Source organism: Girardinichthys multiradiatus, chromosome 1, assembly GCF_021462225.1.
Source record: "Girardinichthys multiradiatus isolate DD_20200921_A chromosome 1, DD_fGirMul_XY1, whole genome shotgun sequence".
NCBI lineage: Eukaryota > Metazoa > Chordata > Actinopteri > Cyprinodontiformes > Goodeidae > Girardinichthys > Girardinichthys multiradiatus.
In genome coordinates this window covers 29,016,204-29,160,382 of record NC_061794.1, presented here as the reverse complement: position 1 = coordinate 29,160,382, position 144,179 = coordinate 29,016,204, and the positions used below count along the sequence as shown (strand labels likewise).

Below are 144,179 nucleotides of genomic sequence, written 5' to 3'. Positions count from 1 at the left end.
GGTTGGCCCGGCTGTCCTCGGTGGAGCAGCCTGTTGACTGGACGGTCTCTGTCCAGCGGGATCCGTTGCCGCTTGGACAGGGTGCGGCCTCCACGAAACGGTCTGCTGAGGATGTGCCCTTGGCGTCTGGAGGAGAGCCAAGCGGTGAGGCCCCCCGGGACTGTCCTCTAGAGTGGACCAACTTTCTATGGAGCTGGCCCAGATGAAGGCCCTCCTTCAGTCTCTCCGGGGGGATGGTTACCGCAGTGAGCCTTCCCCTCCTGAACAGGCCAGGTCCTCGCATTGCGAGGATGATGTTATATCAGTTGCGGCCTCGGGCACCCTCTTTCGACAGGCCTTTCCAGAATTGGGCTCCCGGACCTCAGGTTCGGGCTCCGGTGCCTCCCTGGGAGGTGTGGGGGAACCGGTGTCTGCAGGTATTAAAACTGCTCTGGGCCGTTTGCAGCTGGACGTTCCCCTGGTCCAGCCTGCTCCATCTAGCGCCTTCTTTAGGTGCCGTGATGCAGAGGCTGCCTTTGTTGTTCCTCCCTCAGCGGAATACGTCCAGGAGCTGCATGCTTGCTGGACGGACACAAGGGCCTTTTCCCACCCGACAGCGGATGGCAGGGCCCTGGCTGCCATGCACAAGGCACCCAAGTTCGGGTTGGGCTGCATGCCCCCTGTCGAGTCTGCCATTGCCTCCCTCATCGTTCCTCCCGATGAGGTGTTGAGGACTAATGCCCGTTGTCCACGACCGCAATGCCGTGTCACGGACGATTTACTGCGTAGGGCCTACAACTCAGGTGCCCGGATGGGCCGCATAGGGAACTCACTCTCCCATCTGATGTTGGGCCTCTCCTCCTTGTTGGAGTCGGTTCCCTTGGACCAGTCAACTCAGGGCTTGTTGGACGCCTCTCTGCAGGCCTTCGCCCTGATGACACGTGAGCTTGGTCGCCCGCTCTCTATATTGGTCCATGCTCGGCGCCAGGTGTGGCTGGCGCAATCGCCTCTGACCGAGCCTTGCAGGAGAACGCTGAGGCCTCTTCCTGTGGTTCCGGGGGAACTCTTCGGTTCCGCTGCACTGGAGGCCTTGGAGCGTACAGCCCAGGCCTCAAGAACACGGCAGCAGCTGGCGGGTCTCCATAGACCTCCCCGAGGGCCAGGGGGCCCGCCGGTGATGTTCTGGAGCCGGCGGTGGGGTTTTTCTCCCAGCTCAGTTATTGGGCTGTTCACGCCCCGGACACTTTTCTCAAGGTTCTACCTTTCCGTATGTTGACCACCCGGGAGGTTCTGCAGGCGATCTCCCCGGGAGACTGGTTCACGGCTATCGACCTGGAGGACGTCTATTTTCATGTCCCCATTGCTCCGGACCATTGGCGTTTTCTCCGCTTTGCCTTTCACGGGAGGCACTTCCAGTTCCGGGTTCTTCCCTTTGGTCTTTCCCTCTCTCCTCGGGTGTTCACCCGGTGTGTGGCAGCGGCCATTTCCCCCCTGCAGGCACGGGGACTGCGGATCCTGCCCTATTTGTGCTGCAACCCGCGATCAGGTGATCCGAGACACCCGGACGGTGCTCGACCACATACGTCAGCTGGGTTTGAGGGTGAACCTGGAGAAGAGCAGCCTGACCCCCTCCCAGGTGACTATTTTCTTTGGCATGGTTCTAGATTCTGGTTCCATGACCGCCTGTCCTTCTCCTCGGCGCGTCGGCGATATCCTGGCTGTGCTTCCGAGCTTCCGTCTTGGCAGGGCTCCACGGTTTGTGGAGTGGCTGCATCTTCTGGGCATGCTCACTGCTGCATCCAGCGTGGTGCCTCTGGGGCTTCTTTCATTGCGGCCCCTGCAGATGTGGCTGAACGGGGTCGGCCTGGACCCCCCCCGGCGTACTCACCGGCTCCGACGGCTTCGGGTTGTGCCTCGGTGCCTACAGTCTCTGTCCCAGTGGCAGAACGAGTCCTACATCATGGCGGGTGTTCTGCTTGGCCACTCCGGCTTTCCCGATTTAATCCTGGTGCCCCCTCTGAGCCTCTTTGCCCTGTCCGAGCGCTTGAGGCGTATGTCCGCTCCACGGCACCCATTCGTCGGACTGACTGTCTCTTCGTTTGTTATGCTGGCTCTCGGAAAGGTCAGGCCCTTTCTAGGCAGTGGTTGGCACGTTGGATTGTGGAGATGATCTCTGTGACTTACTCCTTGCAGGATCAGCCCCTGCCGAGCAGCGTGCGCTGTCACTCCACTAGGAGCCTCTCCACCTCGTGGGCTGCCATGACTGGGGTGCCTCTGGAGGCCATTTGTGAAGCTGCTTCCTGGATGGCGCCAAGCACCTTTGCCAGGTTTTACAGGGTCAACGTCGCCACGTCGCATCCCCTGCAGGGAATACTGGAGCAACCGCCTTCTGCATCCGGCTGAGGTTAGTGGTGTTGCTATGTTCCTTGGGGCCTCCGTAGGATCCCTCGGGACCCTGTTGGTATGCGTCATCCAGTGCTTTAAGCACCGCCTCTGGCGGTCAGTAGGGATGAAATAGAACAAAAGTTACGTATGTAACTACGGTTCTATGAATCCCGGATGACCGCCAGAGCGCTCGGTCCTTCGGTCTCCGCGTGCTCGCGAGAAGATTGTCGGTACTGGACTCCCGGTGTCATGTGACTATATAGACTCACGTGAGCCACCGGTAGGTCACATGTGACCATGTTATTAATTTCTCGACCTGCGCATGCGCAAGAATGATCATTCAGTGCTTGAAGCACCGCCTCTGGCGGTCATCCGGGATTCATAGAACCGTAGTTACATACGTAACTTTCGTTATTTGGTCAAACTCATATTTACGTATGGATGGTTAGTTAACTTTTATAATGCAAAGTTTAATTCCATGGATAGGGTATAGGTGGTACACATAATCTGAAACCATCACATAAAACACATTGTGGCAAAAGACATAAAACACACACATGGTCAAAGTATTAACAATAATATATAAAATAAAATATTAAAATGTGCCAGCATCTTGTTTGTGATAAATCTTTCTGTTTATTTTCATATTGAAATGTCCAGAATGTTGAAATGTTTGTATTTATGTTAATAAGTACTTCAAGAATCATATGCAAATTGATTGTTAAATCAATTCTAAAGGCTATCACAAGATGACAGGGAAAGACAGGCTGAAAGTGAGAATGGAGAGGAATCTTTCCCTTCCACCAGAAAGAGGGAAAACCAAAAGAAGTATGTTAATCACTGGATGGATATTTCTGAAAGTTAGAAAGATAGGAGTTTTTGAAACTGGACAGAAACTGACTGCAAAGAATGTTATTGTACCTCCAAGCCACGGTGGCTGAGTTTTTAGCTCCAGTAAAAAGGTGGTCATTCTCACCCCTGAGCTTAATAAACTGGCCCGTCTGCTCCTTTGTCCCTAAACAATAAAAACAAAACAAAAAACATCTTGCTTAATATCAGTGTAAAATAAGTCTTTTTATTTTTTTATTTTACATTTGTCTTAATTTGCAGAACATATTAAAATATTTCTATGCAAATGCCTAAAACAAGCTCTTTCAAACTTTTCACTTCTTTACTGAGATTTGCTTGCATTTGAAGGTGTATTTCTCTTCAGCTGTACCTGGAATCACGAATTATAATGTTAGCTGAGTTATAAATATACTTTTAAAAACACATATAGCACATTTCTTAATCAAAAATGAATATTTAAAAGCATATTTATTCTCAATCACACTCTCCAGCGATACGGTAGGATTACATAAAATCGTCCCTTTATTCAGGTTAACTTTAATATCACCTGTAATGTCAAATCGACTTACATGAACAAATGACACAATATATTAAAATAATACTAACATAAACTGTTAGAAATCACTTGTGTTAAACGTTCACTGTGATGACTGGCAGCAGGAGCTCAGTGCCGATAGTCCAGTCAGATCTCTACCGGGTTAGCTTGCCCCACCGCCCGTAGGGCTGGCGAAGCAAACCGGGAGTTACTACGGTGGGAGCGGAAATCTCCGAACATGTCGGAGCACATTTGAAATTAAGCGATGTCTTGATAAATCAAGCAGATTTTTCACGTCTACACAGTTATATTCCCGCATTAAAAACATTGTAAAAGTTCATTTGTGTCACAGAAAGTGTAATTTTTCACAGTTTACTCACAGCTTTTGCCAGTGTGGTCTGCCATGGCTGCCCCTGTTTGACCAAAATGCTTCGACCCACAATGAATCATGGGAAAAGATGGACCGTGAAGGATACTCACAAGTCATCCTTCAAATCGGGCAAAAGAAGGACACATTTGTCGGCAGCATCTGACGGACCTTACGCACCGCGCTGTGACGTAATCAGCCCACAAGTACGCACGTGGAAGGATCCAGCCCCTGAAGTGGGACACACCCTCGGCCTGCACATGGACCCTCCTCCTTCTTGTATATTGACCAATAGGAGAGGAGCTGGAGAGAAGAAGGCAACCCTCCTCATTTGCATAATGAAGCAGAAATGCATACGGTAAAGGAAAAAGAGACGAGGAAATGTCAAAAGAAAAAAGGCATGTGTAAGGAAAAGGAAAAACAAAATATATATATTTTTGCTTTTATTTTTAATTTTGTCAGGATCGGTCCTCCATAAATTATGTGCAGATGGTCTTAAGAGGGTTAAGTTAAGACTTTGTAGGGACTGGAGACACATTTATTTTAGATCTCAGTTGTTGTGTAGCCTTGTAGCCAATAGCTAATCATTGTGCTTTACTTGCACAATGATCACCTGCACTGTTGTATTGCTCTTGCATCTTATACTGCTCTATATTTACTCTCACTCACTTAAAACTGTGCACATATATTTATATTATATTGTAGATATGTTTATACTGTTTAATTTGTACTGTATTGCACCGACTACGCCAAAACAAATTCCTTGTATGTCCAAAAACGTACTTGGCAATAAAGCTTTTCTGATTCTGATTCTGATTCTGATCTTCCGGTGAAAAGAAATCTCCAAAGCTCACTGGCAGAAAACTGCAGCAAAGAGTGGCATCTTTGAGTCACAAAGTTTGCATAGCATTAATTTAACCATGTGTGAGTACCAGGTGGTGGTTTGAGGGGCATGCCAAGATAAAGACTTTTCTCTCCTGTTGAAACACTCCTCTATGCAAACTGTAATGTATGGGGGAGGATGTGTGATGTTGTGGGCCTCTTTCTCTTTCAAAGTGCCAAGGAACCTTAATGTTAGAATGCCTGACACCACAAAGCCTTTATGTTCTGGGTGAGGTTCTGTTGGATCTTTCTGCAAGATAATGATCCAAACATATGCCCAAATAGACACTGAAATTGTTCACCAGATACAAAATCATCCATCTTCCATGGCCTCCTGAGTTCCCATATCTAATTTACAAAAAACCTGTGGGGTGAGGTGAAGAGAAGAGAGCATAAGGGGGGACCCAGGACATTCTAGAGAGATTAAAATAAAAAATAATAATTAATCCTTCATTCTAGACAAAAAACAAGTGATGTTCTGTTGGCAAAAGGGGGTTGTACAAAACATTAATTGCAGGTTGTTTTTACATATCTGTAAAATTTGGTATTTTTAAAAAGTTTAAATTCTCTATATTTTTTGGTGTGAGGTTATTGAAATGAAGGGGATTTTTTTAAGGCTTTTTACAAATCTTTACCAGGCATGCTCATACTTCTGGAGGGGCCTGCAATATTAAACGGTGTCTCTAGATAAATATTTGTCTCTTGTTACATAAACTCTTGTCAGGTTCCACAGTTAATATACTAAGCTGATTGTCTTTTTGAACTTGTGTAATTAAACTCAAACATTTTCCAATTAAACATACTCCGAAGTCAGCATAACTATCTTTTTAACAGCAGACCCAGTGATGATAACAGCATGTTATTGACAGCTGTTCATTACAGACCAGACACTATGAAGATTGTAATAGAGATTTTTCAGAATGCCTTAAGATCACATTATGGAACAAAACCCTTCATCTTTAGGTAAAATGTTACCTCACTAAAGCTATGGCTTTTTCCAGGAACAGGTCAGACTGAGATAATTAATAATGTTAATTATGTTTACTGGAGGTTTGACTTTAACTGTGGGAAATGTTTTAAAAATAATAAGGTGTTGAGTGGAACAATTCCCTGAACAGATACTAATAGAAGATAGCAGTATAAGTCCCCAGGTATCCTAATCCTCCATCAGATGCATGAACATGAATATAAAATTACTGGTAATGTGCAATAAGATATTTTTAAGCTCACCCTGAGCGCAGTGTGGCCACACACATACACAGGAACACACAGTGCATATTTGGGGGCCAGCTGCCAGCAAATGAAGAATCTCCTTCCCAATTCACTTGTTATTGTGCTGTCTGGGTGACAAGTATACCTATGGAGTGAGTATTTATTCCCGGAATGTTTTGTTCCGTTTTCCTGCAATGATGTATGTTTCTTTTATAAATCCATCGCTGGGCCTTTTAAACCATAAACAATATTTCTCAAGCCCAGATTCCTTGTGCAGCAGTCTTGGGGAACCTTGAGATTTCCAGGCTCTGATTTAATAGCTCGTAATTCTTGAAAGGCAATCCTTCTTCACCCTCCCATGCTCAGATGCACCCTTGTTCAGGGCAGGCCGCCCCACGCTCGGCCTCTACCCCCCCTCCAGATCCCCTGGCCGGTCCAGAGCCAGTTAAAACCACTCAGCTAGAAACAGCATCTTAGCCCCCTGTGTCAGTAGATTACCTACTGTAAGTTGACAGTGCTGGGCTTCCTGGAAAAGTTTTCAATTTTTAGATGTTACTTTAAACTAAAAACTGTCCTTAATGACTCATGATATGTTGTGATGTGTTAAAGATCGAGATTAATTTAAATTTATAATTTAGAACGCCTTGTCCAAACTAAGCTGAGCCCTTTCATAGACTGAAAAGACCAACTGGGCATCACCCAATCAAGATGTTTTTGTGCACCTCAAACTTGGAATGCCTTTATTATCCATTGCTTTTTTTGTAGTCAAGTAAGTTAAATTCAAAAATACTTCATTAATCCCAAAGAGAAAGTAAATGTTGTTGCAACTCCTATTATCCTATTATAGTTTCTTTAAAGTGTTGTTGTAGATGTTGAGGTCTGTTGTTAGGGCCATCCATTTTGGTCGCACATTTTGACACACGCAGCTCAACAGACGTCGCAGCTCTGATGTCACTGGGAGCATAAACTTGCTGAGATGCAGAGTTTCGTTGCCATTTCCTGCCTGTCTCACAGGACAATGCAACGGAGGTGCATATCTGGAGAGACAAAAGCTCGCAGGCGAACTTTTGCTAACCCGGCACAGGTGGAAACCCACAGAGGTTCTATGTCCAAGGAGATGAGGCTTCCCTCCTTGTGTAATGCAGTCGACTAACGGTTCATCTTTTCCCCTTCTGGACGGATGAGAAATTACCATTTTATTCCTTTAATTTGATCACGGATGTGTGGTCCCCCTCCGCTCCTTTTTCTTTAGACCTGATCCCTCCTCAAACCGTGGAGAGCAGAAATCAACGTCAAAGTAATTTCGTTCTTTTCATATTAAACCGGATAGGTGCATTTAGAGGTCTGGGCAGGATGAGGCAGAGTTAAAGTGATGTAGGATTACCAGTAGTTAATCTCAGGTATTAACTTGTTGCATGCAATACCGATTGAATTATGTTATGCTGAGCTGTGTTTTGATTTGCTGCGCAAGCGCTGCTGAATTGTGCGTGGTTAATGTTTTGTCCGGCTGATCTCAAATCAGCCAGGAGTTAGAAGTAAAATATTATTTTAATAAAATAATGTTTTAAATAATGATCTGCTGAATAAAACCAACCTTCTGGATGACCATTTCTCAACGGTGTCTAATTAGCTGCCTTTAGTTATTAAAATAATATTCGAAGAAATATTATTAAGGGAGTATTTTGGAAAAGAGCCAAATCCTTCCGGAGAAATGGGGCTTAATGGTGTTTACTTAGTTATCAAATTTAGTAAATTATGTTTAGGAACTATTATTCACTAGCTTGAAAACCAACAACCTTTCTGTTGAATACTCTTTAGTAGCAAGCATGAGTTCTTACCGGTTAGCAGTTAAGCTAACAAAGAAGCGGATAGCTTAGCACCAGAATCAACACATACCTTTTTAAAATACCAGGGTTAATAAAAGGGTTAAATGCATAAGCGCGGACGGCACGTTATGAGCAATGTTCTGTTTAAAATTACCCTTTTAAATAAAGTTTCTTAACCTTAAAACATACAAAGAACAGAAACCGGCACGTGTGCTGCAGATAGCCTGCTAGCACTAAGATAGCCGAGTTTCACACAAACTTCATAAAATGAAAAACGTTTAGATCATTTCATCCTAAATCTGTCTCTGCCCAAAACACCTAACCTCATGAACCATGGTGAGGAAACGTTGTCCAAGGGGCGAAGCTTGAAGAAACGTCCACAGTCAACAAGCGGTTAGCTTTCAGCTAACCACTCGGGGGTTGAAGGTGCGTTCGCTCTGTGAACGAAAGGGTTAGCTCCGGAGCTGTAGCTGGGCGGCTTGTTCTGTCCGTCAACCAGCTGTGGGGGGCTTTTGCGGGGGCTTCGGAGAGAAAAGGTAAGCAACTCTTACACCTTAATTTCCCCGTTCATGAATGAAATCACCGGGTACACAACAGTACACAAACATACCTATTTTGTGCATATGATCGATGATCGTATGACACTCTTGGATCCAGTTTGAAGAGTTTATGTCTGTTTGCCAGCAAAAGAGACATCAGCGCGCTTGGCCTCCCCTGACCGGTACCTCTCGAAGGCCGTGTGGAAAGAGAGCGGATGTAACAACAGCTGTGCTTTTATTTGGGTAGTGGCGTCACAGGAAGTCCGCAGTTATCCCGTTTCCTGGCTGTGCCGGAAGAAGGTTAATGAACTTTATTTTGAAAGTTCCAGAAAGATCCGTACCGGAGTTTAATGTTGAAATCCATGCCTGTGGGTCCCAACAATAATCCTTACACTGTGGACAGGAAGGTCACCTATAGTGGTCTGTCTAACAGTAGATCTGAAGCCTCTGACTGAAGGCAGTTGTTGTATGACATTCTCATGAAGAGGATGCTCAGGGTTCTCCATAATAATCATAATAATCTCCAGAGGTTCCAGAGCAGTCTTTAGAGCAGAACCAGCCTTCTTTATCAGCTTGTTCAGATTTTTTAGGTCTCTGGTTCTGAAAAACAAAAATATGATGGCAGAAGAAATCACGCCCTCCCCAACAGACTTGTGGAGGATATGCAGCATCTTGTTGCCAAAACACTGAAGGACCAAAACTTCCCCAAGAAGTAATGATTGTTCTGTCTCTTCTTGACAGCTTCATTGTTGCATCTTCAATCTAGCCTTCTGTCCAGGTGAACAACAAGGATGTTATACTCCTCCACCACCTCTACTTCTTTTCCCATGATGGAAATGGTGTTTGACCAAATCCTGAGATCTTCAATCATCTCCTTTTGTTTTGTTGATATCCAAGATATTATGCTCATTTCCATACTATGTCACAAAGCGGTCCATCAGCTCTGTGTACTAAGCTTCTTGCCAATCTCTGATACACTGTGGTCCATTTGTCTTTAAACCAGGATATTGTTGAAGCCTCAATCTGACAAAGCAAATCAGGCTGAATTGTGTTAAATGCACTGGAGTAATCAAAGAACGTGATCCCCACAGTGCTGCCTGCTTTGTTCAGATGAGTGGATTTGTTGAACAGGTATATGATGGCATCTTCAACTACAACTGCATAGTAATAAACAGCAGGGGGTTCTGATATATGCTTGTTTGCTTATTCAGGTGGGTCAATTGGAGTTTGTATAGAACCTTCATAATGTGGGATGTCAAGGCAACAGGGTTTAGTGACTGAGGACAGAGGGCTAAGTTTTCTTTTGCACCTAGTCACTAGTTGACCCAATCTTATTAGCATTTACACTTATATTTCAAAAATCAATGACAAACAAGAACATACAAACATAAAATCTTATTGAAAGGGGATATTCTGAGGAGAACTGAGAATGGACATTGACAGTACCATCAGCTGATTCTACCAATTGTGTTTGCTAGTTAGCTAAATTATGCATAACTCCAACCACTAGATGGTAGCTAAGTGCTTCCAATATGATCCTTGGTATATGTAAAACACCCATCAACAGCCATTAGCGGTACACATGCAACGCCTTGGCTACGGGCTGGTTTGCGGTGAATTTGCAATAGTAGGTTACAAGTGGTAAACAACTGCAGAATCATCTACAGAATAAAATATTATTTTAGCTAAATGTTATGCCATAACAAAGGCCTATTGCAGAAAATCCGATTTTCAGGCATTTCATGCTACAACAGCAAGGGCTACAACACAGATCAGGGGGAAAGTGCAGTCAGCTACTATGATACCTGTCATTTTAAAATGCCTTGAACTGCAGCCCTAACTCAATATTGGGGATTGGATCAAGACATCCCTAGACCCTAGAATAGCAAGCCCTGTGCAAATCGTAAAATCTAAGCCAACTGCCAGGTTGTTGTAATACCATTTATGAAGTTTAGCTACAGCTGAACTTTGACTCTGTTCTCTTTTCAGACGTCTTTTATCGTGGTGGCACACAGTAGAGGTGAAGGTGGTTTTGAAAACCTCCAATAAATGCACATCGGCAAGTAAACAAAGCACAAGGGGGAAAACAACAGCAAGTTTAAAAAGCAATCATTAAGCCGGTATCTCTAATTGTGTTCTTTCCTCCCCTCATGTATAATCCCTGGTTCCCCGCTTTGCCTTCATTAACAATGGATGAATTAATTAGAAACCTTCATAGGATTTCTGCACAGTGAACCCCGGAGATAAAACACATCCTATTCCTCAGACTTCCCCTTCTTCTGTTTTCTCTTTTTATTTTTTTTCCACCGCTCTCTCCTGCTTCTGCTCCTAATGGTATTGCTTGCTTGTAGTGTCGATAGCAGGATTAATTTCACTATAGATCAGGATTATTGACCTTCTCATCAATGTTATTTCATTTCTGTAAAGTGCTAATTATAGGGAACAAGGGAAAGCAAATTGCACTGTAACTTGTCTCATTGGATTTCCAATTTAAACAGAAACAAAAGGACATGAATTTCTTCTTAGTTGTCTCAGTGTAAAGTATTTCATACACCATCTAAAAAATCTTCGACATCTTAGCGGTACATCGTTAGTGAATGCTATACTGGATTGGTATAAGTTTAAAGCTATGCTCTGACCCACCAAATACCCTTCCTGTCACACTTGCTGCACTCACTGCTCCTTTCTTGGTTCTCTTGCTTCATTTCAAAGAAGGAGCTGGGCACAGTTCATAAACAATTAACCGGCTGGATAAGTGATACACTCAAGCTCTAACAGACCTGAAAAACATGTTATAAATTCTGGTAATTGACTGCAGGGAGGTGAGCATCAGGCCACTGAGACTAAGCAATCACCTTCTCTCTGGAATACAAGGCGGCTGGCACTTTTGCATCATTATCATCTCATATGAGGGGACAGGAGTTGTGTAGATAATTGCACGAATGCATTTAAGGAAGCATTTACAACATGTGAACCAAAAAAAGTGATTGGAGATCCTTCCAAAGGTCTACCAGCAAAAAGTAAGCCAGGAGATCCTTTTCAGCACCCTTTCTCCACCCCTCCCCTCTCCAGCAGTCCTCTAATGAAATGAAAGGTCAGAGCACTAATAAAACTATTAGCAAAAACGAATCTCTCAGATGTGTTAATGCACTTTTAATTCCTGTTAGCAAATTTCATCCCCCAGCAGTTTGCGGCCTGCTAATGAGAAATAAAACGCCCCGCTCCAGGGATGGGGGGATGGAGAGGGAACGGGTCGATGCTCTGGCTACTCCATAGCGTTCTCCGTACGCACACAAGTTATGTACACTAATGTTACGAGTTACACACACACACACACACACACACACACACACAGGGTGGATGCGCTGGATGTTATTCACGGGCCGAGGCCTGTTTTCAGCCCTGTGATTCTGCAGGGTTAATTAAAGAGCACATCTCCATCTGTTCTCATTCAGCCTGAGCTCAGTCTCTCTTACCATCAAGCACATGAAACGTTGTCTCACACACACACACACACACACACACACACACACACACACGCGCACACTACATCACGCTCACTTTTCCCACTTAGTTCGCCCTTTTTTATCAGGTGCCATTCTTGACACGACGGCCTTCACAGGGACACGGATAAACATGCTTGGACTTAAAGACATGACCCGGCCCCACACTCGTCTTGTCTGCTGACCTGACTAATGAGGTACACCCAGAGCTTGACCTCGATGGCAACATACCACCAGAGGATGTCAAGCCACTGCAGCCAAGACGGTTGCTGTGTTTTTGTAAGAATGCCGGTCGTGTGCTGTCACATGTGTACTTTCAGGGAAATCAGGGCTCAAGGTGTTTTTGTGTATAAATATTCTCCACTTACAAGAAGCAATGTCTAGAGCACAAGGAAAATTTCACCAAAAGGCTATCTTATTGAATCATTTTTCATTACAATGTTCTAGTAATTGCAAGAAGGAAAAAGACTAAGTGTCCAAAATAACAACAGGGGTTTGTCACAATGAAAAATCACATTACAGTACCCATGAGCTAGAAAATGTACTTAAAATATATAGTTTCAGTTTTTGCTATAAAAAGGATCCAAAGTCACTATAACATGTTTCTACACCTTTCTCTAATCCACTCAATACTCAACAACTCTGGCCTTTATGCAAGAGTAGCAAGAAGAAAGCCAAAAGAAGTCCTATTTATAGTGTGCCACAAGACATGTAGCACATATAACTTGTGGAGGAAGATGCTCTGGTTAGATCAGAACAAAACTGAACCTTTAAGCGTACTTGCATAACCCTGTGTGTGATGGAAAACAAACACTGCATTGCCCCCGGAATACAACATATTCACTATGAAACTATGGTGGTGGCAGCATCATGCTATGGAAATGCTTTTCTTCAGGAGAGATAGATAAGCTGGTCAGAGTTGATGAGAAGGTGGATAGAGCTAAATTCAATTCCTTTAGAAGGAACACAACCAATCAGAGGCCACAAAAAAGTCCCACCTTCCAGCAGGACAGCTACCCTAAACATAAAGCCAGAGCTACAGTGGAAAGATTTAGATCAAAGCATTTTTGTGTAAAAATCAAAGCCCAGACCTAAAACATATTGCGAATCTGCGAAGATTTGAAAACAGCTGTTCACAGATGCTCTCAATCAAATCTGACTAAGCTTAAGCTATTCTGCAAAGAAGAATTGGCAGAAATTTCAGTCTCTGAATGTGCAAAGCTTGTAGAGCTATACCCCAAACACATGCAACTTTAATTGCAGCAAAAGGTGGTTCAGCAAAGCATTGACTCAGTGAGTCTGAATATAAATGCACGCCATATTTGGAGGGGCAGAGACACTCTATTACCAAACTAAGCCTTTTAATCAATAAAGAGATAAAAGATATTTTAATCAAAGACATATTTCCTCGTTTGTCTAATGCTTCTGCCGCCACCGCGCACATAATCTTTAAACGGTAAAAACAATGCATAATGCTCTCCCAGAGAGCCACTCATCCATATAAACAGAAAACAGTAGCAGTCAGCAGAAACACACACCAGCCCAGCCCAGCTCACAGACACTCCATAGACGCCAAATTACATTAGGATGGGCATATTAAGGGGAAATGCATCCTGTAAAATAGGATATTATTCCCACATACAAACACCGCTGGTGCGCACACACACACACATACACACATTTTATAACATCATATTTTCTGTCCCTGTGCACTGTATTCCATAACAGCTCTACATCATTTTGTGCATGTGCACAATCACACACACACATGCGCATGTTGCTATTAGTGTAAGAGCCGTTTGTCGGACAAGCAGGCATCCGCTGGCAGTGGGTAAAGCGTTTCAATGAGATTAGAGAGGTAACTGGAACCTTTGTAGATCTGCTGGACTGAGCTAACAAGTCCAGCTATGGTGTTCAAGCTGGATCAGGTTCCAAGAGCTAATAAGTCAAAGACTAACTGACACTTAATTGAGCAATAATAGATGCACTTTTAGACCTGGGGAACAGGTAAGAGAGTAAGTAAAAAGCTTTACTGACGTTTTATTTATTTATTTTTTTTGTTAACCCTGTAAAAACAGAGGACCTTCTGCACATGATCTAGTTGCACCACATTCTATGAGTTAAAAATTACCTTGGTGTGTGTGTGTGTGTGTGTGTGTGTGTGTGTGCATCAGCTAGTGTGAGGTCTGGACTGTCAACAGAGAATCGTAGTTTGCACTTCTGCTGAGCAACGGGGAGCAAACAGCAGCTCCGGTAATAATGATTCATGCTTTCCGTCAGGCCTCCTGACAGGCAGAGTTCGATCCCCTGTTCAGCGCGCTGTAGCAGCAGTGGTAGCAGCCGAGGTCGGTGCAGCACCACGGACATCATCATAACAGCTGAGGGAGAGCAGGGCTGTTGACATATTGATTGCCCCCTCTGTTAAGAGATTTGATGGATTGAACCCAGACTCTTGACTTTAAACAGTGAAACGCGAAGGGCAAATCAAAAAGTCAGGGAGAAAAAAACTGAGATCAGCAGGGAAAGGGTAAACGCAAAACAAGTGACTGAAACAAAAACTCAATAAAGTCATTTGTGACAGCTGCTAAAGATTATAATTAGTTTTGGTTTTTTATACAGTTTCTGGAGCACAAAGTTAAACAATCATTACATTTTATTGACTATTGATTTCAGGTATAATAATACACACAAAATGTCCACTTTTTTTTTAAACCACTAAAGAAATGTAAAAGCAAAACCAGATATTTCAGTCTTTTTTTCTACCACATGCATATTTTATACATCACAGTTAAAACAAATTTTGTGTAGGTAATTACAACTAATCTTATTAACAGTTGTATCACTTTTAAAGTGTTTTTAATCAAACATTTTTAGAGTGTAGCCTTAAAATGGAGGTATTGAGGGTAATGCAGTTCCATTAGGAGAATAAAAGGACCTTAAGTCCATCACAGAGCAACGCTGAGACACACAGGACAAAAAAGCATGCATTATGGACAATTTAGAGAGACCAATTAGAAAGCCGGAGTACCTGAGAACCCATGCATGCAAAGGGAGAACATGCAAACTCCATTCTCAAAGACCCCAAGCCAGGATTTGAACCCAGGACCTTCTTGCTGTGTTACCAACTGCACCCCTGTGCAGCCCCCTTAAGAAAACATCTAAACTAGTTTATACATATATTTAAACAAAATATAATAATACATATAAATGATCCAAAATTTGCCAAAAAACATAATTCAGACAAAGTTTCAAAATAACAACTGTTCAATTTACCACGTATTTCACAAGTGGAAAAAAGAGACACTTAATAAAAGGTTACAACAGCTATTCGTTGCTGCTATCATGTCATTAGCTATTAGCCACAAGACCTCAATACAGTTTCCAGACAAGGTTCAGGGAAGGATTACAGTACAGGTGAATAAAGAATGATTCTTCACATGTTTAGAAACTGGAACACTAAGGCTGATTTTCTCAAGGTTGCAGTAATTTAAACGCAAGTGTCTGCCTCACACCAAGGTGACCACGGCCTTATAGTTACTTTAGTGCGATGCTTTTCTCTGTAAATGGTTAGCTAAAACAAACTCATTGTCCTAGGAATGCACTAAAAGTCAAATCAAAACTCTAATTACATATTTAGTTTCCCCTTTTTACGTCATGCATTTAAAATGTCTATCCATCTGGGGCATTTCCACCAACGCAGTTCTAGTCTTAAATATTCAAGTATGACAAGTAGAAAGTCAGCTGGGTACCATCTCATTAGATGACTTAAAGGATGTCTCTCAAATGTTTGATCTTCATTCTTCAGTATTTAAACATTTTTGTAGAGTATGTCAGAACAGGCAGATAGTTTATTTACACAATTAACTATTTGTCTCATTATCGCTACAAACAAATCACTTTAACTTCATTTTGTCTCGTAACGACCACAAACCTCAGTTTTCAGGGATTTAATGTCATAGATTGCGCATAATTGTAAAATGGGAGGAAAATAATACGTTGTTTTTTTTTTTTTTACAAAGGTTTTGCATATTTGTACTTTTCACACTAACACCCCTAAATAAAACTCAGTGTAATTAATTCATTAAAGTAAACAAATGTGAAGGCTTCAGAGGTTTTGTTAGAGAACATTAGTGAACAAAGAGCATCATGAAAACCAAGGCATACAGCAAATATGTCAGGAATAAAGTTGAAGTTTAAAACAACATCTTGAGCTTTTAACATCTAAACTGACAACACCAGGCAAGGAGGGCATAATTTAGAGAAGCAGCTAGGAGGCACATGGTAACTGGGTAGGAGCTGAAAAGATTCATCACTCAGGTGGAAGAATCTGTTGACATGACAGCTATGGCTCCACAACTTTGGCATTTATGGAAGCGTGGCATAAATAAAGCCATGTTTGAAAGAAACCCTTACGAAGACCAGTTTGTCAAGCCATGTAGCACTCATGTGAAATATGGAAAAGGGTTGCCTGTTTAGAAAGAACCCTATTATTGACCTTTCTGGCATATTTAGCCAAAAATCCAATCTCTGGGTGGGCGAAGCTGGTAGAGACATACAGCAAAAGACCTTCGACTGTAAATGCTGCAAAAGGAGCCTCAGCAAAGTATTGACTCTGGGGGACTAAATCAAAATGAGTGCCACAATTTTCATATATTTATAGTTAAAACGGTATTAATACTTTTGCAAAAAATCTAATAACACAAACCTCAACCTATTTATCAATGCTTTTTATAAATGCAACTTGTCTTTCTCACGCATCGATTTAAACAGGATTTATTAATACACCATGCCATAACACAAGATGTGACTGTTTATGAGCAGCATTGAAAACTTTATAAATGGAGCTAGAGCTGGGCTTTATTGGTTTTATTCTAAAGGCAGTAGAACCAACTTGGGAGTTTTAAACATGGCAAGATTTCCATTTATGAAAATGTCTTTTTCCTGTAGGCCAGGAAAGTATTGGTTACAAGAACCAGTTTCACTGTGCCACAGTCAGTGCTCTGTGAATACAGAAAGAACTGTCAAGCACATACTGCCACCTTATGAGCACTGAAATCTTTTGACAACTCTAGAAAGTCTTATTAATCAGATCAATTGCTATTTCAGGCATCAACTATTCCATGTCCATCATCGCTTGTATGCATAGCTTTGATATTTAGTAAAAAATGTAAGAATTAAAAAAAGGAAGCATGGAGAGAGTGGGATAATCTGTGAGAAAATACATCCCTTCCACCCAGCTCTCATACCAACTGTCCACGGCAACCCATCAGACGGACGCCCTAAGCCTAGTCCCTCGCCTCGTCAGGCCCTGTGGGCTTCAGAGGCCAGGCAGGACCAGAGAGGGTACAAGCTTACACTAACGATAGAGGAAGCCATGTCCAGTGGGCTGGAGCCTGAGATGGAACAGAAGACCCTGCACCATTGTTCTGCCAACCCACTGACAGCATGTGATTTAGGACCAGAGCTACCCAGGAGCGTTAGGGGAGGAACAGGAGCAAGGAAGGTCACAGAGTGGCTCCACAGGCGCCCTTCAACAATCCTACCCGAATTCCTCCATCCATGAGATGGCAAAATGAATCATGGCTGACCCAGCGCTAGGTCTGGGCCTGCCCTTTCTCTACAGCTCCATACCGCTTCTATCGACCCCCTCCTCTCCCTTGAAAAACATGACAAATTTGGTGTTTATTTACTTAAAAAGACCTGGAGAAAGAGCAAAGGAGGGCAGGTAAAAAACTGCATAAAATCGATAAAGAGTTAGCAGTTCCTGCCCTGCTGCTGCTCTTCTTTGTTTGAGCAGCAAAAGAAATATAAGCTGGAGCCTAATAAGGACCCCAGGTGGAGAAGGGATGCAGGTGTCTTCTGCAAGCTGCACATAACCGAAGGAGAAAGAAAAGGGAAAGCCAGCAGAGATGAGGACGTGGTACAAAGTTAACCAGAACTGTTCCTTATTTTGCAATCAGTGACAAGTAAGGACCTCCAGCTGAGTGTCAGTTATAACGGTCATCTTAAGGTCAGACAATATGTTGAGCTCTAAACAGTCAAAAGAAACTGTGGATGATGTATGTGCTTAGTCAGAGACATGGGAGATTGTCTTAAAGTTTGACCAGCCAACAGAGCATTGAGTCCACAGAGCCTCCACTCTTGCCACATGACAGGGAGAAAACCGATAAGGCTTGCTCTCAGGGGAAAGGGAGGGTGGCCATCAAGCTGCTCCCCTAAAATGAAATAGCAGCAGTGAGCTGTCAAGGTTTCTGTCATATCCTACATCACCTCAGCCGCCCATTCCATCCCATCTCTGGCAAACCATGCAGACGGCTACGGCCAAGGATGAAAGTGCTGGAAAATGGAAGTCATTGTAAACCATTTTCTGCCCTGGAGCCCCCACCTCAGCCATCCTCTCCAACTCCACCCCTCTTCTTCCCAACTGCTCTTGAAGACAAATGGGTGCAGGGCAATGACAGAGTGCCTGGTCCACAAATCACCAGCGGCTGAGCTGCTCGTCCACTGCTTCCTCTTCCCCCGCTGCCCCCTCCCTGCACATAACCTCACAACCCTCCACCCCCCAATTCCCGGCCACTCCATTAGTCATGTGCACACGGGCAGCAGCCAGCAGCCGTAATTAGACAAGGACAAATCGCCGGCCGCGGACATAGACGAGTCCGGCCGCTAAATAAGGCCCTTCCATCCTGTAGGTTGAGCGGCAAAAAAGGGCCAAGAAGGAGCCTGGGGTGTCAGACAGATATGAGGGAAGGGAATGGTACTGTCCAACAAACAATATCCTTTTGGTTTGGCCTGGAATGGTAACACATATTAATACTGCAGGCCAGTGACTCACATCCAGATCTAATCCATTATCCCCCAAACTAAACAGTAAATCCAGCACGGCTTAGCCTCCACTTTTCTCCAGAATGATCAAAGTCCAAGGTTCTCAGATGCTATTAGTGGCACTTGGCCTGCCTATGGTAATGTACTCGGAAGAGGTTTTGGTATTTATTTTAAAAAAAGTAAACATTAATTAGTTATTAAGCACAACTGATGAGCCTTGTTTCAAACATAAACTACTTACAAAGGTGCACTGGAGAATATTTTGACAACTTCCAGAATGAACTCAAGTGGACAACAGGTAACTAAGAACAAATGCGGGTGGAATGTAGATCTGGGAATTAAACCCAACTTAACTATGTTGCAGTTGCAACTCAGAAAGCCAGAAGGATATGACAATTACTGTGCTTGGTAACAAACTATAAAATATTAACTCTATAAATTATTAACTCTATAAGCAAGTGATGAATTACAAATGGATAATCCAACATTTTTTTCAGAGATGGTACTTGGATCAGATATTGGGTTTAGGCCAATGATCCATCCCAAAATCCAAACTGCAGTGTTTTGTTGCTGCAGGGAAGCTTAAGGTTGTTGTGACTATGAATCTGAATATATTATTTAATATTTAATATTAATACTTTAATATTTTATCAAATAATATTCCGGTCTGTTAAGGGTTGTCCTGTGAATACCAGCCCAGTAACGCGGTGGCATTAGGATAAAATAGAAAAGGGTGAGCCAAGCTCTGACATTATTGAACAGCAAAACTCTGCACACATGGAATGAATTCACACAATTTCTTAAAATACAAGAATTTATTAACAAAAATAAGTCAACTCAAAGTCAAACATATTTCAATCAACAAACTCTTTACTATGCTAAAACAATCCAACTAAACTACCTAGCAGAATTAAAGAATAAGGAAGACTAATGGGCTATGTACAATATAAACAGGTGCATTAAAGATGGTTAAAAGAATGACCAAAAAAGCGATGCAACATTACCATAAAATGTCTATGTTTGAGAACCAAGGATTATCTTGAGGAATCTGGAAATGAAATTAAGTTGGTTTTGGAACCAATTTAGGCAATAATCAACATACCTTTAGACAACCATTCACAATGCAAGATCAGATAAAATATTATTTAAAAAAATTTTGTTTTAAAGAATGATCTGCTGAATAAAACCAACCTTCTGGATGACTAATTCTCAACGGTGTCTCATTGTCTGCCTTTATTTATGAAAATAATATTTAAAGAAATATTATTAAGGAAATGGTAAAATATTTAAGGAAATATATGAAAAAGAACCAAATCTTTCTGGAGAAATGGGCTTAAGTATGCAAGCACGTGTTCTTAAGTGTTGAGCTAACAAAAGAAGCTTATAGCTTAGCACCAGAATCAAACACATACCTTTTTAAAATACCAGGGTTAATAAAAGGGTTAAAATGCATAAGCGTGGATGGCGCGTTATGATCAATCTTCTGTTTAAAATCACCCTTTAAATAAAGTTTGTCTTAACTTTCAAAACACACACAGAACACAAAACTGAGCACGTGCGGAGCAGATAGCCTGCTAGCACCAAGATAGCTGAGTTCAACACAAACAAAACCAAACTTCATAAAATGAAAAACGTTTAGATTATTTCATTCTAAATCACTTTTATCACTCTGCCCAAACCCTAACCTCGTATGTGAACCATGCCGAGGAAAAGTTGTCCGGGCGACAACGAAGTTTGAAGAAAGCTCTGTGAGCAAAAGGGTTAGCTACAGCTAACCTCCGTAGCTGTTGGGTGGAGCGGCCTGCTCTGTCCACCAACCAACTGCACAGTTACTGTAACCACGGTGATGCGGTCCCTGTTGTCCTCCTTTCAGACCGGGAAACTGCTTCACTCGGCGTCGTAGAGACAGCATCTCTGCTGGGAAACTTTCTGGAAACAAAGTTTGCCTCTGTAGACCTCAGAGAGAAAGTCAAGCAACGCTTGTACCTTAATTATCCCCATTCTTGAATGAATACCGGATACACATACAGCAATTCATTCGTACTTAACTTAGTGCATATGATCGGCTGACCGTATGACACTCTTGGATCCAGTTTGAAGAGTTATATCTGTTTGCCTGCAAAGAGACATTAGCGCGCTGTGCCTCTCTGTCCAGGCCCCTGGGTGATCCGCGTAGAAGAGATCGATTCCTTGGAAAGGTGGTGGTTTTATACGGACAGTGGCATCATGGGAAGTTCGCTGTTACCCCCAATTCCTAAGTTGTGCTGGAAGTAGGTTAATGCAATTTATTTTGAAAGTTCCAGAAAAGTCCGTACCGCATTTCTTGTTGTAACCATGGCTGTGGATATCAACAAGGTTGTCAGTCATAAAACATTTTGCATACCTAAATAATATATACACAGTGAATGAATTGTATATAAAATGCCTTAAATGTATCAATAAGCATGTTTTTTTTTTTCTTACTGGCAGATTACTTTAAACATATCAGAGTCAGAGGCTTGCTGTCAGCAGAGCGTTACTGGCTCAAAGTGTTCACCTCGCTATGCAGCGTCACTTTCTACAGTAAATATTTTGTGCTCAAAGTTAGAAAATACAAATTACTTCATTAATAAAAATCCAGAGTGCGACAGAAAAGAAACAAGAAGCTTTAGCAGAAGACATACATTTGCTTCTCTGTTTTTCTACTCTTAACCTTGTCTGTCATTAAGCATAAAAGGATTTAGAAAGGCCAGCAGCTAATCGGAAGATTTCGACACAAATTAGGAATATTTACTAACCAGAAATTTCACAGAGCTGTTAACGTTATTCAATTCAGTTTCAGTTCTGTTTATTTATATAGCGCCAATTCACAACACATGTCGTCTCAAGGCACTTCACAAAATTCAGGTACATACATTCCAATTAATCCTAATCATTGAACAGTGCAGTCAGATTCAGTTATTCATTCAAATTTGATAAAAAGTTTTTCTGTCTAAGGAAACCCAGCAGATTGCATCCAGTCAGTGACTTGCAGCATTCTCTCCTCCTGGATGAGCACGTAGAGACAGTGGACAGTCACTGGCGTTGACTTTGCAGCAATCCCTCATACTGAGCATGCATGTAGCGACAGTGGAGAGGAAAAACTCCCTTTTAACAAGAAGAAACCTCCAGCAGAACCAGGCTCAGTGTGAGCGGCCATCTGCCACGACCGACTGGGGGTTTGAGAGAACAGAGCAGAGACACAAAGAGAACAAAGAAGCACTGATCTAGGAGTCCTTTCTATGGGAAGGAAAAGTAAATGTTAATGGATGTAGCTCCTTTAGTCGTTTCACCTAGAAAGAAAGAACAGATAAACTCCGAGCCAGTTTTCAAGGTTAGAAAGAGAAGCACATAGAGTTAGTCACAGTAAAAGCTCAGTCAATTGCAATGTCTAGGAGAGAGAAAGGGTTAAACACTGAAAGACAGGGCCATGTGGATCATCTGTAGAAGGTGAGCATTACGTTGTTGCCAGGAGAAGCTTGGATGATGCCCCTCTCCAGAAAGGTGTCACAGGTAGCCACAGAGTCAGGCCAGGTGTAGCTTCTAGGAAGAGAAAAGAGAGAGAACAAAGTTAAAAGCTAAAATAACAGCAAATAATGCAAAATTGAAGAGTAGTGTGAGAATGTAGCGAAGAGGGTCAAAGTGGTCATTATGTCCTCCAGCAGCCTAAGCCTATAGCAGCATAACTAAAGATATAGCTCAGGATAACCTAAGCCACTCTAACTATAGGCTTTATCAAAAGGAAAGTTTTAAGCCTAGCCTTAAAAGTAGACAGTTTGTCCATCTAGAGCCCACTGATGGTCATTGTTATACTAAAAACCACAACGATTGGGATACCTCTCTCTGTCAGATTGACCATAACCATTGGAAAAGAGAAGGGGTCATACAGGTAGCAGAAATGGAGGATGTGTTTGCACCTCAACCATAACTGAGCCGGTTTAGGCTAAACCTACCTCCCCGTTACTCCATCCAACAGGGAGGCAAGAAGACGGAGGTAAAAAAATAAGGAAGATAGCTCAGGATAACATAAGCCACTCTAACTATAAGCTTTATCAAAAAGGAAAGTTTTAAGCCAAGCCTTAAAAGTAGACAGGGTGTCTGCCTCACGGACTAAAACTGTGAGCTGGTTCCACAGGAGAGGAGCCTGATAACTAAAGGATCTGCCTCTCATTCTACTTCTAGAGACTCTAGGAACCACCAGTAAACCTGCAGTCTGAGAACGAAGTGCTCTGTTAGGAACATATGGAACAATCAGATAGCTGATGTGTGATGGAGCTAGGTCATTAAGGGCTTTATATGTGAGGAGAATTTTAAATTCTATTCTGGATTTAACAGGGAGCCAATGAAGGGAAGCTAAAGTAGGGGAAATATGATCTCTCTTTAATTTTCATCAGAACTCTTGCTGCAGCATTTTGAATCAGCTGAAGGCTTTTAACTGCATTTTGTGGACATCCTGATAGTAAAGAATTACAATAGTCCAGCCTTGAAGTAACAAATGCATGGACTAGTTTTTCAGCGTCACTCCTGGATAGGATATTTCTAATTTTGGCAATGTTCCAGAGATGAAAGAAGGAAATCCTAGAAACCTGTTTAATATGGGATTTAAATTACATGTCCTGGTCAAAAATAACACCAAGGTTTTTTACTTTATTATCAGAGGTCAATTTAATACCATCCAGCTTAAGTGATTGACTAAGCAGTTGTTTTTTTTAAAGACTCCGGTCCAAAGACGACAACTTCTGTCTTGTCTGAATTTACAAGCAGAAAATTTAAAGTCATCCAAGTTTTTATGTCTTCAAGACATGCTTGTAGTCTATCCAACTGGTTGGGCTCATCAGGATTTATGGATAAGTAAAGCTGAGTATCATCAGCGTAACAGTGAAAATTTATTCTCTGCTGCCTGATAATCTGATAATTTTACCTATTGGAAGAATATATATGGTAAAGAGAATTGGCCCAAGTACTGAACCCTGTGGTACTCCACAATTAACCCTGGAGATTAAAGATGATTTATCATTTACATGAACAAACTGGATCTGTCAGACAAATAAGATTTAAACCAGCCTAGCGCTGTTCCCCTGATCCCTACAGCATATTCCAGACTTTCTAAGAGAATATTATGATCGACTGTATCAAAGGCAGCAGTGAGATCTAAGAGGACAAGTACAGACACAAGTCCATTATCTGAGGCCATAAGAATATCATTAGTGACTTTCAGCAGAGCTGTTTCAGTGCTATGATGAGCTCGGGAACTGAAACTCTTCAAACAGGTCATTGCTATGTGAATTCTCACACATTTGATTAGCAACTATTTTCTCAAGAATTTTAGATAAGAATGGAAGATTGGATATAGGTCTGTAATTTTTCAAGTCATCTCGATCAAGCAAAGGTTTCTTAAGCAAAGGTTTAGTTACAGCTACCTTAAAAGCTTGTGGTACATATCCATTTACTAAGGATAAATTAATCATATCTAAAACGGGGCTGGTAATCAGAGGGAACACTTCCTTAAATAATTTGGTTGGGATTGGGTCTAACATACAAGTTGAAGGTTTAGATTAAGCTAATATTCCTGATAACTCAAGAAGCTCCACGGGATCAAAGTAGTCCAAACACAGATCAGGTTCTACAGTTACTTCCAATGTTGTCTCACTTGCTGAGGATGAAGTAATCATCTTCGGGAGTATGTCAAAGATTTTCTTTTTAATAGAATCAATTTTATTTTGGAAGAATCCCATAAAGTCATGACTGCTGAGAGCTAAGGGAATGGATGGCTCAACAGAGCTATGACTGTGTAAGTTTAGCAACTGTACTAAAGAGAAACCTAGGATTATTCTTGTTCTCTTCTATTAATGATGAGAAATAAGCTGTTCTAGCTTGGTGAAGTGTCTTTTTATACAACAGTAGGCTATTTTTCCAGATTAAGCAGGAATCCTCTAGGTGTGTAGAGCGCCATTTTATCTCAATTTTCTGACATTGTGCTTTAAAGTACGTAGCTCTGAATTAAACGAGGGAGCTAGCCTCCTATGAAAAATTACCTTCTTTTTCAAGGTGGCAGCATTGTCTAATGCATCATGCAATGATGAAGTAACACTATGAACAAGAGAATCAATTTGTGAAAGGGAAGAAACAAAATTATTGCCCTCCACTGTGTTTTTCTGTGATAACGAGGAAATCAAAAGTGGAACAGATTCTTTAAAGGTTGTTACAGCATTGTCTGATAATGATCTACTATAATGAAATTTTCTTTCAGGTATGGAGTACTCGGTTAAATTAAACTCAAAGGTTATTAAAAAATGGTCAGATAGGACAGGGTTATGAGAACATATTATGTATTTACACTCAATGCCATATGTCAGCACAAGGTCCAGAGAATGAATACAAAGGTGGGTAGGTTTGTTAATGTTTTTAACACTATATCAGATAAAAGGTCTGAAAACTGATCTAAAAATTGAGAGTAAGGGCCTGGTGGACGGTACAAAACAACAAACAGAAGTGGTTTTAGTGCTTTGCAATTTGGATGAGGAAGACTAAAGATTAAATATTCAAAAGAGTTGTAGCTATTGATTGGTCTGGGGCTAATCAATAAATCAGACTGAAAGATGGTTGCTACTCCTCCTCCTCGCCCAGTAATTCGAGGAATGTGAAAATTTAAATAATTAGTAGGAGTTGACTCATTTATAGTAACATAATCCTCTTGCTGCAGCCAGGTTTCTGTGAGTCAAAATAAATCAATCTGATTGTCACAAATCAGGTCACTGACTAGCAAAGTCTTTGAAGAGAGACATCTTATTTTCAGTAAGCCACATTTAATTGTTTTATTTTTCTTTTAATCTGAGTTGTGTTTATTTTCATTAGATTTTCCTGATTTCCTCCTTTTAGATTATTTTTTAATCTATTCAATTTTGGCTGTGGGCGAGACACTGTCTTAATAGGGTAATTGCTGGGTAGCAGTGCAGAAGCTGCAGAGAGGAGTATTAAACTACGACCCTGCTTCCTGGTCTGAATCCTGGGTTGTCAGAGTTTTGGAGAACTGATAAATTCAGCCAGATTCCTAGAAAGAAGAGCTGCTCCATCCAAAGTGGGATGGATGCCGTCTCTCCGGATCAGACCAGGTTTTCCCCAAAATGTTCACCAATTATCAATGTAGCCCACATTGTTTTCTGGACACCACCTAGACATCCAGCGGTTGAATGACAGCATGCGGCTAAACATGTCGTCACTGGTCAGATCGGGGAGGGGACCAGAGAAAATTACGAAGTCCGACATTGTTTTGGCAAACTTACACACCGAAGCAACACTAACTTTGGTGACCTCCGACTGACGTAACCGGGTGTCATTACCGCCAGCGTGAATAACAATCTTACTGTATTTACGCTTATCCTTAGCCAGCAGTTTCAGGTAGGATTTGATGTTGCCCGTTCTGGCCCCTGGCAGACATTTGACTATGGTCGCTGGTGTCTCTGGTGCCACATTTCTCACTATGGAGCTGCCAATTACCAGAGTTGGCTTCTCAGTGGATGTGTCGCTGAGCGGGGAAAATCTGTTAGAAACGCAGACAGATTGGTGGTGACCTGTGGGCTGGGATCTAGGACTATGCTTTATACGTACCGTCACTCAGCCGGCCTGAGGCCCCTGCTGCGCGGGCTCTGCTGGAGGACTGCTACGGGGAGCTACCCTCGGTGGCTCCGCGCTGGCTAAGGGGCCTCGGCTATCTGCTGGTTTTTCAACAGCGCGGTGCCGGGCCTCCAATTCCGACACCCTCGCCTCCAAAGCTACAAAAATGCTATATTTATTACACATACCATTATCACTAAAGGAGCCAGAGGAGTAACTGAACATCTGACACAGAGAGCAGGAGAGAGGAGAAGACTCAGAGAGCGAAACAGCAGAACGGGTAGTCATGGTGGAGCTAAAGCTAACGCTAAGCTAGCGACCCCTTACGACTACTAGAAAAACCGTGTAAAACACGGAGAGTCCCCAAACGTTAAAAGCAGCAACAGAAAGTATGTGTTTTAACGTGCTTATCTATTAGAACAAGTAAGAGGTATCACAGTAGAGAGAAATCAGATCAAACGAGAGAGCCTTCACACACCAAGCAGTTCACCGAGTGCAACAGCGAAAACAGGAAGTGACGAATATGCATTACCACGCCTGTCCAGCAGAGGCAGTCTGAACACCGCAAAGGGAGAACAAAATGCATCGCAAATAAAAGTTCCTAAAAACTGTTAAAAATGTCACCATCATATGTTCTTGGCTTTATTTCACCAAAATAGAAACTACTGTTTTAATAAGCTGTTTTACACAACTTCTCTCAATCTTCCATTTATATACAACTATTCAGCTCTGCTCATGAATTATTAATTGCCATTCATTTCAGAAAAGCTTCTTATGGAGGGATTTTGTCTCTAGATTTTGCCTCTTGTCTGAGCTAAGAACATCTATTTAAATTTCATGTATTTCAACACTTAAAGGAGATCTACAGGTAGTACAGCACGAATTTTTCAAAAAGATTTATTAATCTACAAACCATCTGAAGTGCAATACACGTTTTGGCAGCCATCTCTACATTCTTGGCACCCATATAACATTTTAAGGTAGCGCTTTTTTTTGGCTTTTTTTTCAAACTTTTTCATTTGGGGGCTGCACAGTGGTGCAGTTGGTAGCACTGTTGCCTTGCAGCAAGAAGGTCCTGGGTTGGATTCCCGGCCGGGGGTCTTTCTGCATGGAGTTTGCATGTTCTCCCCGTGCATGCGTGGGTTCTCACCGGGTACTCCGGCTTCCTCCCACAGTCCAAAGACATGCCTGTTAGGTTAATTGGTCTTTCTAAATTGCCCTTAGGTGTATGAATGAGTGTGTGCATGGTTGTTTGTGTGTTGCCCTGCGATGGACTGGCGACCTGTCCAGGATGTACCCTGCCTCTCGCCCATAGACTGCTGGACATAGGCACCAGCTTCCCCACGACCCACTATGGAATAAGCGGTAGAAAATGACTGACTGACTTTCTCATTTGTCCTTTTGACTTTAGAGGACTTTCTGAAACTTAATTTCTGAGGTAAAGACTGAATGAACAGTTCACATCCTTCAGCCACACAGTGAAAAAGAACAGTAGTTTTTTCTACTGCTTGTCTTTTTGAAAAAACACAAATAACTGAAAAGTCTGATTCATGTTGTATTACTGTTTTGAAACATCAGTAAGTTGGTACTTGTTATAAAAAGCTTCAGAAGCCCCAGTTAAAATTATTCTTTGACAGAGCAAACTGGTTTTAAAAAGGCTATCTTAAAGCATTTTAAAATTGCTCAATTTTGAAAGTGCTTGAATTGTGAAGTTTAAACAGATTTTTAAAAGTAGTTCCACTTTTATTACAAGGAGGAACCGTACTACCATAAAATCACTTTCCTGCCAGTGCAACACCACTACGTCACTTGTTTTTGTGGTGGTTCAGTCAGTCCTAAATAAATAAGTGAAGTAAATAATGCAAAGCTGGAACAATAAAGTGCAATAAAGAGGTTTCAGGGCACATTAAGTGCAACATTAGAAGGATGAAATTACCCAAACTGAGAACTCACTGAATCAGATTACTCATAGACGAAGAAACCAGCAGTCAACAAAATATAAATTAGAGCCATATGTGAGTAGAGCAGGCTGAATCCACAGAGGAGTATCAGTAACAATTGCTTTGGCCAGGTCAGAGCTGCAACACACTCCCTGGGCAACACAAAACTGACCACCGCACAAACACACACAGCAGGCTCCACTGGAGCAAACTTTATTGATCTGCCACCTAATTTCCTAATTAGTTTTTATTGGATTTCATAATCGTCATCAGGGCACATCAAAAGAAATTCAAAACCCCAGCAACATTTTCTGCCCTCCTCAACATAATTTTTTTAACTGTTAAAATGAAGCCATGTATTCAATTGCAGGTCCCCAGCTGTGAGAGCAACTCTTTTTTTTTTTCATTTCCCCTCCAGAACTCCTTGGACAGCAAACACTGCACAAACATACCATTTCTCCCATGTGCAGTAACTGATGTTTAGCATTGCACATTTTCTGCATGATCTGCTGCTATTTGTCACAGTGTTATTGCCGTAGTCGCCTCTTACTTGTAGCACTTGTTAAACACACTGCAGTACAGGCCCTGGAAAAATGTGGATATAGCGGAAAAAACTGTATCCTTTAGACAACAATTTGGTTGTTTAGCCTTTCTACTTCCTTATTTTTTTCGCATAACCAAGCAAAACTCTCCTGAGCAAAACCTTTGGCCATTCCCTTTTCTCTCCTACTAACTGCTTATGAGCCACATCAACCTGTCAATGTTTATTCTCAACACAGAAAGTCTTTCAAAACAGCTGCTAATAGCACAGCTCCCTACATATTAGCTTAATGAGTAACTGAATGCCCAGCTGCAACCAGAACTTTCCTTCCAGATTTTTCCTTCACTTCTCTACTGTATGGACCATTTTGGGAGAGCATTGCTGGCATGATCACACCAAAACAGCAGCTTTTATAAAGCATAAGTTTACATAAAGCAGAAAAAAGGGAAAGACGCTGAGAAATGTTGACATATTTCTGTTAGTCCAAGGTGATGAGTCAAACCAGCTAGATCGTCCCTTTAAGAAGCAAGCACGCAGGGAGATAAGTATTTTGTAAAGACTGGTTCGTTGTTTGTTTATTTTCAGTCACATTTAATTCACTCATTTAATTCAGTCATTGTCCTCTGCTCATCAGAGATTGGGTCGCAGAGGCAACAGGACCCAGACATCCATTTACCCATTCACACTGTCCAGCTCTTCCTAGGGGATCCCAATGCATTCCCAGAAGAGGTAATTTATATACAGTATTAAAAATGTATTTTTTTATTGGTCTGATGCAATATATTAATCTTAAATGTCGTGTTTTCATTAGCTGTAAGCAGAAAATGTTCATAAATATATGTATATATATTCAATATATTTATTGAATATGACTGTATAGTCCCTCCAGCAGGTTTTGGGTCAGCCCCAAGGTCTTTGCCCCAGTGGGACATGCTGCGAAACCTCCAAAGGGAGACACCCAGGAGGCATCCTGATCAGAAACCTGAAGTGCCTCAGCTGACATCTTTTTTAATGTGATGGAGCAGTGACTGTAGTACAGGCTCCTCCCGGGATGTCAGAGCTCCTTACCTTATCTTTACAGCTAAGCATAGGCACCCTGCAGAGGAACATAATTTCATCTACTTACACAAGATCCTGTTCTTTTGGGCATTATCTGTATCTCATGACCACAGGTGAGTGTCAGAACCCTGACAGGTAAATGGAGAGTCACATTTTGGCTCAGCAAATGTTTTCCCACCACAACACCCCAGAGCAGACTTCAGTCTCAGGCTTCAGTCTGCCAATCCATCTCTGCTCCATCTCACCATGAATCCTAAACAAGACACCAAGAAAGTTGAACTTTGCTTGCTTAGTGTAAATTCCCTAACAATGACAAAATCATATCTTTTCAGATTGCACAATTTAATTATAGATTTTCTCATTTTATCTGACAGGCATTTGAAAACTAACTGAAAAAATACATCGCAAAAGTTGCATTGACAGCAAAATAAATCTTTTTAATCTGCTGAGACTACATTTCAAACCGGAATTCCAAGTAGAACTGCCAAAAAGGAATCTCCACAATGAACGAGATGAGGTTTTTACCATCTTATATACATCTTTTGTATGTTTAGACTATATGTAGCTGTGAAACAGCAATAGTATTGGTATGCAAAAATGTAAAAAAAAAAAAAATCCTTAAATGTTTAGCAACTGATTCATCTGCATAAGAGAACAATCCCACGAATATTATTGCTCCGTTCTCTTTTTGTCCTATAAATAGAGCCATGTTTTCCATACATATGATTTAAATCACTGTGCTTCCACTGTGATAGAGTCTGTAGAGCCAAGCACCTAAATACTTTTTTTTCTTTTCTATTAATTTACATAGTGCCAATTCACAGTAAAGAACTATCTCCTATAAAGGCACTTTATGAGAAAACAAGATAATAACTAATGATATACAATTATATATTTATCAAATTAATCTGGATTAAAAAGAGTCCAGTTTCTTACAATCCGAGACAGTCAGATTCAAATCCAAACAAAAATGGTCCAGTTCTATCGAACTGTGATTAATTGAATGATTCATTATTTTGAGTTGTGCATAACATTTGGTAAGGACATAAATTCATTTAATTCCCACCTACTTTTATGTCTACAAACAGCCCATCCAACCAGATCATGTGAAAAAATGCTGCAGAATAATTCTGTAATTGAATGATTGTACAACCACACACAATGAAGACCTTCACATACACCAGTGACAACCAATCAGAAAAATATTTACATTAAATATAAAAAAGGAATTTGCAAAGAGCGGAAAATAAAGCAATAATCTATAAATAACATAAAAAAATGTTATTTAAAAATACTTTTCCAAATCTTTTTAAAATTTAACTTAACTGTTTCACACAAATCCAAGTCCAGTCCTGAAAGCTCTCTAAATGTACCCTTACCTCCATCACATCAACCTGTGCTCACACTGGGGTGCCTAACGGGGTCCCAGGACAGCAGGACAAGCCTAAATCCCAGTGAAGATGTTTTTGGCCTTGATCACCATGCTCATCGATCCCTGGCTGATTCCCACTCAGATACGTCTTATTTTATTAGTGGCTTCGGCCTTCTGCCGCCCCATTCGGCTGTGATCAATACTAGCATGAGGATGGTCCTTATTTTTCACTTTTAGTGCCTTAACGCTGTTTAACCGTGTCACCTGATAAACGACAGGCCCTCCCCAAACACTGATTTCCTATTGATTTCTCCCTCATTCAGCCATCCCTTCCTTCGTCACTCTTACATTGTTTTTTATCTCCAGTTATCTCTTTTCTCCTATCTCTATACCTTGACCCCACACCCTCATGAGGCCTGGGTCATCTCTCTCACTGGGGGTTGTGAAAAACTGGTTAAAGCACATACCTGTTCACCTCTTTACATGTAAGAAAGCGATACCTCGGTGTCAATGGAAGGTTTGTCTGGAGTGAGGCTCTTTGTGCATAAAAGCATCCACTTAGCTGGATGCAGTGAGCATGATGCAACAGATGTTATGACAACCTGGAGGGAGACAGCTCCATCCATCATCCCTTGAAGTCCTGATGATCAAAGCAGGGTTCGGAAGGAGCAGGGTTTGAGGAAAAAAAGACTCTGGGGTAACTTACAATCTACTTACATGACTTCTATTGGGGCTATAATTATATATACATCTAATGTGTGCACAATATGGTAGAAACAGATGAACTGCAGAAAAAGCAAAAATAAGATTATGACAATCTCAAATAAAGCTCAATTTAAACAGTAGAAAAGAAATTACAAACATGCTTTTTGACTGCACCAGTTTGAGTTCCCTCTCCTTTCTCATTATTTATGCAAAATTAAACCTGCTCCTATTCCTGCTTAGCCTGGCTCATCCACTCAGTTACCACTTTATTGATCTCTCATCTAAAGCACTTCTGTAAATCCAGTCCGCTACCTTCCAGCCTTACGGCCATTAATGCCAGGAAACACAGGTTCCTTATCACCAAATAGGTTATGATACGGACTTCAATTTGTAATTCACAGAATAATAGTATTGTCTTATCATTATGAACCTCTTGTGTTTATTTGAATCCTAGCAAATGCATAGGTTATGTTGTTTACTTAAACTTCACACATTCAACTAATATTGTAGCTTTTTTCTAAAAATGACGACCTGCAAATTTTAGTTGCCAATTCTGGCAAGAAACTTTTAGCATTGTGATTAGAAATACATATATATGTAATATATACATGGATGTATACGAACATATGCTAGTAAAAGGTGTGTGTATGCACAAAGTTTTATACTTTAATTAGAGCACACTGCAATTAGCTACAGAAACATTTAATGTTATGTAATTTAAGTGAAAACATTGTTTAAAGAACAGATTGTGATTTGTTTAAATTTTACTTTTTTTGAAAACAAAAAAGGAAGCATCCCTAGTTTTCTCACTGATGTTGTTAGTCTCTGTCTCTGCTCTAATTTATCCAGAATGCGCTCTGTCAGGTTGAGGTCAGGACTCTGTGCAGGCCAGTAAAATTCTTCTTCACCAAACTTGTTCATTCATGTTTTTTTGGACCTTGTTTTGTGCACCTGTACATCCTCACGCTGTCCCCTCAAAGCTGCAGGCATAAAATTGTCGAACATATTTTTGGTGTGTTGCAGCATTTTAACAGTTCCTTTTACTGACATTAAATGGCCAAGACCAACTCCTGTAAAACATCCTCAAACCATAATCCCTTTGGCACCAAACTTTACACCTGTACACCTGACAGTGCAATGAGCCAAGTGCTGTTGTCACTGCATCCGCCAAACCCAGATTCATCCACTGGACTGCCAGAAAGAGATTTATGATTCATCATTCCAGACAACATGTGTGCACTGCTTCAGAGTCAAGTGGCAGCATGCTTTCCAACACTGTATCGGATGCATTGCATTGTAGTTGGTGATATAAGACTTAGGTGCGATTTCTCGGCCCTGGAAACCCATTACATAAAGCTCCCTATGCAATATTGTTGAGCTAATTTGAAGCTCACATGGAGTTTGGAGGACTGCAGAAAGTCGATGATCTCTGGGCACTATGTGCCTCAGTATCCGCTGTCCCCACTGTGATTTTATGTGGGCTACCACTTACTTATTGCACAGATAGTCTTATCATAGTACCACACTGGAATTCACTGAGCTCCTGAGAGAGACCTATTCTTTTATAAATGTTTGTAGAAACAGTCTGCATGCCCTCGCGTTGGATGTTATACACCTGTGGCCATGGAAATAATAGGCACACCTGAACCTAGTGATTTGGATGGGCGACCCAATACTTTTGGCAATATTGTGTAAATCCCTAGTCTTGTAGATTCCAAATAAACCTACTGTCAGTATCTATAGGAACATGTAGAAAAAATAGTTTTATTTCATTCTTGAAATGCATTAAAACATTTATGTAAAGGTTTTGAGATTATTTGAATGCTTATTGCACAATTAGCACAATAATAAAAACCCTCTCTTTTTGAAAGTTTACTTTATGATTTCAAATGTGTGGTCTTTAGTATTAAAATATTTCAAGCAACACAGCTTAATTCACGTTTCAACATACAATTCTCCTATTTATCTGTCTGAGAGTCTGGCGTGATGTTACCTCTTTGCATGTCGTCTAAATAATTAAAATCCCTGTTATGGAAACATGACCTGGCATCTTTTATTAGCCACCACCATCCACTCTTTAACGGTGGGTTAAGTGATAAATTGACATTTACAGTGTGCCCTGCCAAGTTATACTGGGTACAGAGCACACTGAGAAACTGGTGGTGAAGCAATAACTGGGGAACAGGCAAGAGATTTTCTATTAACACACGGGGAGAGGAGTAAAAGAGGTTGGGGGGTGAGGTGGGGTTACGAGAAGTCTTTTTCTTGAGCAAAACTGCCCCGCTCTTACAGCCGCTCCAGCCTGTCTGAAAAGTTCAAGGTACAGGCTTGGAGGAGCTATAGCACCAGCTAGTGGTATTAGAGTCTAACTGCCAAGATAGACCACAGCAAACACATTAATCATGACCAGGGGAGTGTAAAATTCAATCGGCTCCTTCCATCCATTTCATGTGAAGCAGACTGAAGGCCGGCCTTGTAGTGCCGGAGAAAGGGAAGATGAAAAAAAGGGAGAAAAAAGAAAAAAGGAGCTCCCTACACTTCATCAGAACCCCCTACTTCATAACAAATGGAGTGTCTCTCCGGCGGACGAGTGCCATCAGAAACGTGCGTTCTCTCTATCCATTTAATCCCGGCAGCGGAGGAAGGGTCAGGGAGGGAGCAGTGGGCGCGTGTTCTGCTCTCCGCTCGCTGCTTCTCCAGTCACACAGTAAACTACCTTTTAGGAATTGTTTCTCAATAAGAAATGATCAGTCCATTTATCTGCGCCAGGCGGGCCTGTCTCCTCACCCAGACCTCCAATATTTTTCGTTTGACCTGATCAGGGCTATAAACTAGACCGAGACACTTTCAATTTGTCACCCAAGGAGGCCTCTGCAAGTCCCAGGCTACTGATTGCATCCAGCCCTTCCAAATATAAAAATTCCTCTGGAGCTGAAAACCTTTTAAGTGTTTTTTCTCCTCATGTATACAGCTGCTTAGAGAAAGTTTAAGCACTGGATATTGTTATAGACTATAAAAGTGTCTAATAATGTTTGTGTCTTTTGTTTTATTGTGCATTATACATGTATGTATTAAATACAGACAGAGCCTTCGAGTTTTCATAGTGCTTTTATATTTTAGGATGTTGCAACCATGTATTTCATCTGGATTTTAGAGCAAAACACAGTTGCACCCAAACGTGACATGGGAGGAGAAGAATATATTATTTTAAAAATGTTTTCACAAATGGGGATCTGAAAAGTGTGGCTTGCATTTGTTTTGAGTCCCAAGTGTTTCAATACTTAGCTGTTACATTGTTTTTGGGTATGCCTCAACGAGCTTAATACATCCAGAGACTAAAATCTTTTGCCTATTCTTCTTCACAAAATACAGTAGTTTAAACTCTTTGGATAGTTACCATTTGTGAACAATTTCAAGTCTTGCCACAGGTTTTAAATTGGCTTTAGAGCTGTACTTTAACCGGGCTATTCTTAAACACAAATTTATTTTGATCAAAGCCCATGGGCTATTTGCAGTCCTTGGATTCATGGTATAAATTTGTCAGCAAACAAGGTTGATGAAAATCGACATCTTTTACAAATTGTTATTGTTACTTAGGTCAAAATTTTCAATGACAAATTGAAATCTTCTTAAAATAGTAAATGTTGGGCGCAGCAGTGGCGCAGGGGTAAAGCGGGTGACCCATGTATTGAGACAACGGTCCTAGACACAGCCGTCACAGATTTGAGTCCGACCTTTGCTGCATGTCTTCCCTCTTTCTCTCCCCCCCATTTCCTGTCAGTCAACTTACAAAATAAGGCCACTAGGGCCGCAAACGATTTTAAAAAAATGGAAGAAGTCAGTATTTAGTTTATTGTCGAAATGGGGAGACAGAAATCACAGTAAAATTAGCTTTGTGCTTTGAATTGAAAAAAAAAATCAAATTTTTGTGGCCTGCACTTTTGCAATACTGGTCACTTTCAGCTTAATAATTTTGGCCCAAGTAGCAAAAGGGCTTGGACACCACTGATCTAAGCCTATCTTTTGTAGCTCTTGCTGGATGTTTACTGTCATTGTTCTGCCGCTGTCTCAAGTCTTTTTCAGCCTCCAACAGCTTTTCAATCAAGATTGCCCTGTATTTAGCTCCATCAGTCTTCTCATCAACACTGACCATCATCCCCGTCCTTGCTGAGGGAAAGCATGCCCACATCATGATTCTGCTACCACTCTGTTTTGATGTGAAATTGGTGTATACAGGGTGATGCACAGAGATTTTCTTACTGCCGTACATAGCAGTTTGCATGTAGGAAGTTACATTCTGCTCTCATCTGGCACCTGTTCTACATGTTTGCTGTGCCCCCCATATGGTTTGTGACAAACCTTAAAGGAGACTTCTAATTGTTGTCCTCTTGCCAACCTTTCATAAAGGCCAAAACTGTGAAGTGCACAACAGAATCTCCCACTTTTACTGGTTTTATTCAGAAGTATCAGAGTAAAAAAACCTGAATAAAGATGCACATCAGACTTCAGTGATTAGCAACAAATAAATAAATATACAAACTTCTATCCTTTTCTTTCCTCTTTACAATTATGAACTATATTGTGGTGGTCTTTCGAATGAAATCCCAATAAAATACACTGAAGTTTGGGATTCTAACAAGACAAAATTTGAAAAAGTAAAAAAAAAAAAAGGTTTAAAAAAAGGTACTAATACATTAGTTAGGCCTAGTAAGTAAAGCATATTGTACACCGCATTCATTACTAATTATTCACTGAGTGGAAAAATATTAACCACCTTGTTTTCTTTCAAAACATGAACAAACTTTGAACAGGGGATAATTACAATTCACACATGACTTACTTTTCCATCAAGCTCTTTAAAACAGTTAAACATTCCTTGAATTGGATGGAACATGTCAATGATTTTTTTGACAGTGCTGAAATATGACGAGAAAACGCTCAAGCACAAACTCATAACCTGTTCAACTGCCACCTCGTTACAGTCACATGCGTGCTATTAATCACTGATGCCTCCGGCTGTCACCTCACATATATGTGCTTATAAAACACTAATGGGCAACTGAGCGAAACAGGACAACACATGTACTAATGTGGCCTTTCAACTCTTACGTGTTTTGTCCTCCATCCAGAGATCAGGTGGATGAAGTCAGCCTCCCTATTGAATAATAATGAGACACCTGAACACCCAGTTCACCCACAGTAGATCCCTAGAATAAAGGAGTAAAAGGTTTTCAAAAAGCTATTCAGGATAAGAATATTTTTTTGCACTATAAGTCAGTAGAAAATTTTATAATAATAACCTTAGTTTCACATTTTAAAGCCTGATTAATAAGCCTTAAAGCTAATCTGAGTCAACAAACTAAACGCAGTCAAAAGACAAGGTAGTTTGGAATCATCTGATATTTTTCCTTCGTCATTAAGTTTTAGAATTCCACCTTGCCTTGAAAAAGCATTTGTTCTTCTTTTACATTTTGTCATATTACGTCCACAAACTTTCATGTGTTTTATTGGGATTTATTGTGATAGACCAACACAACGTAGTGCATTATTGTAAAGAGTAAGAAAAATCTTTCATGGTTTCCACCAGCTTTGCACATCTAGAGTAGCCTCAATGCACAGATTGTGCAGAGACCTGGATTGTCTCTTTTACTCTCTTCTTTTCAGGTCCCCCCACAGGTTTTCTACAGGTGAGCCATTTTAGTATTTTTACTATCTTGCTGAAAGACTCAACCATTTTTAATTTTCTGGCACACCCATCAGGGTTTTTTTTTAAACATTTTTTCTGTATATTTTTTTAAGGCTACTGGTATTTCAATAAGTCCATGATGGTATGCACTCTAATAGGGTCCCCAGGGTCTTTAGAAGAGCAATAGGCTCAAAGCATCACAGATTATCACAGTGGCTATAAGGTAATTTGCTACATATAGATCCTCCTTTAGTGTTTGTTGCTTAAAGAAATAATCAATCTTAGTCTCATTTGACCAAAGCAACCAACCCCAGTTACATTCCCACTAGCATTTAGCAAACATATTTACTTTGTGATGGCAGGACTAAAAATTCCTTTTCCTGACATGCCTTCTGAGCAACGGCTTATGTGGATAGCCTAACCCTGTGATCTCAGGAAGCAACTCTTTACTGCAGTTCTCCAGCAAAGATTTTAGGAGATATTTGAAGTACTTCCAGTCGTGTTCAAGAGTTCAAAGGTTTCTCCTTCCAGCTGTGTTATACACAGTTCCACTTGTTTTAAATGTTTTAATTATTGGTGTGAGTATAGGCATAGGAGAAGCTATTTTCTTGTGGCCATTTCTGAAGTTCTGAAGACCAAAACATACATTTTAAAAAAAACGCTTCAATAACATTCGTTTTTATATGAGTTTTTAGTGGTACCAATGAGCGTAGCACTGATATGATAATAGTTCCATTTAGTGTATTGTCCTCAAATTAAAGGTTAGTTAAAGTAATGGCTCAATTGCTAATAATGGTTCTATTTTTTAAATCCCAAACCATACACAACATGCCAGATCATTAGGGAGGAATTAGACTTAAATTAACTTATTACTAGTTATTTAGATCAATTAACTCTAATATTATGCACACGGTCTTGGACAAAGTGTTAGAAAATAATCAACCCAACTGACAACAAAAAACAGCATCACTAATTGCATCTAATTAACAAAATCGCGAGCTTTTCAGAGAACACTTAATCAGTACAAGATAAGACTTCCGTTAAAAAACAATGTAAAGCACCTAAAGTGCTGCACATTAACACCACACTGTGATGTGTTACTGTTTTCTCAGAGGAAGCAAACTGTAAGAGTTCAAAAGCTACGGCTATGGCTAAGATTAACTGATTAAAAATGTGTGCGCACCTTTCCTCGCCTGAGAAGGATGTGTTTCAGCTGCCCTTTTAACCTACCACCTGATGCCCATTAGAACAAAACACATTTCTTTACAATATGCAACATATGCATGATATAAATACATTAATACTATAAACAAATTAATAATCTCTGCTATTTTACATGAACCCTCTGTGATTCTACAGTTGTCATTTTTTTCTTACTAATAGGTTTAGTGTTGTTTTTGATTTATTCGAGTTGAACTAATATGCGATTTTATCGTCAAAAATCCCAATTTAAGTACTTCTTTGAAAATAAAGATCATTAAACCACAGATCTATAGACCACACTTAACTACATTAATTAAATAATGATTAATTAATCACACTCTGCTATTCATCTAAAAGCAATCTCCTAAAAAATGCTTACTATGACTATAGCCTACAAGAAAGGTGTGAACATCAGGTCCTTCAAACAACATAACTTAATTTTTAACAAGGATCTAATAGAAATAAATCATATCAAGTCAAACCATGTTCTAAAAGACTTTTTAGATGGTGAATCAGACAATGTTCCCTACGAAAAAATAAAATATTAAAGTCACCTTATAGCTTAAATAAATATCTGTGAATTTAAACATAAGTAATCTCGGTGGAAAAGCTAAATATTAATTTACGTGAAATTGTGAAGTTTTACATTCATGGGAAAAACTAAGTATACGCCATGTTTCAATACCTTCTTGAATCCTTTTAGCAGGAACTATTTGAGGTAATTATTTGATGTCATCTCTCCGGTTCTCCTTCACAGATCATTCCTTCATTTTGTATATGTTTGCTTGGATTTGCTCGTGCGCATCTTCCTTAAGGCCCATTTTACTTGCTGAGGTACGGATCATTACAGACCCTTGATTGTTTTCTTTTGTAGCCATTCTGTTGTGGATATTCTATGTTTTGATCGTGGTCCTGGTCCATTCTTCAGCTGTCTAATAGATGGCCTCACATTTGTTTCCAGAATACTTTGGTGTACAGAAGAGTACACGGTCCACTCAATGATTGCAAGATCCTATGACTGAATGTGTTTTGTTTTGGGTTTTTTTTTTGCTTGAAGAAGGAGAACAAAACTCCCAGTACTTAAACATAATGCTGTTCATAAGTAAGAAATGAATGACTCTATTACAGATGACTCTGATTCTATAGCTAAATATTGCAGTTCCTTTTATGAAAATCTTTTTTGTTGATGTTTTGATGAGATTAAACAATATATGAACACAACTCGATTTTCAACTCATCAAAAGGCAAAAACAACTCTCTTGGCATGCTCCCAGCTTAAGATTGTGGACGTTATTTCATCTTAAACTATAATTTTTACATGTGATAATTTGACACAAATGTTGCTTTATGTGCAGTTTGGTTTTCTATCTTGTAGATTCCTGAGATTTTTATTTATTGTTTCCTTCCTTTCATTTATGCTGTACCCCTGACCAACCTTATCTTGTCATGTTTACACTTTATTCAACTTGTTTTTGTATTGTTCATTTTACAAATAAAGTCTGAAAATACTAAAGACATTCCTGTTTTTGCATTGATCCCAGTTCTTCTGAGCAGCCAAAGAGAAGGAAAGAAATGAGGATAAAATCAGCAGAAAGGCTTCATATTAAATTGCCTTATGTCACGTATGCATCTGTCTCAATGTTTCTAAAGTAATGGGAGGAGCAACACTGAGTCATGAGTTTGAAACCTCACTTTCCTGAAATGAAAGTAAAAGTTTGTCAAAAATGACGCCACAGCTGCAGTGGGGAAAACCCTTTTAAAGACCTAAAGTTCATCTTCATCTTCATCTCAACAGCAGCCCTAATACTGGTGAGTGCAGCAGAAAACAGATATCTTGTTTTTTGGCATTTGCTGTTTCTACCAACAACGTTGACAACAAAAAGGAAGTTGGAGACTGTGAAGTGAAATAAAATGAGGATTTTGAAGAACTGCAACATTTAACAGCTTTAAACTTTTGTGTTCCATGATCTGTCCTCAGAGTTCAGACATGTCTTCTGGTAGCAACCTGCGGTCTGAGGATCAGTTTCTGTGCTCTATGTGTCTGGATGTGTTCACTGATCCAGTCACCATACCATGCGGACACAACTTCTGCCTAACCTGCATTATTCAGCACTGGGATGGAAATGTTCCCTATGAGTGTCCCCTGTGCAAAGAGCATTTTACCTCTAGACCTCAGCTAAGAGTCAACACCTTCATCAAAGAGATGGTTGCTCAGTTCAGACATGAAGCTCAGCAGGAGGCCATCAGAAGCAGCAGCTCAGGGCAACAAGCTGCCAGACCAGGAGAGGTTCCCTGTGATGTCTGCACTGGACCCAAACTGAAGGCTCTGAAGTCCTGCCTGGTGTGTCTGCTTTCCTACTGTCAGACTCACCTAGAGCCTCATCTGACAGCTCCACGTCTGAAGAAACATCAGCTAGTGGAGCCTGTGGAAAACCTGGAGGACAGAATGTGTCTGCAGCATGATAAATCCCTGGACCTGTTCTGTAGGATTGACCAGACATGTGTCTGCTCGCTCTGCTCTGTTTTAGACCACAAGAACCATGAGTTGGTTCCTCTGAGAGAAGAATCTGAAGGAAAAAAAGTAGAGTTGAGGAAGACAGAGGCTGAAGTTCAGCAGATGATCCAGAACAGACGACTGAAGATTCAGGAGATCAAAGAGTCGGTGAAGATCAGTAGAGATACTGCAGACAGAGAGAAAGCAGAAGGTGTTCATATCTTCACTGCTCTGAAGGAGTCTGCTGACAGAGGCCTGAAGGAGCTTATAAAGGAGATCGAAGACAAACAGAAAAATGTAGAGAAACAGGCTGAAGACTTCATCAAAGATCTGGAACAGGAGATCTCTGAGCTGATGAAGAGGAGCTCTGAGGTGAAGCAGCTCTCACAGTCTGAAGACCACCTCCACCTCCTCCAAAGCTTCTCCTCTCTGAAAGCTGCTCCACCAGTCAAGAACTGGACAGAGGTCAGAGTATGTCCACCATCATATGAAGGGACTATGGTGAGAGCTGTGGCTCAGCTAGAGGAGAAGCTCAGGGAGAAGAAGATGAAGAAGCTGTTGGAGGCTGAGCTGAAGAGGGTCCAGCAGTTTGCAGTGGATGTGACTCTGGATCCTGATACAGCTCATCCTGACCTCATCCTATCTGATGATGGAAAACAGGTGATACATGGAGATGTGAGGAAGGATGTTCCAGAATACCCAGAGAGGTTTTATCTGGGTCCGTGTGTTTTAGGACAGCAGAGTTTCTCTTCAGGCAGATTTTACTTTGAGGTTCAGGTTAAAGAAAAGACTGACTGGGATTTAGGAGTGGCCAGAGAATCCATCAACAGGAAGGGAACAATCATACTGAGTCCTCAGAATGGTTTTTGGACGGTTTGGTTGAGAAATAGAACAGTACAAAGCTCTTGCTAGACCTGCAGTCCGTCTCCATCTCCAGCCTGGTCCTCAGAAGGTGGGGGTGTTTGTGGATTATGAGGAGGGTCTGGTCTCCTTTTATGATGTAGATGCTGCAGCTCAGATCTACTCCTTTACTAGCTGCTGCTTCACTCAGAAACTCTTCCCATATTTCTGTCCTTATCTTAATAATGGAGGTAATAACTCTGCTCCTCTGGTCATCTGTCCTGTTAACCAGGCTGATCATTGCTCTGAAGAAGCTCCATGAAGAATGAATCTGTTGGTGAATCACCTCCACTCTGAGTGACTCTGTAGGTGAAGTCCTGCTGTAGAGATGAGCTTGGAAACGTCCTCAGCAGGAAGGCAACAGCTCAGACCAAGCTGGATTATTTCTGCTTCTCTGTTTCAATACATTTTCACCTTCTGGTTGATTCATGATGTCAAAAAAAAAATTTCTTTCATTGATGTTTTGCTTGTTTGAGATCGTTACTTTGTCCTTGTTTCATTGTTTAACAATTAAACTATTTCTGGTCTCCATGCAAACAGTTTAACCTTTACACCAAATTAAACTGATTATATTTCTGAGAATTGCAACAGAAGTATAGTTCTTATTTATGGTAGTTTTGTCTAAACTTTTAATCAGAAGTATAAATATAACGTGATGATTAATGATGACTAATAATAATAAGCTTGTGGGAATTTACTCTGTTGCATTTATTTTTTATGTTATAAAATCTATCTTTAAGTGTGGTTTTATAAAGAAAAGAAGAGATCAATGCCAAAACCTGTTGAGCTTTTGGGATTTTTGTAATTTCTCAAGCATTTTATGGTTTGAACTTACTGGGACATCCACCCCTGGGAACATTAGGAACTATCAAATATGTTTTCCACTTGTGAATGTTCTTGCTGTAGAGTTATGGACTTCAAGTTGTTTGTGAATTGCCTTATTACTCTTCTTAGATTGCTGGGGAGCAACAGTTGCTTCTCTAAGGTTATTGCTGATCGCTTTCTTCCTTAAAATTGTGTCACACACACCTTCATGTTCCAAAGAAGCAGACAACAAAACGTTGTGCTTTTATAGTGGTGGTAACTTTTTCTGATGATCAGGTGATGAAGTGCATTTGATTATCAGCAATTTGCTGCTACTTTCCTTTAATCATATTTCTTACCATTTCACTGTCTTGTGACATGTATTTTCCCCTGTACTTATTTTATATAGTACCAAAGTGGGTTATTTGAAGCTATCACCAAGCTAACAATCAGTTCAATAAAAATAGGTAGTTGTGGTATTGTTGCCTTTATATTTACACATCCTTTTTAATTTCAGTGTTGGAATAAAATGTGATCTTTCGATTTCTTTGCAGATCTTATCCAAGTGACCATTAACTTCCAAAAAAATACAAAATAATGATTGTATTAATGAAGTATCACTAGTTTGTTTTTGCTGATGCGAGTTTAGTTTACAGTATGAATGTCATGTAACCTTTAAACTGTGTAAATGTGCAGTAACTGTCAGCTCCTTTAAGTCACACTTTTGTTTAAAACAGCTTTTGAGCAAAGGATCTGACTCATGAGGCGCGGCGTAGCGGTAGAGATCATGACCCCTATACGGAGGCATCAGGCCTAAACACAGCTGTCCCTGGTTTGATTCCCGACCCCGGTGACCTGTGTTGCCTGTCTTCACCCTAATTCCTGTCTGCCTACTTTAAAAAAAAGACCACTAGTGCTGCAAAAAATATTTTAAAAGGTCTGACTTACAACCTATTTGTTCTCTTTGAAGCGTAAGACTAAAGACTAGATTTGACCAGGTACAAATTTAAAATTAAGCTTGAATCTGTTGGCAGATTTAAATTTGCCTTAAATATATGTATTTTAATATATTTTCCTTTTATGCAATGTTTTCATGTCATGTCAGGCTCTTTGGGTGGCCTTGTGTATGAATGGTGCTGTACAAATAAACCTACCATGCCTAAATGGGAGAAAAGTACAAACATGTGAAAATATTAACCCAAGATGCATTTGATAGGACCACATTTTCCTGTGACTCTTCTGAGTTAAATGGACTAAAACTGTTTTTAACACAATTCCTTTTTTTATTTCCTAAAGTCCTCGTCAATACAGTTTTTAAACATACACATAACTGCAGCTACAGTCGCACATACTCTCCACACTGCATCATAAAACTGACATGTGTTAACAGTTAAAGGCTGATACAAAAAACACTTTCATCAAAGAAGTTAAATGCATACAGACACTGATTAATGCCCTGGCTGATTTTACTCCTAGCTGAAGCTTTACTAGTATTTGTTGAACAACAGTGACACCTTCTGGCACACAGGCCACATGGAAAGTACAAAAGGACCAACTAAGTTTAAAAAAGCGACCATAAGCAACAGTTAGTGTATGACAATAAGGCTTTATTCGAGAAGCTCACAAGCAAATGACAGGTGATAATTTTAATCTCAGAGGTAAGCTGCTACACATGTCTACAGGTTGCTGCCTTACATGCTCTGTGTCTCCACAGAGGAGGGTGCTCAATCAAATTGGAACGGCTTTCTCCTGAAATACATCTACAAAGTGAATAGGTCTTAGTTAAATACCATTTAACATGCAAATGTACTTCATTTTATAATCTAATAGTTTTGAGTGCACTGTCTGTTGTCAGGTATTGTTTTTTTGGTGTTTTTACAGTTTCACTGAACTATTCTAAAAGACAGGTTCTACTATAGAGATAAACAACAGTAGACATGTAAATTTTGCCATTCCAGCAGTGGACCAAGTGAAGTAAAGCTCTTAGGGTAAAAATATGGACAAAAATATGAGTACAAGTTCATGCAGATGAGATGGAATAGGTTAATAAAATATAATATTAAAACCAAATATAAATTAACAAATGGTAAATTTAAAAAAATGTGTGTATAGTTGTTTATGATGACTGAAATCAAAAAAAATTATTTAAGGTCCTGGATTTGTGTCCTGTTTTTAGTTATCACAGCAACAAATGGCACTTGTCTCATTTTAGTTTCACAGCGATACTTGTACAATATGTGGGAGTATTTACATATTTCATCTTAAAGTGAACTGTGTAACAGGCTGTTTTAAAACAAAAAAATTGGCACAGTATGGTGACAAGGCCACAATATCTGAGCTATACCAGAGCTAAGAGGGAACTCAGTGTAAAAGAAATGCAGCTTCTTCACAGTATCAATCATAGAGCCAGGTGCTAAATGAAAAATATGAAGGAAAATCCGGAAATAAAGTCTGTAGGTGAATATGACAACATTTTACTTGGAAAAAATAAAATACGGTGAAGTCAGGTGATCAAAATATAAAAGGCACCTAGGACTTGACAGAACTGAATAAGCATACAAAAATGAATACCTAATTAGGAAACAACCTCACAGTCCATCGTCATTCAGTATTTTTCTGCAACAGAAAAAAAACTGACATTCATTTCTATGTAAACATACAGCTAAGAAAATGAAAAAGTGCTGACATTACCTCTAAAAATCTACAATTGAGATCTATTGTAGCACGGCCACAGTGTCGAGAGAGATGTGTAGGTGGACATGGACAACAAATATATATCATATCTTCATATATACAATGGAAACAGATGGGAGCACAGTGAGAACTATGTCTTGCTTTCCCTTTGGGTTTCTGAGGATGGTTTATTCAGAGGACTCTAGATCTCTTGCTGGCCAGCGAGCCATGCTGAAAGACAAAAGAAGCCACCATGAGCAGAAAATAATCAGGACATGTAATAATTATTCAGAGCATATGGTGTCATACAGGTCCTTCTCAAAATATTAGCATATTGTGATAAAGTTCATTATTTTCCATAATGTAATGATGAAAATTAAACATTCATATATTTTAGATTCATTGCACACTAACTGAAATATTTCAGGTCTTTTATTGTCTTAATACGGATGATTTTGGCATACAGCTCATGAAAACCCAAAATTCCTATCTCACAAAATTAGCATATCATTAAAAGGGTCTCTAAACGAGCTATGAACCTAATCATCTGAATCAACGAGTTAACTCTAAACACCTGCAAAAGATTCCTGAGGCCTTTAAAACTCCCAGCCTGGTTCATCACTCAAAACCCCAATCATGGGTAAGACTGCCGACCTGACTGCTGTCCAGAAGGCCACTATTGACACCCTCAAGCAAGAGGGTAAGACACAGAAAGAAATTTCTGAACGAATAGGCTGTTCCCAGAGTGCTGTATCAAGGCACCTCAGTGGGAAGTCTGTGGGAAGGAAAAAGTGTGGCAGAAAACGCTGCACAACGAGAAGAGGTGACCGGACCCTGAGGAAGATTGTGGAGAAGGGCCGATTCCAGACCTTGGGGGACCTGCGGAAGCAGTGGACTGAGTCTGGAGTAGAAACATCCAGAGCCACCGTGCACAGGCGTGTGCAGGAAATGGGCTACAGGTGCCGCATTCCCCAGGTCAAGCCACTTTTGAACCAGAAACAGCGGCAGCAGCGCCTGACCTGGGCTACAGAGAAGCAGCACTGGACTGCTGCTCAGTGGTCCAAAGTACTTTTTTCGGATGAAAGCAAATTCTGCATGTCATTCAGAAATCAAGGTGCCAGAGTCTGGAGGAAGACTGGGGAGAAGGAAATGCCAAAATGCCAGAAGTCCAGTGTCAAGTACCCACAGTCAGTGATGGTCTGGGGTGCCGTGTCAGCTGCTGGTGTTGGTCCACTGTGTTTTATCAAGGGCAGGGTCAATACAGCTAGCTATCAGGAGATTTTGGAGCACTTCATGCTTCCATCTGCTGAAAAGCTTTATGGAGATGAAGATTTCATTTTTCAGCACGACCTGGCACCTGCTCACAGTGCCAAAACCACTGGTAAATGGTTTACTGACCATGGTATCACTGTGCTCAATTGGCCTGCCAACTCTCCTGACCTGAACCCCATAGAGAATCTGTGGGATATTGTGAAGAGAACGTTGAGAGACTCAAGACCCAACACTCTGGATGAGCTAAAGGCCGCTATCGAAGCATCCTGGGCCTCCATAAGACCTCAGCAGTGCCACAGGCTGATTGCCTCCATGCCACGCCGCATAGAAGCAGTCATTTCTGCAAAAGGATTCCCGACCAAGTATTGAGTGCATAACTGTACATGATTATTTGAAGGTTGACGTTTTTTGTATTAAAAACACTTTTCTTTTATTGGTCGGATGAAATATGCTAATTTTGTGAGATAGGAATTTTGGGTTTTCATGAGCTGTATGCCACAATCATCCATATTAAGACAATAAAAGACCTGAAATATTTCAGTTAGTGTGCAATGAATCTAAAATATATGAATGTTAAATTTTCATCATTATATTATGGAAAATAATTAACTTTATCACAATATGCTAATATTTTGAGAAGGACCTGTATTTTTAGCATACCTTAGCTTGCTTGTAAAAATGAGGGGCCAGCTCAACCAGCCAGGAAGACTCCACAGCAGTCACATCACGCATGTAGTATTTTGATGTCTGCACCACTTCGTTGAAGACGACCCTGGGAAGATTAAAACAAAGACTTTCCAAAAGGGTTGAAAACCTTCATAACATCCACGTTTACAGTGAGTTGCAAAAGTGTTCCTCCCTCTATAACCTTTTTTGTTGCAGATGAACACAAAGTAGTTTCAAATTGTTAAGTTGAAGGAAAGGATGCATATTTTTCAAATTCTTCTCAAATAAAAAGTGAAGAACGTGGAATGTGTTTGATTCACCACCTGAGTCGATATTTTGCAGAACTGCCTTTACATCTGCACAGCTTTTGGGTTATGACTCTTCCAGCTTTGCACAACTAAAGATTGAAATTTTACCCATTCTTTGAAAAATAGTCCAACTCAGCAAGACTGGATGAAGAGCCCCTATGAAAATTATTTTCAGGTTTTATCACAAATTCTCAACTGGATTTAGGTCTAAGCTTTGGCCATTTTAATATGAAAATGCCTTCCTATCTAAACTATTCCATCACAGTTCTGTGTGTATGTTTAGACTCGTTTTCATGCCAGAAGGTGAACCTCCACCCTGATCTCAAGTCTTTTTCCGCCTCTTACAGATTCTCTTCCAGGATTACCCTGTATATTTAGATCCATCAGTCCTCCCATCAATTCTGGCCATCTTCCCAATCCCTGTTGAAGAAAAGCATCCCCACAGCATGATGCTGCCACCACCATCTTGGGTTCTCGGTGGGTTCTCGATTATTCTCCATATAATGTTTTGCATGCTGATCAAAAAAGATCGAATTCAGTTTCCTCTGATCTTATCACTTACACTAAATGTTTGCTGTGTCCCCTACATGTGTGGCTTATGGAAAGCTCAAAATAGGACTGGCATTTATCTTGCCACTCTTCAATCAAAGCCAGATTAGAGCGACAAATTTCTCGTCTAGATATTTGCCCACCTGAGCTTTGGGTCCCTGCGGCTCCACCAGTGTTACCATGGGTCTTTTGGCTGCTTCTCTGACTAAGTCTATCCTCGCTCAGTCTGTTTCGGTGGACAGCCATGTCTTTATAGTTTTAATCAGCCTTTTCCACAGAACAGCTGTATTTATACTGAGATTAAATCAAACTGGGGTGGTCTCTTATTTACCATTAAAGGTGACTTCTGAAGGCTGTTGGATGCTCTAGATCATGGCTGCATAATATTATGAAAACATGTAACTGTAAATTATGACTGAATACTGCAATGATAATGTCAATTATGATTAACACACATTTTTCTGGCCGTCTTCCTTCATCACGTTGTCCCCTCCACTCTTAATGAGTTTTAGCATTGACATGAAAGTCTAACCAACAGGCCGAAAATATTAGTGGCATGCAGAATTTGCATGCATAACACTTATAATATCCTATTAAATATTGCATCCAGGCAGTTCTTTGTTATTATTATATTGCAAACATCGATACTGAGATGAAAAATGCGATTTGACATACATTTTGCAGTTATACGCTAGATTTTATTTCATGGTATAAGAGTAAAGGGGACTACAAGCAAATGCACATCAGACTTTTCAGAATTGTATAAAGAAATGCATTATTTTTCTTCCACTTGTGCTACCGTTTTAAATGCTTTTACAAGGCACTTTACATTCAAGTATTTTACCAAAGATTGAGAAATGTTTGCAAACCACTAATGCATATTATGTAGCAACCAGTGAGAACAGGTGTGACAAAGACAGCATACTGACCACTTTGGAGGTTTCTCTCCATACAGCACAGAGTTGGGGTGGATGTGAAGTTCGAGATCATCTCGTAAAGTCCTGGCAAGACAAAACAACAACAGTCTTCTGATAGTGAAATAGCTTAGGATCATACAAACAACCCCTGACTGAACTGCATGCTCACCGATAGGAACCAGAATGGTGAATGCGGGCAGCATTAGCAAAGAATCCAGACACAATACACTTCAGGATCACATCTGGGTCACCTGTGTACAAAAACAGCACTATGAGTCAGTCAAACATCTACAGACAATTGGGGTCACAATCTTTTGTTCTTGCAGAAACATTGGTTAAATTAAATTAACATAATCATGACAATGACATACCCTCACTGGACGTTCGTGGCACTTTGAACTTGTTCATGAGACGCCGAAGCTGCTCTCTTACTGTGATGGCGCGCAGCAGACCTTTGTAGTTGAGAAAATGTTCCTGACACCATTGGGAGCTTTTCTGATGCTGCAGAAAATACAGCAAACAAAAAAGTCCCACTGACATGATTTAGAGTCACATTCATCAAGTTGTGAGAGTTCACCGCAGCCTGAGGACTTCTCTAGTACTGACTGAGCTGCCTGTGTCCACATGCCGTACCTTAATAAATGCCTCGTATACATTCAGCATAGTGAGGTGGTCTCCCTCAGCGACTGCAAACTTCCTGTGTTCGCGAGCCTGCAGGGGGGCAAACAGGATAGTTGTTGAGCTGATGAAGCAGAAAGTACAAAAAGCTAAAAAAAAAAACACTTACGGCGTCTTTCTTCTGATTGGGTGGCACAAGAAATACATTCTGAATTTGCATCATTGCTGCTATGGTAACTATCTCTTTGGAGCAGCCAAAGTTTCCAGACTCTAGGAGCATCTTAGCAAACATGGGGCTGAGAGGAAACTCGGCCATCCGCACACCCATGGGGTCAGTCAGACGGCCGTAATGGTCCAGACCTGCCATGAAACACACAGACTTTAAAAAGGGTGCATCCATGCTTGACTAGTGTATGCTGGCACATAACGCGTGCCATCAGTCTTGCAACTGAAGGACAGCTTCTGTTTTCACGCTGCTGATGACCAAATGTCTCTTACCTCCAAGAGCGTAAAGTAGTTCCAGAGCCTGAACCATAGTCTGAGCTGGGGGAGGCTGAAACAGAAAAAGGTCGAATTAATTTACAATCTCGTGTCTATAGATCTTTACAAACACAGAGAGTTAATTTCAAGATGCCACAATGCATTTATTTTTAAGGGATCTTCTACTTTTGTCAATGAATTAAAAATGAAATACACAATTGCCTTTAAAGTGAGTCAGCACACTACATTGAGTGGGTGAGACTTACAGAAAGGAAGCTAAATCGCAGCACGTTGTCTATGCCTAATGCTTTAAGCTGAAGGATCACAGGGGCCAAATTAGAGCGCTGCATCTCTGGAACAGTAGAGGCAGGTAGCTTCTCATAGTCTTCCTCTGATACAGGAGACAAGAAACAACGGGAAGCAAAAAAAAAAGAAGCAAAGAAGTGATTATTAAAGGAGACTATGTTTCTTTGATTATTTTATTGTAATTCTGACATGTACCTGTGTACAGCCTAAAGCATTTCCCAGGTCTGTTTCGTCCGGCCCTCCCAGCCCTCTGGCTGGCTGAAGCCTTGGAGATGGGAGTGACCACCAGAGATTCTATGGCAGTGCGAGGATTGTAGGCCCGTAGCTTCACAAATGCGCAGTCTATGACAAACATGATGCCATTTATAGTAATGGAGGTTTCAGCTATATTTGTGGCCACCACAATCTGGAAAGAAAAGGAAACAAAGGAAAAGATGAGCATTATTGATACCTTTAATCCTTGAATAGAAGTCTGTTCATAATATCTAAAGGGACTGCGTATGTAAGATTTTCTAAAGGATGGCCACTCAGAATAGTGTGGTGGTACAACCCATCACCACAGTGACTGAAATGCTTCCTGTAGAAGCTTAACATCTGGATTAAGAGTGAGCGTCACCGTATAAATGACTCATCACCGTCTCCACTCCACTCAGCCTGTTTTGCCACCGTTTTTGTTACTGGCTTTCTTGATACCTGCTCGTATTCAGGCCGAGTAGAGCGAAGTAGAGCAGAGTGGAGCTGTGCGGTGCTGGAACCATGAATGAAAAAGAGGCATAAATGTGTTTTGTTTGCAGTCTTTGTCCCACCTCATGTATAAAAATAGAAAATGGGGACTAAATCAGATCCTTGTGGAACAACTTAGATATTATAAGCGGTGCATTGTTTTATATTTTTTAAAAACCACAGACTTCTGTCAGAATATCTAAACCAGAATATTTCACTGTTCAACAGAATCAAGTCTTTTTAAAACACGTTTATGATCTAGCCCAAACATAATGCTTCCATCTCCATGATTGTGAGGATCTCCAGGTCATACGCCAAAAATGATCTCAAGTAGCACATTGCAGATTATTCTCAAAAAGTTGATCCGAAGCAGACTTTATTGCCAAGTCAATAAAATAAAGCTATAAAAACCTGGTTGAAAACATGTGCAAGGCCACTGATTCAATTCCAGCATTCAGTCTTCAAGACGTCATTTTTGAAGATCAGGAAACCTGAAAAGGCTTTAACTCTTCTCTGAACCTTAGCAAAGCGGAACCATTTTGTAAAGAAATATAAACATGTAAAGATATACATAGTAATAAAAAAGTAAACACAGCCACTCAATGAAATGTGTTTATGAGGCCAGTAGGGGGGCCAGCATACTTTTAGTGGGGGGTCACTGCCAAACATGGACCCCTATTTGAGGACGCAACCGAATATTTATAACAATATTTGTGAGAGATGGTTTAAAAAGCTGACTTAATAGTTATTTATAAGTTCAGCCTAAGTATGAAAAAGAGCCAGCTGGCACCTAAACAGGAGGCCTTCTGGACGCCTCCCAAGAGCTGATTATTTCAGAAGCATGGATAAACGGATGGGAGGACAGGTAGAAGGGAGAAAACCACAATGTATATTTTCAGTTTGACTAAGTTAAAACTTAAAGAAACTTTATATTGCACAGGCTTTGTAATATAAATTGAATTACAGCAATGGGATAACCCAAATATCTCTACATCACTACACAGAAAGACAAACAGTCACCTTGCGAACAGTAGATGGAGCCCGCTCAAAGACTTTCATCTGGTTTGCATAGGGGAGACCCGAGTACATGGGCAAAATTCTCAGGTGCTTCTTCATACCATATCGAGAAAGAGATCTGGCGTGATCCTGCAGGAGGGACACCACCTTCTCCACCTCATCCTAAGATGAATTTTAATACAAGACAAAAGAAAAAAAAAAATCAACATTTATGTGTTAGTCATAAGAAAACAAATGCCTTCGGTGACAATCAAATTATTAACCAAAAGAAAAAGGAAAAAACCATGAATATGATAACTTACCTGCCCAGTGAGGAAAGCCAGAACGTCCCCATCATCCTCCATCTCATGGATTTTCATCACAGTCTCCACTGTGGCCTTTACATAATCTGGGACTGGGCTAAACAAAAACCAGAGATTAAAGTTTTAAGTTAAAAATGATCACATCCTCCAGCTGGAATCTCCATTTGGACTACCTGACGGTGTAGAAGATGTCCACTGGAAAAGTGCGTCCCTCTACAGTCAGGATTCCACATGTGTCCTTGTTCGGATCCCCGGACTCATTCAGGTTAAAAAACTCATGGAATTTCTTCAGATGATGAGAATATCACAGTTAGTAGATAGAAATATGTTTTTATTGCAATTTTATTACATTTATTTTCCATAATCACATAAGGTATGAAAGAGTTAAAACATGTAAAATATAAAATATGCAATTTTCTTTTGCCAAAATAACCAATTAAGCACAACTCCCTTAAATTTGACAACTGCCAAAGTCTGTAAGTCATTAAATCATTTGCAGGATCAGACAAAAGCCCTTTTAAAACAGAAAGCACAGCAGATGTCAGATTTGGCGTTTGAGCTGACTTGCTTGATGTTCACAGCAGCCGCGACCCGATCCTAGTTATCTAGCCATCATCAGGTTATCGCAGACGTAAGCGCGTTGTTACTCCACCAGTGTCTGCCTTTGTTGATCTTTTCATGTTAACCTCGCATATCTGTTCATCTTAATGATGCAGTCACCTTGGCATCAAGAGTCGCAGAGGCCACAATAACCCTCAGGTCTCGCCTCTTCTTCTGAATCTGTTGAAGAGTCGGAGAAAAATGTGAGAGGGGAAAGTGATGGCTAAAAAAAAATGCGGACCCCACAATCAATTAATTGAGATGGAAGCATTATGTTTGGGCTGTTTTCTGCTAAGGGTGCAGGACAACCTTGGTGCACAGAGGGCCCAATGGAGAAGGCCAGTTATAATAGAAGTTTGGATGAGAATCTTTTACCCTCAGTCAGAACAATGATGGGTCTTCCAGTATGACATTAACTCAGGATTCACCGCTAAGCCGGTCTCCAGACCTTAATCCTACATGAAATCAGTGGAGGGAGCAAACGTTTCGAGTTGTCAAGAAGCAGCTAAAAAAAAAAAAAAGGATTTTGGAAAGATTTTGCCAAGAGCAATAGGTCAAAATCTGTCTAGAGAAGTGTTTACCAGTGCCAAGGTATCCAAATGCTTTAAATAGTTACAGTTTCAAACAAGACAGTCAGAGACTGCCTACCTCCACCACCCAACATAGGGTCACTGACACATTAAAACAAAAGATCCTGGATCCACATCACCACCAAAATGTAATGGATTCTTCCTTAAGAATTCATTTGTAACATTTTCTGTAAAGCTGCTAACAAACACACACACACATCCGTTTTTTACTATCTATGAGGACTTTCATTGACGTCCATTCATTTTCATTCATTTCTCTGGCCTAACCCTGACCCTACCCCTAACCTAAACTCAGCTCAGACCATAGTCCTAAACCTAACTCCTAACCCAAGAACAGCATTTAAAAGTGAGGACCAGGAAAATGTCACTTTCCAAAAATGTCCTCACTTTGCTGATAAAATTTGAAAAATTGTTAGTCACTACAACACACACATACACACACACACATACACACACAAACTCAACTAAAATGAAAACATAGCAACCTCAGCGGAGGTAAAAGATCTAAAATTTCCCATCATACCATTCCTAACGGTTAAACTATTTTTGATTGAAAAATAACATAAAAAGCAGGAGTGACCGGCTGCAGTAATTAACGCAACATGTCCCTCCCCCACCTGTTGCAACGTTTGATATGTCTCCCCAACTCACAAGAAAAACAAATAAAATAAAAAAAGTCACAGGTGCAAACTGAAGTAGCACCACTCATCACTCTCATTAAGGTAATATAGTTGCAAAACTACAGTTAGTAAGTTTAGAGCAACAATCCTGTTGAGTAATTGATAGCAGACTGGTTGTCTGAGCATAATATTCAAACTAATTAACTAGCTAATATCAATTACTTATACTTATCTTATTGAATAAGGAGCAGGAAAGCAAAAGGTTATTAAGTTCTGCTTAATTAGTAACTACAGGGGTTGGACAATGAAACTGAAACACCTGGTTTCAGACCACAATAATTTATTAGTATGGTGTAGGGCCTCCTTTTGCAGCCAATACAGTCAATTCGTGTCGAAAATGACATGTACAAGTCCTGCACAGTGGTCAGAGGGATTTTAAGCCATTCTTCTTGCAGGATAGTGGCCAGGTCACTACGTGATACTGGTGGAGGAAAACGTTTCCTGACTCGCTCCTCCAAAACACCCCAAAGTGGCTCAATAATATTTAGATCTGGTGACTGTGCAGGCCATGGGAGATGTTCAACTTCACTTTCATGTTCATCAAACCAATCTTTCACCAGTCTTGCTGTGTGTATTGGTGCACTGCCTTTAGGATACAATGTTTGAACCATTGGATGCACATGGTCCTCAAGAATGGTTCGGTAGTCCTTGGCAGTGACGCGCCCATCTAGCACAAGTATTGGGCCAAGGGAATGCCATGATATGGCAGCCCAAACCATCACTGATCCACCCCCATGCTTCACACTGGTCATGCAACAGTCTGGGTGGTACGCTTCTTTGGGGCTTCTCCACACCGTAACTCTCCCAGATGTGGGGAAAACAGTAAAGGTGGACTCATCAGAGAACAATACATGTTTCACATTGTCCACAGCCCAAGATTTGCGCTCCTTGCACCATTGAAACCGACATGTGGCATTGGCATGAGTGGCCAAAGTTTTGGCTATAGCAGCCCGGCCGTGTATATTGACCCTGTGGAGCTCCCGACGGACAGTTCTGGTGGAAACAGGAAAGTTGAGGTACACATTTAATTCTGCCGTGATTTGGGCAGCCGTGGTTTTATGTTTTTTGGATACAATCCGGGTTAGCACCCAAACATCCCTTTCAGACAGCTTCCTCTTGCATCCACAGTTAATCCTGTTGGATGTGGTTCGTCCTTCTTGGTGGTATGCTGACATTACCCTGGATACCGTGGCTCTTGATACATCACAAAGACTTGCTGTCTTGGTCACAGATGCGCCAGCAAGACGTGCACCAACAATTTGTCCTCTTTTGAACTCTGGTATGTCACCCATAATGTTGTGTGCATTTCAATATTTTGAGCAAAACTGTGCTCTTACCCTGCTAATTGAACCTTCACACTCTGCTCTTACTGGTGCAATGTGCAATCAATGAAGACTGGCTACCAGGCTGGTCCAATTTAGCCATGAAACCTCCCACACTAAAATGACAGGTGTTTCAGTTTCATTGTCCAACCCCTGTACTTCTAAATCTAGCAGGTGTGTATTCTATGTTTTGCATAGTCTATGTATCTGAATAACACCAAACTATATATATACACTATAGATATTATTAGAGCATCAATAATTAATATGCTATGATTCATTCACTCATCTTCTACACTGCTTGTTCCATAGTGGGTCATGGGGGGGCCGGTACCTATCTCCAGCAGTCTACTTGCGAGAGGCAGGGTACATACACCCTGGACAGGTCGCCAATCCATCGCAGGGCCAAACAACCATGCACACACTCATTCACACTTAACAGCAATTTAGAGAGACCAATTTACCTAACAGTCATGTTTTTGGACTACGGGAGGAAGCCAGAGTACATCGTAAGAAGGACCCACGCATGCACGGGAAAAACGTGCAAACTCCATGCAGAAAGATTCTCGGCCAGGAGTCGAACCCAGGACCTTCTTGCTGCAAGGCAACAGTGCTACCAACTGCACCACTGTGCAGCCCTATGCTATGATTATTTCAAAAAAATATTTTTTTGTGTTAACACTGTGAAACTGTGTTTTTTCTTTTTTTTACTTAACATTATCACACAATGAGAATCTAAAACGAACGTGTCTAATTCAAACCTGGTGACCAAAGTCAAACACGTTTTTACTTGATTACATGCAAATCAAATTTAAATGTTTTTTTCTGGACCCCAAAAAACTATTAAAGTTAAAGACCATTCATTCATTTTTTTGTAAGTGAGCAAAGTTACAAAATTATGGGGGACTGAATAAGTGTTTATCTCCACTGCACATCAAATGATCGGTTACCTTCTTCAGCAGACCAATGGCTATGTCTGTGTACAGAGTTCTCTCATGTGCTTCATCCAACATCAGCACACTGAATATAACAGAGCAAAGAAGAGAATTAGTTACCAATAATAGCCTGAACCAAATCTTGATAATAAAACTGAAACACTTGTTATATCTGACATAAAACAAAAATTAAATATAAACTCGAAGGCCACTTTGTTAGGTACACCTGTTCAAATGCTTCTATACACAAACAGCAAATCAGCAAGCCACAAGCCAGGAACTCAACGCATTTATGCACCTAGATGTAGTCAAGACAACTTGCTAAAGTTCAAACCGAGCATCAAAATGAGGAAGAAAGGAGAACCGACTTCAAATATGGCACAGCTGTTGTAAACTGCTGAGGATTTTCACGGACAACCATCTCTCTGGCTTCCAGAGAAAACAAAAAGAGAAAATATCCGGAAGATTCTTAGTGGATGGAAATTTCTTGCTGGTGTCAGTAGACTGGTTTGAGATGATATAAAGGCAAGAGTAGTTTAATTAACCACTCGTTACAATCAAGGTATTGGAAAAAACATTTTTTAACGCACATCAGGTCGAATCTTAAACCTGATGGGCTAAAGCAGCAAAGGACCACACCGGGTGGGACCCCAGTCAGCTAAGAACAAAAAACTGATGATACAATTCATGCACAATAACTAAAATTGGAGACTAACGGATTGGAAAATATTGCCGTGTCTGGTAAGTGTTGATTTCACCAGCAACATTCAGATGGGTGGGTCAGAATTTGGCCTAAACAACATGAAAGCATGAATGGATCATGTCCTGCATTAAAGGTTCAGGCTGGTGACAGTCTCCTTGTGTGGGGGATAATTTCTAGACACATTTTAGGTCCCTTAGAACCCACTTAGCATTGTGTGCGACAGCCAACCCGAGTATCGTTGCGCGCCCTTTATGAGCGCAGTGTACACAAATACAGCAGTTTTGAATGCAAAACGAAGTCCACTCTGATACTAGCAAGGTGCGCCTAATAAAATGGCCAGTGAGCATATCTTTATTTCCAAACATGTACCTGTATTTTTTTAAAAGAGGATCGGCCATCATTTCTCGCACGAGCATGCCATCTGTCAGAAACTACAGCCACAAATGAATTAGTAAAGACTGAATGACACCACACACAGGAGAGACTGAAACATCTTCCTCTAGCTACCTTAATCCTTGTGGCGTGGGGATCAGAGCAGTCATCAAACCGGATGGTGTAGCCCACCTCGTGTCCCAGGAGGGCCCCTCGCTCCTCTGCAACACGGTTGGCCACCTACAAGCGGGGGATTGGGACAAAGTATCAAATCTACTAGGCACGTGGCCTACAGTGTGAACCAAATTTCCCTGCAGCCAGATGACATTGGCAAAAAGTGAAAGGACATCAGCTGAGCTCTTACAGAGATAGCAGCCACACGGCGAGGCTGCGTCACTCCAATCACTTTCCCCTCCGCTGCCCAGCCAGCCTCCAGCAGGTACTGATTGAAGGCAGATGAAAGAGAGAGAACAAAGCAACAAATTACAGATTCTGCATAAATTAAGCTTTAGCTGATGTGGCCCAAACTCTGCTCTTAAAGTGGGAAATAGGCTGCTAAGCATCCACACAAGGTCATATTGAACCACTGTGGAGAAAACTGCTGCATTTATGCACCATAGGGCAAACCACTTTTACAGACACTAACCTGAGGTATCTGTGTCGTCTTCCCACATCCCGTCTCCCCAACTATTATAACAGTCTGGTAGCTTTCAACCAGGTATAAGATGTTGTTTCTGTGCTGCATTGGAAATAAATAAGAAAACCCATAAACTGAGCAATGACAGGTAGGTAAATAACATTAATCCTGCTACTGCATTGATACATCTGTGTAGAAGCAGTGTAAAACCTTAAAAACTGGGAGCTTTTGCCGCTGTTTCTCTATGGAGAGGGCCGTGTTTGGGTTGAAGATGATGGGGGAGCCGGTGGTCTCTGAGCTGAGATCCCTTTCCTCTGAGATCCCCGGAGCCTCAGTGCCTGGAGCGGAGCAGATGGCGAAGAGGAAGGAGAGATGTTTTATTAAAATGTTAGCCGCAAACTGAGAATTTTTAAAGAACGACAGCCAGGATTTGGTGCAACGCCCTGCAATAAAGCCTTTTCACTTGCGCCCAATCTGTAAATTGTTATTATTATCCCAAACTGGTACCTTGGCAGGTAAACACTAGAATTCAGCGCAGCTGAGCCTGAGTTGAAGCGCTCAGGCTGCAGGAAGCACGCAGCAGCATTAAGCTCCGCTGCGGACTCACACATTAATCACTGATTTACGACAGTACCAACACATTTGCAACTATGAACCCGAAAAACAACATTTCGTGCCCCATACTTATTTTCTTTGCACTTACCCGGCTTCCAAAATTTCATCGTGGAGTGGGGAGCCGCCATGTTGGCTTTTACGTCACATCTTTTTTTTTTTTTTTTTGCCCGCGAGACTGACGCTACGCTCTAAACTCAGAGATTTCTGAATGATGTCAGAATATGGCAAGCCGATTTAGCAGTTAATCTGTGAACGCGTTCCACTAAAGAGGTACACACACCCAGGGCACCTGGTGTTTGAGCTGCTGCCCTGGGGGCGCAGATAATTTTTATTGTGCAATAACTTATCAATACATCACTTCTTTAAGTAGCCCATGTGTAACTCACACCTGTAATTAACATTTTTTTCTGATTTATGGCTGCACTATTTATGCACTGTATTTTTTTCTGTATATGGTTTTTGTTATCTATGCACCTTATATGGGTCAGTAGACCAATTTTGTTGTACTATTACACATTATATGTTGGGTTCAATGACAATAGATTTTAGCTTATTCAATAAAACCTGTACAAAAATGTTTAGCTATATGAAATACCATTTACTTTGTCCTGAATCAATACTTCAGATACCTCCAACCTCCCCCTAAAGCAAAGCCCATAGCGTTTCCCATCAACGATTATCATGCTTTCAGTTCCAGTTGTCCAAAAGTGGATTCTTTATTAGACATCTTGAGATGTTGCTTGTAAAAGAGGAAAGACAGCCACACAACATGATGCGGCCACCTCCGTGCTTGACAGTCTTACAATGTTAAAACATGAACATGTCTCTAAAAATCATGGCCTTTGTTCTTAATTACATTTGCAAACTCTAAATAGCTTTTTACTTTTACTTTTGGAGTAATAGCTACTCCCTTGCTGGGTGGCCTTTTAGCCTAGGTCAGTAAAGGACTCATTTCACAGTGGATAATACCACTTGCCAGTTTCAGACAGCATCTTCACAAGATCTTTTGCTTTTATTCTGGGGTTAAAACATACAAGTCGCACAAACACATTTTTTGTCAGTTAATTTATTTGTTTATTTATTTAAAATACAAAGAGACAGTGCACAATAGCAAACATTTCTGTAAATATTCCAGCTGAGCCAAATGGGCAAATTTTCAGCAAGGTAACTGATATAAAAGGTGATGTAAACAACAAAAATATTGCAATTTAAATTAACAATATTTTAGGCAAGGCAAGTTCATTTACATAGAACATTTGAGCAACAAGACAATTCAAAGTGCTTTACATGATGACAAAAAGTACTTTGCAGTGACAGAAAAAAAAACATGAAAAAGTACAAAGAAAAGTAAAGAAAAGCTGGACTACAGACTAAAATTAATTGTAATATTTTAGGGCTGAATGAGCCCCCTGTCTGAAATTGTAAGGTTGTTGCACATATTTCTTCTTAACATAAAATCAAACAGTTCTCCTTGGAGAGAAGGCAAATTTACTCGTTCTTTACACTGTCAACACACCAAGAGATCTATCTGATGCAGATAAGGTATCAACTGCTTTTAATCTTTTACCAGAACCTCACTTCAAAAATCCAAAACCATCCTTTCAAATTTCGTTTCCCCAAAACTTTTTAGACCATAGTTTTACTGGTAGACATGTTATTTTATTGTATTAGAATTTAGAGTAGTCATTTGTAACCTTCCTAATCAGGACTACTGTTACTATTATTGATATATAAAAACGATAAATTGACACAAGAGTAATTCAAATACATGTTATGACGTTATGCCACATGTACTGCATTTGAAAATAACTTCAAATGATGGCCTTTCAGACAAACTGCAATAAATTCAGTTAAATTTACTAACTATACACCAAAGAAATTTTAAGAACATTTGTATATATATATATATATATATATATATAATTTGTGTGTAGTAACATAGAAAGACATAGAGAACATGTCTTGAACACACTTAGTGAAATTTCTTTAATACACATCTTCAAGACACCTCCTATATGGACACACTATGCATGCATTGATCAGGTGATATTTTGGTCCGTTCTTCTTCATAAACCCCAAAGGATCTGTGGGCCCAATCTATGAACTCTTAGCTTTAGTTCTTTTAGTATTTCTATAAGATTCGGGTCCGTTGATTGGCTGGGCCATTTTGGCAGCTTTATTTTCTTTTACTGAAACCGGAGATATGCAAATTTCAAATACAGACCAATAGCTAAACATCTTACATTTTACTGGTCCCATTCTAAATGTGCCCATCTATTAAACCCCTATATTTGCAGATAACAGTGGTTAACTGCAATCTTTGTGTTGGTTAGACAAACATCATAAAAGCAATACTGAAATATTTATATCCGAGGAAGAAACTTGAAAGTCACATTTTGTGGTTTAAATAAAAACCTGTTAGACCACAATGCAAGCCAGGGCTGTTGTAAAATGTACATTTTTACCCATAGGATTTTTTTCCGATGTACTAAAACAACGCTTTTTATTTTATTCTTGCTGTTATTGTAATGAAGATCCTCATTACAAAACATTTAATAGTTGTGATAGTGCTGTGGCAGTTTCTTCTCAGCTGGCACCGACAAATGCCTGTCCTGTAAACAAACAAATGTATAACAAGTACTGCTTCGACTTATCTTTGCAATGAGTTGCAAAAAGTTGACATTTTTTAAGTTTATTGTATTTGTTGTGCAGGTGACTTACTTCCGTCTTTTCCTCTGCAGGGTGTTCAGGCTAAAAGATTCTCGCTTGAGCACTGTTTAAAGGTTCCAGAAGAGACCATTAATGGATTAAGAGGGGAGGGGGGATTTAGTATTATAGATTTATGTCTGGAAATTGAAATGTGTTTTTAGATATTTTCCAGTGTTAGATAATATTTGTTAAAGTATTTAGAGGTTTGAGCCATTTTATAGAGGTTTGTTGGTGTATAGATGTTCTGTTTACGCTGTTTAATAGTACATCTGTTAACTGGAGGGTGTAGTAGGCTATAAAAGGCTGCCTGATAGGAGCATAGTAAGCTGCTGCTAAGGACTCATGTGACAGGAAAAGGCCTGTCTGTTAGTGTACCTGTTCAATGTTGGTGTATAAACACCTTGTTGGTCTGCACCTCATCTCTCAAGTTTCAAGTTAAAGGCCACTCTAACAGTTATGATGCAAAATAAGTGAAAAATGTGCACTTATTTATGTTTTGGGGGCAATTTAATTGTCAACAATGATTCTAACACCTTAGTTCACTTAGTTTAAAAATAAAAAAAATCCCTTGATTTTTATTTTAAAACAACTCTTCCAAAGACACTGATTTATCTTTATCAGTTTTATATACTTTTATATTCTTTAAAACACTAAAACTGAAAAAAACAATGTATTTTAAAGTATTGACGATGAAAACGACTACAATCAAATTGGAATATTGGGTCCTGGAACCAGAATATCTACCAGTTTCCAATCCTTTAAAAAAATAAAATTGGTGGTTTTAAATCAAAAATAAACTTCCTTTCCTATAATTACAGAATTTCAGTTTTAAAAGTATTGTGCAAAGACCAGAATGAACACATGAAAAGTAAAGCAAGACAAAAGGTTTGCAATGAAAATACTCGTGTTTGAAAATGAAGGCCAAATGAAGCCCGTGTTTAATGATTCCCAAAAGATTTGATCAGAAAATACAATCCTCTCAAACACCAGCTGCATATTGAATAACAGTATCATAACATCTTTGCAAGAACTGCTCTCAAAAGTTCTTCACTATAAAATACTGAGAAATATGTTACATCAAGAGATATAACAAATACACAAATCTGTGTAATACAAGGTGGGATTTGAAAACAATTATACACACTTTAAATTAATTTCCAAACAAACATGATTGATCTAAAAGCTATCAGTGAAGACAAAAATATATGTATTTTTTATTTCAAGTGTATTATTAATGGCAGACAAATGCTAAAACCAAGTCATGGGAGAACACAGATCAGCTTCAGCTTAAAAACCAAATGAACAAATGTGTGTCTCTTACAGACAGCATCTGTTTTAAAGTTAGAAGTTATTTATCAGCTGCTTTTAGACACAATGTTTGTGTCTGTTAAACATTTGATAAGCAAATGGAAAAAACAAAATCTAAATAAATTACAATTTTAGTTCTTAAGACACAACATTAACCTTAAAGCTGCAGAGACTAACTGGTAACCATGACTCCCATTTCTCAAACATAATTTAGTTGTTAAATTACAGAGCTGGGATTAAATGTAGGGTGGCATTTTCATCTAAAAAAAATAAAAAATTGACAGACTGAACCCTTATGCCAAAATGACACTTTGTATTTATTCCCCTTTGCTTGAAACTTTACTGAGCCGGATATAACCAATAAACAGATTGGTAGTCATTGCTTGTCGTCTTTGCAGTATAAAGTCTGGATTCACATCAGTCATATGAACTTGAAGAAAGTACTCTGCTCACAAAAACATAGGAATATTCAGCTTTTGGGTGATATTTCAGGATGAACCTAAAATGCACTATAACCTTTACAGGTGAACTTAATGTGACCTCCTCTAAACTTCTGAATGCATATGTCCAACTCTTCAAAGTTTTAATATTTTGCACAACATGCTGTCCTCTAACAAGAAGCTTAAAAGCAAAATTTACAACAGGTTTTGGATCCATGAATGGACCAATAAATTTTCTAGTTCAATCAGAATTGGTATTTAAACAGTCACGCTGTTCACATTTTGACATCACGAGACGCCCCCTAACACCTGATCGATAGTACATCAGCATTGTGATGCTTCAAGCAGGATGTTCTCAGACGGAAGTAGCCACTGAGCTTAGAGCGTCACAGCAGGTTCAAATAGATACTCTGAGACTGGAAGAGTTACAGAAAGGCAGGTGTGTCTAGTCAATACAGAGGTGCCCTACCTACACTTTGTGAATGGTACAGTGACATGCCCATACTACCTGGAGAACATTATTCCAGTAATTGTGGCCCTGCATGAACAACACAGGCCTAATTTCATCTTCATGGTCAACAAAGCTCCAGCTCATTGAGGTTGGATCATTAGGGAACGGCTGCTGGAGACTGGGGTACTTTGGATGAAGTGCCCTTCACTTTCTCCAGACCTAAATCTCATAGAAGAAAACGTATAAACGCTTGTAACTCTTGTGAACAGCATGAGATGTTGTTGTCAAGCTGTAACTGATGCTCAAGGGCACAACACATCATTGAGACATTTATATATTTTTTTTGTGGTACACACTACTGTTGTTGGCTTTTGTTTCAATACATTGTTTGAGATGAGTAAATAAGCAGTGCGTGTTTCTACTTAAATGTCCTATTTTCATGATGTAATATCACTGTAGGGTGAACTTTACGTTTTCCATAAATTTCACCCAAAAGCCAAATAGCCCTAACTCTTTGTAAGTAGTGCAGGTTGATCTAGCTGTTTCACGTTAACGTATTTTACTAAAAAACAGAGGGCAACCTGCTTAAAACGTTTTACTTTCTGCAACTTTAGTGTTTTAATGATCACATGAAGAAATAAACAAAAATTTGGGAAGTATAATGAAAGATGTCCTTAAAAAACAGAAGCCTCAAATGAAAGATGTACAGCATCTGAACATGTTCATCACTGTGTTCTTGCTTGATCTTGTTTAGCGAGCTAGCATTCCCATAATGCCATGCACACAGAGACGTCTTAATGTAGAGCGCCGACACCCCCAAATCATGAAGTTCTTCTGTCTTGTCAACTTACTGCAACAAAAATGTTCATATTTATTTCCTCGTGTATTTCTCTCAGTCAAAATGTAGAGCTGTGTAAAAGATTATCCACACCACCTGGGAAAGAAAAACAAAATTAATCCTTGTAGTGATCATGTTTGCCATTTGGATGAAAATGGAAAAAAAAAAAAAATGCAATGCAATAGATAAACCTCTGACTTAAAGTTCTACTATCCTAGAACAAGAAACAAGGGCGTTTGAAGGAATCGAGGTTTAGGAAAAAGGAAAGATACTTGTTAAACAGTGTGATTGCAGTTTTTTCCCCCTAAACAGTTCCTGTGCAGAACCAGGGCCAGCATTGGGACCTAGCATTAAACAGCTGGTGCTAAAGTAGAACCAACTAAAATCCAGAGAGTAGCATCCAGCTTCAATTATTTAAAACACTTTTTCCAAGACTGGAAATATTTATTTACTGCACTTAAACAAAATAAAATACCTCAGAGCAGAATCAGTTCAGTATTGTTTAGGAATTACATTGCTTTTGTGATCGATTTAATCCAAACTGAAATTAAAATACATCTTGAATTTACTGCAAACCCCAACTCAGGGTGTGCATTTCAAAGTGGAACAATAAAAATATGACACAAAACGTTACCCAACACAGAAACAAGACAGATTTATCAACTTTCACCTTCCCGCTGTTTGTTTATAAATCATCCAAATTGAATGCAAGTTTAAGTAATACACAGACCTGCGTTTACCTCAGTTTAAAAAGGAATTTTCAAATGTCATCTGCCTATAACTGTAACTATTTAGGATATGTTGAACTGCACAGTGTGCAATTGATCCTGTTTGATTTAAAAACAAAAAACTTATCTTTCCTCAACCAAACATTTTTCTTTGATACAACGTAAACCAATGAGTTTCACATCAATGCAGATTTTCAAGTTGCAACTATCAAAAACACCTACAATTTGTACCTTTATTTCCACTGTAAGCCTGACTTAATCTGCAATACAAAAATAGAAAAATCTTCATTTCTTTTTTTTTTAATACTAGTAAACCTTACCAGGAAAAGGGCAAAAGATGTCATGAAGCCTTCTTTAGTGAGTTCCCACGTGCCTCCGTACTCTTCTTCATCAATCTGCTGAAAGCTGCTGAAGTATACATACAGGAGACCCGCATTGATGACGCAGAAACTAAAAAAGGGAAACAAGAGAAGATGAGAACTTTTCATGTGTTTTAGTCAGTACAATCTAATATTAAGACAGGAAAATATTAGATTCTAACAGACAAAACAGAATACCTACATGGCTATTCCTAGAAATCCTTTCAACGGTGCAACACCCCATACCAAACCAAGGATAACTGCAATAATTTGTCGGAGCCAGTAAATCACATCCAAAAACTCATCCTGTGAAAAAGAACATGGCAATTATTATTATTACAGGTCTGATATAAACACTTAAAATTACAATAAAGCCACAGCTATTAACACTAATTTTGTCATTATGTTTGTCAGTAGGAAGTATAACTGTGCGGTGAAGAAGCATAATAACCACACCAAAGCTCATTCAAGTCTGCTGGCCTCCCAGTCTCTGTAATTGGCCTACAATGTATGGTTTTAAATTAGCATTGCTGTAATGCAGCTGCCATTTAATCTGTGATGAATGAGTTAACATTTCCACAGGGTGGAAGTACTTTTAACAGAAAATTGGAACAGTTCAGACACTTCACATGCAGGCAATTTGTGTATTTCTCAAGGTGGCAGAGCTAGATTTATATTCAGTACCAACAACTGAAATAGAAAATTAAAATTCAACCGCTTGGTAACATATCTTCATTTCCCCAGGCTTTTCTTTGTTTGTCTTTTGTTGACTGTAATAATGACAAAAAAAATTCAAGAACAATTCAAAGACATTTTCTTTCTCCAGTCCTCTAGAGCTACTGAGGCATCAAGGGTATACGTAGCACTTACTGCTCTTGTGGTGTGTAATGTCCAAGTTTCTGCAGTAAAATCAAATAAAATAAAATCTTACTGCCACCCTGCAGATACAAATACTTAAACTTGAATGACTGATAGATATGAGGGACAATAAAAATATAAAATTGGATCAGTAGATCACAAAATATCTCGGGAGTACAGGATGCCGCTGTAGCCATCTCACAGGAGTCAAGTAAAACTTCTTTGATAGACAACCGTTTACCAGTGGGCATTATGTGATCAACTGGTTTTGATTCTACCGTATAATAATCGGGATTGAATTGCAATGCATTCAAAAGGATCTGAATGTGACTACTTAAATACACTAATGTACAGAAAAAATTATAGATTTGAAATGGATTCTATGTAATTGCATATCAATTGGAACAGTTTGGAAAGTGCCTTTAGATGACCTCTGTTGTAATTTGGTGCTACATAAATAAAACTAAATTTAATTCCTAATTAAGTTTTTTTTTTGTTTTGGGATGTAAGCACCTACTTACTATATTATAGTAAATACAATAAGAGGAAGTTGATCAGCTACTGTCAGCAGAAATAATTTATAGCAGTTGCTGTCTTCACTCCAATCGATGATTATACTACTGGCTGCATCATCCCCTTTAAAAAACATTGTTGGTTTCTTTTGAGTGTTGCAGTAAGAAAACAAATCCAGTTATAACCATAAGGGTATGGTTATTTTTCCTACTTTTGTTAATGACATAAACAGGACAAAACAGATTTACTAAGAAGAGCACATTTTTTTAAATCAGCAAAAAAAGACTAGGTAATCTTTTCAATACATACATAAAACCAACTGATATGAACACAGACACTCAAAGCCCAGATGACCAAAAAATGTGAACTAATTGGATTATTGGAGATAATCTTAAATGTAGAATGGATATTTTCTGTTGCTGGTTTATTAGGTAAAAATATAATATTCTGTTGTAACAAACGCGACCTTTGAGCTGAATAGGAAGAGCAATAAATGACAATAACTTGCATTTATTTGGACCACTAAAATGTCAGAACATTTATCAAAAATTGTTAACCTGCCCTGTGATGGACTGGCGACCTGTCCAGGGTGTATCCTGCCTCTCGCCCATAGATTGCTGGAGATAGGCACCAGCTCCCCCGCGACCCACTATGGAATAAGGGGTAGAAAATGACTGATAACTGACTGTTAACCTAAGGGTTTCTGGCAATATCTAATACCCCAGAATTTTCAGCTTTTAACATGCTGCAGCCGTCTAAATATAAACCTACAAAAAGGACGTTCAAATGACTTTGGTATTATTTAAACATCCTTTTACTCCTCTTTCAGATAAAAGCAACAACTGTTTTAATCAATTTTGTTAAACATTTAGTTTCTAGTTTCCCCAGCATATTAACACCTCCCCTCCCCTCCACGCATTAAAACCGCTTTTCTAGTTCCCAGTCTTTAAATAAACTCAGCACATGGCAACAAAGTGTAACTCGTTGAAAAAGCAAAACATGTGGGTTTTGGAAACTTTAAATAAAAAAGTAATTCCTTTTCTAGAAATAATGTTTAAATAGTCGGTGCTGTTTAAACAAGCTAATCACCAAGACAAGGGCAGGTATATCTTTCATTATGACAGTCAGCTAAACTAAGCAGACTAATCCTTAGCTTGGGGGTTAGCTTCGGCTAGCTGTCTATATAAGCACCGGAAAGGAAAGTATGGGGGGTCCGAATTCATTGTAGCAAATAGAAAGCGAATTGGTACAAAAATTGACCTAAAATGTGGTTAAATGACTCACTTTCTCTTCCCAGACAGCATTACTGCAGAAGGCTTTGCTCCATGTGGATTGTTTCACAGAACCATTCAGCAGGTGACTTTCCTCTTTCCGTTTCGAACTGCTCGCCATTCTGCTCCTTCTTTCTATCAACACGCGTTCAAAAGTTGTGAGCTGAATCTAAACACACCTTACGTAAGAGTTAACTCCTCTACGCTGACCAAAAAAAGCCGGTGCTCGGGAATTTTTGAGGGTATTAGAGAATCCTTCGTCCCGCTGAGCTGACAGATTTCTGTCGCTAACAGTTAAAAGGAGTTGGAGCATGCGCAATGTTGTTTAACCCCAGTCTGCGCCAGCCAATTAGAGAGTGCGACGTTTCGGCACCGCTATGGCAAAGAGACTGAATGAAAATCACAGCGACCCCTGTTGGACCAGACCTTATATTGCATTCTCTGGCCGAAGGTACTGCAGTGATTCTCAAGCTTTTTTAAAGAAGTGCCACTGAAGTGAGTTCTACAGATAACTTAAGAAATTCAGTTCAAAATGTGAATGTGTGTGTTATTATGTTATATTTCTCAAGAGTTTGTTTGTATTAACTTCAATGATAATGTTTTATTACTGCCAATCCAAATTTGTATTTATTGGGAAACTTAATTATTACCAATATTAAGACAAAAAAAAAAGAATTTTAAAATTAATAATAAAATAAGTATGGCAGTTAGCACAATAGAAGTTAAGAAATTCAGCTGAACTGAAACTAAAAACCAGATAGTATAAATTAAAAGACTCAAAACGATCAACAGTTTGTGTAGGTCTAATGTGCATAGTCAGGTTGTGCCACTAAGAAAGCGCAGCCACCTTCACTAATACGCTGCGATCTGGGAGTGTGTGGATCTTAAAGATCAGGATAGAATAAAAGTGTACAACAGTTTAGAGAAATATGATGATGCCATACCATTAAGACTCTTTAAAATCAGCAAAATCATCTTGAATACCCTCAAGGCTGCGGTTGTCCCTGTTGCTTGTAGAGCCCTTTTCTACCACACCGTTTTTTCTTCCCCTCAACTTTCCATTAATATGATGAACACAACACTTTGTAAACAGCCAGCTTTTTTGGCAATGATGTTTTGTGACCATTTACTGTTCACTACTACTTTGACTTACAGTCCTTGAAGAGGGTGTCAAAGCCTATCTGCTGGACATCTGTGAAGTCTTCACAATGACTGTGTAGGCCAAAACATAGATATAAGATAGCACGTATGTATGAAGACTGTTTGGCCCCAAATGCCAAACAGTCTTCCATGCCTCTTGTTTTATGACTGTGGATATAATTCAATTCAATTCAATTCAAAAATACTTTATTAATCCCAAAGGGAAATTAAATGTTGTTATAGCTCATATTATGAAGGTTTCCTCAAAGAGCCGTTGTAGATGCTGATGGATGTGGGCAGGAAGGATCTCCTGTAGCGCTCCGTCTTACAGCAGATCTGAAGAAGCCTCTGACTGAAGACACTCTGTTGTTGTAGGACAGTCTCAGGAAGAGGATGCTCAGGGTTCTCCATAATGTTCTTCATTTTATGAAGAATCCTTCTTTCCACAATGATCTCCAGAGGTTCCAGAGGAGTCCCCAGAACAGAGCCAGCCTTCTTTATCAGCTTGTTGAGTTTTTTTAAGTCCCTGGCTCTGATGCTGCTTCCCCAGCAGATGATGGTAGAAGAGATCACACTTTCCACAACAGACTTATAGAAGATATGCAGCATCTTGCTGCAAACACCAAAGGACCTAAGCTTCCTCAATAAATACAGTCTGCTCTGTCCCTTCTTGTAGATGGCTTCACAGTTGCATCTCCACTCTAGTCTGTTGTCCAGGTGAACACCGAGGTATTTGTACTCCTCCACCACCTCCACTTCTTCTCCCATGATAGAAATAGTTTTTGACTTATTCCTGTTTCTCTTAAAATCTACAATTATCTCCTTTGTTTTAGTCACGTTCAAAATGAGATGATTGTTTCCACACCATGCCACAAAGCGGTCCACCACCTTCCTGTACTCAGCTTCTTGTCCATCTCTGATCCACCCACGACTGCAGAATCATCCGAGTATTTCTGCAGATGACAAGAGTCTGTCTTGTACTGGAAGTCTGAGGTGTACAGAGTGAAAAGGAATGGTGAGAGTACAGTCCCCTGTGGTGCTCCTGTGCTGCTGACTACCTGGTTAGACATACAACCCTTCAGTCTCACAAACTGTGGTCTGTTTGTCAGGTAGTCTTTGATCCAGGAGATTGTTGAGGCCTCCACCTGAGTCTTCTGGAGTTTCTGACAAAGAAAATCAAGTTGGATGGTATTAAATGCACTGGAGAAATCAAATAACATGATCCTCACAGTGCCACTGGCTTTGTCCAGATGACAGTGGGTTTGTTGAAGCAGGTGTATGATGGCATCTTCAACTACAACTCCACAGCGATAAGCAAACTGAAGGGGGTCCTGATGGTTTACTGTTTGCTTACTCAGGTGGGCCAACAGGAGTCTCTCTAGGACCTTCATGATGTGAGATGTCAGGGCAACAGGTCTATAGTCATTGAGGACTGATGGGTGAGTTTTCTTTGGTACCGGAACAAGACAGGAGGTCTTCCACAACACCGGAACCTTGTTCTGGGCCAGGCTAAGGTTGAAGAGGTGCTGCAGAATCCCACAGAGCTGCTCTGCACAGGCCTTCAGGACTCTAGGGCTGACATGATCTGGACCTGCAGCCTTATTCCTATTCAGTTTCTCCAGTTGTCTCTTCACTTGACTTCTTGAGACACACAGGTGGAAGGGGGAATCAAAGGAAGCATCAGCATCTTCTGATATGGTTGAAGGCAAACATGTAGAAGCAGAAGGGTCTAGGGCTGAGGTGGAAGATAAAAAATGTGAGGTGTTACTGGACAGCTGTGGGTCAAAGGAAGATGGAATATCTGTTTGGCTGTGAGCAGGAGAGGAGGATGCGAAGCTTGTTTCTGAACTGAACCTGTTGAAGAATGTGTTCAGTTCATTGGCTGTGTCCAGACCTCCATCGGTCTGATCTTCTTTCTGCTTGAAGCCTGTGATCGTCTTCATCCCTGTCCACACATCTCTGATATTGTTTTGCAAAAGAGCAGCAAAGTCTGATATGTGGCAACATTTATTTATTTATTTCAATATGATTGTGACAACATCTGACAAATGGGTAGTAAATATGGGTAAGCTAGCAAAAAACTGGAAATAGCTTAATTGTCAAAACATTATTTGAAGGAGCCTAAATTAAACGTTCAAATAACACAAGAATCTCTTGATCAAGGTCAACAATTAAGCGAGGGCAGTATTTCAAAATAATAGAAACTAAATGTTGCTGTTCCAAAAACAAAGCATGATATAACATTCAATCACCTGGGTCCGTATTCACAAAGAATCCTAAGGCTAAAGGTACCTTCTAGTTATGTCATTCTAAGAAAAAAATCTTAGAATTCTGAGATTTTTCTTAGAATTTTACTTCAGTAAGATGTAAGTTACTCACAAAGCAACTTAGGCCTTATGAGAGCTCCTAAAGTGAACAAATGTTCTGTACTGAGGAGGACTTTTAGTGAGCCTAAGAGTGTCTTAAGCAGGCAAGATGGCAGAAAGACAGAGAGAAAGGAGAGATATTCTCCGTACAATGAACAACATTGAATTATTAAAACGCTACTGACTCGATCATGCAGGGATCCACCCCTAAACACTTGAGTAAATGAGCACATAAATTTCAATAACAATCATACCATTATTAATATAGAGATAAGATCAACGTCATCATCGCCGTAGCGCAAAATGAATTTTTTTTCAGCAGCAGGACAGGGTAAAGGTGTACCATGAATAAAAAGCAAAAAAAATTACAAACAATATAATACAGAATTATTTAAATATTTACAGACTGTAAAATGCTTTTAAAAGTAAGAATTAGGCAAAAATAGGAAAAACTCACAAACAAAAAAAAAAAAAAAAATATATATATATATATATATATATATATATATATATATATATATGTATATATATATACATAAATACAAATCTAAACGAAGTTCTCTGATGTGGTGCAATCTCCCTCTAGCTTCTGATTGCAGTAGGTACCAGGGCTGCTCACATTCCAGGCTGGTGCCTGAAAGCAGAGGTAACAACAAACTGATTTGCTCAGGAATGCCTGTTTATTCTCAACGTGATCCCAGCAGACTCTGCTTCTCTGTCCAGTTTGGTTTTCTCCATCTATTTTTCTCAGTTTTGTTTTGGTCATTTTACCAAATCAAATCTCTTTATACAAGAAGGTAATCACAGTAAAATGCTGACAACTGAATGTCCACATTAATATCAAATAAATGAAGTAGTGAAATGAACAGCATGACTAGCAATCATAATAATACGCTAATCAAAAAGTTATGTGCATGTAAATAAAGTAAGTTCAAATATTTGATGCTGTGTGACAATTATTTAAGTTAGCCAAGTTTATCATCATGATTTAGACATTTGTTGTTCCAGTCTAAATTCTATTTTTTCTCTCCATTGATTACTAGGAGCACATTTGGGTTTTTTTGGGTTTTTTTTGGAACAACCAATCCCAGCTCTTAGAAGACAGCGTCACACCTAGCAAAGGGGCAACCACACCTCCTCACTAAGATAGGAATTTGTGTTAGCTCATCTCTCATAGTTGCTTGCAGCAGATAGCTGCATCACCCTCAAGCTGAGACTCCAGAAAGTTTTAGGCAGGAACTTTAAGAATTTTAAGACAGGAACTCTCTGCGAGGCACCATGAGAATCATTGTGAATACTGGCCCAGATTATTGAATATGGTTTATAGGTTGCTGGAGCTGGAGCAAGCATTTTGTTTTTACATAAGATTCCAATTTTGAAGTTTCACTGAAGCAACATACTCAATAAAACCTGTGAATTTCTGGTCTGGATTAGGGTTTTGGTCTGGCACCTCCAGGTTATAGGGGCCCCTTATTCGGCTACCCATTAAACTTCCTTGAGGAATAAGGCATAAAGCTGACATGTTTGCAATTACAATCTTTTAGGTTAAGGAAGACACTCATATGTCATGCTGACATTTGTAAATCCAAGTACATTTTACCATAGAAAATGTTAGACATATTTTGCATTACGAATGCAAAAAAAGAGAGACAGGTGGAGACATAAAGCAAACACTTATTATATCTGCATGGCTTGCGGTTTTAAGAGTCACTCTCTGTTTGTGTGTTTTCTCCCTTGAGAAAATAGGACATATGTTGCATCAGAATCTGTTTCCAAAAGCCCATTGATTGATAATCTACACACTTTGGTGAGGTGAGAATATTTTCACAAGAAAAAAATGCCGATTCTAATAGAAGAGTGAAGTCCTTGTTGTTCAGGAGACAAAGTAACAAATGCATTGATAGGAAACTGTATTACAGAACTAAAAACAGCAGAACAATTATGGAATGCTGTACAGTGCCTTGCAAATGCAATCTGTCTTTAAACTTTTCAAAATTTTGTAACATTACAACCACAAACTCCAGAGCACTTCATTGGGATTTTATGTGAAAGACTGCCACAAAGAAGTGCAAGGTGTTGAAAGTAAAAGGAAAATGACATATGGTTTTAAATGTTCTTTTTTCACAGACTAAAAAAAAGTAGTGTGCATTTGTATTCAGCCCCCCTTGAATCAATACTGACCTTTTGCAGCAATTACAACTGCAAGTCTTTTAGGACATTCCTCTATCAGCTTTGCATCTCTAAAGAATGCTTTTTTTCCCCCTTTCATTTTTGCAGAATAGGTCATGCTCCAATTGGAGGAAGAATATCTGTGAAAAGTAATTTCCACGCCTTGACAAAATTCTCAATTTGATTTAAGGTTTCGCCTTAATCCAAACCAATCTGTTCTAGCTCTGGCTGTATGATAAGGGGTTACTGTCCTACTGGAAGCTGAATGTCTAAGTCACAAGTCTTCTGCAGCATGTAACAGGACTTCCTCCTAAACTTCACTATATTTAGCTGCATCCATCTTTCCATCAGCTATGGAAAGCTTCTCTGTCCCTGCTGAAGAAAAGCATCCCAGCAACCTGATGCTACCAGTAACCAGTTTTGATGTGGGGATATTGCCCTCAGGGGGTCGCATGTAGAACAAAAGGGTAATCTGATTAGAGCATCTTCTTGCATTTTGCTGTGTCCCTTACATGGCTTGTGGCAAATTGCTCTTCTTAAGACTGTCATCAAACAATATCTTTCTTCTTGGCACTCCATAAACGGCAGCTTTAAGGACTGCACCACTAACAATTGTACTGGATGCATCTTTTCCCTCCACCTCACAAAGGAACCTCATTCCATGTTGGTCTATCACATCAAATCCTAATAAAATGCATCTTGTTGTAATGTGGAACATAAGCTTTGGAAAGTCTAAGTAATATTTATACTTTTGTAAGTCACTGTTAACAAAGCTGACTCTTAATGTTCCAGGATTTTTTTTAAAATCCCAGTGAAGTTGTCCAGGTTTTGTCTGTTTTATATTTCCATATCCAGCCGAAACTTGATGTCGACATACACAGTTTGAAAAGACACATAACCTTTTTTTTCTCGCTGTACACACATGTGCCTATGGCGTCTTCGTGGGATAAGTATGGATATGACTTTGAAGATCACCACTGCAATGCTGGTTTCAAGCATTTCACCACATGTTTTGTGTCAGTTGTTGCTCAGCTGTTCAGTGGATGTAAAAGCATCTGGTGTTTGGAAGAGCTCTGCGGTTTTAAAACAAATTATATATTTTTCTGTATTCAAGAATCTTATCAGTTTTTTGAAAAAGTGCAACAATATGACATCTGGTTATAGTGATATGTGTACATTACAGCTTGCATTGATTTTATTTGACCAAACAAAACATCAGGCGGTATAACAAGAAAGTACATCCGAACAGTGTTTTTTGGTGACCTAAAGTACCATTAACATGAGAAATCCTTGATACTAATCCCTGATATAGCTAATTTTGGATTAGATCAAATATTTTGTGAACAAAGGTTTGTTTTAAGCCTTTGTTGTTAAGCACAGTACGGGTATTTCAGTTTCTCTTTTGAATCTCTAAAAACCTGACTAATTCGTGGAGTGGTGGGCGATGTGTTAGCATTGTCAGTTTGGGCACAGCTGAACAAAATCATGCCCAAAACTGCTTATTGACAATTAAAAAAAAAATCTCATAAAGCATGATTAACATGCAACAGCAGGGTTCAGTGACCCTGGAACCATGTAGAAAGCTTTATCTGTAAAATGTTTCTTTAACAATCATATGAGAGGAGGTGAGTAGTAATCACATGGGCTCCTGCTGCTTGTTGCTGGGAACTTCAGATCAGTCGATGTGGAGCACCACTGGCTTGGGTGTTTTGGGTTTTTTTGGGCGGGGGAGTATTTCCATGCCGGGCAGATGACAGAGAGGTGACTCTGCACTGACATCCAAGAATCTAGTTGGAAACTGCAAAGTCATGAGAAGTTGTTTTTTCTCTTTTGTCACTTTGTCACACCAATAATGTGTTGGCCAGAAAATCAGTTAATTATGGTGGATTTCTGGCTGCTGAGGAATCATTATTGCTTATTTCAGAGTAAATATATACTGGATGGATGTCATTCATAACATTAGATCCTCTCTAGCATGTGAGCATTTAAACAAAATACTGACATGTCCTGATGCATTAGCAATATTATATCTTGACCCACTGGTGGTGTCTGTGGACCTAATGGAATCTGTTGCTGTTTCCCCCCACAGATCCCATTAAACCTCCAATATTTTTTATATCTGTGGAGTTTGGGGCTGAGGTGATATGAAACACTTAGAAATATGACTTTATGCACATGTCTGTCTCTGATCAAGACCTATGCAAAAGGCCTTCACCATGACATTAGACTAAGTTGAAATTCTTTTATGCTACCCTTGATGTTCCTGAGATCTTCAAACTGCTCAATGTTTACGACCCTGAAGCTGTTATAAAACAGATACCTCTCTAGATATGACAAAGAATTCAATAAAGTAACTTATCTTATCTCAGTAAATGTTTAAATAGTTCCATAATTAATGTAAGAGTAGTTATATCTTTATATGGGGTTATACTTTGAAGGCTTTTGTTTTTTTTCTCCTAAAACTTTCACAGTATATGTTTGCAATCTTGAGCACAAAATGCTTCCAGAGAAAAAAAGAATGTTATCTAGTGTTTTTGAAGTGTCTCTCTCTAAAAGCTTAAAGCTACTCTGTGTTAACAGCTATCTAATGCATCATGACAAATTATTTTCAGTTCTGTCGGGATAATTGCTGCCTGGTGATGTCAGAAGGGGCAACTGCTGCAAGCTGTCCAATTCTGAGCAATTTGATCTCTGGTAAGTCTGTTGCTGACATCAAAGGTGGATCAACTTAAGTTAATTCCTCCTTCCTCCATTTGTTTTCTCAGATTTAAGTTATCTGTCTAAAACTTTAGGTAAGTGTGGAAAAAAAAACCTGTGTTTAAATTTCAGAAGCACAGAGAGAGATTTAAAGAACTTGATGCAGTTAGACCTTAAATTAGCTGATAGTAGTTCAATCTTAGTTCCTCTCTGGATTTCTCTTTAAGTAGTTACTATTTGTATGCTTGAGTTACTGAAGTGAATATTGTGATTCTCAAAATAAATAATGATTTTATAGTAAATAAATGTCATTCCTTTCTGTAAGGTACGCAAATATAGCTCAATAACTAACAAAAATAAATTACCCTTCAGAACTGATTATTGATATATGTGAAACGGAGACTATTTTACTTCATGAGGCTAATAATATCTTTGTTACACACGTATAATTCCAGTAGCTTATCATTGGTAGAGCGAACAGCTCAGACTTGTCTTTGTTCTTTGACCCCCTCCGCAGCAGTTTCTGAAGGTCTCACTGAGGGAGATGGGGCATTAGGGAAGAGTTACCTGGACTTATTGCTGTGTAACAAAACATAATAAGAAAAATAGGCACGTTATGGTTCTAAAAATGATCTCTGTTGATATCCAAACATATTTGCAGGTAGTGAAAAAGTAAGGTTATATTTCAAAGACTAATAACTTTTTAATAACCACCCTATAATCAAAGTACGGTTGCAACTAATGATTATTTTACTAATCAATTAATCTGTTGACTATTTTATATCTTAACCGATTAATAATCGGATGGCAATTGATGCTTAATAGGAGATCTTTTACAGAATTTGAACCAAGTTGCCTTGCAGCAAGGAGGTCCTGCGTTTGACTCCTGGCCGGGGTTCTTTCTGCATTGAGTTTGCATGTTCTCCCCATGCATCCGTGGGTTCTCTTGGGGTACTCCGGCTTCCTCCCACAGTCTAAAAACATGACTGTTAGGTTATCTGGTGTCTCTCAATTGCCCTTAGGTGTGAATCGGTGTGTGCATGGTTGTTTGTCCTGTGGTCCTGTTGCCCTGACCTGTCCAGGGTGTACCCTGCCTTTTGCCCATAGACTGCTGGAGACAGGCACCAGCTTCTTCCCTGTACAGAATAAGCGAGTATAGAAAATGAATGGATGGATGGATGGATGGAAGGAACCAGGTAAAACTATGCCAGAGCATATTTAGAGACAAAAATGGCTTTTTATCCTAAATACAAAATGTATTTTGTTTTTTGTACTGTTGTGGAGTGGGTTGTTCTTTCAGCATATGGCATGTTTTAGAGTCTGCATACTCTAGTTAACAATTACTTAATTACTAAATTAGTTGCCAATTATTACAATAATCAATTAATTGTAATACGATTTATACAATAAATTGTTTCAGCCCTAAATAAAATTAATTAAAGGAAAAACACAGAATGTTTAAGCTGCCACCATGATTCACTACACATTTACCATCTATTCATGGGCTCTGACAAATCAATGCAAGATTGTTCTGAGAGATCCCTAATGAACCTTTTTGATTGATGGGTCGGTGCTCTTCCATGACGACAATGCAGTCGTCCATAGGGCATGGGGAGCTCACTGAATGAATATGAAAATCATGTGGAGGGGATGTTGTGGCAGTCTATCTTAACATACCAGATAGATTTTAAATAAACAACTTTGGTGATGCTCTGCATCTCCATCTCCATCACCGCTAATAATCAAGAAAAGTTAATTTTTTGGAACTCCGGACCAGGAGACATTTGAAAAGAATCTAAACAGAAACCCTTCTCAGAAGCACTTTCAGTTTTTTTTAATTTCCAGCTGTTTTTATGATTAAAAGATTAGATTGATTTTCCACTAGAATTATTACTATTAAAACTATTTTGTAAAAGTACTCAGGTACAATAACTGAACAGAATGTTAGTCGAGTATAACTGTGTAACATGGTGAAATGTATTTAAGGTATTGGATATAAGAATACTCCACAGTGAATATTATACATTGATACTAAAACACAATTAGATAAACAATGCCTGGTTTAGTTATCACTGGGTTAGGTTATAAAATAATATCCCATAATTTAAAGATCTTATACTGCGCTGTTCAGTCCATTATCTCAAAATGGAAAAAGTATGGCACTACTGCAAACCTACAAAGACATGACTGCCCACATACAGTGACAGACCAGACATTAATTAATTAATCAAAAAACCAGCCAAGAAACCCATAGTAACTCCAGAGGAGCTGCAGAAATTTATAGCTCAGACTGAAAAATCTGTTGACAGTACAACTATTCTCCACTAAAAGAAAGCCATAACAAGCCTCATTTGAAGGGTTCAAGAAGCCATATAGGGGGCACAACAACCATGTCAAAAAATGTGCTTTGGTCAGATGAGACCAAGATGCTATATCATATACTGTATATAAATCCTGTATGCATACTGCTATGTATGTCAAAAAACGAAAACTGTAAACACCTCCCCAATAGTGAAAAATGGCGGTGGCAGCATCATGCTGTGGGAATGCTTTTCTTCAGCAGAAACAAATAAGTTAGTTGTGATTGATAGGCGAATACAGCTAAATACAGGGGAATCCTGTCTGAAGAAAAGAATGTCTGAACAACATAGAAAAACAAGCCTAAACATACAACCAGAGCCACATTAGAATGATTAGGATAAAAGAATATCCATGTGTTAGAATGGCCTAGTCAAAATCTAGACCTAAATCCAACTGAGAAACTTTTGAGAAGTTTTGAGGCATCTTGAGACAATGCTATCAAATATTTTGTAAATGTCACAAATGTATAAAACCGTATACTTTATATGCTTAAGATTTAGTTTACTGCAGTCAGACATGGGTTTTATGGTTTAGGGTGTCTTTAGGGGACTATCTCTTTAAGAGAAGTTACCTGAGAGGAGGGGGACAGGTATGAGCTGCTTGAACATCATGCGAAACAGCGAGTCTGACCGTTTTCGCTCCACTCAGCCACGTAATGAGAAGCTCGGAGCGGAGGTATCACAGACTCAGGGTCGGCACGGTAAATCTGACTCACTTTCTCTCCCTCCGCATCTCGGAGCTCGAGCCCTCACGCCAACTCAACCGTCAGTGACGTCCGCGTCACGTGTGCGTCTCTTCCCTCGGTACGTCCGTCGTATTTTCCTCCCCTCTGCTGTCTGCTTCAACACTGAGACAGAGCAGAGCAGAGACCTAGGCGAAATAAACAAGAAACCCAGAAAGATCGTCGCTGTCCGGACCGGTCTGACGCCGGGTGTCACGTTTGTCTGCAGCCGATGGACGGAGAGGTCTTACACCTATAAGTTGCTATCAGTGAAGTCCGTTAGTGGCTGCTGTGTGAGCCCGTTTCAATGTAAACTTTTTTTTTAACCCTTCATTGCGCACACTGAGTTCCAACAAAAGGAGGTGAGTGGGGTTTACTCATCTATTTCAGTTTCACACTAACTTAAAGTTATCCGAGCTGAGGGGAAGCCTCACCTTTGTGGGCTTTGGCTCAGCAGCGCCGGCCAGCTGCATGTCGCCTGCTTAAAATGGCGACAGCCAACGGGGGTCGGAGAGAGCGAGAGAGACGGTGTAGTTTTTGGGGGTAACTGAGGGGGCTTGCCTCTTTCCTCCGGTCTGAATTGGTCACACCGCTTGAACCCAATAATAATGCACATGAGCAAATTAAGTTGGGGCTTACTCCGCCTTAAGTTGAGCGGAAGATGCTTCATTTTTCGGATACGTTTAAAGCTGCGGCTCAGAGACTCGTCCAGACACTTTTTCCCACACATCGCATTTCTAGAAAATACAGTTTCAAATAAGTAGTAATTATATGTTTTCTGTTTACGTTAAAGCTCAACCTGCTAAAAACGTTCCCAGGTGTTTCCCTAAATTTTGTATTTCATGAATAAAGAAATTAGAAATCACAGTAATCCCAAACACTCCTGTCCTTGTTTTCCTTGAGAAACTGTACAGGTTTGTAATATTTTGACCAAGACTTACTTTTTATTACATCAGTATCCACGCTGTTGAGGTGACTGTTTATTATTAGAAATGCACCAGTCAATCTGCCGACTTTCCCCTTATTGGCTCTAATCTTTAATTGTTATCGAAATAAACAATCCAGTGCAGCTTTATTTATAAACCAATTTAGGTGTGGGACTAAAGTATAAATCTGCATTCATTAAATGCATCACAACTTAGATCTCCATTCATTTTCAGTGCATAAATCAACCAGCATGCATTTTGATGTACGTTTTTCTCATACGTTTTAATAAAGGACGTCTGCTTTGATGGGTAAACAGGAATACACTTGTGTACCTTGTAGCTATTGACCAAGAAAAGCCTGATTGGTGGATCTGTTTGTCTTGATATTGTTGTCATTAGTGTGTGTCACTCCCAGGATTAGACCAAAGCTTTCCCAGGAAGCTAATTTGTGTCTGATGTCCACGTGACCATCAGGTACCAACACCCAGCTTAATCCAGCTTTCTGTTGATCACTCGCAGTCCACTCTCACTATTAGCCACTTGCCACATCACTGCTGATATTCACATGGTAAACAATAATGTAAGAGTTCATGAAAGGCTTGAGGATTTATCAAGATTTATTGAAGTTGTAATTACTAGTAAAGATCCTATCCAGAGATGTATGTATGTTTTATTATAAATATAAACTACTTGGTAATGATGTATGGATTTCCACTGCAGGATTTCACAAAATATGTTTTCTGGATAAATTAGATGAACTTTGCTTTATTCTCTTAAACCTTCCTGTTATCTGCTGAAAGTCTTGCTCTCTCTTGCATCTTGAATGAACTGCAGACATGTCTCAACATGTTACCGAAAATAGTCTTCTTTTTAACAGCTTCTTACATCAGTGTGCTTCGTCTGACTGACACCGCGCTCATGATAAAAAGAACAAACTTTGAGGCCTTTTCACTCAGTATCAGCATCCATGCTGAAAGAGGTTGATGTTGTCAGTGCAAACCTAGTAATCTTTACACTGATTAGAAAACATCAAATTTTTGAGCTTTCGTGTGGCCGGTCAGGGTCGATAAAGCTGAAAGTCGGGTGACGCCAGTCACCAACTGATTTCTGGGTATCTGACAAGAAACTTTGTGATCATCGGGTTTTAGTGAACACCATGACAGACAAACGACTTTTGACAGAATTTGGCATATATTCTGAAGCATTCTATTCCAGTCTGCCCCAGTCTTCTCCACAAACTAATTACATTTGTTTTATTGTTGCCAAATCTTACAATGTAGTGTTCTCAAACAGAGCTCTAGCGCTTTGCTGCAAGTGCACAGAGTACAAGTAAACACATTTGAATAAGGAATTGGGTTGAAAATGAAGTGGAAAATCAATTATGAAAACATACAAAAAAACATGATCAGTTGCCTTATGTGATGTCACCAGCAGCACATGCGTTTGGAAGCTTGTTTGCGGAAGGCTAGGTTATATTTCAAATATTTAGCGATATTTGAGATAATACAGCCGACTCTGTTGTGTGACTATAGGTGACAAATGATCTAAACTGAGTTTAATTGAGTCTAACAAAAAAGTCTGGCTTGTAGCTTTAATGCTGTCTCATCTTGGTGTATAATTTGAATTATATTTCACTTTGTTTATACAGGACTAATTCACAACAACTGGGATCTCAAGGATCTGTATATGACAAACAGGTCCACTTCAACTTAACCAGCTGAGACCTGAGGCTTTGAACATATAAGGTCATGTTATGACCATTTAACCCTTCAGATTGCTTTTTTTTCCTGTTTCAGTTGCTCTGGTTTTATCGATCTAATAACTCTTCTGATGAATCGGTTAACATGAGAAATTTTCTGAGTGCATCAAGCGAGGTCAGTTGCTTTCTCCTACCCTGTATCAACTGGTATAATGATGATTAACTTTTTACTAGGTATAACCAAAAAATACCGACCAAGTCTGTAGAAGGTCGGTTTGGATCAGCGCAGCCTCTTCAGTCTGCTTGACTGGTGAGCAGCCTGTGATGTCAGCCATTTTAGGTTGGACTACAAAGAGCAAGCGCCATGTTTCTCGTCCTCCCCTCTCAGCAGTCCAGTTAAAATCCATGCAACCGGCAGCAGCAGTGCAGCCCACACAGCCCATCCTCTGCCTGACCTGAGGAGCAGCCCACATTGACACTCGGGGATCAGAGGGAAGCACTCTGTAGGAGCACTGTAATTGCGGTATCCTGATTGCTGCCAGTATTGTCTAAGAACCAAGATGGTTATGCACAGAAGTTTAGATGCATACAAGATGTGAGCGTGATTGACAGGTGGAGGTTAGCTGGAAGGTGCTGGTTTATGGTGGGAGGAAGCAGCTGAAACAAGCATTTTTATTTTGTTCCAAGACAAAGAAAAACATGACGGAGGATGTACAGACAGACTCTGGAAGGTGGAACAGGGTGTATGCCGACGCGTAGGTGCAGACTTGATAATTGGTTGGAACACACTTGGGATTTTAGGCTGTTTTTAGGGCCCTCCTCCCCTGAATGAGTAAGATAGCATCTGGCGTAGCTCTTGCAACAGTGAGCATAGCAACCCTGTGTGACCGAGGCCCCTGCAGGACCACAGATAGAGCTGGGGGACAGGGCAGGATGGCAGATGTCTGGCCAGAACCCTGACAGGAAGAGGCGCCGTCAGCTTCGGCAAATGGAGACAGCAACCACACCTATCAGAGAGACGTGAACACTGCGTGCGGGAAGCAGCACTGAAATACGAGCAGGGCAGGGACTCTCCAAATACCACTCTGAGGGGTGTGTGGCGCAAACAAGCCCCACTCAGGCCAGGGACTGGATGGCATAGGAGATCTGTGTGTGTGTGTGTGTGTGTTTACCCACATGCGTGTGCTTTAGAGAAGTGAGCTGGTGAAAGAAGGCAGGGGGGCTAGGAGGTGGTTGCCATGGGGACAGTAACACACCAGTGCCGCTGCCGACCTGTCTCTGAGTGCCAAACTTGTTCGAAGAGGGAGGCAGGGATAGGGAACAGCAGGAGGGGGAAGGAGAGTTTGCAGAGATGTTTAAAAGGGAGGGGGAAGAGGCAGGAATAAAATCAGAGCAAATGAGGAAAGGCCTGTGGTGTACGCTTCTTATCGTAACAATTGTTTCCCTGCACAGATTTAAGAGTAACAACTGTAGTCTCAAGTGATTGGCTGCTGCCTTTCTCAGTGTATTCAGAGTATGTATATCCGGTTCAAGAGTTGGGGTCATGTGATGAAAGGAGGTCTTGCTGTGCTGAAGCGAAGATAGCTTGGGTGTTAAATAGAGGTGCATTGATCAGGCTTTTTCTGGACAGTACCAGTTTCTGGCTTTACTTTGAGGTGTAACCTCCTGATTTTTAAGGCAGCGACTAGGGACCTAACAGAAAATAAAGGAAAAGATGGGTTATTCCTGTTTATACTCCTAATTTAATCCAGTCTTTTAATAAGCTTACAAAATGAACATCAAAGTACATTCTCTGTGTTCATGCATTCATAGATCAAAAAATGGTGTAAGATATTAGTTGTGATACAGGGAACCGTTTTTTTTAAGTACGTGATCTATCAATGACAGATTAGAGTCGATGCTGGGAAAGTTGTGGGATTCTGATCCATGGTTAACTTACTAGTACAGCTGTAGTTTGAAACTTAGACAATTGTGGTAATCCTCAGTTTTAATGCATTTAAATTGACTTTTTTCTGTGTTATACTTGCTCATCTCCAATTCGAGCTGATTAAGAAAAAATAGGCCCATTCCAGGCCGATTGATCGGTGCAGCTGTAGTTTTAAACTTCGACATCTAAGACCATGTTATTGTGTGTGTGCGTAACTGGGAGATGTGTGAGACTCTCGTACAGCAAAAGTGGCAGCCCTACCACGTTCGTAAACAGGCTTCACACTGAGGCATGCAGACACCCACCCCCGCACGTTACATGCACACACACCCACCTCCCTGCACTTTACTCTTAATCTCACAGGAAATCCCCACATGCAAATGTTGACTGTAGCGCGTGTAACACATACAGAGTCCTCAGGGCCAGCATGGTCAGTCGCAGAACTTTTAACGCACGGTATTGGCGTTAAAGTCATCAGAGTCGACAGAAGTCGCCTAAGACGTGAGCTTCCGACCAACTGCTATTAGGTCAGGGCACATTGTTTCAGTTGTCACCTGAGTTAAGGGGAGGCTGCTCAATCAGTTTCAGTGTTGGGGTTTTCTGCTCACCAAGACACTGTATGCTGGTTTTGGCTGGTACTTTTTCATGAACTCCAGGTTATGTCCATTGGCAGAACATTCCAGGCTTTGCAGCACAGTGAGGAGGGAGGGAAATACTGTGTTATTGCACCTTGGAGCACAAGGGGGCTCGGAAATGCGGGGGCAGTGGTGATGGGGTACCATGGAGGAAAATTCCTCACAGAAACACCTCAGTGCTTCCTTCACGATAGTTAACACCCCCATCTGCAAACGGCCTGCCCATCCCCCTACCATCATCACCAGCTACCATTCGCTCTCCCTCACTCCTCTCGTCTGCCACCCACACCCAGCACAACCACGTGATGGATGACTGCGACTGTCCACCCATAAGCCTTTGTGTTGGTCATGTGACTGCCTGACTTGGCAGAGCGGTGCCCCCTGATGCAGAACTGAATGGTGGGGGGGTGCTCAGTAGGAGGGGGCACATGGTGGCCCAAACCAAGGGCAGCTACTCTCAGTGGGGTGGAAGAGGGAGGCACGAGGGGGCAGGCAATCACGTTCCCTCAGTCTAGCAAACTCAATTGCCTGTTAACCCCTCACACATGATACCATACATTGTCCCTTCTTTACCTTTTATGAAGAGTCGAAATGTTCTCTTTGATACAGATTTATAGTGTATCTACTTGATATCAGGCCGAGGTTTGTGATTATTTGTTTGTATGTCAAATCTGGGGCTGACTTCATTCAGCCTCTTGGTGCCTTAAAGTGAATTCTTTGTATGTTCTGTCACACCCAGTCCTGTGGGGGTTCACTGAGCTCAGAGCTAATGTACCATGACCTATGTGTGGGAAAACCAAGGATGCAGCATTTGTAGGATGCATCTGTAGGTGCAAGGAAAAACACCTAGTTTGCTATTAAAAAAAAAGAGATAAACAACCAGAAAAGCGACATGCAGTCTGGCTGTCTTGCACACCTTTCTCAGAAACATGGTGCAGGTCTACTTTGAGAGTAGTCTCGGACGAGCTTTGTGCACACCAAGGAGGAGTTTAGGTTTGGAGCGTCTTCTATTAAAATGGATTTTGTGTTGAATGTATTGGAAAACTCTTTGCATGAAGATACGCTGCTCTGGATTTCAGCTTTAGAGACTCAGTGAACTTTTTCCTGCTCTGTGCGTGAGATGTCATGTCAGGGCAGAATGACTGGGAGAGTAATTGCCCTAGAGCTGTCCTTCAATCCTGCATCACTGCCTCCATTTTAGGTGGAAGGGAAGGGAGGAGCAGACCCCTTCACTCCACAGGAAGCTTCACCTTTTTCCTTTTAAGACATTGGAGTCTGGAGGTTTAGGGAACATTTTTGAGATGCAGGTGTGCTTCTAGTATAGGACCGTATAGGAATGCCTCTTTCCAAGAAACTTCTGATAAATTCCACAGTTACTTCATTGTCAAGTACCCATCTGTATTGAGAAGTAGATTCAAAAATGTATATTTATTTTGCACTGTTCCGAAATGTGTTTAGGGACACTTCAGAGGCAGTGGATTAAAAAAAGAAAATCCAGCTTGCTGTCTCTGTGGGGGTGTGTCTGAAAGAGAGGAAGTGAGACTCAGTTGCATGGGGGAGGGGAAAAGGGGGTAGGACGGGAGCTTTCCCAAAAAGCATGTAGTGAGGAGGCAGACTGAAACCGAATGGCATCATAAATGAGATTGAGTTTCAGGAGGCAGCAAAGTTTAGCCTTATTTTTGGTTTTAACAAAATTAGGTATTTTTGACTTTTTTTTGTTTTGTTCTGTTTTGTTTTTAAGGACTTTTGTCCCTGAAGGTCCTGATATTAAGTTGTTAATTTTTATTTTATCCAGCAGGACTAAAGCTTGAGTAAGAAATCCTTCTATTTGTGTTCGCCTGTGTTCTTGTCTAAATTACTGGAGTATCTTACAGTATTATGACTGATTGATGTCAGATCATTTTCATTTTGTCCTTCTTTTTTCAGGATTTTATTGAAACCTGTACTACGAATCACTCGGGGACCTATGGACAAGTCCCTCCATTCTCCTTCCCCCATGTCTGGTCGACAGTGAAGGAGGAATCCATCTTCTCTTTCCCGCCCCTCAGCCATTTGACCAGCCCTTCCCAACCCTGTGATCACACCATGGCCAGCAAAAGGAAGTCCACTACACCCTGTATGATCCCAAGTAAGCTCATCCGCCCAGAAGAGGAGGTTGAGCGGGACTCTCCGGTTCTTCTGCGTCACTCCAGGGTTTCTGGAGGTGACAGGCGCAGCCCCCTAGATGGCAGCGAGTCCTCCAAACCAGAAGCAGGAGATGCAGACAAGGACAGTGGAGGCATTTACACCTGTAAGCCGTGCAATTTCGAAACTCATGACCTCAACTTGTTCCTAGATCATGTCTACACAGGGCACCCGGACTTCCGGGCAGACCCAGGCTTCGTCTGCAAGAGCTGTGGAGTTTCGGCACCAAAGTTTGAGGGGCTAGCTCTGCACAACGCCAGGGTCCATCCTAGCACTTTGAATACAACTCTGCAGCTGAGGAAAAGGGACAGGAGGGCGGTGGTAGAGCAGAATCTGGTGATTGGGGTGGAGGTGTGCAGGGACAGTGAAATTTCCATCACTAAAACTCCAATCATGAGGATGCTGAAGGGCAAATCTGAACCCAAACGGATTGTGGTGTCTCACGCTGTTTCTGACGAGCCGTCCTCAGATATGCACTGTATATCCAGGGAATCTGAAAGAAAAGCGTCTGCTGCTGTTACAGTCACCCACGTCCCCACGATTGTCCACAACGGAGCAAGCAAGGCCACCCTGCCCTCAGCGATCCAGATTGTCAACGGCTCCGCAGGATTACCCTTGCTGAAGACGCCCATCACACAGGTAACACAGACATTACTGTTCTTCATATGTTTTAAGTTAGCTCACTTTATTCAACATGTTATTTTCAATTCTTTTTAGGTTGTATCTGTTGCTCAGAACCGAAGTCTTCACCACTCTGCACCTCTCACAGCTTCAACAGTTTCCTCTGCTTCTTCATCCTCATCCTCGCAAAATCTTCCCAAGGTAAAAGTGGGTTTTGTGTTATGCAGTTTACAATTCAAGTGAAATTTATATTTTGTGCCATTTTTTTAAATGATAAATTTGGACCATCAATATTCCAGGGTGGACAGATATCACAATAAACAGCTTAAGTGATTTTCAAAAACAAGCATTGGTTTGACAGGCTCCAGATTATACAGGTCCTTCTCAAAATATTAGCATATTGTGATAAAGTTAATTATTTTCCATAATGTCATGATGAAAATTTAACATTCATATATTTTAGATTCATTGCACACTAACTGAAATATTTCAGGTCTTTTATTGTCTTAATACGGATGATTTTAGCATACAGCTCATGAAAACCCAAAATTCCTATCTCACAAAATTAGCATATCATTAAAAGGGTCTCTAAACGAGCTATGAACCTAATCATCTGAATCAACAAGTTAACTCTAAACACCTGCAAAAGATTCCTGAGGCCTTTAAAACTCCCAGCCTGGTTCATCACTCAAAACCCCAATCATGGGTAAGACTGCCGACCTGACTGCTGTCCAGAAGGCCACTATTGACACCCTCAAGCAAGAGGGTAAGACACAGAAAGAAATTTCTGAATGAATAGGCTGTTCCCAGAGTGCTGTATCAAGGCACCTCAGTGAGAAGTCTGTGGGAAGGAAAAAGTGTGGCAGAAAACGCTGCACAACGAGAAGAGGTGACCGGACCCTGAGGAAGATTGTGGAGAAGGGCAGATTCCAGACCCTGGGGGACCTGCGGAAGCAGTGGACTGAGTCTGGAGTAGAAACATCCAGAGCCACCGTGCACAGGCGTGTGCAGGAAATGGGCTACAGGTGCCGCATTCCCCAGGTCAAGCCACTTTAGAACCAGAAACAGCAGCAGAAGCGCCTGACCTGGGCTACAGAGAAGCAGCACTGGACTGTTGCTCAGTGGTCCAAAGTACTTTTTTCGGATGAAAGCAAATTCTGCATGTCATTCGGAAATCAAGGTGCCAGAGTCTGGAGGAAGACTGGGGAGAAGGAAATGCCAAAATGCCAGAAGTCCAGTGTCAAGTACCCACAGTCAGTGATGGTCTGGGGTGCCGTGTCAGCTGCTGGTGTTGGTCCACTGTGTTTTATCAAGGGCAGGGTCAATACAGCTAGCTATCAGGAGATTTTGGAGCACTTCATGCTTCCATCTGCTGAAAAGCTTTATGGAGATGAAGATTTCATTTTTCAGCACGACCTGGCACCTGCTCACAGTGCCAAAACCACTGGTAAATGGTTTACTGACCATGGTATCACTGTGCTCAATTGGCCTGCCAACTCTCCTGACCTGAACCCCATAGAGAATCTGTGGGATATTGTGAAGAGAACGTTGAGAGACTCAAGACCCAACACTCTGGATGAGCTAAAGGCCGCTATCGAAGCATCCTGGGCCTCCATAAGACCTCAGCAGTGCCACAGGCTGATTGCCTCCATGCCTCGCTGCATTGAAGCAGTCATTTCTGCAAAAGGATTCCCAACCAAGTATTGAGTGCATAACTGTACATGATTATTTGAAGGTTGACGTTTTTTGTATTAAAAACACTTTTCTTTTATTGGTCGGATGAAATATGCTAATTTTGTGAGATAGGAATTTTGGGTTTTCATGAGCTGTTTGCCACAATCATCCGTATTAAGACAATAAAAGACCTGAAATATTTCAGTTAGTGTGCAATGAATCTAAAATATATGAATGTTAAATTTTCATCATTACATTATGGAAAATAATGAACTTTATCACAATATGCTAATATTTTGAGAAGGACCTGTACATGGAGAGTGAAATATACATGTATACACAAAACCTGTCTTGACTTTTGTTTTTAGGAAATTTGAAGCAGTAATTCACATGCCAGGGCCAAAAAAAACGGCAAGATAAGTTGTCAAAGTTGTACAACTCAGCCAGTACTTACTTAAATTGCTAAGTTAAATATAAATTATTAAGTAAGCTTTTTATGTTAATTTATTTTTCCATGATTTGTGTAAGGGTGAAATTTACATCATTGCAGTCTTAAAAAGTCTTACTCCAACCCACTGAAACTTGCTGAAGCCCAGATCATTGTCATGATGGAACGTCTAAAGTTTTATCCATGAGACCCAAAGGGTTACAAAAGATGAAAGTCGACCAGGAAGTACATCCCAGGAATCACAAGCCAATCATAACCCGGAGCGTTCAGGAACATCAGTGTTTCTGTCTGCAGTGAAGCCAGCCTGACATCAATATGTACTTAGAGGGTACTGATCAGTAAAGAAGAACCCAATCCAAAATCAATTTCTTTAAGCTCGACTAAAGTTTGCAGCTGCTAACATTGTCAAGCCAAAAGCCCTACAACGCCTGGGCATGCTCCTGATGAGACGGCGGATGGTCTCCTGAGGGATCTCCTCCCAGACCTGGACTAAAGCATCCGCCAACTCCTGGACAGTCTGTGGTGAAACGTGACGTTGGTGGATGGAGCGAGACATGATGTCCCAGATGTGCTCAATCGGATTCAGGTCTGGGGAACGGGCGGGCCAGTCCATAGCTTCAATGTCTTCATCTTGCAGGAACTGCTGACACACTCCAGCCACATGAGGTCTATCATTGTCCTGCATTAGGAGGTACCCAGGGCCAACCGCACCAGCATATGGTGTCACAAGGGGTCTGAGGATCTCATCTAGGTACCTAATGGCAGTCAGGCTACCTCTGGCGAGCACATGGAGGGCCGTGTGGCCCTCCAAAGAAATGCCACCCCACACCCTTACTGACCCACTGCCAAACCGGTCATGCTGAAGGATGTTGCAGGCAGCAGATCATTCTCCACGGTGTCTCCAGACTCTGTCACGTCTGTCACATGTGCTAAGTGTGAAACTGCTTTCATCTGTGAAGAACACAGGGCGCCAGTGGTGAATTTGCCAATCCTGGTTTTCTCTGGCAAATGCCAAGCGTCCTGCACGGTGTTGGGCTGTGAGCACAACCCCCATTTGTGGACGTCGGGCCCTCATACCATCCTCATGGAGTCGGTTTCTAACCGTTTATGCAGACACTTGCACATTTGTGGCCTGCTGGAGGTCATTTTGCAGGGCTCTGGCAGTGCTCCTCCTGTTCCTCCTTGCACAAAGCTGGAGGTAGCGGTCCTGCTGCTGGGTTGTTGTCCTCCTATGGCCTCCTCCACGTCTCCTGGTGTACTGGCCTGTCTCCTGGTAGCGCTTTCAGGCTCTGGACACTACGCTGACAGACACAGCAAACCTTCTTGCCACAGCTCGCATTGATGTGCCATCCTGGAAGAGCTGCACTACCTGAGCCACTTGTGTGGGTTGTTGAGTCTGTCTCATGCTACCACGACTGTGAAAGCACCACCAACATTCAAAAGTGACCAAAACATCAGCCAGAAAGCATAGGTACTGAGAAGTGGCCTGTGGTCTCCACCTGCAGAACCACTCCTTTATTGAGTGTCTTGCTAATCACCAAAGATTTCCCCCTGTTGTCTATTCCATTTGCACAACATGTGAAATTAATTATCAATCAGTGTTGCTTCCTAAGTGGACAGTTTGATTTCACAGAAGTTTGATTTACTTGGAGTTATATTGTGTTGTTTAGGTGTTCCCTTTATTTTGTTGAGCAGTGTATTTGGGCATCTATGTAGAATTGCTCATAAAAATTCAATAAATTCTAACTTGGGACCCCAATCCTGTTTTTACAAATTTACAGTTGTGCAATCTTGCCACTCTGAAGAAAGTATGGTTCAAATGAATCATTACAAGTAATCAGACACCTAATAAAGTAATTATTTGACGCACTGTTTTCTATTTTTCTCTACCAGGTAATGATCCCTCTGAGCAGCATCCCCACCTACAGTGCGTCCATGGACTCCTCTTCCTTTCTAAAGACCTCCTTCAGTAAGTTCCCGTACCCCACAAAGGCAGAGCTTTGCTACCTGACTGTGGTCACCAAGTTCCCCGAGGAGCAGATCAAGATCTGGTTCACAGCTCAGAGACTGAAGCAAGGCATCAGCTGGTCTCCTGAGGAGATAGAGGAGGCCAGGAGGAAGATGTTCAACACCATCATCCAGACGGCACCTGTTAGCTCACAGAACCAAAGCCAGAGTCACCACAGCCCAGCGCCACACACAATCACAGTGCTACCTGCCTCTCTGGGGCCCACGGGGATTCCTCAGTTTCTGCAGGGATCTCTCGTCAGCCAAGGAGGAGTCATCGTCACGCAGCCTGTGGTTGCAAACGGTATCCAGGTTAGCAGCGCTCCGGTGGCCCTGGCTGTCACACCGAAGCCCCAGGCGGCGGCTCGGCCCATGATGCAGGCCCGACCTGCTGCGGCTCTGGTGGCGGATAAAGGCACCAGCATGGTGGTGGGCACGGTGGGCAGCAGCAGCGCAGGTAGCAACATCATTACCAGCACTAAAGCTGTGGGAGGGGGCACTAAGATCACCAATAGTACTGAGGGTGGTGTCATCAACCTTAGCCTTGGAAGCGGTAGTCATAGCAACACTAAGACGAGCAGCGTCAACTGTAAAAACAGCAGTGCTAATACCAACTCCAGCGACAAGAGCGGCAGTGATGTTAGCAGCCGGGTCGGCAGGAAAAACACAGACGTTAAACCCAACAACAGCAGCACAGTGCAGGCTGACTGTAAGACCCCCACAGAAAGCAAAGCTGTCATCATGAGCAGCAGTGAAAGCCTGAAGAGCAAATATACTAATGGTAGCAGCAAGCATCACAACTCAGCCAGTACAAGCACAGAGGAAGCAGATCCTTCTGCTTGTGACTCTCCAACCATCAAAATGGAAGAGGCTTCCTCCCCTGTCTCCAAATCTCCCTCTCCTGCTGTGGCTCCTGGCAGCAGCTCTGGCTCCCGGACACCCTCCAACGCTTACCCGGACCCCAACTTTTACAAAGGCAAGAAGTCTCAGGAGCAGCTCAGTGCCCTTAAGGACAGTTTCCAGGTGAGCCAGTGGCCTGACCAGGAAGAGGTGGACCGTCTTATCGGTCTCACTGGCCTCACCGTGCGTGAGGTCCGCAAGTGGTTCAGCGACAGACGCTACCACTTCCGCAACTGCAAGGGCACCCGCTCCAGCACAGGTGGGCAGAGTAAGCCCAGTGCTGCGTCGGGGGCAGGAAGCGGCACAAGCGCGGCAGGGAGCAGCGCCGCTTCCGGCAGTATCTCCCCCGTGGATCTGTCGGAAAGTAGCACCAGCAACTCTGGCACCAAAACACCCCAGCACAGCTCTCGTACCGCTGCTCAGAGCCCACCTCCTACACAGACTCCCACATCTCCAACTAATCCTTCCAGAAGGCTCTTCAGATTGCCCTCACCTGATTTCACAGCCATCCGCTACAAGGAGCGAGACCCCCACCAGGTGAGGCTCAAACTCTGGTTGGAAGGAAAGATGTCCTTAAAAACCTTCAGCATTTGACAGCTTTGTCCTTAAAGATAGTGTTTTAATCTCTAAAATGTTGCTGTAGGCATGTTGTCATGGTTAGAAATAAGCAGGCATTAGATTAAAGGTTTTTATGGGGTTTATTTCAATATAAAAAAATCTTAATCAGAGACACGGTCAGTAGTATCTTGGGAGAGAGATGGACATAACCGTGGCTCTGTGGTCCAAAGTCTTCTTTTTAGATAAAAGTACACTTAGCGTACATACTCCAAAGTATGGAGGAATTAGCTTGCGGTCCGCTGTGTTTAATTTAAGTCCAAAGTCAAAGCATCCGTCTATCAGGAAATGTTTGTGCGCTGTTGAGCTTTATGGAGTTGCTGATTTCATTTCCCAGGAGGACTTAGCATCTGGGCTCACTGCCAAATGGCCCAAAACCTGCTTTAATCACCAGGGTATCCTTGTACTCAATTGGCCAGAAAACCCTTCTAACCAAATTGATGCAGTAAATCATGCAAAAGGAGCCCAGACTAAGTATTGAGGATTACTAAGTACAGTCAGGACATTGAAATACTGAATACCTGAAATGAATCAACTTTCTTCATGGTATTCCTTTCTTCTTTGAATGTGTTACATTTAGGTTATAGCCCTTGAGGCCAGCTTTGCCCAGAACGCTGACCCGTCAGGAGAAGAAGTGGACAGGCTGCGCTCTGAGACCAAGATGACTCGGAGGGAGATACATGGCTGGTTTGCTGAGAAGAGGAAGAGAGTGACTGCTGAGAAGAAGAAGAAGAAGAAGGAGGAGGAGGCAGAGCAGGTGCTGAAAGAGGACGGGGAGGAGATGGAGGCCAATGGAGAAGAGAGGCAGAGGGATGATGGTTCAGGGGAACCAAAAGTTAACCCCATCAAAATAAATCTGAAGATGCTTAAGGTGACCGAGGCCAGTGGTAAAACAGAGGGGGAGGCATTGAGTAATACGACCTTACATTCCCAGTCTGGCAGCACGCCTGCCTCCACGCAGGGCCCCACCTCTACCACCACCACTAAACCACCCCAACCTTCCACCCCAACGCCGAAAACTTCCAACTCCCCTAAACCTTCAACCGTCCGAGGCAAGAAGACCGCGGAGCAGCTCCACCTGTTAAAACAGGTCTACGCTCGAACCCAGTGGCCCAGCGCCTCCCAGTATGATGAGCTAATTTCAGGGACTGGGCTGGCCAGACCTGAAGTAGTTCGATGGTTTGGGGACTCGCGTTATGTGCAGAAGAACGGACAACTGAAGTGGTTGGAGGAGTACCAGAACATGGCCCTGGAGGAGGAGCTGCAGAAGGAGAACTCAAAGATCCTCCAGGATTATTTGGAAGCTCACGGCAGGCTGGAGGACCCACAGGTACTGTTAGAGTTCATTTTTCTTCTCTTAAAAAACTAAATTTATCTTAATACATCAAAACCAAATGAGTCAAGTTTCATATTGTAAAAATGTGCAAAATATCAATGCTTGACTGAAGGAGTGAAGTCTTTAATAATAATAAATATGTTTATTTGAGGGGATCGTATTGTAATGATTGAAGACAGGTGATCAGCATTAGTTAACTTTCCCAGAATTCATTTTACTCATCGGTTTTTAGCAATAACCTACTCTAAAAAGAAGGCTACCATTCTTTATTTTCCCTGCTAACAATGGAGCTGTTTAAATATTTCCGGTGGCTGTGACTGTTGCTAAGGTAACATTGTTTTTTAAACCGCTAAGCAGCCAGCTGCAGGCTAGCTACCCAACAAATATCGCAGCTAATCGACTGGCTAAAATCAGCTTGTTGTGCTTCTCTAATAAAGAGCCAAACAGCAAGGAGGTTCAATATTTTGTGCAGTGGAAACAGTTTTCTAAATTTAGCAGGTCTTAATCCTGTATTTTATAACTCGGGTTGTTATTTTGCGGCAGTAGGTATAATCTATGCTTTTCGTTTGTGATTTACAGCAGTTGGATCACATGAAACGTTTTTGTGCAAACACCATGAGGTCGTTAAACTGTGGTTATCATACCATGACACCCTCATACTGGCTCATACAAACATTATTTTACAGATGGTTTTTGAAAAACAAAGTATTTTGTGCAGATATGACCCATCCTGCTCTGTTTGCTGAGGGAATTCCCAGGAAGCTCCTTGGTGCTGAGACTTTGAGAGCACAGATTAAGTGTTGGACTCTCCTCTGATCATCCGTCATGGCTTTACCTCCGAGTCTGTTGTTCACTGAAGGACCTGGAAAAAAACGATCTCCTGATGGTTTTTATTCTCCTACTCCAGAGATGCAGACTTCTAAGATTTTGCATTTTATTTTTTGTACATATTTATTTGTTCATTTGTATGAAAAGAAAAGGATTTTCTCCCTTTGGGTTTTTGTTTTACTTTGATAAACTTTCTTTTTTGTTGTTGTTGTTCCTTATCCCTGCCATATGAGAGGAATTATTCGATTAAAGCAAAGTAGTAAAACAAAACGCCGGGTTTAGACAATTAGGAAAAATATTACCACCTTAAGCAAACGGTGTGAATATGACATTTATGATCAGAGATGCACAATATTGTGCAATTGTGCGCATTCTCCAGATCTGAAAGGACTCTTTGCATCCAATATTCAGGTTAAATGAAACAGACATAACTGTGAATAACAAAAATGTTCAACAACAAATAAATGTTAGATTCAGAGAACACGGCAGAAAACTTTTTCTCTCATCCTGTTCAGGTAAATCGTTCAGTTTGCTGTGGTTCATGTTATGTAACAAGATTAATATCAATCTCAGACATTTCGATGCCATTTCTGAGAATTCTTTAATTTGTGAGATTTATTTCTTCTTTTCGTTACAAAATTAATCCAGATTTAAATCTTAAAACAGAAATGGTTTGATCAGGCAAAAATGTTAACTGGTTTACTTGTTCCAATACTTTTTCCTCTCTTAGTAAATTTACATGAATAAAACTTTATATTTCTCTAAACTTCTAAGTATCTTTGAAATAAGATGAATTTTAAAATCTAATGATTTGCTTGTGGTTTCAAGATGTTCCACTTTAACATTATTAAAATGTTTTATGTTAATCATTCTTTTCCAGTTAAAGGAACTGGCGGAGAAGACTGGTCTGACGAGCGACTTGGTGCGACATTGGTTCTTTACCAAGGGGGCGATGCCCGATGTTAAACAAACCGCTGCCCACAGGACGGGAACGGAACCAGGTGTAGCAGCGGAGCCGCCGGCGTCAGCTGGATCCTCGCCTCCCGAGCCGCAGCCAGGAGGCGAGACAGAGGAGAAAATGGAGCAGTCGGTATGCGGTGTCGCAACAGAAGCACAGGAGGCCAATCCTGCCAGCTCTGCTGCTACAGGTAATCCTGGAGTCCATGGTTATATTTCCAGAAGTTTGCTACAACAGAACGTACGCTGGGCCTTTTGTCAAGGTACCAGCCACATACCTCTTAATATTACTTAAACACAACAAGACAAATCTGGAAATCATCTGTGAGACACCTGTTTTTGTGGCAGAAAATAAGTGCTGCATCAACACCTCTGTGTGTCAATGATTATCAGGTGACAGACGTGTTTGTTGGGTGGAACCTACAAACACCAATATTATGACGATGAAGTAACGAGGCACGCTGTGAGATATTTGCTTCAAACCGAGGCCTGTCTGGTTCAGTAATCTGTTTTGTGTACATTCATAACATTTTCTGAAGCATTTTGGATAATCTGTTGTTTTTTTCCCCTACAGGAACTGAAGAGGCCTTTGTATGAGGGTGGACTTCACGAGGCAGGTGGCCTTTGTCCTGGGAGTCAGAGTAAAAGACAGCAGATGGATTTTGTAACTAGATCACTGGTTTGAAACTGATCTCAAATCCATCCTCACCCACCTTTCTCTCCATTTCCCTCCCCCTCTACAGGAGATGGACACTAGAGCCAAACACTCCCTCATTGTGCCATTTCATGTAGCTTTCTGCTACTCGTACACTCCCAGGTGACTTCATCAGGCTGATTTACTTCATGAGGGAATATTTGGTGGACAGAACAGAGGCCCGATCATACGTGGGAGTCTGACACTTGGCTGAACACTCAGAAGTGTTGGGAAGTTTGTCATCATCAAGTCTTTGCTGCAGGGTGCTTGCTGTAACCTTAGATTAACGTCTTCGGTTGCAGTCGTGCTTAGTTTTCATCTTGTCTATTCTGCTCACTTATACATCCAAACCTGGCTGCTCTGTGTTTCTTGGCAATTCTCACTCCTGAATGCATTTTCTTGTCTTGGACTGGACTTTGTTCAGGAAGACATTTAGACTTGCATCTTTCAACTAAAGGCAGGCAGGCCCCCTGTGATGTCTTGAAGGAATGAAACAAAAGAAGATATGTTAAAACGTGGAGTATGGATCGTCTCGTAGCATCAAGTGCTTCTCTGTCTTGTTTTTATGGAACTTTCTTAGGAACAAATGTAACTGTAAAAGATCTGTGAACTTTTACCAGACTTCCATACTTACTGAATGCTTGGTGTACAATTTTTACAGATGCATTTGGAGAATAAACAGAATGTAATGAATTCAAACCTGTTTTATTCACTGGTCCAAGGTGACTGGGACCAAACTAAACACTCTAAACTTACCTTTTGAAGCATTACACCCAAAACCTTTCCACTTAAATTATTGCCACAGACTTAACACTGCATTTTATGTGATAAAATGCTACAGCTTTTCCATATAAAAACAAATGTCACACATTTGTATTTAGCCCCTGTGGTCTGGTACCCCAAACTAAAATCCAATGCAACCAAAACCCTTCTTGAATCACCTATCTAGTAAACAGTCCATCTGTTTAATAACAAGGAACACACTGCATATAACCCTGAACCCTCAAGATGAGACATGGTGCTGGCAGGGTCATGCTGTGGGGGATCCCTTTCCACAGCAGAGACGGAAAACCCTTGCAGGTCGTCTTGCCTCTCGCCTCCCTTAATTGTGCCTGGAGTGGAGTGGCCGGTTCCACAGGGCTCTGTTCACAGTGAAGCGGTCATCAGTGTGGGATGTGGCCAAAGGACGTCTGCTTCCGTGCTTTTTTTTTGTTACATGCTGATGACACTCGAAGCTCAGCGGCCAGTTCTTTCTGAGAATATCCAGTTTGAAGCCTCGCAGTGGCGAAGGGTTGCTGATTGGTTAGATGTTCAGACTGAACGTTTAAAGTTGACTAATTTTCAGCTCTGCAAGATTACTCACCGTTTGCTGTTCACACATCTTAAAGTGAAAGGACATTCATTTCCTTTGGTGCAGCGTCGGAAGTAAAAAAAAAAAAGTATCTGTGCCTCACTGTGTCAACAATTTGATGAAAAAGCAAGACCACAAATGATGTATAAAGCAGTGAGTATTTATTAACTTTTTAGGCTTGAATATGTTCCATATGAAAGGCAAAAAATAAAAATTAATACTTCTCTTCATAGATTCATAGTTTAGGCACATTACAGGAAGGCAAATGTAAATGAGGCCGTCACTAGCAGAAACAAAATGGATAAAATTAGAAAGAACAAGCAGAACATATTACAGATAAAAGCCCCACACGATTTGACCTCAGTACAGACAATAGTCCAACAACACGATCAGACGGTTCACTCTGGGACATGCTCTGCACGGTGCGGAGAAGCAGTCTGTCACAATACATGATCATGGCTGTGGGAGATGTGGCTTTAATGTGATGTGTGTGCAGACAGGCCAGAAAGAAGAGGGTAGAGCTCCCTGAAAAAAATACCTGAAAACAAACTGGAGGAAGAGAACGTGCAACATGAAGAAGCTTTGGGATTAATATTTGAGTGCAAATGCAACAAAATGCCCCAGCCCACCAGTATGATGACCTGACTTTTACCTTAAATCATCCTTTATGGCTTAAATGCGTCTCAAACACCGAGCAAGCTTCGGAATATCTCAGACCCAAAACACTTTTAGATTCAAACCTTTAAAGACGCCACTGCTGTGTTTGTTGAGCACGGAAAGGGTCGTCGCTCCTGAATAACGTGAAAAACCACCATCAGGGCTGACCCGTCAGCCACTGTTTTCCACCAAGCCCGAGCCTCTTGTCCTCTTCATCTTCAATACTCCATGTCTTGATGCGCTGAATTCAACTGCACTGGAACACACATGCTTAAAACCATGTGTGCAGAATTGAACCCCTTAACCAGGACACTGAAAACAGTGACGCTTCATTTCACCATCAACCTACATCTGTGTTCATCAGAGGAAAACGATCCAGACTGGCATGTCGGGCAGGGTGATTGTTAGTCTCCATCCTTTTCTCCCACAGTTATAGCATGAACATCCTGAATTAGGAATAAGAATGATCAGCATCAATGCAGTCCTGAGTCCTGTGCGAACCTTGCTTCTCCACAGTCGATCTTAGGTTTATACACCCCTGTTAAAATGAAAACTTTTGTGATTTAAAAAAATAACCATGATTAAATCCTTTGAAGACTTTTACATCTTTTATGTGACATATCCTCTACAATTTAGCAGAAATACAAACAAATCTGTGTGTGTGTGTGTGTGGGGGGGGGGGTTCATTTAAGCCTTGTTGCATAAGTGAGCACAGCCTACAAATTAGTCTTAAATAAATAGAATATTTGAGCCATTATGGGAAGTCTGGCTATATTTATATCCTACATTTCATTTATTGATTCCCACATATTCAGATGTTATTTAACAACATTCTTTTTTTTTTTTTTTTTATTGCAACAAAAGTCAGGATTGGAACAAAAACAGCACTGAGCATCTCCAAAAGAACCCCACAGTGAAACATGGTGGTGGCGGTATTATGACCCAGGGTTGTTTTTCTTTAGATGGAACTGAGGACTTAAAGAGAAAACCTTCAGATGTCTAATCATCTTCTGATTTCTGGCAAAGTTTTAATTTTTTCCAGGCACGAAACGAAAGCACTGCTTCACCAGAAATAAATACAGCTTTGGCCTCTGTGGCGTCACATGAAGGGATGTACTCACAATCTCAGACTTTTCCAAAGTAGGGTAGGCAAATATTGCCAAGTAAATATGCGGCGTGCTTCCTCAAACAAAGGAGACCGCATGCTTTAATTAGAAATCTGTTTCAACAAAGTTTTTGTTGAATAGTGTGGATGCTATGGAAAACAGGTTATTGCACCACTTTGCCCAATTCCCCCTTCTTACAGATTTGTAAGAGTTGAATTTTTACGTTTTACTTCACAATAGAGGTGGAACATGTCTTGAAAATGATCGATCATAGTCTGATTTGATTAAATCAAAAAAGCTGGCATTTTAACATGGGTGTGTTAGAAGACACTGACGTGGTTAGGAACGTGACGGTAGAGAATGCAAACAAAAATCACACAACTACAATCCGTCGCCACCTGAATCCAGGCCTAGCATGTGTCCCCGGTCCTGCATCACCACGCCGCCGAGGTGCCAGAAGGGTCCGTGACGGGCGTGTGTCCGACTGGTTGGTAAAAGCAGGATGGAATGATGTGTAGTTTTTTGTTTGGAATGCAAGTGAGAAACACGATGCTTATTGCAATGCAAAAAACAGGCTGGACCTCTTCCTCACGCCTTTAATAATAACAATAATAAAAAAAGAAACACCTATGTGATATCAGACCAGATTGTAAGTAAGAGTTAAAACGGAGGCACATGATGTCCTTCACGAAGCGGAGAGACGTTAAAAGTAGCCGTAGAGAGCCCTCATGATTCCCACCAACATAAAGTCACATTATGAATGTTTAAAGGTTTAAATAATTGGAAAATTTAAAAACATGGAGACAGGAGCTCTTTGAGAGCGGGTCGACGGCTGCTGTTCTCTGGCCAACAGCACAGCAGGAATAAATATATATATCCATACACAGCAAAGAGAAGAGTAACCGGAACCTTCTCCAGCTCTCTCTCTTTTCTTCCTCTTGTTCTCCAAACTAAGCAGATGTTGTTCACAACAGAAACAAAACAGGAGATTAAAGTCAAGGACTAGAACCTTTTCAGCCTTCCAGCTTTTTGTTGTACTGTTTCTTCTTCCTTTCTGCCGCCGTCAGCTTCCTGTCAGCGCCCCCTGCAGTGTCCTTTCCCTCCTCCTCGGTTGGGCACAGAGATGGGAATAAGGGCATGGGGGTAGGGGGGTATAAGAGGAATCGAAGGAGGGAGAGCTCCCTGAAATGTAGGCCAAAGCGGTGGTGGGCGTTTCCATGGAAACAGCAATCACAGCAGTCTGTGACATCATCAGTACGGGGAGAGGTGACTGGTCCTCTGCAACACCCTAAAGAGAAGACAAAGAGGATGATGTCCACCTCCTTAAAACGACTACAAGCAGCTCACCCACACACTCACCTTCTGCTCTGTGGGTCCATTTGGTCCAGCAGAGTCTCCTGGGACACCCTGAAGTCGTCTATCGGGGACTGGTAGCGGGATTCAAAGGAGCCCTCCCTACCTCGGTAGGACATGGCCTGAGCGGGTGACTGGGACAGAGGGGACATGGTGGAGGACGTTGAGGACACAGAGCCCAGCTCCCCAAAACGCTCCCGTCCTACTTGGGTTGATGCCGGCACTGACGTGGTTCCTACTGCAGAGAAGGGGCTCATAACTTCCCCATTTTCATCCTGGAAATGAAACGGCAGAGATAGTCCAGTATCAGCACACAGCTTCCCATCCTAAAGGAAACTACAGTCATATGAAAAGTTTTGGGCACCCCTGATCATTTTCATTAATTGTATTTCTAAATCTTTTGGTGTTTGGATCAGCTATTTCCGTTTCAGGGACACAGTTATATTTCTGTATTTAAATGAGGTTTATTGGATCAACAGAAAATGTGCGATATGCATGAAAAAAAGAATTGATACATTTGGGCACCCCAACAGAAAAATCAGAACAATATTTAGTAGATCCCCCTTTTGCAAAAACAACAGCCTCTAGATGCTTCCTATAGCTTCTAATGAGTGTCTGGATCCTGGATGAAGGTATTCTGGATCATTCCTCCTTACAAAACATCTCCAGTTCAGTTAGGTTTGATCATGGACAGCCTGCTTTAAATCATCCCACAGAAGGTCAATGATATTCAGGTCTGGGGACTGGGATGGCCTTTGCAGAACATTGTACTTGTTCCTCTGCATGAAAGCCTGAGTACATTTTCAGCATCGTTTTAGGCCGTTGTCTTGTTTAAATATCCATCCTCAGCGTTGGCCTACAAGTTGATGTTGTAGGTCTTCGGAGGTGGTATGCTGGTGGTCTTTGACTGTTCTCATCATCCTTCTTCTCTGATATTTTTCCTGGTCTGCCACTTCTGGCCTTAACAAGGGCTGTGCTGTGTTTGTTCTTTTCATTACTAGGTTCTCCACAGTGGAAACTGACAGCTAACATCTCTGAGATCAGTTTTTCTAAACAATCTTTCTTTTCAGGTTATTTGAGAGTAGTTTTGAGGCCCCCATGTTGCCACACTTCAGAGGAGATGCAAAGATAAGAACAACTTGCAACTGGCCACCTGAAGTACTTTTATCAGAATTGGATACACCCGTCTATGACGTTCAAGGCTTAATGAGCTTACCAAACCAATTTTGTGTTCCAATAAATCAGTGCCAAGTAGTTAAAGGTATTAAAATCAACAAAACGACAAAGGTGCCCAGATGTATGCATGCACCTGTCAAATTTTGTTTTCATGCATGTTGCACATTTTCTGTTGACTACTGAAATATTACCGTGTCCATCCGTTATTAGATATGTCAAACTGAAATGGCTGATCCAAACACCTAAAGATTTAAAAATAAAAATAATTAAAATTATCAGGGCTGCCCAAACCTTTTCATATGACTGTAAAAGGCTAATATGTCCTAACCTCCCTTTGAAGACCAAAGTCAAAATCTTTGAATTCGAAAAAAATATATGCAACTCTTTTATTAATTAATGTTACAACTTTTGATTATGACTCACAGATAATGACAACCCAAAATTCAGAGTCCCAGAAAATTAGAATACTGTGCCAAAGTTATGGCATATTCATAGACAGTTGAGTGGAAGGAAAAAATATGTTAGGAAAAGGTACAGCAGCAACAGGGATGACTGCAGCCTTGATTGGCCAGAGGAACTGGCCTGAGCTGAACCACATAGTGAATCTAGGGGGAGACACCAGACCCAACAAAGCAGATGACCTGAAGGCAGCTATCAAAGCAACCTGGGCTTCCATTACATCTCAGCAGAACCACAGGTTGATGGCCTCCATGCCACGCCACACTGATGGCGTAACTCACGTAAAAGCAGCTTAATATTGTAATATTTTAATTTTGGGTTTTCATTGTCTGAATGTCAGAATCATCAAAATTACCAGAAACGAAGGCTTGAAATATTTTACTGTATGTGTAATGAATCTTTATCATACACAAGAGTTGCACTTTCTGAAATCGGAATAAAAATATTGAACTTTTTTGCGATATTTAAATTCTTTGAGCTGTACCTGTACCTCTTTGAACTTCCCATGCATCTTTGTCTTCAGTTCAAAGTGTGAAACAGTCTGAACAGCTGATGAGAGAAGGTGGAGGAAGTTCTGCTGTTCGGTTGCTACAGACGTTACTCTCACCTTTCTACCTTTTTGATTTTGTTTGTAATTGATGGGAACTCCTCAGGCCAGGCTCACTCTGAAGTGAGATTAAAATGAAAGCCAAACAGAAGTGAGTTTTGTGATTATGACCAATTATCTAAAGCCATGTAATCAGTAAAACTGGACGTGGACCAAGAAGATTTTACTTTAAATAATTAAGGCATTTAAACCCTAACATGTAACATTCACATGCCAAATATCAATACAAATCTAATAAGTTGGGGATCTATTTAAAACTAACTGCACAATTTGCATGTGAGAATGCAAACAAAATCATCTGGATGCCCTCCCCCCTCTATTTCTATGTTTTTATTTCCTTAGGTGATAACTCATCTCACACTGGTCACCAACACATTTGCACTTCTAGAGCTGGTGTGAACATGCAACTCCAGATATGGATCTCTGCATATTGTCCATTGATGAGGTGTGAAATAGACTAGTATCGCTTCTTCATAGATAAGGGAAATGAAACCCCCAGAGCTTTGGGTGTGTCGCCACTTTTGACAATCTTAGCATAAAGCCAAGAAAATAAAATAAAACATTTTGGGGGCTTTAGTGGGTTTAGATGATTGACTGCAAACAGCAACCTCCTGGTTTGATATAAAGACAATTCACGTCTGTTTCCTAATTATAAAATAAGTTCATCTAGGTGATGGAAGTACCTGCTGCTTTATGCCTGTAATGATGAGCAGGTTTAGAACAAGCTCAGTTAAGAAGGACCAACCCACCCTGCCTCTGGTGATGTCCATGTAGACCAGCAGAGAAGCCAACTCTAGATCTTCATTGTAGCTGTTCTTCAGTGGTACTGACCTGTAGCCTGAGACAATACAAAAACATACAAAACATTCACAGCTAATCACATCCCATGCCACATTTGATTTTTCTTTTTTTCTCCAGGAAGAAGATCTGCTGAACACACACCTGTCTTGAGGCCTTGAATCGGGAATGTAGCCTGAGCCAGAAAGTTCTGGTCGTTAAACATGTCAATTTCGTAAACCCCAAAACGCAGGAAAGCGAAGGCAGAGTTGCACACAGTGAAGTGGAAGGACTTCCTCTGCCAGGTTGGATTCAGACCGTTGTCAGCTAGAAGAGACCACAGACATTGTAGCATCATGAGCCTCCCAGAAATCCAGGGCTCTGCAGACGGCCTTCATCGTGAGATTACACAGAGCTCAAATAATTATTTATCCTGCAAATGATGTGCCTGAGATCGCCACAACATGCATCGTTTATGATCAGAGGATGTTCATATCAAAGTGTTTCTCGTTCTGCTAGTTTAGAACCCAGTAAATGATCCATAATTAATGTCAGATCAGTGGTAACTTTCAAAGTGAATTTAATTTGGGATCTTTCTTAGAAGATTGCCTGTCTTAGACTGTGAAGTAGGCTGCTGCTTCCAGCCAGTGGCACATGTTATCTAGTTTAGTAATTGTCTGAAAACCGCCTCTCCTGGATATTTTTCCCCATAAAACAAATATAAATGAACAACAATAAACCAAATGAACACATATCTAAATTTTTGATGAATTTGTACAAAGATAAGTACATAAAAACACATTTTGCACCACATTTTGAGCCGAATGGACCCGAGGGATTTTCCTCCTTTCCCCTTTGTCTCTCTAGTAAACATTTACTTAAAATAATTCAGGTAAAAGAAATCCAAATTCTAGGCAAAATCTTGCATTTAAATTGCAGAAGGAGAGACACAATGCTGCTCATAATCAGATGAAAAAACGGACTTTTCTCTTGAAGTATTGCTAGTCGGAGAAATTGATTAATTTCTCTCATTTGGTTCCCCAACGTTTTATCTGATATGCTTACTTATTTTTATCTCTTTACCTGATTTGACCCTTTTACTGTCTGACTCTAGTGGTTAAATTTCTGTCTCTGGAAAGCACTTTTTGTTAAACATTGCTGTGTATAAAATGCTCTATAAATAAATGTTGATAGTCATTTTGTTTTGTTTTTTTACTTATTCCATAAAATAGATTAGTGTGATTTGTAATTGGTTAATTGATTCTATTAGTGAATAGTTCCAATACTTATTCCATATTTAATTGCAAATATTCTTGAAATAGGATCTTTTTTTATGTAAATCTCAACCCTTTTGGAAAATTATGCAATTAGAGCTAACTGTTCCATGCATAGATTTGACACTGATCAATTATATCTCATCAGACTGGTAAGAAGTTTTCATAATATTGTTAAGTAGCTTTATCAACTGTTACAACATGTAAAAAATGATCAGAGAAACACAAGAAATGTAAAATATGCCTCCAAAGCTGATCTGTTCCCAAAACAGGACATGCAGAATATTTGCACTGAATCATAACGTCTGTAAACTTATAAAGGATTGTTTGTCTTTGCTTATTGCTCCCTCTGACAGAAACAAGGAGATAACCGGTCTATAATATAACCTGTTCAGCCACACCATTATTACCACTGACGGCTAAGAAAAGACTATGAGATTTCCCAGTTTAATGGCACCTGGTAGCAGATGGGACACATAATATAATATTTGGTCTTTCTATCACCAGACCAGGCAAAGGTCCTGAAGTGGATCTGGACTGATGAAGTACATTTTTAACAACACGGCTCTGCAAATGAGGTTTACTTTGGAAGCACATGGCACTAGAATACACTCTGCCACCAAGGGGCAGTGTGCTGCTCCTTTGTCACATTTCACCCAATCACAACAATGTTGCCAGACAACTCTTTTTGACAAGATGGTCCCTGAAGATGGCATATTGCATACTGCCAGGCTACAAAAAAAAAAAAATTGACTCAAGAAGTAACCAAACAGGTCTCAGGAGTTAACTTGGCCTTTAAATTCTTCGTATATTTCCCCGACTAGATATCTGTGTGATCAGCTGGACAAACAAGTAAGGCCTATAGAGGCCTGACCTCCAAAACGAGCTGCTACCGACAGCTTGGAACCAACAAACCCGACCTAAGGAGCCCAGGGGAATATAACAAAAAGAATCAGCTAATGTTAGATAAGTGGTCGTAATGTTATGGCTGGTCATATTATCATTGAGTAAATAGAAGCCAAAAAGCTCAGATGGCACACTTATAACCTGTATTCCTATGAAAAATACAAAACAGCAAACAAGCAAAATGTTTAAAAGAAAATAATTACTAATATGAAGAGTATGAAGCACAGAGCCAAACTAAGTGTGTGTATCTAAAATAATTTTCTAAATAATGAAGCTTTCGTCACAAGAGTTGCTTTTCCGATTGATTCCTGATGAACTACAACTATCTCAACGCTACACAATGTTTTGATTTGGTATTCCCAGACAAAGCCGGTTTTGTTTGCACAACGTCCTGTTTTTCTAGGACCACAAAGGAAATTACACATGGGTAATTGATCCCGTAAACAAAGAAAACAATAAAAATAAGTCCTTCCTACAGTTTTGGCACATTGTCTCATTCCTGGCAGAGAAATCTGCGGTTAGAGTTGAAGCGGCGCTCACCCGCAGAGTCCGTTTTCTGCTTGTCATTGTCGTATTCTGCCCCGCACACCTCAATCTCAATGAGGGGGCAGACGATGCCTCTGCCGTGCTTCGGGAGGTGACGAGCGCCCAGAACCTTCGAAAGAGAGAGAGAGAGAAATACGGATTATAGATTTAAAAGTTCATGTGAATACAATCAGGAATACACAAACATTATCCTCAAACTGCAAGTACACCAGTGCTTAATCATTACCAGAGATTCACTTTTAAACTAGTGGTGTTTAAATAGCTGTATTTTTTACATTTTCTTTATCATTTTTACCACCGTTTTTTTTTTAACCAACTGTGACAGTACGGCTAGTGTTTCTGTATTTTCTAAATTTTGCACATTGTTTTTGTAAGATTTCAGCTTCGGATCTTGCACACCGTCATCGTTGCTTGCCTTACAATTATTGTGAAAACTGCTTCTGACTTGTTCAGCGTGTTGTTTTAAAGGTGCTCTGTAAATAAACTCCGAGTTGTGGTGAGATGACTTCAGCAAAGATCTGCAGAAATCGTTTCCATTTAGGCTTTAATTTAAAAAGGATATTTAAATCTCCGAGGTGTAGATGCCGTCTGGGTGTTTGCAGCAAGGTGAGGAGGTATGGAAGGTGAAGAACGAGTGCAACAGCTCGGCATAAAGTGAACAAAACAGGTTTTTGTGAGCAATGGTGTATTGTGGCAAAATACCACAAAGTCATGAATGCATGTGAAACACAGCCCTGGTTAGACTGGGCTGAAGGGGACCAACAATCTCACAGCATCTCTCCAAGGAGGTGGTTTCCCAACCTTAGTGGCTTTCTTGCCGAATACCAGTACTAAGAGTTCAGACCCTGATTTCTCTAGACTGAAGTATACAAAATGGCTGAAAAGCCATCTTAATATCTTGCTGCGCGTTTTCGATTTGGAATTCAAACAAATATGGGGCTTTGAAGAAAAACAAGACTGAGTAGTTCGAAGCTCGAGAACCATACATTTAAGCCCAGAGGTTGTTGCTAAACTTTTTCGTTGGCTGTCATTTTGACTGACAGGGTAAAATAGAAACCTGTCGAACCATTTTTAGCCATCACCCTGCTTTTTAAAATGTTAATTAAACATTTAACAGCATTTATTTTCATGTATTTTAATTTCTGCATGTTCATGTATCCTCGGACAAATCTGTTTCTCATATTTACACAACGCAGAACATTTTCCTATCCTCCCTCCTCAGCCAGAACAACTCCAGCTCCCCACTGAACTCTAACCTCCTCGCTGCCGCTCACTCGCTCCATAGTTGCAGAGGACTGCTTACTTGTTTGTTCTTCATCCTCCTCTGCATCAGTCCCTCTTTTTCCACCTCTTTTATCAACACCATTGTCGTTAGTGGGCTTTTTAAAGAAACTCTGGACACTCAGCTGCCATGACGTTTTACCGAATAAAGCCAATGATGTCACGCATCAAGTGATAAAACAGCTAATTGATATGCTAACTCGCCACCAAGTGGTCAGTGGTGGAAATTGCAACCTGTTAAAATGACAGATGACCTTCAGATTTTTCTATCACTGTTTAAAGAAAGAAAAAAAAAGAAAAAAAAGGGTGAGAAACTAAAAATACTCTGTTAACGCGACTCCTGGTTAAACCCAAGCTTATTCATACCCTTGCCAGATATAGCTTTAAAGTGATCTTGTGATTTTATCAACATGTTTTATCTGGAAGTAACTGGAGAATTTACAGAGGAAGCTAAAGATTAGGCTGGCTTTTCAACCTCAAAGACGTACAGCTCCTCGCTAAATACAAATGATCCAAAATACCATCGGAGACATCCAACAAGCTGCTCAGCAATTATAAGCAGTGAGAAGGGTAGAAATCGTGTTCGATATGCCATCTTCTGGTAAAACGTAAACAAAAACGTCTTTGTTTTTTTCCTCCAAATAATACACCATGTATATCAGATCATACATTTATGGCAGAAAAAGAACATCCTGTGTTAATTGTAGGTTTAAATGTATAAATAATCCAGCATTTCCATTATGTCATTGTTTACTAAACCAGGATAAGTAAAAACAGAACATGCGTCAAGTATTTGTGAGTATTTATTTTGTGGTTTGTAATAAGTGCCAAACCTGGATGTTAGAAACTGTGTTATGAATGGTGTTAATATGTGGGGGGAAATACAAGAATCTGCATTCACAATTCTTTAGCTTTTCCATGGTGTCCGGATGGTCTGTATCATGTTTTGCATTATTTTAAGAATTAAGCCCTCGACTTTACCTCTATTCTCATTGAGACTTGCTCTATGCCCCGTAGTGTGTTTTTGTCGAAGGGATCAAAGCTGTCGTCTCTCATGATGGGAGGTTGAAGGACGTAGCCACTCCTTCCATTCAGCATGAACAGGGCCTGGTTCATTTGCATGGGCTTGTCTGCATGCGAATGTGGAGGAAATAGACGAAGAAGGTGAAATGTGTGCGTATAAAACCAAAATCTCCTGTCTGTACTTTGAGAAGAAGTTATATACCTGCAGTCTGGAAGTTGAGCGCCACCAGCTGGGATCCGCACAGCCACATGGGGAGCGGGTCATAGTTGGAGGAGTCGAGCCGCTGGCCTCTGGGGTAGATCCTGGACAGCTGCAGTCGGTTGTACTGCAGGAACCTCTTCCCCTTGATTTTGTTGACGTACTTCTCCGCCTTGGTCTCGGGAAAGGAAGACATGTCACGGAAACAGGCCCGCTCTGTGCCGATCTCTACATAAGGCGAAGACCATGGTTGATCTCAGAACAGGTGTTAAACTATATAAGTCAAATTCTAAGTTTATTAAAGACTGCTGTCTAGAAGCTGTGTGCAATCCTTACTTTCTTCATCAAATGGGACCGGCCTGCAGTAGATAACCAGGTCTGACAGTTCCAGAGCAATCTTCTTCCTCCTCTCCATTATCTTCCCCTCCTCTAGCTGGAGACAGAGACACACCAGCATAAACATGGAGGCACTAACCAAAGCCAGACACTCAGCTAGAAGCTCTTCTAAACCCCTCAATGAGTTGTTCGCAGCAGAAAAATACAAGAGAGCATACAGAAAACAACATTAACAACATTCATGTGTACTGCAGTGTTGGCACCTATTAAATATTTACAGCTACAATAAGGCCGATAGGCTTCATGTTGTCATGAATACACTGTGCAGGCGTGTTATACGAGTGTTCACCTTGGCCTCAGAAGTCGCAGCGACATCTTGGATCTTCGTCACCCACTCTTTAAGTTCATCTTGGCTGTTGGCAGACACGTCCAGCACACTAGTGCCGTGCACCATGTTATTCTGAACCAGAGAGAAGACGAAAAGTCTGCTGCCCTTCCCATCAGGACGCGTATCTAAAAAGAAAAAAGGTGTTTAAGAAGGTTGAGGTCAGGACTCAGTGCATGCCGGTCAAGACTTTTCACACCAAACTTTATACACCTGCAGTCATGGAGGTGATTGTAACACAGGAATTCATTGATTTGATTGTGACTCAATACTTTTCACAGTATAGTATATTTGCACCTTACAGATTTTTATTTTTGTCACACTTCAAAATTTCAGACTAAACTAATTAATCACCCTAACCTATGATTAATGTTTTGGATCAAAGTAACATCAGTTTTCAAGGAAAAAAAAAAAAACCCCAACCATCTGATGCTAGGTGAAAAGTAATTTCCCACTAAACCTAATAACTGGCTATATCTTCCTTAAAAGGGCAACAACAGCCATAAAACATTTGTCTGGCACTGAGTCTTTTAAATCCTTCTGGATGAATTTTGGCCCATTTTTCTTTGCAGAATCGTTTTAATTCAGCAACATTTCAGGGATTTCAAACATGCAGAGCTCATTTAAAGTCACAAACAGCATCTCAGTCGGATTTAGGTCCAGACTTTTGGTAGGCCACTACAAATCCTTATTTTTGTCATTTTCAACTACTCTAAAGTTGACTTGCTGTTGTGCTTCAGATTACTGTTCTCCTGAATAAACCAAGAAGTAGAGTTTAAGATCAGCAACTAATGGATGGGTTTTTTTGATGAGGTTGTCCAGGCCCTAAAGCAGCCCCAAATCATCACCACCCTGAACGTTTGACTCTCCTACAGTGTGCCATTTTAAGTCAGACACTTAAGGACACCAAATGTTATTTTCTCCTCAAAAAAGAAAGAATAAAATGAAAACCAGCTCATGGAGAAAGTAGGTTTTTTTGTTTTTTCTGAAACTAGCTGTTTAAAAGCAGCCTGCTGGTTTAAAGGCAGACAGATCATAAAGCTTTAGTTTTGGTTCCAGCTGCATGCTCAGTGGGTAAAATTTCAATAATCTTATCTTTTAATTTAGTTGCTGCGTGCTTTCCTAGTGTGAACGTTATCAGAACATGATAAAAGCTTGTGAAAAGCTATATGATAAAATAATCAAGGCCTATTAGTAATTAATTTAGAAAGAGGCTGACGAGAGATAAAACAGCAGTCAGAAAAGTAGTCACAACATAGAAAGCATGTGCCTGCATTTCTCAGCCTGAAATGAGGCAGACTGTCAAGGTAAGTGTTTGCTCTGCAGCCCTGCAGCAGAGTCTGACAGGAAGTGGAGGGACTACTCACTTATCTGACAGGAAGTTACATCCACACTTCCTCTCAGCAAAACTCCGAGAGGGCTGTTTTCTGCAGTCTCCTGCTTGACAGAGGAAAGAAAAAAGAGATACAGGTGGCCTATAAGAATTGATGATGATGATCAGTAGAGTAAGTGACAAGGTGATGATTCTCACAGTTGTGTCAGGCTCTGCTGCTGATGGACTAATCTCCTCAACGTAGTTTGCAGGAAACCACATCTGCTTCTTTCCTCCGCAGTCACCTTTCCACCTGCGTGAAAGACAACAAGTTAAAAGTGGATTTGTAACAAAGACCACAGCACCCTCCTGTTATATTTCACTCCTCATACTCTTGTTGTCTTCCTAGAAAAATAAAACCAGTCTGAAGGGAAATGATATTTCCTGCACTGCTCACTCACCATCCTCCTTCCTGTTTCTCTACATTGGTGATGACGGCGTTCTTGGAGAAGGAGAGCTCATCGTCTCTCTGAGCTTTATACTCATACATGGCTTTGACTGTGCACTGGGCCAACAAGAGAGAAGCTCTTAAGGCAAATGTGCATTACTCATGCGTTACGTTTTTAGAAATGCCCAGGAAACTTTGGAAACTCACCTTCAAAGATGGCATTTGATTAGCCTCCACATAAAAGCCAGGATTCCTGCCCTCATACAGCGACCCGTAGTCTGGCTCCTGTTGGTCAACATACTTTGATTACACATTGTGGGAGCTTCCTGACTGATCAGATGTCTTTTTAATCACTATCTAGTAAACAAGCCGTGGATAGCACTCACAGCAGTGCCTATCTTCTCCAGTGTGTCCTCGTTGATGGGATAGCGTAGCTTCATTTTTCGATACAGAGGCTGTTTTTCATGGTAACTGATGAGATCTACAAGGCTGTCAAACTCTGAGGTGCCCAGCAACACGGTCTGACCTTCCTGCTGCACCCGACAGTGCTTGATCTTACCCTCAGCCCTGAAACAAACCAAATAAAAGTCCAGAGTCATAATGAGAAAATGAAATGTATAATGTTTGAGTATGCAATGCCTTGAAAACGTATTCACATCTCTTAAAACCTTGACTTTTTGCAACTAAATTTCAATGTGTCTTGGGGGATTTTATAAAACATCCCACACAAAGTAGTACATGGTGGTTAAGTAGAGGGGGAAAAAAAGTGGATTTTTTTACAAATTAAAAAGCGAAAATTGTGGTTTGCATGTAGTTCCTCTTAGTCAATGCTCTGTCAAACCACAGTTCCCTGCAATACGTGCATTCGTTAAATCTAATGAAGCCGGGTTTTTTTTGCAGTAACTCACAATATCTAAATCTCAAAACTCTCAAAATAAAAACTTAACCTTTAGCCACCAGATATTTGCCGATTACACAGTTGTCTGTCTTACGTAAAGCAGTTGAAAAACGGCTCTTCACAACACTCAAACCTTTTTTTTTTTTTTTTTTTACAGTTTTTCACATCACAACCACACATGTCTAAGTGTTTTATGTGACAAATCAACACAGACTAGTGCATACGTGTATTTTACAAATACAAATATGAAAAGTGTGTCTCAGTGTGCTTTAATTCCTCCCTGCTACATAGGTACTTTCCAGAACTACAATCAACTGCAGTAACTGCCGTAGGTTTGAGGTCCGTCTCCTCTAGCTTTGCACATGTAGAGAATTAATTCTTGGCCCCGTCTTCTTTGCCAACTAATTTAGGCTCAGTCAGATTGGGTGGGAAGATTCTCAATTTGATTTAGGTCTGGGCTTTGACTGGGCCATACTAATTTATGAATATGCTTAGATCTAAACTGATCCAAAGAAGGTGAATCCCTGTTGCAGGTTTTCTTCCAGGACTGTCCTGAATTTAGTCACACCCATTTTCCCTATCAACACTGCCCAGCCTTCCTTCCCTGCAGAAGAAAAGCATCCCCACAGCATGATGCTGCCACCACCATACAACTACAAGCACAACACACAGCATGTAGAGAAAGAAAATCAGATTGAACTCATACGATCAGAGCCCCTTCTTCTACATGTTCGCTACTAAATCAAACACTGGTTGACACAGTTTAGTGATAAGGTGACTTCTGTAGGAAACTGGTTGCACTGGAAACAATTAAGGCTGTCCGTGTAAAGGGGGCTGAATGCAAACAAATCCAATCCAGCTTTATTTGTAGAGCACTTTGTATTATCACAAGGACCAAAGTGGTGTACAGAAAACATGAGGCATTACACATACAAAAAGCCAATTACACAAACACAAAAACATACAATAAAAATTGTAAGAAACTAAAAACAATACTAAATACTAAAAAGCATAAAATACTGAAGACAAAACAAAATATAAAATCCAAAAAGAAAAACATAAATGCTACTTAAATGTACTTAAAAACATGGTCATTGCACAGTTCAGATCATTGCTGAAAATGATCTGAACGTTTCCCTTCCACAGAACATGGAAAAGTACAAGCGGCATAAACACTCAATACAGTAAGAACTAAAGATAATTCCTAGTCTAAATATAACCGAATGAATAAAAAATATATATAGATATATATAGATAAGATGGGATGAGAAAAGTTGGTGCAAACCAACTCGGCATTAGGTTTGAGTTACCTGAATGAAATGGCGAAGGAGTTGGGCTCTATCCTTTTCCTGACAAGGAACGCCCCATCACGAGGAACCCTCATCAACATGTTCTCTGCCTGGCTCCTGGAAAGGTTGGCATGGTACCATCTAAAATAAACAACCCAAGACACAACATAAAAAAAACGTCATTTATCCAAGACATCTAAGTTAGAGAATTCATATAGAGTTTAAACAAAATCAGAGTCAATGCATATGTGAACAACATCCGTATTCAACCCCGAAACAAATCTCTGCAACTCGAAGGGATTCCTGCAAACTCACTCCTTGCTCTCGTGAGCGTTGGTCTGAGGCACTGGCTCAGTCAGTTTCATCTCAAACTCATTGCAGCGAAGTGCAACTTGTTGGTAGTGGTTGATCAGTGCGAAGAGCGAGTCGAACACCAGGTTATCGGTCAGGTAGAACTTGGGGCTGCCAGCTTCCTGGCGAGAGTGGATCCGGCAGTGCTGCACACGCCCCAAACGCCTGTTGTAAAGATGGGTCGGATGTAAAAGAAAGTCCGAACAACAGTTTGCTTCTTAACCACAAACTTCTCTGGCCATCAGAGTTAATACTTTCACTTCATAAGCATTCACAGAAAATTTCTTCTAAGACAATCTAATAACTAAATAAAACGTCACATACACATAAGTATAAATGGCCTGTTGAAACACATTTATTTATTCTATAAATTCTATAAATGTCCAAACTGAGATAAGGTCCATGACTCAGCAGCGTGCAGAGCCTCGTTTACCAGTAAATTTATTTAAACGTTCTCTGTATGACCTTATCAGTCTCTAAGATCCCTGAGGAGGAAGTCTGGTCGGCACTTCTTTAAAATGTTGCTTCCATTCATTGACTTTTCCAGACATTCGTTTGAAAGTCTGAACTTTAACTGGCCATTGCAACATCTTGATCCTTTACCTTGTTTTATGGTTGGAATCCCTGTCCTTGTGCATGACCTAGTTCTGGCCAGACCTCTAGCGTAGGACAGATGACGTCACATTTCTCTTTAAAATACTTGTGGCTGGTAAACAAGCTGGAAACAGCAGCCCCGAACCACCGTATGTGACAGATGTAATAAATACTGATCTGACGTGTTTTGTTTCCGATGAACACGGAGGAGTGCATCATGAACCAAATGTGTTTTCATTGTTTCTATCCAAAGGTAATCAACCCCAGAAGAAGCTTTGTAAATCTATGCAATGCAATCTATAGTATAATTATTTAATGTTGTTTTTTTGTAATGTTTTCTTGATTTCTTCCCAATAAACTTTGCAACTCTAGAAAGGGTTCTCATCTTCTGTTTCTCAGAAGACCTCTGTTGCTCAGTTTCATCATCTTGAGCCTCTAACTTCAAACATGTAGGATTTTGGGAATGTTTGGAGCTTTTTGGAAATCTCAGAGTGAAGATAAGGATTTTCTATCTTTAGTGAACACACACGGTGACTGTTGTTTTTGTAAGACTAACCATGCTAATCACTAATATAAGATGCCCAACACAGTTTAAAATCTCAACTCTAATAAATTTGTCTTCATTTTAAAATCTTACAAAAGTTTGTTTTACAGCAACAGCTCTCTCATATAGAGGCATGACAGCACCCATGCTCCTAATATAAATATAGACTTTTTGTGGCAGGAAGGCTAGAAAAATGCTGTTCTTAATAATGCTGTTCTGCTTTCATTATAGAAATTTTATTCAGCTGATTCAGTTTGAATCTCTAGTTTGTTTTCAACTGAGAACTGTGTCACCTGCCAATATTCTGACGGCAGTATTTACCAGAAAGACAGTGTGTAGTCTCCAACAAAGGTTTCGCTCTCCCGGACCAGGAAGGAGCCATCGGGAGCTCCAGTCTCCAGGCAGTAATCCGACAGGAGCCTTTCAGCGATCTGCCGTCCATCCCGCCCGGCGCCAAGCTTTCCATGAAACCATTTTTCTGTCACGTGCTGGTCCATAGCATTGGACACCTGGTAAGTTGACAGAAATAAAGATATCAGTCAAACTCCAGCTATAGCAATTCCATACTCCGCAGACTATGTTGGCTCTATTACCATCTCCTTATCGACCACCTCTATTCTCTGCTCATCATCGGACCTACAGATACTCTTTCTGCAGGTTTCACCAACTTCAATTAAAGGCTTTTTTAAAACATCTTTTTAAGACTTATAACTTTGTCAACTAATGACAATGACCTAGCAGGAACATTTTGATTCACTGAACAAAACCAAAAGCCAACTTCAGGAGTAAAAAGTGTTTTTGCTTGTTCATGATTAAGCTCAAATATCTTGCAATAAAGTCCTTCCCAATGTGCCGTTTTCTGCCTTCAACCTTGTAGTTTTGTCAGAACACCCACATTTCTCTCCCAGGATTGCAAGAGACAGCACACATATATTCACAGCTAGCAGATTTAAAACCTAAAAAAACTTGATAAAAAACCAAACATAACTAAATGTAACTAGGCACCCAGTGTTGAAAATCTGGACCCAATTGAAACTTTTAAATGTCTAAAATTGAAATTATAAATTTAACCCTGGATTTACACCGCTTGCACTTTTGCACCACACTCCGGTCCTGATTTACTTTGGAAACGCTCGTATTTGCGCTGCTTTGAAGCCCTGAGGAGCTACGAGAAGCGTGCGCAGGAAATGCAAGATCGGACGATGAAAGCCCGGGATAAATGCGGAAGTCAGACCAAAGCAACTCAGTCTGTGGAAGACTGATGTAAAACAGTTAAAACTGCTTCGACACAATAGTTTTCAGAATAAAATCCATATGTTTGTTTATATTTTGTGTCTTTATTATGCATAACCATAGATGCTTAATTTTAACAGTATAAATGGGTAGATATAGTCGTATATTTATTAATATAGCAAGGCCTTCAAGAAAATCTAGCCTATCTTTAGTGAATTATTTGGAAAATACGGAAGCTGTGCACGTTCAGTTTCCTGTCGGTGCAGTGTGATTTGTATAGATTGACTCTGAACTCGTGTCAGAATGGTGTGGAAGAGACACATGCTGTAAAACCTTGGGGTAAGACTTTTAAGGACCCAACAGAAATGTCAAAATAAACCCCCAGCAGCTGCTGTCCATAAATTAAATTCCAAGGTATCTACCAACCTCTCTGTGCTCCTCTTCCTCATCATTACCCTGGTTACTGGAGGTCTCCTCTGAATAGTAGATCTTATTGCTGGTCAGGACAAAGAAATGAGGGTACCACTCCTGTAATAACAAATAAATAACTATTTATTTGTTTAAAAAAGCTGTAATAAAACAATAAAAGTTCCAAAATATCAAAATCAACAGTTTAAAAAAAACTGCAGTAAACAGTGCTTTTATTAAAGCAAAAAACATTTACTTCCACCGGAAGACTTTCCAGTCACTTATTTGAGTCTGAATGTTCTTTCACGTGACGACACGTTTGGAGCTTCTAGGCAGTGAGAATGCTTACATGGTTGATGGGATCTTCCAGGTAAAGGATGCCGTTTTTGATGGAGTTGCTGATATCATTCTCAGAATAAGGCGTGGAGGTAGACACCTCCTCGTAGGGACTACCCTCCGCCAGCTTCTTATGCTGAGGCACATAAAGAGAAGGGCAGGGGAAAACGAAGGGAAATCCAGTCAGAAGCAGTAACATTTCAAGATAATATTTCAAAAAATATGCAACATAAATAAATAATAAAAGTAGTTTTACAAGTTTTTGAGAAAACAATTTGAGTCACAGTTTTCAAACAACCAGGAAGTGAGTACCATATATGGACCATGATGCATCATCTGAATCCACCCTGTCTGAAACAACATTATTATACATAGGACAAGGACTAGTTTCCTTATTTAAAAAATTTATTTTCCTTAGAGGAATATGTCGAATAGATTTATTGGGATGGAGTGAGAACGTTTGCTCCAAAGACCATCTCTGCATGAAACGTGGATGATTACTAAGAGTAAACACAGGTAGGGAGGAAGGATTTCTCCCCACCCTCCAAAAACAGCCTCTCTGCTGGAAACAACCTAAACCTGAAAGGGGGAGAAAACAACAGAGTGCCTGTTTTTGTTGTTTTTTTGTTGCTACTGTGGTGAATTAAAGCTTGGCTGGGCTTGCGACAGAGCACTTTTAAATCCCTCCATAGGGTGGTAGTTTGTTAGGTCCTGAAGCTACTCCAAGCCTCCTCAATGGATAAATCATTGTATAAATTCTCACTTTATGAACTGAAAGTTGAGCTGGAAACTTTACTATCAGTGCTTTTGTCTTTGCTGGTCATTGTGTTAAGTTTGGCATCCCAAACATTTCATACTTGCTTTTTTACATATTTCATAATTAAGTTTCTGGAAATTATAATAAGTACTTTAAGCGCTTCGATAGGAAAAGACGTAGAAATTATGTTGAAAGCTGTTTAATTGATTTCTTGTGGTTGCAAGTGACCCCTGACCTTAATGAGAATCTTTTTTTTGAGCTGGTTGGGCGAAGGCAGGCCGTCCGCAGCCATATCTACTGCTTTGGTCAGCAGCATGTCTCCAAACACTTTCTTAAAGTGCGTGGCCATATTCCTCTGCTGAACAATGCTACAGTGGTCTTCAATAGACAGGATGATGGGATATCTGAGGGAGATATACAGATTAAAACTAGAAAAGTAACAATGACAAAGAATGACACATTCACATTCTTTCCAAAGTGCAATCTTATCATCTCAGTCCTCTTTTTACCCTTTTGTCATCTTATCAAGATTAAAAGTCAAAAAGGGAGAAAGAAAAGATTCTGAAGACAGGAGACTCACTCGGATGTGACAAAAGCGTGCTCTTTAATGGTGTTCAGGACATCACTGAACTTGATTTTTGTTGTGAGGGTGTGTCCATGATAAATAACCGGCATTCCATCAGGACCATCCCAGCAGTCCACTGAAAACAAACATACAACCTTATTCTTAGTAACATTCTGTATGGAAAACATGGTGTAAGAATTAAGGAATTTGCATGCATCACGGTGACAGCAGAGATTTAGTTCACGGAAACTGTCACGGTTCAGTTAAAAGGCTAAAAGTAAAGCTTACTGATAGCAGAACAGGTTGTATGTGTTCACGTACATTCGATACAGCGACATCCAATCCTCAGACAGCGAGCATACGCCTCCAAGGACGACTCACTGGAAAACTGGTCCCCCGTCAGGTAGCTAAAAATAACCAAACAAGAATAACATGTACACAAAGCAAGTTCACAGATTGACAGCAAACAGAATGAACCACACACACACACACACACACACACACAGCGTTTATCTGTTAAACAAAAAAGTACAGCAAAACCACAGATTATGTTGTTCTTTTGTTAACAGTAGAAAGTATTTGATTCATATTCATTCTGACAATTTAAACAGACTAAAGAGAAACATGGGAAATTTTCCCTTCACTGCACCAGAAAGTATTGTTTCACTTTCAATACAAAAGGTTATCATCAGAACTGCCTTTCTCACACTTATCAGTGCCAGGAAAAATACGTCTTCTTACCAAAAACTAGCATGAATATTATTCTGGAACATAATGAGGAAACCATTATCTGATATCAGAAGTTAGTATATAACGCTTGTTTTGGGTAGGGAAACAATGCCAAGCTTCAGCATTCCCAGGACATGATTACAATTATTACAGAGACAAATGTTGGCCATTAGCACAGCTTTCCTTACGTGTTGTGTGAGGAGGAGATCCAGTAGTGGGACAGGGGGTTGTTCATATTTTCAGGACACACTTTGTCCAGCGAAGATTCCCAGATGGTGTTCTCTTTGGAGAAGAGGTATGTGAGGAACTACAGATTGGAGAAAAGAACAAAAGTTTATAAATGAAACCGTTTAGAAATCCTGACTTGGTTTATCCACAAGTACAGGTTCAGTTACACCTCAATAACTTCAAATATAAATTAAAAAGTAATTATCTAATAATTTGTTTAGTTAAACCAATTGTAAAAACTGTAGATATATTTTAAGCATTTATTTCTTTTATTTTTGATGGGTAAGGCTTGCAGCTAAAGAAATCCCATTCAGTTACTCCAAAAACGTAAATACTACAGTAGAATAACAAGAGATGATTTTTAATACTTAAATGTCAGCCTACTGAAAGGAATGTCCATGTATGCATCAATGCAGCGTGGCATGGAGGCAATTAGCCTGTGGCACTGATGATGTGTTCAATAAATCTAGGATGCTTTAAAAGTGGCCATCAGCTTTTATTTGTATTATTGTCTCTCATTTTCCTCTGAAAGGGAACATTGGACAATAGATAGACAATAGATGGACTTCAGATCAGGCAGGTCTGCCTATTAATGAACCACATGGTCATTAAGGCAGGTACTGGTACCTTTTGTAGTGTGTGCAGGTGCCAAGTTCTGCTGAGAAATGAAATCAGCAGTTCCATAAGGCATGTCAGCAGAGGGAAGCATTAAAATGGTCTAAAACCTCCTGGTAGATGGGACTGACAGTGACCTTGATAAAACACAGTGGCCCACCACCAGCAGATGACACATCCCCCATATCATCACAGCCTGTGGAAACGTCACACTGGACTTCATGCAACTTGGATTGTGTGCCTCTCCAATCAAACACTAGTCTATAAAACCTTCATTCAAAAAATAAATGCAAAATTTACTTTAATTAAAAAAGACTTTGAACCACTGGAGCAAGATTCCAGTCCTTGTTCTCCTTCCTCTAGGTGAGATACTTCTAAGGTCTCTGGTTTAGCCATGGCCTAACACAAACATTGCAGAAGCTGCATCCCAAATATGTCTGGAGATGGAGGCTCTTAAAGCTCTGACTCCAGCTGCTTCAACCCTCTCCACGCTGCAGTTATTCCTTCTGTTTTATACACCCTTTTCAACCATATTTTTTCCATCCACCTAACTTCCTATTAATAAGCCTGGATACAGCACTAAAAGCACAGAATTAAAATGGGAGACAGAGGGATAGACAAGAATGCTTCGTAAACACAATAAAAGAACAAAACAAGAAGAAAACACACCCAATCTGGCTGGCTAACAACACTAAGCTTCCCATTTGGTTCATTATATCCAATAATCCCTATATTGTTCAAACCTGAATGTAATTATTTTACACTCCTTACAGACTGTTTAAAATGTCGTTAATTTTTAACCCTTTATTCAATAGGTGAAAACACAAAAAGGATCATTTTTGGCCTATAGAAAAGACAGTGAAGTGGGATGGAATTGAAGCTTCAGTAAAGGCCCATTTCTCTGTTTAATAAAGATTGTGAATAGATGATCATCTCTGGCCTAAAATCTAAAGTCATTCCATTGATCAAACCTGAACTGGAGTATTTTAAACTGAACAGAGATTCACTAAAAAACAGTCTGTTAAAACACATAAGGTGGTTATAATAATATTAATTTAGTGTTAGGACCATTAGGACCAGGCGGGATGGTGCTTAAAAACGGCAGCACTTGTGGAAATCAAACCTCTATTCAATTATTCTAAACCAACTACAGATGCTTTAACTAACAGTTAGTGATGAGTGAAAACAAATTGTAGTTTTTAAGAAAAAATGTAGTCCTTTAAAATAATTTATCCTTGTTATATTTATCCTCTCAAAGCAACTTTTACCTTTAAACTAAAACGACTTAAAGCAGGTGCACAGCTTCATCAGCTTCTCAGCCAAACAGGAAACAAAGTTGCACGTTAGATTCAACTGATGCTCCTAAAAGATGTGCTGGTGCTCCTGGCATTACAAACACTACAACTGGAAAATGTTTTTCTAGTTTTTTTTTTAATGCTTTTCAGTTTACCTTCAATTTTTAAAAGCCTTAGCAGCTAAATCAATACACCCGCTGTAAGTGTGAGAATGTGTCGCAGTATGCACAAGCAAGCATCCACACATGCCGGAGGTAGTACTGGTAGAGCTGTTTCTGTACAGGAAGAAGATTCTTGAGTCAAACCTAAGTTGAGGTCTTTCTATAAGGAGTCTTCATGTTCTGTGCTACTTTATCTCAACTTCGTCTCTGCAGTGGTTTTTACACGATTTACCGCATCTCTCACTGCAAGTCAGCTGTGACACATGGGAGATATAATAAAGCTGTAAAATTTCTTCAATGAGCGGAAGTGAGTTTCTGGTCCAGCGGATGAGTTGTTCACAGGATAGCCAAGGACCGTACGTCTGCTTTTAAACACTGTGTAACTTCAGGCAGCATCTGCTGCAGCCTGGGTCTCACCAGCTTTCTTTCCTATTTTAGTCAGTACGGTAATGGTGACCACAAAAAGCATCCCTCGCTTTCTGCAGAACTGCCATGCAGCACTGCGTAGGAGAAGGTAGTTTAGGCCAAGATCATTGGTATCCATGCCAGTGTCTAATTAGTCTCCCACAAACACCAGCAGCACAGAGAGGGGCATCGGAAACATTAACTTGTAAAAATGTTTTGTAAATGTTTTCATTGCCGAGTAGAACTCCCAGTAAAGAAGGAAATAACTCATGTACCTCATCTAGATGAAAATATGGCTGCTCCACTTCTCTTAGCGGATCTTTCAGGTAGCCAAACATAAACTCCTGAACCTTGTTGTTGTCCGTGGCCCACAGTTCCTTAATTACCCAAAAAATAAATAAAATTCAGACAGATTAGAGAGCACAGGCCACAACTAATTCTGTGACATGTTCAATAGCCAGGGGGTTACCTTTTGAGATTCTAGGAGGAAGCTCTTGAAGTGCTCCAGGGTAATTCTCTGATCTGGTCTATCGATGAACCTGTTAGAGAAAGCAGAGGTTCATTTCAGTAGATAAACAACTGACATACAAAACAGATTCACTGTTTATATCACAGTCTGTCATTTTTAGGACTTACCTTTGCATAAAAGGGATCTCCACCTAAAAAAGAGGTAAAAAATGGATATTTCAGTTAATTTCCATCACAGTGCTATACCTTTTCTGTGTGCAGAGTTCTGGTTCGGTAGACACAGACTTTCTGGAGGTTGGGTGAGGCCACTGGGGTTATCCATTTAATGTGACCAAAGCCTGCCTGCTTGCTCATCTGTGTGTCCTAATGGCCTCCACTAGAAGGGTTTGGTGGGTTTTAGCTGGTGCATATTGATCTTGGCCATTTGAGAACACACAGATGGGGGATGAAGTCAGCAGGGAATTGCAGGAGGTGCTGAAGGGGAAAAAGTGATGGGAGAACATAAAATGTCTGCACTTACATTTTTCTGAGTGTCAAACATTAGGTTACGATAAAGCTGGGCGAACTGGCTGAAGGTCACGTCTCCATTCCTCGTTTCGGGGTCCTTGCAAAGCAAGAGGGGAAGGTTGGGTATGTAAGGCAAAACATTCATGACAAAAATCGTAAATCCAAATGGTGAAAGGAAGTGGACTGGGGGATGGAGTGGAAAGATGGACTGTGATAAGAAGGAGAGAGGTTACCGGAAGTTTGTCTTTGATGAACCTCATGTTTGGCACCCTGTAGTTGACCTGGCTCAGCATGTTCTTCAGATCCTTACAGGATATCCTATGCACACACAGGCACGTTTTGTGAAAACAAATAATTAAACACTAAAATTTAAGAATACGTAAAACCCATGCAAAAGCATTTAAGCTTAGACACCATCCAATCAGATATGTAATGGGTTTTTATTGTGGAATTGCTTTGGCTTCACTTCTGCTGCAGAGCCTGGAATTGTTGGCAAGCGATGAATTTAGCCTTAAAAAAATAACAAAGACAGGGATGTTACAGACAAACATCTCTGCACATCTCCTTCGTGCTCTGCAGTCTGTTTCCTGCTGCAGGAAGAGTGGCTAGTGTGTGGCTCTTAGGTCAGTTCCTTCACTACGCCACAACTAAGCTCCATCAAAAACACCTATCACCCAGATAAAAGCAGTTTACTCTGGATCATTAAAACAGCCACTGGATGAGGGGAATTACCCTAAGTAGCTGCTGTGTACTTAGATCTGAACACAGCAAAGGATAACATTCTCTACAGCAGTGCTTTCCAAACTTTTTGCCACATTATATGTATATGTATACACATTGTCAATAATTACCAAAATAGTCAAGTTGAAAGTGCTGGTGGGCCCTAAAAGTGGGCTTAAAAATTAGATGAATCTCCTGGTAGTTTGTGATCTTACTTATCAGAAAATTAAAACCAAACATATGCAGGTACATCTAAAAGAATTTGAATATCCTAAAAAAGCTCAATATATTTTTTCACTTATTCCAGAAAATACCACTCATATATTATATAGATTCCTGACACAGAGTTAAATATTTCAAGATGATATTTCCTGTAATTTTGGTGATGATGGCTTACAGAGAATTCAGTGTTTTAGACAATTTGGACATTTTGAACAGGTTAAATATTAGAGACCCATGGTGTCACACCTACCCAACTAATTAACTCCAAACACCTGCAAACGCTTCCTGAGCCTCTAAATGTTCTCATTTTATCATAGGGTCACTGACACCCTCCCCACGGAGGGTAAGCCACAAAAACCTGGTTATTTATAAATATCTATATTTATGCATAATCATAGAAGGTTGAGTGGAAGGAATAAGTGTGGTAGGAAACACCAGCAACATGGATAACACATTTTCTACTGCATTTTGGACATCCCTGCTCTATTCTCTCAAGATATAAGATGTATTTATCATAAATTGAAACATAGTCATAGCAACACTAGGATTCTGTTGTAGTTGATAATATTAAGCTTTTTCCTATTCTAAATATGAATTCCACAAGGACATTTTCTTTTTAGCTTGTAAATAATTTAAATTAATCCAGACGCTTATCCTGGTAGTAGCCTTCGGATGTGCAACGCCTTGCAAAAGCCTTTATTCAGCTACAACGTTTTTCACAGTTTGTGACAATACAATTAAAATCTTACAGCTATTTTATATGACAGACCAAGACAAAGTAGCAAATAATTAAAAGGATACATGGTTTTCAAAATTGTTTACAGATGCAAGTCTTTTGGGGCAGGTCTCTACCAGGTTTTGCACCTTTAAAGACTGAAATGTTGCAGACAGGCCTCCCACAGTACGTAAACTGTCGCACATACGATTTTGCACACAGGCCAACTTATTATTCTATAATAAATACTAAGAAAGGTGAAATGTTGTTCTTTTCCCATTTAAAACAACCTTTCTGCTTCACAAACAAGCCAGGTTAGAATATAGGGTGAAGGGAAGAAAAACATCTGGTATCAAACTGATCTCTAAAACACTAAACATTTTAAATATATAGCCCTTTTATTAATATCTTAGAAGCTTATCTTGCTGTTCACGTACTCTGTGCTTTTCCTGATCAAATAAGCACAATAAAATGAATAAAGGTGCTTTGACAATCCCAACCATGTTGAGGTCTCTTGAGAGGGTCATGGGTTTAACCCTACAGCTAAAGGTCAACTGAGATAACTTACCTGTCCTCTCTGTTGCGATCAACAGCGTAGAACTGCTTGCGTAACCACCTGGAAGATATGAATCAATGTTTTTAATGGAAAACAAAACTAGATGAGAATGACAGAAAAAATGCTATCTGTTCAAGTTGAGCCCTAGTTTTTGTATATATTTGTTTTAGTGTTACCTTTCTATTTGTAATGGTGTTGGTGACTTGAGTGTGTCAGCCACAAGCCAGGTTAACCCCTTAACCCACATGGACATCTCTTCATCAGATGTTGCTGAGGGGAAGCAGTTAGAAAGACACACTAGTCAGACATATTTGTAGGCACTACATACAAAAAGCAATCCTAATATAGAGAAAATGTCATTTATTTATTGATTGAGGTTTGCTACAATGATTGACAAACATGTGAAAGTGCTCTTTGCTTACCTGCCAAGCTGAGGGATTTAAGGCGAAACTCGGAGCCATAGAGAATAACAAAGCAGTAAGCGTCGAGCCGTACTGCTGAGTCCTCCACATAGCGCTCAAACTCCCGGGACTTCTGACCAGAACGGATCTCTTTGATCTCTCGAATGTCAACTGTAGGAACAGACATACATACAGCAGTGAGTGAAACAAAGGGCTGCCATTTCTTATCAGGACTGTTCCCAAAGATGATGGGAAACCAGGAATGTATCATGATATACCCAAGGTTTTAAAAACTGATACAATTTTTTGCCAAACCATTTCCTCAAATCACATGCACATAGCACCCTGAATGCAGGGTTATTAACACCCCCGATATAAACTGTATATTCATCCATCACATGTTCACATGAGTGCTGGTGCTGAGGCTGCAGTTTTGGGCACAGAACAGAGGCTATGGAAGGCATGCATGAACCTGTCAACTACTTAAAGTCAGGTAAGTTTGGACGTTTGGGCGAATATAGTTGATGTATGGTATTGTTTGACAATAGCACTTGGATGCTTATGAATATTAAATGTTTATATTCATTTAACATTTTCCCATGGAAACAATTTGTAACTAAACGTTCCATTGAAAGTAGGGATCCACCGATAACAAAATCCAGGCCGATATCGATATCACTGTTATGGCCGATAACCAATATTTACGAATATTATATATCATATCTCAGAACCCTTTCAACACCGTAAAAAGAAAAAATGACCACACCGCTGGCATTGCTTCTCTGCTTCAGTTAAACATCCTTCGGTCCTGAAATGCATCACAATCACATGTCCTGGCTACACGGAGGCTATTACACTTGATCTTTATTATAATAAAACAAATTTCAATGTCTGGAAATATTTCCATTTGGGAAAAACATATCCGGTCATGGTGTGGAAACTAAGAGTGCACCCCATCCACTGGTGTTAAGCAGCCGACTGCAGGTTGGCTACTGTAGCAGATAGCCTAACTAATTAACCAGGTAATATCAGATTATTATGCTTGTGGTATCCTTTAAAAGGGCAGAATGTTATTTTTATATATTTCACTACCCTTTCGACACCGTAAAGCAAAAAAACAAACAAAAAAAACACACCACTGACGTTGCTTCTCTGCTTCAGTAGAAAAACCAAATCTGGAACTTCATCACCGTCACATGGCCAACCACCCCCCTCCTGAGAAACATACACAAATGGCAACAAGATGGAAATAAACACCAGTTATAAATATCTGGCCAGTATCAGGCTCAGTTCAGCTCTGGTGAGCAAGTCCTCAGAATTTGGCCAAAATGCTTCCTAATGGAAGCTTTAGTCACTTCCTGTTTGGTGGCAATGGAATAATGAAGACCCTCTGTAATATTTTGTCATTTAAAATTATTGTCTGTTCCTAGACAAAATTTAAAACTTCGACAGACTGTCATGGAAGTCACAAACCACTGAAACCTGTTATTTTGTTGTCAGTGGGCGGGGCTAACGTGATGTCATCAACTGACCATACCAATGCGTTAACCACTCGTCCATGAGGAAGCAACAGTCAGTAGGATTCAACATCACATTGTTCAGAAACAGTTGAGAGTTGTTTGAGTCAGACTGTAAAAGGAGGACATCCACCAGCGAAACAAGTCACTTCCTGTTGTAAGTGGGTGGAGCTAGGGTGCTATCAGCAAATGACCATGTGAGTGTTGAGTTCTGGTCAGTGATGACTCTCAGAAGGTTTGGTGCAGCTCAGACCTTGTTTGTGGAAATTATTAAACCTTTGTACGGCGAGGCATCAGATTTTGAGGCTCAGCCACGCCCACACACTTTGATGCAGCAAAAAGCTTTTGATAACTTTTGATCTCCAATGCCTTAAGACTATACTGACTCATTTTAAAGTCTGTAAATTGAAAGCTGTAGGATGAGTTCATTCAGATACAACATGTGCATATCACATGATTTGATCCAAAATGGCCAACTTCCTGTGGGATTTTGAGCATCGCTCTAAGCGACTTTTGTAGGTTTTGAGAAGTTGCATATGTGTACAAAAGGTTTCATTCTTCAGGTAAAGCATGGCTTGGGGCGGATTGTTTTGATAGTTCTAGGGGGCGCTGTGGAGGAATTAGGTAACGTCCACCATATTTTTGACTGAATATCTGTTCAGGGTCTGATTATGATCGATCATATTGAATTTGGTGCAGATCAGATGATATATGTGCAAAGAAGAGCCTATCCAGAGCCACACCCTCTGGCCAAAAGTCTCAGTACTGAACACCAACTTGTCTTCTGTGACTATGCACAGTTTCATGCTCATTAGGTCAAGGGGGTCAAACTTGAACCTTCCAAAGTAAAACATCAGACATCATGTTCTCAGGGGGAGGGGCTTACGTGATGTCAGCTTTTAACCATTGAGTTTTGTTGGGGACCAGATGTGAATCAATCACAGAAGGTTTCATATCTGTGACTTTCTTTTTAAGAGGTATAACAATGTAGCTTTTTAAGGCAAGACATCAAACTTTGAGGTCTTGCCCCGCCCCTTAAAAACGCACAAAAACTCAGGATTACCTTCAGATCCTCTATGCCTAATGAGCATAGAGGGGTTAAGCGCGCAACCATGTGCAGAAGCTATAGTCCTTGATGCAGCTCTCCCAGGTTAGAGTCCCAGACCCGGCGACCTTTGCCGAATGTCTTCCTCTCTTTGCCCTCTTTCCTGTCTACCCATTGTCGAAAAATGGAAAATAAAGGCCTCTAGTGCCACAAAAAAATAAATATATATATATAAAAAAAATCCCCCGGAGGAGTTCAATCAAATGCAGAGGCTAGAAAAGGCCAAAATACCAAATTCTGTCCAAGATGGCCGACTTTCTGTTTGTGCAGAGCATTGGTGCAAAAAGGTTTTTGTGTAGGTCTTGGGAGGATTTAGAAGTGTACCAAATTTCATACCTCTACGATCCAATAAGGCAAATGAGTAGGGTGTTTTGAAAATTTCCAGGGGTGCTGTTGAGCAAATTCTTTTGCAAAACCTTTAAAATACTTAAATTTCATGCATGACTGACACGTCTGCAAAATTTGGTCAGTTTTGGTATATGTTTAGGCCTCCAAAAAGCCAATTCATCTGTCAGGAGATGTAATATATATAATAATAATAAGAAACATTTGAATTACAACAGACCTTCGCAGCACTTTTGCTGCTCGAGCCTAAAAATCAAGCTATCAGTAATGTATACTAAGCTATCTGCTGTATGTGTAAAACTTTGCTTACTAAGGAAAAACCTTTCCAATTTTAAGCCTGGCATAGATAAAATTATATAAGACATCTTGTTTTCATGTCCGTTACCTACTAAAATAACTTCAAGCTTCCTAAGAAATGTTTTCCACTTTAATCTCACCTTTAAAACTTTTTTTTTCACTGTTAGAAATAACTTTTGCGTTACCAGAGCAACAAATTTCATGTATGACCAACAATGTTCCCCTGATAAAGCAGAGGCTGAGCGCATAAACCAAACCACAAATGACTCATTGTAGCCCCAGTACAGTAGACAAACAATGATGAGAACAACACAGATGAGGAAAAACATGGAGCTAGCAACCAATGCTTACTTCAAATTGCATTTTGCTAATAGAAACGTCTTATCATTATCAAACAGGAAACTGAGCCAACTATAGAGCACATGTAAACATCAGATAGCTTCAGTGTTCATCTTTAAGGAAAAAAAAAACAAAGCAGGTAAATAGTGTCTTATTAATTAGCAGCCTGAAACATTTTGAGTAAACATTGTAAATAAAAGACACTCAATGGGTCACTGTTGGTATTACATTAGCAGCTGGTGAAAACCTAAAGCAGGGACTCTCCTGCTGAAATCGTGCAAATTTCTTTCAGTTCCTGCTCCTCTTCCTGCCCCCATACCACACATGCTGTGCTTTTGTCGCCTACACCCCACATTTGTGGTAGTGCATAGGTGACAGGGTGCATACTCTTTAGTTGTATGTAAGAAAAAACAAATACAAAACTAGGTCTCACAGCTTGCCAGTCAGAGCTCACATCTCAGTTTACCTTACCCACTACACAGGCAGCAGACATCCGCTGACTGCCTAACCGATGTTACTGTTAGGCAGCACCCTCAGTCGTTCGAAATCAAAATATCCTGTACAAGCTGTCAGGCTTGTACAGGAAACAAAAGGAGACAGTCAGGAGGTGAGAGAAGGTATTCCTGAAACACACTCCTGTAGTTCCTCCTACAATATGATATTTTTTAACATGCATTATAACACGCGGGTCAAACCCCAGCTTGTGCCCACATTTGTTTCTTTGAATTGAAAATGTTCATGAATGAGCAACCAATAAATTACACATTGCAACACTGTTGCGGTAAATTGTCATAGATTATGATTACCCCTCATTTTCCGGGCCCTTTTCAGAGAGGATATATATTTAAAGAAATAATATTTAATATATTTAAAGTTTAATTTTAAGAATTGGTATTATTTGTTGAAGTGTCTTTTTTTAAATCTTCAAAAAACGTCACAGCTGACAATATAACACTGAACACTAAACATTAGTTAATTAGCTTATGTAAAACTAGAGACTCTTCCTTTCACAATCAGCGGACAACAATAACTCTGCAACCGTCTCCGGCACGCTTCAAACGGATCGATTCAGCTCCAGAACTGGGCTTCTTTTCCGGGGGGGGGGAATAGGGGATTGGCAACATTTTAATGGAGATCATTCGACAGCTGTTTGCTGTTTCTCCTTATGTAACCGTATTTCGGCTTCGTGCAGATGTTCCACAAGTTTGTTGATATAGATCTCATAAAAACACTGAAATGAATGTCAAGAGTGTAAAAAAATTAAATAAAATGCGTCAGTTTAAAGAGACATGAGAGGCCTGAGTTGAGTGTATGTGCCCGTCCTTTGCAGGAGGGCTGGAAAAAGCAGGTCACGGTGACAGAAACTTTCCACACATGAAAGCAAGTAACTCAGACTTTCTACAAATCAAAAACACAAAAACTAACAAGAAAATACTTTGCTGTGTGTAAAAGAAAATATTCTTAAAAGAGTATATTTTATGATTTCTACACATTTTTCTATGTGTTTAGGGCCTAGAAATGAAAGCACATAAAAAAAAAAGGTAAGCACAAGACAGCTGAGCACATATGAATAACGGCACATATGAATAACAAAATGGCCACACAAGAATAAAGAAGTGATGGGGAATCGTCTAGCTCATGTTTGTGGCAATTCCTCCAGTGAACATCAAGAGGCTGAAGCTTGAAGACCTAACAGACCAGCATCACAAAGCTGGCAGAGAAGCTGAACCACATCAACTGATCAGAAAATATTGAGCAGTAGTTTCCATTTTTTTTTTTGTTGTTGCTGTGTGGTTCTTGAACATGTCTGTACAAACAAACAGGTTCATGAGTTGGCATTCGTATTTTCACTAAGTAAAACAAGAGTTGTTTAAAAAAGGCAAATTTGAGCTAAATACAGCAGAAAATGCTGACAACAAATCTTAAAATAAACAGTAAATAGCTTCTGCAAACAGATGTCTGGAAAAAAACCTTTGATAGTTACTGTAGAAAAGACGGTTGGTTGATGTGTGCTGCTATGGAGTCAGCCTGTCAGAGTAGTGAGGTAAAATAGGTAAAATACATATGAGTGAACAAGGTGAGAGAGCAAACAGCTGTGATGGCAATAACACTACCCATTCCCCCGTCTTTAACAGTATGACCCCTTCTGGTCTCTGAGCTGACTCATCTATGTTGGTGCAATAAATGGCTACATACGGATTCATCACATTCCTGTAAGAAAAAGCCTCTGAATCCTGTTAGAATAAACTTCAAAAAGCTGCCTGACTCTGCTGTTCCATATGATACATTATCACTCTATATTTGGTAGCGCAGATGGCTGCATGATATTGGAAAACCATGCAATGGCAACATGGTAAATATTGTGATAAATCCTCATTGTTTTCTTCACTCGAGTCTGTCTTATGTGATTTTTAAGTATAACAGTCAGGACCTTGGACAATGATCTTTGTGAGGTTTGGAGAAGTGCTGCAGTGAGCCTCCATCCAAAAGGATGAATGTCTTATTAGAATGCAAAATGTGTGTTCATGACACCTAGCACAAATAAGTCAACAATTATTGCCTTCCAAACAGTATTTTGCAATATTAAAAGTCTAATGTTGATATTTTCACAATATATCATTAAGCCCTAGTAGTGTCAACTGTTATTTTTAATTAAGATTCACTATTAGAAAATTTTGAAGAAATGTAACCTCTAAAGGTGTTTCCAAACAACAGCTAATAACATAAATCCTGGATCTGCAGTCAATAAAAATGCATTTAAAATTTGAATCGTTCTATTTTCATCTCAATCAACCTTCATTAGTAATAGGGCTCTTAGAAACTCAGAACTCTTCCCTTTTCCAATCAGTGATCGCACAATACCACAGAGCTAACCACAGTCTTCGCTGCGGACGTTGTTACTGAAGGAGGAAGACTTGAGAATAGTGCGTAGTAAATGAAAACGAAGTCATAGGAACAGGAACGGGTGTAAGAAGCTTATTTAAGAAGAAACTGGTCTTTCTGCAACAAGCTAAGACATGTCAGTGATTCATTCAGGATGAGACAGCGAGAAAGCGACACGTTTAGCAGATAACAGTCCGAGTTGTTGATAATAGAGAATTAATCCCATAATTATAGTTTTGAGCTTTCTACTTAGGTCTTTTGTGGAACATGCTGAATCTGGAAATGTTGGCAGCCTACATTCTCTAGGGAATATGTTTGGAGACTGCTGTTTTAGCAATACAGGCCCTGCAAACAGTGCTAACTGCACATATAAGATGCTACAATTTAAAAAGTAACCTCGTTTTGTCTTTGTAGTAAACCAATACTTTGTAATTACTGCTGTCTTACACACAATGTGACGCTGCCTCTGCTCCTTATATAAATAATGAATGACCATTCAACGGGGGGCTAGGAAAAAATCAATTTCAAATGTTTACCATTAAATGTCTCATAAATAATTGACGGCCCATGTTTTCAGCCAACCTCCCTTCATCATGTTTTGTAACTTGCATTGAAAGAACCTTATACCATGATCTCTCATCTTACACTGAAGTGTTACTACAAACCGTGACACAAACATTGTCACTTTTCTGCATTTGACAGACTTTTGTGACCTAAAAATGATTTGGGTAAACGTTCATGCTTTAAGAATCCAATCCAGTGCTACTGTTGTGAGCAGGCTGTAATCATATTGTGAATCTTTGGGACTATGATAAAACTGTTTTGAGCCTTGTCATGCAGCGCTGTCCCCACTGACCTTCAACATCCAGAGAAAAAGGTACAGCGACCACTGCAGACACAGCAAAGACAAATCGATTGCAAGGGCCATCTGTCACAGCGGTAAAAACCTACAGAAATGCACTGAGAAACATGCAGATGTTTTGATCCACTGGTCGAATACTAAAGTTTTGATCCTTTTCCCCAAAACAGTGAACATATTTTACTAAGCACCATCATGCCGTGCTGACGAACTTCAGTGTGGAAGTTGTCGCTGAGGGAAGAGGGCCAGGTTAACCATGTTGAAGTCAGGGGAACTACAGAAGGTGTAAAAGTTTTTTTTAAAGGAAATCGTTTTCTATAAGAGGCACCTAGGCTGTTCTGGTTTTAACAAACAATATTAGGTTGAAAGTTTTACAGCATTTATATCTGACTGCCTGTAAGGTTTTCTAGCGAAAACTCACCATTCTAGATATGTTGTGTTTACAGGAGAAGACACTCATCTAAAGAGTGTAGGCATCCAGTCAATCTCGTCAAATGGTGACAAACGATGTAGAAATAAGACTTTTCTATTGACATTCAGTCAGCTTTGTGCATGAACATGAATGAAAGCAATAAGGCAGGCTTGATCTTAAGTTCGTTCGTTCGTCGTCTTCCGCTTATCCAGGACCGGGTCGCGGGGGCAGCAGACTCAGCAGAGACGCCCAGACGTCCCTCTCTCCAGACACCTCCTCCAGCTCCTCCAGGGGGAGCCCAAGGCGTTCCCAGGCCAGCCGAGAGACATAGTCCCTCCAGCGTGTCCTGGGCCGTCCCCTGGGCCTCCTCCCGGTGGGACGTGCCTGGAACACCTCCCGAGGAAGGCGTCCAGGAGGCATCCGGTATAGATGCCCGAGCCACCTCAACTGGCTCCTCTCAATGTGGAGGAGCAGCGGCTCTACTCCGAGCTCCTCCCGGATGGCCGAGCTCCTCACCCTATCTCTAAGGGAGTGCCCGGCCACCCTACGGAGGAAGCTCATTTCAGCCGCTTGTATCCGTGATCTCGTTCTTTCGGTCATGACCCAAAGTTCATGGCCATAGGTGAGGGTAGGAACATAGACCGACCAGTAAATTGAGAGCTTTGCTTTTCGGCTCAGCTCTCTCTTCACCACAATGGACCGGCACAGCGCCCCCATTACTGTGGCAGCTGCACCGATCCGTCTGTCGATTTCCCGCTCCATTCTTCCCTCACTCGTGAACAAGACCCCGAGATACTTAAACTCCTCCACTTGAGGCAGGAACTCCCCTCCAACCTGAAGAGGACAAGCCACCCTTTTCCGGTCGAGTACCATGGCCTCGGACTTGGAGGAGCTGATCCTCATCCCAGCTGCTTCACACTCGGCTGCGAACCGCCACAGCGCATGCTGTAGGTCTTGGCTAGAGGGGGCCAGCAGGACCACGTCATCCGCAAAAAGAAGAGACGAAATCCACTGGTCCCCAAACCAGACCCCCTCCGGCCCTTGGCTGCGTCTAGAAATCCTGACCATAAAAGTTATGAACAGGACCGGCGACAAAGGGCAGCCCTGCCGGAGTCCAACATGCACTGGGAACAGGTCCGACTTAGTGCCGGCAATGCGGACCAAACTCCTGCTCCGCTCGTACAGGGACCGGATGGCCCCTAATAAAGGGCCCCCGATTCCATACTCCTGGAGCACCCCCACAGGGCATCACGAGGGACACAGTCGAATGCCTTCTCCAGGTCCACAAAACACATGTGAACCGGTTGGGCAAACACCCATGAACCCTCGAGCACCCTGTAGAGGGTATAGAGCTGGTCCAGTGTTCCACGGCCGGGACGAAAACCACACTGTTCCTCCTGAAGCCGAGGTTCGACTATCGGTCGGACTCTCCTCTCCAATACCCTGGCGTAGGCCTTACCAGGGAGGCTGAGGAGTGTGATCCCCCTGTAGTTGGAACACACCCTCCGGTCCCCCTTCTTATAAAGGGGGACCACCACCCCAGTCTGCCAGTCCAGAGGCACTGTCCCCGACCGCCACGCAATGTTGAAGAGGCGTGTCAACCATGACAGCCCTACAACATCCAGAGACTTGAGGTACTCAGGGCGGATCTCATCCACCCCCGAAGCCTTGCCACCGCAGAGCTTTTTAACCACCTCGGTGACTTCAGCCTGGGTGATGAAAGAGTCCAACCCCGAGTCCCCAACCTCTGTTTCCACCACGGAATGCGTGATGGCAGGATTGAGGAGATCCTCGAAGTACTCCTTCCACCGCCCGATAATGTCCTCAGTCGATTGATCTTAAGTACGTATGTTAAATAAAAGCAATTACACAATTCGTAACAGTGAGGTGTTTAAGTATGTGGAGTGATTTCATTCTGAAATAAAAACAATCAAGTCTACTTTAATATGGAGGTTTGAGCAAAATCTTCAACTTAAACAATGGGAGTTACACTTTACACCTCAGTTGGTCTTAGAGATTAAAAATAGCAGATGACGATGATGCGTCTTCATTCAACAGAAGATCAGAACATCTGCAGATCATCTGTGAGATACGCAGGAGACCTACTGAGCATGATGTTACCACAAACATATTTTGTATGAAGGCTATAGAAGCAAGAACAAACTAAACTAAACTTTATTTTGACAAGCAGTGCAAATTTACCTTGCCCAATTTAATAGTGCCAATTAATCACTCAAATAACACTGTCGGCTATTTGATTGAAAAAACGAGCCAAAAAAAGGAAAAAAAGAAATAAAAGCAAATAAAAGAAAATGTGAAAAATACTGTCCAGCTAAGAAGCAACAGACTGAGGCGCTGATTCTTTCAACGATTAGCGGGCATCATTCTTTCCACGCTGCTGATATGATAAGCTCTAAACACACCAGGCCAGACTGACCCTGATTGATGACATACCTCCAGCAAATCCCAAAGATCCTATTTCTGTACATTAATGAACAGCCTAAGCTAATTTCAAGTCTCCATGAGTATCAAATAGCGTCTATGAGCTCATAGCACATGGGTGCATAAAACCCTTCCCCGCCGAGAAGATGATGCTGTTAAAACAGGCAACTAAGCTTCACGTCATTTAATCTTTGTTTTTCTTTCTTCTTTTTTTTTTTTTTTACGTGTGTGTGCTCTCTTTTGTTGCATCCGGAGCAAAGCGCAGCCGTGCACGAGCCATCCTGCAGACAGGACACTTAATGACTCAACGAAGGCCTGTGTGTCTTCACCCAGACACCCATTACTGTAAACTCTTATTAATGGAACAGACAGGGGAAATTAAATATTAGCTCTTCTCATGGATGACCCTGGATTTATCTTTACGTAACATGTGATGTATAGGCTATAAACCGCAGTTCTCTGGATAATCACATCTACAGTTAGAAAAAGAAAGCCAGAAGTTGGGAGTGGACTGGAGGAGTTGTGAAAAAACATCGATTCAATAAAAGACAGCGTGTGCATATAGTTCACTTCAGAAATAACTTGTGAAGACGGTTTTGCTTGATATACTCCAGAACAAATATTGAAATCAAGGTCTAAGGTGGACAAAACTGTAAGGAATGGACGTGATGGGAAACAGTCCAGATCTTCAGAACATTTCCAGAACCTCAGCTGAATTCTGAGGGGAACAAAATAAAATCGGTGCACTGGCTAAACATGTTTCTTAAAAAAGGCTCCACATTTATAAATGCTACGTAAAATTGGGCCAACATGCTGAAGCTGCACAATACATTTAATTACATCTGAGGCGACTGTGGCTCAGTAGGAAGAGTAGTCGTCTTGCAATCAGAAGGTTGTGGGTTCGATTCCAGTTTCCTCGTGCCATAGGTCGATGTGCCCCTGGGCAAGGCACTTAACCTCAAGTTGCCTACCGATCTGCGTATCGGTGTATGAATGTGTGAGCGTTAGTGAGTGCAACTGGGTGAATGTGGCTCTAATGTAAAGCGCTTTGAGCGGTATGACTGGAAAAGCGCTATCTAAGTTCAGTCCATTTACCATTTACATCTGTCACTACAATATCAATTTGTGCAATATTCCATTTACAAAGTACTGCTTGGATTCATTTACACGTTAAAGGAGTTAAAATGAGTTTCACTGTCCCTTGACACCCACACCATGTGTAGTTTAGGTGCTAAAGCAAGGAAAGTAAGGAAAACATGGATTAATCATAACTGATATGACCATCCTATATAAACATGAGCCAGGAATCGGTAAGGTTTTGTAAAAGTTCGTTTCAAAACTAACATTTCCCATCGTATCCTCTCTAAAACTTCACATTCTTTAATGAGATGGAACAGAAAGTTGAGTAGGACCGTAGTAGTTTATATAGAATAAAAGTGCTGCTGCTGACTGCCAGTCAGCTGGTTAAAACGACATTCCTACAATATTCCCTCGTTTACACAGCAAAAGTTTATAAAAAAAAAAAATATGAATATGTTTGAAGTTGTGAAAATCATGGAACAGTCCTGTGTGTGTGTGTATATATATTTATATATATATATGTGTAATATATATATATATATATATATATGTCTAACATTAGAAAGACCAAAATAATTCTGAGCATCATCACCTGAAGCTGTTGGCTGCAGATGAAGAAGTCCAAACCACTAATGTTAATGAGTATATTAGGTTATTTCCAGATTAGCGAACATTACAGCTGCATCTAATGATTGTTTTACTAATGGATTAATCTGTTGACCACTTTTACGATTAACCGATTAATAAATAGACCGATTTTAAACTAAGTGAAGCTAAAACTATGCCACTTGAGGAGTTCTGGATAGGGCTTATGTTCAGACAATGAAGGTTTTATATAATTTGTATATATTTGTTGTACAGTTTTGTCTTAATTACTGCTCTGAGTAGGTTGTTTGTTCAGCAAATGACATGATGTAGAGTCTGTATACTCCAGTTAACGATTATTACTAAATTAGTTGACGGTTATTTCAATAATCGATTAATTGTTTCAGCCCTATCTGGCATTAAGAAACATCTTTCAGAGCATTTATGACTGAGAAACCTCGATGACATTTCATATGCGTTTTTTTTTTTGTCACTTAAAAACAAGTTTGTAAAAATCAAATGACACCTTAACGGTGCTGTTCTCACGGAAACACCTGCTTATTTCATGAAGGTAATAAAAAAAAAAAAACATACTGAGCGTGTCGTACAGGACAGCATGTTGATAACAGACGTCTGAAAGTTAAACTGGCCGGTCTGACCTGTCAGCCCAGAAAAAAAACTTTCGAAGCTCTAAGAAGACAAAAGCATGTCAGGATGCTTTCTGGAAGCTTTCTGATGTTTTGTCAAATGACTTCAGTTCATTTTCAGTCACGTTTGCCTTCAAGCATTCAAACCAGTTCGGGCACCAATGCCACTCTATTTTAACTCAGTTCACAGGAATATCACTAACTCAGTGTGTGAGTGTGTCTCTGCAAGCTACTCACTCTCTCCTTCTATTTTGTCGGTGCTTCTCGTCCAGGTAATAGTCCGGGTCTCCAGTTTTACTTGAAAAGTCCGTCTCTCTGGCCTCTGGGATTTTTTAGAGTAAAACAGAGTCAGTACCGTGCCCAGCTCCAGGTCTCGGTACAGGTTGTTCATCTCCGTGTCGTTGTCCATCCACGGAACAGGTCCGTTGGAAAAGAAGCCAGAGGTCCCAGCCATGTTCACTTCCCCCGTTTGTTATCCGTTTCCTCTTAGAACAATCTGCTCAGTCCAGGCCTAGACAGGGTTACCTACAGCAGGAGGAGGGGAAGGACCCATGAAACAACAGTTTCCCCCAGAGTTTTCTGCAAAGACTTAGGAAGTTAAACCGGTAAAAAGACAGACGCTTTAAATATCACTAGAAGTAGGGCTGCACAATATACTGTATCTCAGTCAACATCACAGTTTCAATTTGTCCAATATCGCTATCATAAACCACAGTCTGGATGCAATATTCAGTTAGGTAGAACAATTATGCATTGGATGAACTTTAACTGTCTTTCCTGTCCACACCTAATTGAGATCGTAGTGACCAAAATGCTGAAGTAGGTATGTACTACCAGTTACTTCGGCAATCAAATCACCCGATTGGTGATTAAGCTACTGGTTGCAACGTCCCCGAAAAACTTTTTTTTTTTTTTTTACATTATGGGGGACAGTTTGGCTGATTTCCAAAGATACGGTAAAGTAGACATGTCCAGAATATTATTTAGCTATTTTTTTTCCATTCATTCATTCTTGCTACTGGCAAAGCCTATTATTGCTAATGTAAATTAGTCCGTGCAATGTCCAGATTCTATTAAAAAATCTGAAATGTCAGGATTTAGCTGTAAAGTTCTCCTTTGAAAAGAAATGCAAGCTGAATGTCTTTTTTTTAAATAAGGTACTATAGTCACTGTCATGGCTGTTAATTGTAAAAGAAAAAATACTTATTTTCTACAGTGATGAATGTGATGTTTGGGCTGAATAAATGGAATATAGCAAGTCAAATTATTCAATGTACTAACAAGTCTGATTATTCATCCGATATCCTTTAAGTCTCTTATTACATTATCTAAAAAGATGAATATGTAAACCAAGCCTGAGGTTCAGCTTTAATTGCCTTAATTTTTAAACCTACAAAAATGATCTTGGAATCACCGAAAAGGTTAATTTAATGCACCTTCAGATTAAATTGGATTTTTTGGCACGTAACTTTTGCTCACTATTTTAACCTGCAACACAAAAAACAAAAACAAAATTGTTGAATAAAATCAGGCTTTTCGCATCTAGATGAATAACAGATTTACATCAAAAACACATTTTGACTTCTCTGTACAAATATCTTCATCAAGTTAATAGAGGGGATACAAAGGTGCCAGCAAAATGTACATTTTTAAAAGGGTTAAAACATGCAGTTTAGTCAGTTCATACCCAACTTAACATAAGATACAAATGGAAGAATAATTTTTAAATTTATAATGATGAGTGGTGTAGATAAACGACAACTCTTAGCCTCCATGTAAAGCGCTTTTCATCCTTAGATCTTTTAAACTAACTTTTTTTGCAACGCTGGATAACTTTAAATTAGCATCGTTTAACCTTAAATCCGGAGGCTGTGATGTTTATTTCAGTCTAGAATGATGTAAAAGCAGCCAACAGGCCTGCGAGCTGCTGGAGGAAAGCAAAGCCTCCCTCTGAATGCAGCATGTTTAGGAAAAGACAGCGCTGAAGCAGCAAAGACGGACAGCGGTGCAACAAGGAGCGTTTCACTATTTTACCAGCGTGGAAACGGGGCCGGTGGCTGCTAGCATTCTTCCTGGGCCGACAGGAGAATATGGAAGGTTTTCTCCGTGGGGGAAAAAAAAAAAAAAAACCAGGTAGCAGCAGCTACCCGGCCTCTTTTCTCAACCTTCTTTCTTTTCTTAACAAATAGAGAAACGAACAGGAGGAGAAAACGACATGTAGCTGGAGCTGTGGAGCTCCACAACGACCTACCGCAGCAATCTCGACCCGACCTCACATCTCTAACGTCTGCTGCTCCTCTTCTCTCCTCTAGCCCGACTCTCCTCGTCTTTCTTTCTCCTGCTCCTTTTTCCACTCCGCGTACCTGGGTTTTCCGTGAATTAAATCATCGCCAGGCCCTGTGAAGGCACCACGAAGCAGCCGACAACAGCTACAATCCCAGCAATTCCCTCCTCTCCCCTCCAGCCGGCCATAGAGAGAGGCAGCCAGGCAGCGATAAACCAAGACTACGTAAGTTTGTCTGCTCTCAGGTCCAACCAGTGCAGGCCCTTCCCCCCTCAACCCACAGGCAGTAGCAGCAGCAGCATCCCAGAGTCACAAACCGAGCTTCCGCTGCGGATTTTCGATATAAAATAAAAACCGTGTCAGTTTATTTTGACGAGATGTAATTCCACATAAAATCCAACCCCCCACTACAAAGTATGTTATTGGCAAAATTCAAACCTGGTCAGATGTTTGCAATAAACTAACTACTCAAGATCAATTATGAAATGGTATTTAGTTATTTATTTGCCAGTTTAATTTATTAGGTAAATAAAATGGAAAATGCATGCTCAGTATGAGGGATTGCTGCAAAGTCAATGCAGCAATTACATGCTCATCCAGGAGGAGTGAATGCTCGATGCAATCTGCTGGGTTTCCTTAGATAGAAATACTTTAACCAATTTGAATAATAAAATGAATTTGACTCCACTGTCTGATAACTAGGATCAATTGTATGCATGTACCTGACTTGAAATCTGTATGATTTAATTGAATTGACTTTGTAAAGTGCCTTGAGACATGTGTTGTGAATTGATGCTACTTAAATAAACTGAATTGAATTGAAAAATATTACAAGGATTTTAACAAAATTCAACTCTAAAGCCTACTTGCAATGACTACTGCAGCTATTGAAATTATTCAACTTCAATTTTAGTTAATTATAAACAACTGGAATGAAATGAAACAAATCTAACTGGCTGTGTAGTTTTTTCTAATATGGGCGTGTGATTCTGAGTAGCTGAATGTTCCATGTGGGGTGCCGCAGGGTTCAGTACTTGGTCCATTATTATTTCTATTATATATATATGACTTCTTTTTTATCTCAAATCTGCTGAATTTAATTTTTTTTTTTTATCTGCTTTTGGATACAGAGGAAAAAGAACTGGAGTTAGTTAAACAATGGTTTGATACCAGCAAATTATCTTCTCATCAGAGAAATGAAATGCCCTACATTTGGAAAATTGCACATCTTGTAACCACATAGAAATAAAAATATATGAAGTTAAAATTGACACGAGTCATTGTTGATAGTAAGTAAAACTGGAAATCAAAAATGAATGATTAGATCAAAATTTTTAAATTAATAGCAATATTGAACAATTATTGTTACTACATAACTTGTCCAGATCATGTAGTATCTTATTTTAGAGGTAGGACCAGGGGCATGCAAGTTTCTTGGGGCCCCAGGTCTGAGTCCTATTGACCTTTTGCACGTCAGGGTGTAAGCTGATTTTCTAGTAATATTCCCTTCCTTTACAGAATATTTGTCTGTCAAGAATTATATTTGTGACCATAAATAGCAGCAGTGTTCAAAAACAATGTCTTATTACTTTGCACATTTACAATTTGTAGCATTTTCTTTCACAATCTGCCTAGAGTGAGGATATACCAGTGATCCTCTTCAATCAGAATCTGTCAGCATGCCACATCTTGATTGTTAATGTTTTCCCACTCTACTACTCAAAAGGGCTCCAAATCTTTCCGATTGTGAGAATATTTATTGTACACAGCCCTGTTAAGGTGATCCCACAAATGTTATGTCAGATGTACTCGTAGCCTCTGACTAGGCCGTTCCAAAACATTAATGTTCCTCTCAGAAAGTCAGCTTTATGCGGATTTAGATATATGCTTGGACTCTTTGATGCTGAAAAATTAAATCCCTCTTTATCTTCAGCTTTCTAGCATACATACGTAACATTCTGTATCGAAACTGATATTGGAGTTGTTCCAACAACCCCTAGAAGGTTTTAGGAGATTTTAGTCAAAACTGGATATTTTCTTTTAAATAAAAACATTCTGTCTCACTGCCCTACGCCTTTATCTAGACTAGACTAGACTACATAAAGGAGATGTCAGATGTAGAACACCACCAGTTGGAAATTTTTGCAGATTATTTAGTGTTGCTGTCAGCCTCTTGGCAACATGCCTGAACACATTTCGTCTTGTTTTTTCACTCATTTTAGAAGAATGTCAATTTTTTGTAATATCACGGCTGTCCCACATTTTCTCAAGTTATCGCTAGCTGTCTT

General features: G+C 40.5%; 4 protein-coding genes and 1 pseudogene across 8 annotated transcripts; 2 read left to right on the top strand and 3 right to left on the bottom strand.

The window, feature by feature from the left end:
• Nucleotides 1–40,731: 40,731 nt before the first annotated feature.
• Nucleotides 40,732–43,715, top strand: LOC124875181 (annotated as a pseudogene).
• Nucleotides 43,716–44,824: 1,109 nt separating this feature from the next.
• Nucleotides 44,825–59,696, bottom strand: dhx35 (DEAH-box helicase 35). The gene is made up of 21 exons (XM_047377135.1): nt 59,612–59,696; nt 59,119–59,246; nt 58,918–59,010; nt 58,636–58,713; nt 58,407–58,511; nt 58,269–58,330; nt 57,212–57,281; nt 53,790–53,849; nt 53,243–53,355; nt 53,070–53,166; nt 52,771–52,929; nt 51,223–51,433; nt 50,988–51,112; nt 50,740–50,794; nt 50,411–50,601; nt 50,257–50,334; nt 49,995–50,124; nt 49,793–49,874; nt 49,636–49,707; nt 47,844–47,955; nt 44,825–46,142 (listed from the first exon to the last, which is right to left on the bottom strand). The coding sequence occupies exons 1-21, from the start codon at nt 59,649–59,651 to the stop codon at nt 46,104–46,106; spliced, it is 2,100 nt and encodes a 699-aa protein (XP_047233091.1). The 5' UTR covers nt 59,652–59,696; the 3' UTR covers nt 44,825–46,103.
• A 3,443-nt stretch (nt 59,697–63,139) lies between these two features.
• Nucleotides 63,140–69,331, bottom strand: rab5if (RAB5 interacting factor). 2 transcript variants are annotated; one of them, XM_047380117.1, is made up of 4 exons: nt 69,012–69,331; nt 66,559–66,662; nt 66,318–66,447; nt 63,140–65,281 (listed from the first exon to the last, which is right to left on the bottom strand). In XM_047380117.1, exons 1-4 carry the CDS (start codon nt 69,117–69,119, stop codon nt 65,279–65,281), a joined length of 345 nt encoding a protein of 114 aa, XP_047236073.1. In that variant the 5' UTR covers nt 69,120–69,331; the 3' UTR covers nt 63,140–65,278. The 2 variants fall into 2 exon arrangements, with proteins under 2 accessions (XP_047236073.1, XP_047236066.1); XM_047380110.1 differs by having other exon boundaries at nt 63,140–65,365; nt 69,012–69,328.
• Nucleotides 69,332–80,350: 11,019 nt separating this feature from the next.
• zhx3b (zinc fingers and homeoboxes 3b) lies at nt 80,351–98,596 on the top strand. Of its 3 annotated transcripts, none has more exons than XM_047374646.1 (7): nt 80,351–80,431; nt 87,566–88,462; nt 88,541–88,645; nt 92,460–94,010; nt 94,669–95,418; nt 97,133–97,400; nt 97,784–98,596. In XM_047374646.1, the coding sequence occupies exons 1-7, from the start codon at nt 80,387–80,389 to the stop codon at nt 97,804–97,806; spliced, it is 3,639 nt and encodes a 1,212-aa protein (XP_047230602.1). In that variant the 5' UTR covers nt 80,351–80,386; the 3' UTR covers nt 97,807–98,596. The 3 variants fall into 3 exon arrangements, with proteins under 3 accessions (XP_047230602.1, XP_047230612.1, XP_047230622.1); XM_047374656.1 differs by lacking the exon at nt 80,351–80,431 and adding an exon at nt 80,460–80,814; XM_047374666.1 differs by lacking the exon at nt 80,351–80,431 and adding an exon at nt 87,299–87,450.
• Nucleotides 98,597–99,398: 802 nt separating this feature from the next.
• Nucleotides 99,399–142,182, bottom strand: plcg1 (phospholipase C, gamma 1). Of its 2 annotated transcripts, none has more exons than XM_047368027.1 (33): nt 141,859–142,182; nt 139,845–140,132; nt 127,118–127,267; nt 126,872–126,965; nt 126,708–126,755; nt 124,716–124,800; nt 124,496–124,579; nt 124,144–124,166; nt 123,977–124,046; nt 123,783–123,884; nt 120,992–121,110; nt 120,396–120,481; nt 120,090–120,210; nt 119,745–119,913; nt 118,766–118,888; nt 118,435–118,536; nt 117,097–117,284; nt 115,602–115,802; nt 115,308–115,427; nt 113,486–113,666; nt 113,307–113,384; nt 113,113–113,216; nt 112,871–112,964; nt 112,707–112,776; nt 111,304–111,467; nt 110,955–111,051; nt 110,622–110,846; nt 110,378–110,526; nt 108,110–108,224; nt 105,555–105,716; nt 105,362–105,450; nt 102,377–102,645; nt 99,399–102,305 (listed from the first exon to the last, which is right to left on the bottom strand). In XM_047368027.1, exons 2-33 carry the CDS (start codon nt 140,059–140,061, stop codon nt 102,269–102,271), a joined length of 3,936 nt encoding a protein of 1,311 aa, XP_047223983.1. In that variant the 5' UTR covers nt 140,062–140,132; nt 141,859–142,182; the 3' UTR covers nt 99,399–102,268. The 2 variants fall into 2 exon arrangements, with proteins under 2 accessions (XP_047223983.1, XP_047223990.1); XM_047368034.1 differs by lacking the exon at nt 141,859–142,182 and adding an exon at nt 128,233–128,311 and having other exon boundaries at nt 139,845–139,887.
• Between the last annotated feature and the right edge of the window lie 1,997 nt (nt 142,183–144,179).

Excerpts from the sequence above, each read along its gene's own strand:
- dhx35 (XM_047377135.1), bottom strand. The coding sequence starts at position 59,651 with ATGGCGGCTCCCCACTCCACGATGAAATTTTGGAAGCCGG. Across the intron at positions 51,113-51,222 it reads ATGCTTTAGGCTGTACACAG|AGGAAGACTATGAGAAGCTA; the intron begins GTACATGTCAGA and ends CTCCTGTATCAG. Across the intron at positions 49,708-49,792 it reads CACCATTCTGGTTCCTATCG|GACTTTACGAGATGATCTCG; the intron begins GTGAGCATGCAG and ends TTGTCTTGCCAG.
- rab5if (XM_047380110.1), bottom strand. The coding sequence starts at position 69,119 with ATGGCGAGCAGTTCGAAACGGAAAGAGGAAAGTCACCTGCTGAATGGT. Across the intron at positions 66,448-66,558 it reads GGATTTCTAGGAATAGCCAT|TTTCTGCGTCATCAATGCGG; the intron begins GTAGGTATTCTG and ends TCCCTTTTTTAG. Across the intron at positions 65,366-66,317 it reads CATCTTTTGCCCTTTTCCTG|GTGGTGTGGATAATCTTTTA; the intron begins GTAAGGTTTACT and ends TTTCTTTCCCAG.
- zhx3b (XM_047374646.1), top strand. The coding sequence starts at position 80,387 with ATGAGAAGCTCGGAGCGGAGGTATCACAGACTCAGGGTCGGCACG. Across the intron at positions 80,432-87,565 it reads ACAGACTCAGGGTCGGCACG|GATTTTATTGAAACCTGTAC; the intron begins GTAAATCTGACT and ends TTCTTTTTTCAG. Across the intron at positions 88,646-92,459 it reads CCTCGCAAAATCTTCCCAAG|GTAATGATCCCTCTGAGCAG; the intron begins GTAAAAGTGGGT and ends TTTCTCTACCAG.
- plcg1 (XM_047368027.1), bottom strand. The coding sequence starts at position 140,061 with ATGGCTGGGACCTCTGGCTTCTTTTCCAACGGACCTGTTCCGTGGATG. Across the intron at positions 121,111-123,782 it reads CATATTTTCATCTAGATGAG|TTCCTCACATACCTCTTCTC; the intron begins GTACATGAGTTA and ends TCCAATCTGTAG. Across the intron at positions 112,965-113,112 it reads GAGAAACAGGAAGGAGGATG|GTGGAAAGGTGACTGCGGAG; the intron begins GTGAGTGAGCAG and ends TCTTTCACGCAG.